General features: G+C 58.6%; 3 protein-coding genes and 2 long non-coding RNA genes across 9 annotated transcripts in view; 2 read left to right on the forward strand and 3 right to left on the reverse strand.

Moving 5' to 3' along the window:
* Positions 1–867: 867 nt before the first annotated feature.
* CACNA1S (calcium voltage-gated channel subunit alpha1 S) lies at positions 868–64273 on the reverse strand. Of its 2 annotated transcripts, XM_077902428.1 has the most exons (44): positions 64033–64273; positions 62337–62442; positions 48765–48904; positions 46725–46867; positions 46394–46546; positions 44036–44241; positions 42566–42669; positions 40442–40587; positions 39939–40020; positions 37914–38074; positions 34646–34871; positions 33282–33489; positions 32487–32607; positions 31695–31809; positions 31206–31299; positions 30479–30548; positions 27983–28115; positions 27433–27562; positions 26749–26808; positions 25203–25309; positions 24756–24843; positions 24556–24663; positions 22468–22520; positions 22046–22192; positions 21402–21603; positions 20802–20960; positions 19313–19423; positions 18599–18682; positions 12775–12831; positions 11870–11998; positions 11624–11689; positions 10994–11085; positions 10035–10194; positions 8790–8917; positions 7955–8051; positions 7616–7718; positions 6686–6787; positions 6262–6386; positions 4958–5086; positions 3926–4176; positions 2498–2583; positions 1818–1909; positions 1472–1615; positions 868–1352 (listed from the first exon to the last, which is right to left on the reverse strand). In XM_077902428.1, exons 1-44 carry the CDS (start codon positions 64182–64184, stop codon positions 1101–1103), a joined length of 5622 nt encoding a protein of 1873 aa, XP_077758554.1. In that variant the 5' UTR covers positions 64185–64273; the 3' UTR covers positions 868–1100. The 2 variants fall into 2 exon arrangements, with proteins under 2 accessions (XP_077758554.1, XP_077758555.1); XM_077902429.1 differs by lacking the exon at positions 12775–12831.
* LOC144316486 (uncharacterized) lies at positions 3022–5973 on the forward strand. Its single transcript, XR_013382468.1, has 5 exons — positions 3022–3246; positions 3362–3430; positions 3518–4052; positions 4984–5036; positions 5484–5973. It is a non-coding gene; the product is annotated as an uncharacterized LOC144316486 (long non-coding RNA).
* Positions 64274–65999: 1726 nt separating the features above from the next.
* Positions 66000–66578, reverse strand: ASCL5 (achaete-scute family bHLH transcription factor 5). Its single transcript, XM_077902579.1, has one exon. The coding sequence runs from the start codon at positions 66576–66578 to the stop codon at positions 66000–66002; it is 579 nt and encodes a 192-aa protein (XP_077758705.1).
* An 18472-nt stretch (positions 66579–85050) lies between these two features.
* Positions 85051–126753, reverse strand: part of TMEM9 (transmembrane protein 9) — a 185265-nt gene continuing 143562 nt past the window's right edge. Inside the window, exons 1-6 of one of the 4 annotated variants that reach the window (XM_077902434.1) lie at positions 103811–103835; positions 103013–103113; positions 101883–101974; positions 96237–96345; positions 93766–93897; positions 85051–86003 (exon numbers count right to left, since the gene is read on the reverse strand). In XM_077902434.1, coding sequence (XP_077758560.1) covers positions 85854–86003; positions 93766–93897; positions 96237–96345; positions 101883–101974; positions 103013–103078 — 549 coding nt within the window. In that variant the 5' untranslated portion in view covers positions 103079–103113; positions 103811–103835 and the 3' untranslated portion in view covers positions 85051–85853. Of the gene's footprint in view, positions 86004–93765; positions 93898–96236; positions 96346–101882; positions 101975–103012; positions 103114–103294; positions 103320–103375; positions 103412–103810; positions 103836–126753 lie in introns of those variants that run through there. The other 3 variants (XM_077902433.1, XM_077902435.1, XM_077902431.1) reach the window with 3 other exon arrangements.
* On the forward strand, positions 103829–111648 carry LOC144316489 (uncharacterized). Its single transcript, XR_013382469.1, has 3 exons — positions 103829–104178; positions 109339–109704; positions 110194–111648. It is a non-coding gene; the product is annotated as an uncharacterized LOC144316489 (long non-coding RNA).

The raw sequence follows: 126753 nt of genomic DNA on the forward strand, positions 1-126753 counted from the left end.
TCAAGGGGAAGAGGGGGAAGCGCTGGTGTTGAGGTTTGGGGAGGGAGTTACAGTCGTCCAGGGCCGCAGATGTGCAGGTCCCCACGGCCTGGGGCCCGGCTGGGGTTGTGCAGGGTGCTGCGGGGCATCCCTGGTCACCGTGGCCCAAGCCAGCACTGGGCAAGCTCCTCCCAGGAGTGGCAAGGGGAGGGAAGAGCATCCAGGGAAAGGCACGGCTGGGACTCCACGGGCCTCACTCCAGCCTCCGTGGCCCCGTAGCACAGGCACCACGCACCACCCCCTGGGCCTCCCCTGCAGCATCCTTAAAACCCCCTTTAAATACTTAAAAAAGTCCTGCCTCTCAAGGCTGGGACGAGGACGAAATGGACTGCAGTGGACATGCCCCGAATGTAGGACATAGGATGTAGGACGAGGGGAGTGTCTGGCTGCCGCCTGGGAGCCCCCTGCCCAATCATAGTTGCTCCTCCCTCCTGTCTGGTGTGGGAAAGAGGAGCCTGGGAGCTGCAGGTCTTTGATATGCGGGGACACGAACATTTGAGGGATCTGAGGCCCGTGTCAGCAGTGGACTCTGGCCAAGAAGGTCGGCTGTGGCCGTGACCTGGGATGTGGGGCCGTGGCTTGTAAGGCCACCAGGCCTTCCTGGGCTATGGGGCCCCAGCCAGTGGAAGCGGCCACCGACTTCCAGGAGCATCCACATATTCTCCACGACGGGCCCCTCTTCCCCCTGGGCCCAGACTCCCAAGCCCACCATGAGCGGTGCTCCCGGGAAATAGAATGGGGAAGAGGGAAGAATAAGGAGAAGAAGAGTAGGACAAGTTTCACCCCCGCCCCAAAAAGAAAAAGACAAGCAGGGGCCAGGTGCCAATGTCCTGGGCCTGGAGACTTTAATGTCCTGCTGGAGGGAGTGGCCCTCCGCCAGACACACTGGCAGGGACTGGCCCTGTTTGAATGACATTAGAAGCTCCATCCAGCCGGGCCTCTTGCTGGTGGGGGGAGGGCCTGTCCACCCGCCTCCTCCTGAGCACCCCTGCTCAGCCCAGCACCCCCTCCCTCTCCGGTGGTCATGGAAGCCCTAAGCCACGCTGCTGCGGCGTGGGCCTTCACTGCCTGGGGGGCACCAGGGTCTCCCGGGAGCCCAGATGCAGGTCAAGGCTGCCCAGCGAGGACCCGCGGCTCCGGCGTCCCAGCGCACTGGCCCGGCCCTCTGGGGACTCTTGCTTCTTGAGCAGCTCTGTTGCCGCCACCTCCACGTCCTCGGGTTCCATCCGGCAGGCATCTGCCAGGGCCTGGCCCGTTGCCATGACGAAGCTGGCATCGGCCGCCAAGGTGTCCAGGCCTCCTCGGACCAGAGCCTGCGGGAGGACGAAGGCGGGGTGGGCCCTCTCGGGGAGCGGGCGCGGGGGCCGCCTCTCCTAGCCAGCCCGGGCCACCCCCGAGTGCAGCCCATGCTCCGTCCCGCCGCCCTCCTCACCTCTCGAACCAGCCGGGCCGTAGCTGGGGTCGGGCACCTGCAGCCACTCTCCGTGGGCCTCCTGCTGGGGGGCGCTCCCTGAGGCAGAGACCCCGGCGGGGGGCAACTCCGCTCTTCGGTCAGGGGACGCTCCGGCCCGGCACACTGCTCCGAACGCACGAAAGCAAAGACCCCAAGGGGGATGCTGGAGCCCACTGGCATCCAGGGAAACTCCAGCTCTTCAGAGGAAGCCCGAGCCAAGGCCCACGGGGAGGGCACGAGCCAGCAGCCCGGCCGTGCCGTTGCTAACGGCAAAGTGGCACCCTTCCTCCCTGGAGACTTCCTTCCCAGGCCTCTGCCCCGTTACCTGGCAGGGGGCGGGAGACGCCTGGGGTCTGGGCATTTCTCTCTGGGTCCTCTGTCCTTTCAGCTTTTCCACACAGGGCCTGCCGTGGGGTCCTGTGGGCAAGATGCCGCAAGGGCGAGAGGGGCTGCTGATGGCCGCCAGGGACCCCGAGTCCACAGGGCTCCGCTCAGCCCGGCAGCCAGGCCCCGAGAGCTCTCGGAGGGCCTCAGGGCAGTGGGAGGCGCAATGGGGGGTGTGCACATGCCGAGGCCCAGCCACCCCTGGGCCGGGCAGGACCCTGCGCTGTCCCCTTGCATGCACGCCCCCCTGGGTGGCAGGGCCCTCCTGTCCACTGAACTCGAGCATCCTCCAGGCTCCTGGTCACACCCAGCAGTCTGAGGCCTGCTGGGACACTGCCACCATCTCTGAGGGTCCCGGGCCCAAGGGGTCAGTGTGTCCAGGGGTGGTCCTTCGGGATGTGTGGGGTGCAAGTTTCCTGGCGTGCCCCCTTCCCACCTCACTCAGGTACCTAGAGGGCACCTCTGTCCTCTGCCTGGATGAGGAGGCAACTCGTCCATCCCAGCCCAGCTGGCTCCCATCGCGCGACGGGCGCCCAAGCCCCAAGTGTAAGAAGAGAGCGAGGCTCCCCAGGCCTCTCTGGGGGGAAGGCTCAGCTTGTAGGGTGCACAGGAAAGACTGACCCAGGACCCTCCGGGGTTGGCCCAAGGCTCCTCCTCTGGCAGCAGGCGGCTCTGGCTCTCCAGGGAACTCCCTCTCGTAGCGGATGCTGAAAGGGAAGCCAGGCTGGTGAGCCAGAGCAGGCCTGCGTCTCCCGCCATCCTGCCCTTTGTGCTCCCAGGCATCCTTCCCCTCCGGGTCTGGACCCATCGTGGGTGTCGTCTTGACTCCAGGGCTGCTGCTCCCACCGCTCTCTGCCCAGCCGGTCCTGGCTCTCTTAGAGAAACAAGGCAAATACATCCCCTCCTCCTCTCCTTTGCTCGACGGATGCCCTTCCCTGTACCCTTCCCACATTCTGTTCATCTTCCAAGGCCCAGCCTCACAGCCTCTAGGACGCTGGTTCTCAACCTCGGTGGCACGCTGGGTCAGCTGGGGAGCTTTAAACACTAGCAGTGGGTGCGTCCCATCCCTAGAGTCTGCGGTGAGGCCCCGGGCACTGCAATTTTGGAAGTTCCCTAGATGCTCTAGTGCTCAGTGGAGGCTGAGAAACATTGCTTAGCCCTCTTCTAGGCCTTTCCAGCGCCTGGCGATCAATATTCCTGCATTCCCAGGGCACCTGCTCTTTGTGATTATTTGGTCGCAGTCACATCACAGGACAACATCTCCCTAGAGGATGACAGTCCTTTCAGGGCCGGGCTCAGGACTGATGCCTTTGTGTTCCCAGAGCACCTGGCACCACGGGGTCCCGGGGCACAGGTGCCTTTCCAGCCCTGTAGGTCTCTGAGGGGAAGGGGGTGCAGGCAGCTCCGGCCGCAGGGAGTAGCTGCTCGCCGGGTGTCCGCCCTGTCCTGCCCGTGTCTGACGGCGCGTGACTCTTGCCTTTCCAGGTCTCAGAGGCCTCCCGCCACCTGGCCTCCTCTCTAGAACAGAAGCTCTGCTTGGACCTCAGTTCACAGGTGCTGGTTTACGAGAAGTTCCCCCCTCCCCCCGCATCCTGCTGTTTTTCACGATACTCATAATCACAGATTATATTTCGTCTACAGCTCAGGCTGGGAGAGAGAGGGCCCGCTCAGCAGTGAGATCTCCCCGGAACCCAACTGCAACAGCTCAACTTTAATCTTCCACAGTTTTTCACACCAGCGCCCTCTTCCTAACCTACTTCGTTCCGTAGGTCCCAGCTCCTAGACCGGCAGCAGATGATGGAGAGGAACCCAGGGCATTTGTGCCGCTGCTGCTCTCTGCTGGCCAGAGGAGTCTCTGCAGTCCAGGCCTAGCCTCTTGCATTTAGGTGCAGGATGGATGGATCCAGAAGGACACAAAGGCAGCCAAGCCAAAGACAGTCTATGTATTTTAGGATGCCCCATCCAAGAGAGCCTGGAACCCCCTAGCCATGTTTTCCCAGCCCGACCCCAGTACCCTGCCCATCCAAAGCTGGCCGTTGCTGCCCCTACCTGGAAAACACCTGGCTGTTGCTATGGTCACTGTTGTCATGGGCAACGTTGGCATTGGCATTGTTGGTATTGGCACGAGCAAGGGGGTTGGTTCTAGGATCTTGAGGGAAATCCTCCAAGAAGACGGGTGATTCCAGCTCTTCCATCTCTATCTCAGCAAACTGGAGGGGTCTCTGGTTGGCCATGACAGGGGGCAGGGAGTTGGTCCTTTCCAGGAAGTTGTCCACCTGGCCAAAGAGGCCTCCGGTCCTCTAGGGGCAAGGAGGAGAGCGTCAGGGCTGGGGACAGTGACTGGGGGATGAGAGCTGAGCTTGCATGAGGACTGCCATCCTGGGAACGAGTGATGGATTAGAAGACAAATCCCATAAGGCCAGAGGAGAATGGACTGGGCTATAGGGTCAGAGAAGAGATCATCCCCCTTCAATGAGTTCTCAGCTGAGTGAGGTAGACAGGACGCATCTAGGGAACTACGTAGGAGACACAGACATCCAGATAGGGAAATCCCTTCTCATGGAAAAAACACCGGATTGGGAGTCTGGGGACCCCCTGGTTCTAGTCCCACCTCTAAAACTAACTTGCTGAGTGATATTAGATATCTCATATCATTTCTTTGGGCTGCCATTTCCTCAGGGATAACCCAAAAAGTTTTAACTGGTTGGTCTTAAAGACCTTTTGGTTCCATAGTGTCGTAAAAAACACCAGACAGAGCTAAGGATTGAGGACCAGTGTAACTGGAAGCAGGCAGGGCATGGGGTGATGAAGGGATTCCAAGAGGTGAATGCCGACCGACCGGGGCTTAAGGGGCGGTGAGGACAGGCGTGAGGCTTCGTGGAGGGAGGGAGGAGGGTATGATTGTATTTGACAACTGCAGTAGGTTGGGTCATTGACTCTGAGTCCCAAGAGATGTGGGCTGTGGGTGTCTTTGGTTTCCAAATTCCCCACCTATAGGGCTGGGCTCCTGGCCCTTGTTTCTCTGGGCGGTTGCTGCTCCCTGTGCCTAGAACACGTGGCACGGTCACAGCCCTCACTCACCCGGAATATCCCTTCCTCCATCGCAGCCTCCACCATGGCTCTCTCCAGCTCCTCTTCAGCTGTCAGGTCTCCTGAGATGGTACGGCGGATCTCTGGGGCTGCCTCTTCCTCAATGGTCCGCAGTCCAGCCTGGGGACAGAGGCTCAGTGACCCCTCCGGTCTAGTAGGGGAGACCACACTGCTTCCCATGGCCTTGCTCATTTCTAGCCCCAGCTCCAGCCCCACTCTCTCCGGGATATTCAATGTCCCAGGGCTCCCCGAGGCCAGCAGGTCCTGCTCTGATCCCTGGGATGGTCCAAACCCTAATGGCTCCCAAGGAGTCTTCTCTTAACCTCATGGGTGATTTTACACCCTCCTGGGCCTCCAGGTAGAAAGATCTTTTTACTCAGTACAGTCTTCTAGACAAGTGGTCTCTTTTGACTGGTCATGCCATTAATATAATTTTTTGAGTTGACCAAAGCAATGGGAGGATTTAAGACCAGCGTCATTTGACAGCAATGAGAACACAGCATCATTTCTGTCCTAGACGTGTATCCTAAATCTATCATGAGGAAGCATGACATGAATTCAGACTGTAGGATCCTGGTAATAATCTTCAAAAGGGTCAAGGTCATGTCAAGAAAAGCTGGGGAACTATTCTGGATGGAAGAGTCTAAAAACTAAACGCTTTGCGTGAACCCGGATTGGATCCTCTTCCTACGAGGGACGTTACTGGGACAGCTGGTGAAATTATATGAGGCCTGAGGATTTGATGATAGGAAAGTCCCAACGTTAATTTCCTGACTCTGGGGCTTGCCTTGCCCAGAATCATGGTCATGTAGGAGAATTATGGAGAATGTTCTGGGTTGATAGAACATTATGTTGGGAATTACCCTCAAATGGTTCCGAAAAAACGGTGTTTGTCTTACACATGCAAATTCTAAACGCTCTGTGAGATTATTTTAAAGCAAAAACTGCAATTGAAATACGTTTTTGAGCACACAGCCCAAGTGCATGTATATTTTCGAATTAACACCAAAAAAAAAAAAAAAACAGAAATAAAAAACAGAAGAGGTGAAACAAAGTTCTAAATTTCTTTGCATACCAGGGGATCATTTTAAGGGCTCAAATCTCTCTTTTGAACAAATCCCGTTTCTTTTGGTCCTATTATCTAGAGATGGAGGAGCACCTGGCTCTTCTCCTCTCTTACCCTGGCTCCCTCCTTCCCTCTGTGCCTCCATCACTGACCTTCAAGGACATAGAGAGGGAGCTGGAGCCTGGGGACCTGGCTCAGTGGAGTCCGTTGGAGTTCAGGGTGGGCTTACCTGGATCTGTATGGTGTCCTTCTTGGGCCGATACCCATAATATTCTTCCTGGCGCTTCATGAACTTCCGGAAGTGCTCCTGGATGAGAAACGTGGCGTAGAACTTCCCTACAGTCACCTCATCATCTGCAGAGGAGCCAATAAGGGATGTCCTGAGGGTGGGCAAGAGTTTGCACCGGGTTCCGAGTGGGAGCCAGGGGTGGGCAGGACCGGGCCAATCAGGACTCTCCTCTCCTTGCTGACTTGGACAGTGGGCACTTTGCATCCTAAGGCTGGTTCCTGCCCTGATGGCCACCCTGGGGTCTATCCAAGGTATTTACAAAGGGTTGGGGGCCATTCTCAGATTCCCATGGGGCTTCCCAGAGAAGTCCCTGGTCCCTTTGCTCAGCTGCTCCGGGACTCTGGTCTCCCAAAGCAGTACCCACCTCCTATTGGAGGAATGACCTGGTCCAGGAGCTTCATGCTGGTTCTCTTCCAGATCTTCTTGATGATGGCCCTCAGCTCCTCGTTGGCCTGCTCAAAGTTACCTGGGGGCAAGGGACGGGCAGAGGTGGCCCTAAAGTCCCCCAGCCCAAGTCAACGGCACTTGACAAAGCCACCTAGGCTTCTCCGAACACCTCCCTCAACAAATACTGCCTGAGCTTTTGTTTGTGTGGTGCGTGGGTTTTGGCAGCTGCTGTGCTAAGCACCGGCAATGGGCGGGGTGGGGGGCGGTGGGTATCACCGTAGCCCTGGGGCCGCACAACCCCGGGGCCGTGCGCGGCCACTCTCCACGAGCCTTGGCTTCCCGTGGTCGCAGTGGCTGCCTTTGCGGGCTGTCTACATCTCCTGCTGCGGCCCCCTCCACCCCCCCCCCCCCGCCCCATGATCTTTCCAAGGACCCCCAGGCAGCCGTCCTGCTGCCGACCTCGGTCCCTCCAACCCTGCCTCTTGGCCCTCCTCTCCTCGCCCCCCAAGGGAGCCCGCCCTGTGGCCCCTCTGATACCTTCGGGACGGCTCTGAGATGGCCCAGCCCTCGGTGAGGGCCCGGAACACGCCCAGGGCCCCCGCGGCCGCTCCCTGCTCCCTGCTCCCAGCAACCCCAGGCTTCCGGCTCTGGGCTCGGTACCGGGGGCCAGAGGAGCTGGGCGCGGCCTGCCCAGGGCAGCATGGGGGGCCCTCTGTGCCGCCGGCCCACTGCGGGGGGGCACCCTGCGCTGTGCTGCTCCAGCCCCAGGCAGACCCCTAGGGAAGCTCCGAGCTGCGCCCTGAGGGAGCGGCCAGGCCGGTCCTCCTCCACTCTTCCTCTGAGGATCTGCGTGGGCCCGGGGCGCACCCTCGGGGACAAGGGGCGCGGCCGCCCAGCCAGCCCTCACCTTCCGTCTTGATCTTGAGGGCCGTGCGGACCAGCGCGAAGAGCGTGGCGTTGAAGGTGACGGTGCCGTCGCTGTTCAAGGGCATGTTCATGCCCACCAGCCGCTGTGGGGGGAGCGCAGGGCCGCGCTGCCGACCGGGAGGGGCTGGGCCGGGGCCGGGGTGCGGGGGATTCGGGACGCCCTTGGCGAGGGGACGCGTGGGGACTCCAGGCCCTCAGCCAGGGACCCGGGCCTGGGAGCAGACCGCTCGAAAATGACTCCTCGGTGGGCCTCAGCCCCACTCCCTCCCAAGGGCCCCAGACCCCGCCTTGGGGGCGCCGTCCCGGCAGCGCTGGTTACCTTGCAGGCCACCCGGTGTGGGCAGAACTTGCCAAAGCCCAGGGGGGGCTGGATGCGTCTCAGCAGCGTCACCACATCCAGGTGTTTGATTCTGCCCCTGCGGGGGGACACACAGCCGAGGGTCCCTGCAGCCCCCAGACCTCGTCCTGCTCAGAGAAGAGCCCAAGGAGGGCAGCCAGGCCGCCCGGGGCGCTGCCTATTTACTAAGCCGGTTTGGGAAGTAGAAGCTGAGCCCCCTCTTTAAAGAAGGAACAAAGTTTGGGTTCATAGGTTGGTGCGAGGGTTAAATGAGATGTTGTACGCAGTGCGCAGCACCTGACACCGGGCCAACATCCGTCAAATATGAATTGTTACCTCTTTAGAAAGAAAGTAAAGCAATAGCGCTTCCCCAGGTTTAATCCCCAGGCCAATGCCCCGGGGACGAGCTCAACAGGCAATGGGGATCCTGATTCGGTGAGTCTGGGGTGGGCCGGGTGGCTCTGGGTTTCGGTCAAGCTAGGACGCTGTTGGTGGGTGGCCTACAGCTCCGGTCAGCCAGGGCCTGCTGACATACTGGGTTCCTTGCTCCTGGATGGTCCCAGCAGAAGCTGGATGACCATTTCCCAGGAAAGCCAAGGGGTTTTCAGCCCTGGGGTGCTTCAAGGGTGGGCTCCCTTCCAACCCTAAGAGACTCCCAATTTTCTGATCTGGGACCTCAGATAATAAAGGGAGATGAAGCCCACTCATTCTTGTGAAGCTGGAGAGGGACTCCCGATAGGACAGTAGGGCGGGGTGGAGGATGGAAGAGGGGCAGCTGCGGGGGGCCCTACACAGAGCTGGTGCAGACCGGACTCACTTGGCTTCTGGGTCATACTCTGCCCAAATGGCCTTGAACTCATCCAGGTGATGAGGGCCCAGGATGGACCAGTCCCGCGTGAGGTAGTCAAAGTTGTCCATGATGACAGCTACGAAGAGGTTGATGATCTGCAAGAGGAGAACCGAGGGATCACACCGTGGAAAAGCAGGGGATGATGGGAGTAGGCTGGGGGGCCGGGAGGTGTCCACTGGGCAAGGGGGCCAGAGCGCCCTCCCACCTGGGCCCTTCACTGCAGCCCTTCTGAACCACCTATGTCCCCCCCAAGTCCCTCCATGTCACACCCCCGTGCTCCTGCACAGTCAGTGCCCTCTGCCAGGGACCTGGGTGCTCGTCCTTTAAAACCCAGCTCAAGGGGCCCCTGGGTAGCTCAGTGGTTGAGCGTCTGCCTCCGGCCCAGGGCGTGACCCCGGAGTTCCAGGATCGAGTCCGGCATTGTGCTTCCTGCATGGAACCTGCTTCTCTCCCCTGCCTGTGTCTCTGCCTCTCTCTCTGTGTCTCTCATGGATAAATAAATAACATCTTAAAAAATAAAAAAATAAAACCCAGCTCCAGCGCCTGCAATCTCAGCCTCTTGCCCCCTCCTCAGAGACATGATCCCCCTCAGTGTCCCACCGGACCGGCCCCATTACTGCTCTTGCATTTTCTGTGTAGAGCGAGCGCCCCTTTGAGTGGCAAGACTTGCTTGCACGGACTCCCCAAAGTACCCAGTGGGCTCCTTCAGGGCCACGCGGGGTCTTAGCGTGTTGCCGCCCTCTGCACTGAGCCCAGGGCCGCACGGGCGCTCACCCAGCAGTTTTGACCACATACGGGAAAGAAAAAAGAGTGAAGGGAGGACAGTTCCATGGATGCCACTGGCTCTTTGCCTTGCACAAGGATAGACAGCCGTCCCGGAGTCTCAGAACTGTCTGTGCTGTTTCCAACTCCATAGGGACGTACCCCCTCAGTGGGGCCACCTTCTCTTCAGATGGATAGGGAGGGGCAGGTGGCTTTACTGGGAGCCCCTATCCGTTTAGGACAGAGCCCCACTCTGATTCTTTTGGTTTCTAATCGCTAGCCAACCCCCCTGGAGCATGATAAAGCCCTCAAAGCCGGGCGCCACCCAGGATGACCAGAACGAGGGCCCATCTAAGCGGAGTGTCCTGTCTCCTGCGTCCCCGAGGCCAATCCCCGAGACACAGAAGCCGAGTGAGAAGGGGATGGTGGACCCCTCGGGGGCCGGCTCACCAGGAAGGCGCACAGCATGTAGAAGCTGATGAAATAGTAGTAGGCGAAGTTGGTGCCACACGTGTACTCCTCGCCCGGGGCGTAGTCTGACTCGGGGTCGCACAACTTGCCGTAGCTGCAGGCCAGCAAGATCTCCTGCCACGCCTCCCCTGTCGCACACCTGGACGGCACAGGGTCCTGGTGGCCTGTCCGCTCTCGGGGGGCGCCCCCAAGCCCCTCCGCACACATCCCCGTCCCCTGCCCGCCCCCGAAGGAGGCAGTGCAGGTCCCTGGGTTCACCAAGCAGCTCCGAGTGAGGTGGCCCTCAGTTTCCCCTCTGTGCTGCTGCTCCACTGCTCCCTACGGGGCACTAGGAGTAGGAGCTAAACTATAGGAAAGCGGTTTCTTAGCTGCAGGGACAAAGTCAACCCATGCCTCATGTCACCAGTGGGGGACCGCAAGGGAGGGCTGTGCCACCCATCGCCCCCGAGAAGGGATGTGGGGCCCTGGCTCCTCTTCAGGCAGATGCGGTTGGGGCAACATGCCATACCCCACGTGGGGACCTGTGACATCATTTTGGAGCCCGGGGGGCAAAATGAAGATGTGGGGCCACTTGTTCGAAAATGATTTTAAAAATGGCATCGGTTGGGGTGCCTGGGTGGTGCCTCAGTTAGCGTCTGCCTCCGGCTGGGGTCATGATCCCGGGGTCCTGGGATCGAGCCCAGCATCGGGCTCCCTGCTCCGCGGGGACCCTGCCTCTCCCTCTCCCTGCCTTGTGCTCTCTCTCTCCCTCTGTCAAATAAATAAATAAAATCTTTTTAAAAAATGGCATTGGGTGCGGAATGGTGAACACAGCTGACTTCCATAAGCGATGGGACATTTCGAGGCTGCACAGGCCATAGGGCCAGGAAGGGGACCCCACCTGCAGGGCCTTGGGGGGTGGGGGGTGGGGACGGGGTGGGGGCAGCCGGAGACGCTACCTGAAGAGCAGTAACACAGCTTGTGGGAAGGTCTGGAAGTTGTTGTTCCGGTTTATCTGGGTCCCGTCCACCATGGCGATCTTCCCAAACATCTGCGAATCACGGAAGGCTCCCACCGCGGCACCTGGACCAGCGTCCCCTCTGCCCAGGCCCCGCCATCCTCTCCCACCTGCCCTGCTCCCCTCCTTCCCCCCTCCCGCCTCCAAACCCCCTTCACCGCAGACCACAGTCGACCAGAAGCCAAATTAATTGGATTATTTTCAAGGCTGGGTGAAGCTCTTCCCATGAAGCCAAAGGAAAGCAGGGCGGACAGGTTTTCCCAGCACAAGCCAGCTTAGGGACTCAGCGTGGGGAGCGGGGGGAGAGGCTGGCCAGAGAGTCGACTGAGACCACCTGAGGCTCTTATCGGGTGGCCCCTGCTGTCCACTGCGCCCTGGGTTGCTCCCAGCTGACCAGCTGCAGCCCCTGGGGGTAGGGTACCCACATCCTTCCCGTCGTGCCTCTGACACCTGGGTGGCCAGGACAGGGAGGGCCCGGCCTCCATGCTGAGGAGGCCTCCCTGGGGTCTGCAGACACCCCCCTCTCACTTGGCCAAGATCCCTCCCTGACCTGGGCCCACCTGCCTCTCACCTGCATGCCGATGACGGCGTAGATGAAGAAGAGCATGACGATGAGCAGAGCCACGTAGGGCAGGGCCTGGGGGTGAGGAGGGAGGGTCACCTTCCTGCCCCACCTCGGCCCCAAGCTCACTGTGCCCTGTGGTCACCCCAGGGCTCTACCCTGAGCCGACCCAGGGGTGAGTCCAGGCCCTCCAGCCCCTCCAGGCCTCAGTGGGGACTGGCCAGGACCCCGGCCAGGTGGGCTGGGCAGGCACACCTGAAAGGACTTGATGAACGTCCACAGGAGAGTGCGGACTCCCTCTGCCCGGCTCAGCAGCTTGATCAGCCTCATGACCCGGAACAGGCGGAAGAAGGCGCTGGAGATGCGGGCGCTCTCGTCTGGGTCCTGCGGGCCAGCAGCCCCAGAGGTCAGTCTGGAGGTGGCCCCTCGGACGGGTTGGGAGCGGGCGGGGCGGGAGGGGCGACGTGTGTGTGTTGGGGCGGTGTCCCTGGTGGGGGGCCAGCCCCGCTTGTGGCCCCTGCTGCGCACCAGCGCCCCATCATCCTCGGGCCCGGGAGGGAGGTGGGCCAGGCGGGCCGCAGGCCCCTTCTCAGGAGAGGCAGCCGCGGGGGAGGCTGCAGCCAGGCCCCTGCCTGCCCTTCGGGGACTCCTGCCTCCTCTCACCTCCTCAAGCTGCCACTGAGCGGAGGACACTTTCAAGGCAGTCGCCCTGGAGCGAGGCTGCTGTGTCACCATCTATTGAACACGGCCACCTGCCCCCCCAGCACGTGGCTGTCCTAAGCCAGGCGAGCCTCGCCCTCGACACCCGGATAACCCTGGGAGGGGAGAGCCCCGCCAGGCTTCCCGCGTCCCCAAAGACCTCGTGCCAGCGAACTGTCACTGAGGTCCTGCGCCGGCCAGCAGTCGCGGTGCTCGCTGGGCGCTCCCATCTGAGCAGAGGGGGCCAGCGAGACCCCTCACCCCCTGTCCCACGGTATCCATGCACCTTCGGCCCCGCAGCCCCGCCCCCACCCTCGGCCGGACCCTCCGGGGAGCCTGCTCTAGGGAAGGAAGCCTCGGTGCCGGCCCCCCCATGCAAGCCATGGCCAGGCGAGAGCATGCAGGCTGCAGGGCGGAGAGCTGGCGGGCGTGCTGGGCAGGCTCATGCAGCCCGGAATTACAACGTTCCCGCAGCCTCCACCCAGGCAATACAGTCCTCCGCTGGAGGCCAGGAAAGTCTGTGGAGAGAAGAGACCAGGGGAGGGGCAGGGGAGGGGAGGGGAGAGGAGGGACACAGGGGGAGGGGGCGGGTGAGGACAGGTATCAGAAAGGACACACAGAAGAGTTAAAAGAGAGAAAAAGAGCGGCAGGGGATCGAGACCCCGAGGGGCTGCCAACCGGGGGCGGGTGGGGGGTGTGAGGACGAAGCTGTAGGGGCGGTGAGGCAACAGGCTGGGGGCAAGGGAGCACGAAGAGGAGGGAAGACCAGACGGGGACAGGTCCCTGCCGTGTGCAGGACGTGCCCACAAGGCCCAGGGCTCGGGTTCCTCCCGTGTGTCTGGGTTAGGTGGTGCTGGGGGCATCCCTGGGGGCCCTGCTCATCACTCACAGCCCTGCACCCCTGGGTCCAGGGAGCCCGCCAGCCCCTGCGCCCCCGAGGCCCTCGGGGAGGTCTGGGGCCCCCACCGCAGCTGTTTCTCCAGCACCCCCGGCCCTCGAGCGTGGCCGAGGCCTCCCCCCGGTGCCCAGGCTCTTAGGTCCGGTGTTGCCGGTGCGAGAGCATCCCTGTTTCTGGTGACTCTGAGCTTCTCCCCTGGGCCGCCTCTCAGGAGAAACCTTAGTTCGGGAGTCGCGGGACAGGGGACGTCGCTGCTCTATCTTCCAGCTGTTTGTGGGTCGACTGGTTCCCGGGACACCGGCTTCCCCACCAAGCAACACCGTCTTGGGGGCAGCTTTCCCCGGGGCCGCTGCTTCCCAGGCCCGCCGGCATTATCAGAACCACGGGGAGAACTTACTAGATTCCTTCGCTGGGTCCCCACCCAGGCCAGTTAAGTCAGCTTCTGGGGGGTGGGGTCGGGGTGGGGGCCGGGGCAGCTTCCAGACCTTTAAGTGCATCCCAGGTGATTTTAATATGCGGCCCAGGATGACAACCAGTGTCGTAGCCCTGACGGCCAGGACGGCCGCGACCGGGCACACGCGGCCGTCTGAGTCACGGCGGAAACGGAATCAAACCAGAAACTCATTGCCTCGTGGGTACCAGCCACATTCCAAGTGACCGTGTGCACGGGGGCGTCTGGAGGCCACTGTCCTGGACGGGGCAGGTTCCTGCCGTCGCTGAAAATGCTACCCGAGTGTGGCCCCTACTCAGCTCCCCGGGTTGTATGTTGGGAACATAAACCAATATTTAAATTGTAAAGCCCTAAGGTGACTTCAGGGAAGCGACGCTGGTACACCTGCTTCTACAAATCGACTGACGACCGACAGCCTCTGGGTCCTCCACCAACAAAGAGGTGTTTTGATGGATCCAGGCCTCCCCCGCACAGACCTCAAGCCTCTGCAGGTTTGGGCTGTTTATGTGCGTTCTCTCTTCTAACTGAGCTTTCCGACCCCGGGGCCTTCGGGATGCTCTTCCCCAGTGGAAACTGGACGTCCACGGGAGTACGGGACACCCACGAACCCACCCGGGCTGGGCTGGTTTCGCCAGGACCCGCCGGGCCGGTGCTCAGCCCCACCCTCACAGGATCGGAGCGGACGGGTCTTTCCGTGGCCTCGGGGGTGAAGAGGACTCCCAGGCCAGGCCCTCCCCGGACGTCGGCCCGCAGCCAAAGCCCCGGAAGGTACTGCTCCCGCCAGGGCTTAGAGCCTAAGGGAATCCCAGGCTGAGGGCCCCTTGCTCTCAGGCCCAGACTTTGCCTCAGCCGTACCCCCAGCCCGCCCCCACCTCCCTGCCGCCTTTCAGGTGTCCCCAGGGCCACCCCCACCCACCTCTCCACCCACCATGGGGACATGGGGATCGCCCCTGGCCTGGCCGGGTCTGAAGCGCCCATCATCATCATCGGGCAGCGGGCAGCTCAGAAGGCAGCCTACACCTGGGCGAGGCCTCCGGCTTTGGGGCTCGCCCCCAGCCCCCCCCCCCCCCGACCAGAAGCCCGCGTGGCCGCCGTGGGCAGCTCAGAAGGCTGGGTGCTCTTCACGGCGCCCCTCCCGCGATACAATTCTCGGATCTCTTCCTCCCTGCCCCCTGCCCCCCTCTTTCACTCCGCAGTGACCCCCCGCCCCCCGCAGCTTCAAATCTGCTGGCCTCCGAAGATCTCCAACGTGGGGACCCCTCTGGCTGCACCCCCTTGCTGCCCTCAGTGCTGTTCCTCACCCACCGGGCGCTCATGCCCCTACCCCACTCCTCCTGGTCCAGCTCCTGGGGCCACACGCCTCCCGGCCCAGCCTGGGCCCTCGTGTGCCCCTTTCCACAGTGCCCTCAATGCCCTTGCTCCGCCCCGAGCTGCTCCACCCCATGTGCCAGCCTCAGGACCACGCCCGGTGTCCGGTTTCCTCCCGCAGCTCCCGGGGTCACCGAGCATGACTCCAGGGTGAACCTGAGCTCACTAGGCCCCCCAGACCCCATCGTTCTTCCTGCGATGAGCTCATCACCTCGGTATTCCTCACGGGCCAGTGCCCGTCCTCGTCCTCGGGGCCACTCCCGTGGCTGCCCGGGATGAACCCCTAGTCCCTCCTCCCAGCCCCTGCTCCCTTGCGCCCTTCACCATCCGTGCGGCCTCTGCTTATGCTCTTCCCCTTCCCATGGTCTGACTCGTGTCCTTTGCTGTCGCCCCCGAACATGACCCTTTCCTCCACAATCTTCTCTCACGCGCTACGAGTTTCTCTCTGTGCCTGCGCTGTCCGTCGTCTCACTTTCCCTAAATTAATCAACACGCACCACTGCCCAGCAGCTACCTCTGCTGAACGCCTTGCAAAAGCTCTTTTCCTGTTCTCACGCCCATTTCCCCCCACTTTCTGTTCACTGCTCCATCCTAATAAGTGGCTTCAACCCCACAGGCTACCGATGTGTCACCCTGCTCACGGAGGGCTTCCAAATTGCAAACCGAGTGGCCTTGCTGCCTTGCTGCCTTGAAGTCTATGGGATCTCAACCCCTTGGCAGCTGGCTCCCCCCCTGCACCCCTCCCCGGGCTCCGACCATCCCCTCCACGCATCGGGGCCCAGCCCCTGCAGATGCAGCTGCTCGATGCAGAGTGACCCTGGGCTCCCCTCCTGCATTTCCAACGACTCGCTACCCATTCCTGCCCGTGCACCCGGCCGCCAACCCGCAGCCCCGGGACAGAGCCTCGGGGAGTGCGTCCCCCCCAGCCTTTCCGTTTGGGAGTCACTGAGCCACCTTGGACTCCTTCCTTCCTGCGGCCCCCGGATGCAGTCACCAAACCCTGTTGCCCCTGAGCTTTTCTGTTCCTCTCCTGCCACCAGAGCTCCGACTCTCGTTGCTTTATGCCCGCTGGCTTTGCGTCCCCTCTTGCTACCACGGATGGACTGCGGCTTTCTTGCTCCAGCTTCTCCCCGGGACACTGGGTCCTAAGCCCTTTCGTTTATTCAAAGACTTTGCTCCTGTAGCTACTTCCTCACTACCCGACATTTGCAGAGCCTGAGGATATGCTGCCATTTCTCGTTTCTCGAGTCTTCAAGCCCCCCTGCCCCCAGCTTCTGTCCTATCTCTCTCAGCAACAAGACACCTCCAAGGAACTGTGCCTCCTTGCATTCTTTGCTCCCCCTCCCCGGTCTGTGGCAACTGGGCATTCCTCCCCCTAATTCCTACCAAGGTCCCTGTTGATCGCCCCATTGCCAAAATCAAGTCAACGTCCAGTTCTCCTCCTTGACTCGTCTGCTCTCCTTGATCTCAGGGCACCAATCTCCTTCGCTTCCCGGGCCTCCACAGCCGATTCTCCCTTAGTTCATTCGCTGGTTCCTCCGTGTCTCGCCAGCGCCTAAGCGCGGCAGCGTTCCACGGCCCAGACTTTGGGCCCCTCTCTCTGAATACCCCCTCCCTTCTCAGCAGATGTCGTCCATCCTTCAAGACTTTATTTTATTTATTTATTTTTAAACATTTTTAAAAAAGATTTTATTTATTTATTCACGAGAGACACACACACAGAGAGAGAGAGGCAGAGACACAGGCAGAGGGAGAAGCAGGCTCCATCCAGGGAGCCTGACGTGGGACTCAATCCCCGGACCCGGGGTCACGCCCTGGGCTGAAGGTGGCGCTAAACCGCTGAGCCCCCGGGGCTGCCCCCTTCAAGACTTTAAATACTATCTTCAAATCCTACCTACCGCCTGCCCTAGGCCCTGAGCTCCAGACTCAAATCCCAGCCTACTTGGTGTCTCCATCCAGACACCTTGTAAGCCTCCTAAATTACCATCCCTAAAACAGAAACCTTGGTTTCTGCCCCACACCTGCTTTTCCAGCAGTTTCCATATCTCAGTAAAGGACAGCTCGATGGCTTGGACAAAAATCCTTGTAGTCACCCTCAATCGGGTTGGATGTGCCCCGATCCTTGCTAGGTCCACAGCAGCCCCCGTCACCTGTCATGGGTAATCATGCACCGCCCTCCCTGAGGATGCCTTGTGTCCCCCACAACTTGCTCTCGACACATCAGCAGCCAGAGGGATCCTTTCAGAACGAAAACAGACCAGATTTCAGCCCTTGGAACGGCTCTCATCTCTCTCAGAATAAAACACAAGCCGTAACCACGGCGTCCAAGGGCCTAAGTGACGTGGCCGCCGCCTTCTGTCTCTGACCTCACCTCCACCCTTCCCCACTCCGGCCACAAGGGCCTCCTGCTATTCCGCAACCTCTGGGCTTTTGCATTCACGCGTGTTTCTCTCTACGACGCTCTGTGCTGACACCGGCGTGGCTCTCCCCCTTGCTTTATTTAGGTTGTCGCCCAAATGTAATTTTTAAAAAAGATCTTATTTATTTATTTGGGAGAGAGGGCAGAGTTAGAGAGAGAGAGAGGGAGGGAGGGAGAGAGAACACAAGTGGTGGGGGAGGGGTGGGGCGGAGGGAGAAGCAGGCTCCCCCCTGAGCAGGGAGCCCAGTGCAGGGCTTGATCCTAGGGCCCCGGGATCATGACCTGAGTTGAAGGCAGATGCTTTACCGACTGAGCCGCCCAGGCCCCCCTCAGATATCATCTCGACACCAACCTCCCTTCCAAGCTTTTATCCTGCTTTATTTTTCTCTGCGATGCACACAGGGCATACCTGCCTGTTAGACATTTTTTTATGGTCGGTTTGCCCCCATGTTCCTTGCTGTGTCTCCAGGATGGGTACAAGGTGCTTGATAAGTATTAGGTGGCAGTTAAACACACGACTCACTCCCTAGCTGGGGCCCCTCATTCTCGTCATTCTTACCACCTGCCCCTTGCACCCAGGTTGACTTTTTAGAAGAACAGTTTTAATCCTTCTACTGCTCTGATCAAAAACCTCCTGTGACTTCCCACTGCCTGCTACAGAGAGTTCAAGGCCCACTCAGCTCTCCTTACCTCTCCAGCCGTACCTCTGCCCGCCCCCCACCGCCCCCCACATGCTCACACGCTTCTGCTAGCCCAGGCCTCTCAGTGCTCGGAATCTTCCATCATTCATCTCCTGCTCCATGCCTCTCCCACAGCTGCCCTGCCTGGGGTGCTTGCTCTTCCCTCTGATCCCCAGCTCCCCCTCCTTCAGTTTGGACCACCTCCAGGAAGCCTTCCCTGACCGCTCCACCCTGAAAGACCTCTCCCTTCCACAACAGCCCTCGCCGTGGACAGCCTGGCACATGCATTACGTCCGCCTGGAATCTGAGTTATTTGTCCGCTCTGTGGGCCTGTGGCTCCCGTCATGGCCATCTTTGTAAACCCCCGGGGCACCATGCTGCACACACAGTGGGTGCCCCACACGTTCCCAGGGACCGAACAAGTGCTTGCACCCCACCCCAGCGGTGGCTCTGTTTGCCTGGTACTCACATCAATTTCACTGAGGATGACGTCAATGATGCTGCCGATGACAATCAAGAAGTCGAACACGTTCCACGGGTCTCCAAAATAGCCCTGGGAAGGACGGTGATGGGAGAACCAGGGGGTGAGCTCTAGGGGGGGAGAAGCGTTGGTGGCCAGCAGAAGGCGGTGGTCCCCGGGTGAGGTAATGCAGACCGGTCAAGCCAGGCCAAGGCAGGGTGTGCATGGCGCTACCTTCCATTAGTGCTCCTGCGAGCCCACTCACCCCACTACCCCCCTCCCTCTGGCTCTGCATGATGTGGTTGGAGGGGAGCAAGAGAACAGCTGAGAACTCAGGATTTGGGGTCCTGGGCCGGGTGGGGGACTCTTTCATCCTCCCCAGCTCGCAGCCCTGTCTGGGGCATCATAGTGTGGACCTGCCAGGGCGTGGCTGGGCTGGGCTGGATTGGACAGGGCTGGATTGGGGTGAGAGTGGACTGGGGGACCACAGACACAGCAAAATACTCCCCCAGCCCTGGGCCTCTTCTTCAGAAGCTTAAGGGGAGGCAGGGAACATGGGATACGTTCAACAAAGGGCGCGGGGAAGAGGCAGCCTGAATAGCTTCATGTCCTGTGTCTGAAGGTGGAGGTAGGCAAAGGGTGAGGACGGTGCCAGATGAAGGGGGCCCCCACGAGAGCGGGTGGGGGTGCTCCATGAGCAGGCCCCCACACCCCAGCACTCACCCTGGCCTTGAATGCCATGAGTTTGAGGACCATCTCCAGGGTGAAGATGATGGTGAAGGCCACATTGAGGATATCTGAGATGTGGTTCATCTCCTCTGACTGGTTGTAGTGCTGTGGGGAGGCAGGAGACGGGTCTGGAAGGGCCCAGCTTCCCCTCCCTGCAGGCTGTGGTTCAGAGATCCGCGCTCTTCCAGGCTGCCCCCAGCATCTTCCTCAGGCTTCCTGCTCACTTTTAATTTATTTATTTATATTTATCTATTATTTTTTTTTCCTGCTCACTTTTAAAAATAATCTCAGAATACGAGGCGCCTGCTTGGGCCAGCCCCTGAACTCCACCAAGTCTGATGGGTCCTCCTCTCCCGCAGAGAGATGGTGAAAGGAGGAGGAGAGGGTCGTGCTGAGCACGCTGGTCTACACGGGGGCCACAGGACCAGAGCTTACTTCCAGATCTGTCATGGGATGACCAGGAGGGGAGGTCCCCCAGCAGAGCTCTGGCTGGGACAGGCTCCATCTGGTCATCTGAGCTCAGGACTCGGAGAGAAGATCACTGGTTCTACAGCGGCTATTATCACCAGCCGCAGGTGCACAGGTGGGCCTCCGAGCTCACCTAGCTGACTCCATCTGCACTCTGCTCCCGCCCCGTGACGGCGAGGCAGTCGAGCGAGAGCCACAGCTCCCTTGCCCCACCTCCGGGATCCTCCTTCAACCTACTTCCTTCCACCGTTTGCTAAGGATCTCTTACTTTTTTGGGAAGTTGGTGAAATCCCACTTAACTCCCCAAAACCTTCCCAGGTAGTTCAGAAGGATCTGGTGGCTGCCCCACCCGACCCTGTCTTGGCAGGACCGTCCAGGTTAGACCCAGACTTGAGCCACTGCTCTTGATGCTCTGTATGACTTGGGCTTGCTGCTCTGCCATTGCGTTTCCACGTCCTCATCACCTGGCAATAGAGCCCTGTGGTTGGGTGCGTCTGAGGCGCCTCGGGCCAGGGAGCCTCGCCCGCAATTCTATTTATACAGGCCTGATGGGATCTGATGCTTAATTAAGGTCTGCTAACGCTGCTGCTGATTATGATATTGTCTATAATGTATGCTCAACTCCCAGGAGACACCTGTTCTGTGAATATTAAGCCCATTTTTCTGGAGGCTGGAGCCAAAATCCCAACCAACTCAATCACCCACATTTGCAACAGCAGAACATAAGCCGAGAAGGCACTTTCTACTTCCTACGCTGCCTCGTCCTTCTGCTTAGCCGTCTCCTGTTTACAGAACCGCGCAGCTATTTGTAGGGGTGAGCTCCGCCTTAATAACCGTTGGGTGCCGGGCAGCAAGGCCTGGGACCAGTGTAGTCCTCTGTCCCCCGCAGCACCTCACCGCACAGCGCCTGGCACAGCAGGTGTCTTGGGGGGAAGGAGACAGGAACCCTGCCCACCCCCTGCCCTGGGCCATCAGGCCTTGGGCCATGAGGCCCTTGTCTCCCGGGGGCCCTTACCTGCATGCCCAGGCAGATGGTGTTGAGCATGATGAGGGCAAACATCAGGTATTCGAAGTAGGAGGAGGTGACAACGTACCACACCTGGTACTGGTATGGATTTTTGGGGATATAGCATCTCAGCGGGCGGGCCTTCAGGGCGTACTGCACGCACTGGCGCTGCGACACGACACCACAGGGCCGGTCAGCCCTGAGGAGGGCCCGCCCTTGCTCCCACACCCCCCTGCACGGGCTTGAGGGCACCTCACGCTGTCCTGCTCTGCCAGGAGCAGCTGTGGCCGGGAGCTCGGGGCTGATGGGCTCTGCTGGCCTGTTCGGGGGAATGAGCTCCCCCAGCCCATTTCCATCATGGCTCTTGCCCCACCCAGGTCTCTGAGGGGCTTTCTCTGGGCATCACGGGGTTCCCACGAACAGACGGCCACACCACCCCTTGGTGTTGCTTCATGTTGGGGATGGGTTGGAGATGGGGAGAGTGTTGGAGGCTGGGTCTGGGCATGCGATGGAAGTTCTGGGGTCATCCTCGGCCACACTGGCCACAGCCCAGGGCTCAAGCTGGCGGAAGGCCCGTGGGGGCTCTGCTCCCCACCTCGGCCCAGGCACCTGGTTCTTGTCCAGCTCACAGTTCTTGTACTCAGTCTCCCCCTGCTCCTGGAAGGTGACAATGACGAAGCCCACGAAGATGTTCATCATGAAGAAGGCAATGAGGATGATGTAGATGATGAAGAAGATGGCCATCTCCACTCGGTTGTTGTAGACGGGGCCCATGTCCTCCTTGTAGGAGTCTATGGCCTGGTAAAGTAGCCTGGAGGCGGGCAGAGAAAAGGCTGGGCTGGATGGGGGTGCTGAGGCAGGCAGCCCGGCCAGGCAGGGTGGGCTTTATCCCGGTGGACACGGGGAGCCGAGGGAGCTTTCTGAGCCGTCGAGCCACAGGACAGAGGCTGGCACAGGTCCTGCGAAGGGCCTGCCTTCCCGTGGGATGCATCACCCACCCTCATCAATCAGTGGGGCTCCCCATACGGGCCGAGGCCTACACCTGTCGGGGGGCCGTTGTGTCCGTGGCCCCCGGTCAGGATGTCTTTGGCGTGGCCAGAGAGCAGACTCGTCCTCCAACCCTCCGAGCCGGTGGGCCGTTGAGCGCTCACCACGGGCCCGGCACAGAGCAGCAAGGGCCGCAGACGGGCAAGACGGCTGCCGGCACCGCCCCGACCCTGCGGGTGTTGGGCCCAGGCCCAGCCCTCACTCACTGGGGCCATCCCTCAAAGGTGGACACTGTGAAGAGTGACATCATGGCGGAGAGCACGTTGTCAAAGTGGAAGTCGCTGTGTATCCACTGGCGGGGACGCAGCTCCATCTGCGTGGGGTCCCCGTCCTTGTACACGTAGTAATAGCCCCTGAGGTGGGGACGTGCGGTCACTCACTGTGCGTGGCCGGGCCGCCTCCTCCCCACCCGCGTCCCCTGGGCCCCGGGCCGTGGGCGCAGGAGAAGAGAAGGCCGAGGCCGCGGACGGAGGAGACACTGCTGGGTCCTCCCTCAGCACAGCTACCCAAGACAAGGCCCTTCAGAGCATCCTCCCGGGCCTCGGGGCTCAGGCTCCCAGGTCCCCCTCACACAGGGCCCCGTCCCGGGCCGTCCCCCGTGCGCCCTCGCCAGCGGTGCTCAGCCCACCTGCACTCCTGCTCTGTCATCTTGGATAAGTCATTGCAGCTGAAGAACTTCCCCTGTGCCCGAGGAGGGAGGGAGAGAGGGAGGGACACATGTTGTCATGGAAACAGGACTCGGGGCTAGGGACCCAATAGTGGAGGGGAGGGAAGGGGGTCGGAAGGAAGAGGAAATAGGAATCGCTCGGCTCTGCTCCTCCCTCAGGGCGCCTGTCCCCCCACTGCTCTAGGAGCCCTCTTGGGGTCTCCCTGCTGTAGACCGAGAAGAAGGGTGGCCCCGCCCTCCTTGTCCTGCCCGTGGGGTGGCCACGGGGCTGCTGTGGGAACAAGAGCTACAGCGCTGGAACCCAACGGGGCCACGGCGGTGCGAACTGTCCCGGAGGGGACCAGGGGTCCCGCACGCCCCTGCCCGAGGGCCTGAGAGGCGGGCGCCGTGCCCCCTAACACCGGTTTCAGCCAGAGCAGTCTCTCGTCTACACCACGCGCTGGGCACCCACAGAAGGGTTTGTCCGAACAAAAGAGTTGACTGCTAGGTCTCCACGGGGCCAAATTGAGTTTGAGGCCCCCCGGAACGTGGCCAGGTTCCCTCAAAGGCCCACGGAGGGAACTGCCCCGGCCCAGGACGTGCCCGTGGGAGGCACAGCGGCCCCTCCTGGCTGCGGGGCGGTGCCGTCCGCATCCCCTTCCAGGTGCCAGAGCAGAGGGGCTGGGGGGCAGGTGCCGCTGGGGGAGGAGCCGGGGTCCACGCAGTGGCTGCCGCTGGGCAGGTCTCCGGGCTCTTGAAACCAAACACGCAACGCGGGAAGCAAACTCCTGACGTAACGTGGGGCGTACGCGACGAGCGTCCACGGGTGCAACGCGTGCATCTTGTCCCTGATGTCTGAGCATTACTGGAAGGGGCAGTACCTGGGGGTCCTCCGGCCAGAGACCGAAGCACAGGGGGCGTGTGGGGGCTGAGGGGCGGCTGCTCTTGCTTGGACGGGACACGGCAGCCCAAAGAAGGGGCCGCTTCCCCATTCCTGCAGGGAGCGTGTCCTGAGGGCCACCAAATGCCAGGCCCAGGCCCAGGCCGGGGTCGGGGCGAGTCAGACACAGACTCTGCCCTCAGGAGAACCCAGGGCCCCTGGCCTGGCGGGGTGGGGGGGCGGGGGGCGGAGGGAGGGGCCAGCCCTGTGCTGGCGCCGGGAGGTCACACGCAGGGCAGGGGCAGCCCGGTTCAGAGGCTGAGCTCTCAGCCCCCACGCGGTTTCCTAGGTGATGCCCCGTCCACTTCTCCAGGACAGGACCCAGCGGGTCCAGGGAGCCCCACCCTGTCTCCCCAAAGCCTGCTCCCTCCCCACAGGGAGGGACTTGGGGGGTTTGCTCAGCCTTAGCAGGGACCCCGGCTCAAAGAAAAGGCCCTGTATGGGTTGTTGAAGCACCGAGCGTCCGTAAGATGGTGCGTGGCCTAAGTCTGGCGGCCGTGACCTCGCCATGGGTACGGGGGCAGGAGCGGATGGGGTCCTGAGAGGCAGTGTCAGGAGGGTGGGCTGTAGTCAGACACCGATTTCCGCGTGGAAGGCAGGGGCATCTGGGGATCGGCTGGGTGGGAGGGGACACCCTTGCGGGGCTGACTCCTGCAGAGGGACTGCAAGCCGCGTGCCCCCAGGGACGTGGGAGCAGAAGGAGGCGGCTCCGGGGGTAGGTTGGCGGCATCCCTCCCTCAGAAGCTTCTGGTAGAGACGAATGATGCCAGACAAGCAGCCGGAGCTGCGGAGGAGCCCAGCTGACTGAAGAAAGGGGAGGGCATGGGGCTGGGGGGGGGCAGGTTTTGGGCAGGCCTGGGGGGCGGGGGGAGGCACTCACAGGTCCTGTCCTCACCGGGAAGCCTTAGAGAGCCCGGAGGACAGCAGGTGCCATGGCCCTGGTGGTGGGCAGAGCCAGGGCCTGGAGGGGCGTCGCTGAGGCCACCTCCAGACCCCGATGGCCCAGCCTCACAACTCCGGGCCCTCGAGGGCCGCTGTCGTCCCGGGTTTGGAGCTCCCTTTGCTTGGGGCGGGGCCTGACGGCCGCGGCAGGTGGGGGAGGGCGGCAGACGGGGGCCGGGGGGGCTCACCTTGAAGAGCTGGACGCCGATGCAGGCGAACATGAACTGCAGGAGGGTGGTGACCAGGACGATGTTCCCGATTGTGCGGATGGCCACGAACACGCACTGCACCACGTGCTGCGGGGGGAGCGGGCACCGTGGGGGGGCTGCCCAGCCCTCCGCCCCACGCCCCGAGGCCCCGCTCCTGGGGCCCCACCCACGCCGCTCACCTTCAGCCCCTTGGCTCTGTTGATGGCCCGCAGGGGTCGGAGCACCCTGAGCACCCTCAGGATTTTCACCACGGAGATGGTGCTGGACCTGGGGAGGCGGGTGTGGGTGCTGAGGGCGAGCCTGCTGCCGTCCACACTGCCGGCTCCCCAGGTGCCCTCGGCACCGTGAGGGACCCCTCCCCGGCCACAGGTCCCATTTCTCCCCGCAGACTGGGGGCCCCCGAGGGAGGGCTGTGCTCCCCACGGGCCGCCCTGCCACCGCCTTGCCCTCTGCCTCCCCTCCCGCCTTCCAGGACACTGCTCGGCCCACGTAGCACATCACTCAGTCCGGTTGGTGACACCCTAGGGGACCCTGGGCCCCCTCAGCACCCTGAGAACCGCCCCCTTGTAGCTCGGCGCCCACCGACAAGCCGCCGCGGAGGGGCCCGGGCCCCTGGCACTGCTCACTCAAGTCCCATGGAGATGAGGGACACGGCCACCACCAGCAGGTCCAGGATGTTGAAGTAGTTGCGGCAGAAGGAGCCCTTGTGCAGGAAGGCGCCGTAGGTGGTCATCTGCGGGGAGAGGCGGCGTCCTGGGTGGGGGCCTTGGCAGCAGGTGAGCCCCCCGGAGGACAGAGGGCCTCTGGAAGGAGCGGCCGCCTCAGTCAGCTCTGAAGACAGTGTCTGACCCTCCTGCTGTGGCTCGTGCTCCGGGCTCTGCTTCCAGCTTTGCTCGTCTCCGCGGGTGCCGGGGCGCCCAGGCTCCCCCCGGGGCCGCACACCGGGGAGCCCCGGCCCCCTCTGCCCTACACCACGCGCTACAACTCCTCCTCCTCCTCCTCCTCCTCGTCCCTGGGAAGCTCCTTCAGGAGTCCCCTCGCCCCAGGCCTGCTGAGTCAGGCTGAGCAACCCGCTGTCACCTGTCCTCCTTGCACCGGAGGCCGTCCCTGGCCCGACCCCTCCTGTCCCCGTCCCGTGGCTTCCTCCTGTGCCCTGTCATAATCTCCCAGGCCCTTTGCACAAACACATTCTGCCCTTGAAGTCTGAGGAGCTTGAAGCCTTTCCTGGCGTTCAAGGTGATTCCATCTCAACTCGCCCTCCTGCCTCTGAGGCCAGGCCTCCTGTGCCACCTGTGCTGCGTCCCCGCCCAAAGGGACTCCTTTCTCCTCTTGGAGCACATCCCGGACACCCTCTCACAATGCACGTGCCATTGTTCCGTCCTCCTGGACTGCTCCTGCTCTCTCTCTACCTCAAGGCCTAACTCGAATGCCACCACCTCCAGGAAGCCCTCCTGGACCTCGGGGAAGCCACCATCCCTCTGCGCAACTGCTTTAGCAGTCAAGGGCCCTGAAATAAGGAGCCATTGTGATTTCCTGTAGCAGCCTACTCTGGGCTACTCCTCCGGCAAAGCTCCTCTCCCCTTCCTCCTCCATGAAGGTGAGGGCACCGTGACACGGTGGTGTGAGCTCAGTGTGTCCGCCTGACAACGGGAGAGCAGCGACGTGCTGCGGGTCAGGGGTGCAAGGGCCGGGACGGGGCGGAGCTGCCAGAAACCCACAGGGGCAAAAGGCCCTTCCCTGGGGACGCCCGGAGAGAGGCCTTCCAGCCATGTGTCACAAAGGCCCAGGAACAGTCACAGCTCTGGGGTCTGTTCCGCGGCTGACTGTGCCTCCCCCCGGAGGAAAGGTGCCAAGGCTTCCTAGAAGGGACTGTGCTCACCGTGAGGTGCCGGGGGAGGGGGTGCACAGGCTGCCGCTGGCTGAGCCTCCTGTCTCCACTCCCACCTGCTCACCTGCTGGCCCCAGCTTAAGAGCAGCAACCCCATCTGCTCTCCTGGCTCTGCTGAGTCTTTCCCTGCTGCTCCCTGCCTTCCTCTCCCTTTTCCCTCCTCCCCGGCACCCAGCCTCCGAGTGAGTGCCTCGTGTATAAATGGGAGCCCCAACCACACTTGAGGTGCGGTTTCCTGGCCTGTAGACACTGCTCACCCGGGCTGTCCTACAGCCTTCACTTACCTTGAGGACAATCTCCACAGTGAAAACAGAGGTGAAAGCGATGTCAAAATACCCAAGGATCTGGTGACAGGGCAGGGGGGGCAGAAGTCGGTGAGAAGAAGGGCTAAATAATATCATTATTATCTTAAACACCATCCTCACCACCATCACCTCCATCACTATCACCATCACGAACATCATCACCACTGCCACCACCATCACCACCACCATCATCACTATCACCACCACCACCACCACCATCACTACCACCATCATCATCACCATCGTCATCACCATCACTACCACCACCATCACCATCATCACTATCACCACCACCACCACCACCATCACTATCATCACCATCATCACCACTATCACCACCACCATTACCACCACCACCATCACTATCACCACCACCATCATCACTATCATCACCATCACCACCACCTCCATCACTATCACCACCACCAACACCATCATCATCATCATTAAAACTAGGCAGCAAGAGCCTATCTGTGCTGCACGCTATGACAACACTGTAGAGAAGGAGTGGATTTGGCAGTGTTGGCCCTCCAGGGACTTAGACTCTAAGAGAGTCTGAAGCCTACGGCCACTTAGAGCATACATTGGGCACCAGAGTGAGGTGTGAGGGAGGCTGAGACCTGGGGGGTGCTGAGCTGGCAGGGGGCACGGGTCTGCCCTCACCTGATTCCTCACAGACTCGGCCCGGATGGGGTCCTCAGCGGCCAGGGCGGCGCTGCTGAGCAGGATGAAGAGCAGGATGAAGTTGGTGAACCAGGTAGCGTTGACAATGCGGTGGCACAGGACACGGATCCTGCGGGGGGACAGAGAGGGAGGATCAGGACGGCTGTGAGCTCGTGGGCACTCAGGCCTCCTCAGCCTCTGACCAGCAGGGACACACCGGAGCCCCCTCCTGGGTCAGCGGGATGGATGGCCTGTCTCTGATGGGCCTGCGTCTGATGGCCCACCCCTCCGTGTGTCCCCGCAGCCCTCGCCCCTCTCCCCCGCCAAACCCCTCCCACCACCCGCTCCTGGACGCCTCCTCCTCCTGCGCCCCGTGGTTTCCAGCCAGAGGAGCACGGTAGGCGGCCCCCCGTCCGTGAGGCGGGCAGGTGGGCCCCATGAACACTATCGTCTGTATATTTTGAAGGTGCAAGACTGAAGCCAGTAAGGACGGCCTTTTTGAGAGCGCCCTCAATCAGTCACCCTGCACGGCAGCCAAGGGGCCACCCACTTGTTGGTGGGGCTGAAGATGAAGAAGGAGCTGGCTTCTGGAATGGGCACTGCCTTCTCTTTCAGCTGCAGCTCAGCCAGGGGCCGTGGTCGGGGGCTCACTGGGATCTCAGGCTCGTCTTCCTCATCATCGCCTGTGGGGATGGGAGAGAGAGACGTCGGGGGTGTCTTTATAGACTTTATCCCCCTGGGCTTCTGTGCTCTGAAGGCAGCCATGAACCCCGGGGCCAGCGAGGGAAGGTGGAGCAGGCCGATGCCGGACGTGCGTCCGCAGAGGCCAGCCCGGGCACCTCCCTTTCCCCTTAGGTCTGAACCGTCAGGGAAAACTGTCGGTCCCCGAATCCTCCAGAAGTGGGGCCAGCAGCCACGTCAAGGAGCCTTGCTGTTTCATCGTCTGTCCCAGGGCTGGACTCATACCATCTCGGGGGCTCGCAGCTGGGAAGGGGAGAGGGGACCCCGCCTCGGGTGACCCCTGAGCTCTGCCCCCAGCTTGCTGTGCCTGCTAGGCAAGCCCCGTCCTTCCTGGCCTCCGCTCCCCAATTTGTGAAATCGATTAGGGGCAGGGGGCTGTTGGAATAAGTAGACCCTGCTTCCTCTCCTGGGCTAGGATTCTAAAAATAGTCATTCCAGGGGGGAACTGCCAGCCTGGAAGACGGAAAATCAATATTCCTCGAGCTTCAGCCGGTCCCCAGTAGGGAGGCAGATCCCGGGGTGGGAGGGGTCGAAGCGGAAGAGATGGACCGTCTAGGTTCATCGGCTAGGTCCCCGGGCCTCACGAGACAGCCCATGACCTGAGGTCCTCAGCTGGGGGTGGGGGGCAGGGTCCGGTGATCAGACAGGAGGCCACTGTGCCCCTCACTGTGCCAGTCTCGCCCAGCCCCTTGCTGCCCTCACTCCGTAGCCACCTCGCCCCTACCCCTACCGGCCCCTTGATGGAGCTCCTGGGGGAAGCCAACACAGAGCCCGCGGACCGAGCCGTCTCCACAGGGTCCGTCTGCACCAGCCCCCAGCTTCCCCCCTTCTCCCTCCTTACACCCAGCATCCTGATGGGCGCTTCCCAGCTGGCCCGGGCTACCAAGGACCCCAGAACGCAGCTTATGCTTAATGGCAGAAGCAGTTCATTCTTGGAGTTAGTACAACTGCTTTCTCTGTCCCCTTGTCTATACGCCCATTTTGTTACTTCCGTCGTCCGTATCTTCGGTCCCAAAGCCATTTGCAGTCATCTTTGGAAAGAAGCAGGATAAACATACCCAACCTCCTTGGTAAGAACTCTCTTCCAGCTGCCCGCAGCCCCTCTACCCTCTGCCCTCCCCCTTTCTCTCCAACCCTTCCCCCTTTCCTCATCGACAGTGCCAGTTCTCTGGGTCAGCCACGCTCATCCACTAGGTGATGGTCGTTAGATGGAACAGCTTGACAGGAGTGTTGGTAAAACCCAAATATTGATTTCTGGTGGACTTCTGCAGAAATATTATTAGTTCTGTCTCTATCTGCTCCGTTCTCCCCACATGTCACATTGTAAAATCCTTTCATGTGCTCATTCATTCTACTGATGGGGACTATGCTGTGCCCTTTGAGGCATGAAATGTCCCCCAGGAGATTAGTAAGAGTCACTGGGGCAGGGGCGCCCGGGGGGCTCAGTGGTTGAGCATCTGCCTTGGGCCCAGGGCATGATCTTGGAGACCCAGGATCGAGTCCCACGTCAGGCTCCCTGCATGGAGCCTGTTTCTCCCTCTGCCTGTGTCTCTGCCTCTCTCTCTCTCATAAATAAAAAAATAAAATCTTAAAAAAAAATAAATAAAAGGAGTCACTGGGGCGAACAGATGCAAATCAGCTGATTCCACAAATAGCCGTGAAATTGCACCAGTGACCCAGGGCTCCGAGGACCAGTGGGGAAGCTAAGAGAGAACCCCAGGGCTTTTGGGCTCCAGGGCCCTCCCAGTGGCTTTTACACCTTCATCCGGCAGCCTGGTTCTGCTCTCCCAGGGTCCCCCCTTGGCTCGATGGACGGCTTTCTGCGGCAGCCACTGGTTATTTGCATTTGCGAGACGCTTGTAGTTTATCTGTGGCTGCGTGTTGCCCTCCCGCCCGCCCTCCCCTCATCTCGTCGTCTCGATTTACCCGCAATGCAAGTCACAGTCGTGTATCCATCCCCATATCAGTCCAGCCCCCAGCCCTGCCGGGCGCCGGGTGGTGAGTGACCTGCCCATCTCGCACGCCACACGGACAGACCCGTGGTGTACTCTGTGTGGCCAGCACGGAAAATCTGGAAGTGGAGTCCTCAGCACCGAAGTAGCTAACTGGCCCTCAGTAAACACTGGCTGGATTCAGTGAAAGTAGAATGTGTCGTGTGTTGTAGGGCGAGGCAGGCCGGCAGGCGGCTTACACGCATGACTAGGTCCCAAGGGATGTCTCTGTGACCCCGTCATGGCAGGGCCCAGGTGTCGGGGACAAGAGAAACCACGCCCAGCGTACGCCCTGGCAGTCCCAGGACCCTCACCTGGGAAGTCAGCCGAGGGGTAAGGATCCTTCACTTCGTTGACATTCGATTCAAACTCATCGATCTTCAGCTGTGGGAAGGAACGCGACAGAGACGATGAAGGCAAAGCTGCCATTTCCGCTTGCTGAGCGCTTACTGGAGGGTCGGTGTCGGCGGTCGCTCAGGCCTCCCGCCAGCCTCGGGGACAGGCAACGTCAGGATCATCCCCTCTTTTTTTTTTTTCTTTAGGATCATCCCCCTTTTACAGATGAGAGGCCAGGCCCAGGAAGGTCAGACGAGCTGCCAAGACCTCAGCCTGGCACCTCCGGCTTGGTCCTCCGGGGTCCCACTCCCCGACTCATCCCTCTGCTTCCTCAGCTTCCAGGAGGGCTGAGCGGAGCCAGGCGGGCCGAGTAGGGAGTGGTGAGAAGCCAGCCTGGGCCTCTCGCTGGAACAAGGGACGTCAGGTGGGGCGGGGGCCCCTTGACGGGGGTGGGAAGCTGGGATTCTGAGGAAGTGGGGTCCCCGGACTGGGGCCACAAAGGATTCCTTGTGGGAGTGTAGCCATTGGCTTTCTCCCCAGTGGAGTGGAGCTGGAAGCCCTCACCTGGCCGATAACCAGGCCGATAGCCCGTCTCCACCTCCCTCCCCACCCACCCACCAGCACCCTAAGGCTTGGGGGTGACCCAGAGGACTCGCAGAGTCCCTCCCCAGCCTGCCTCTGAGATACCCCTCACGGTAGGCTCACCTTGGCGGTGGTAGGGATGCCCTCACCCTTGGGTTTCTGCTCTAGCTTCTTGGCCATCACGGACTTCTCCTCCTCTGACTTATCTGGGAGACCCCTGAGTTAAACAACAAAAACAAAAACCAAATAACAAGGAGCCCACAGTGGCGACCTAACTAGAAAGTTCTCAGGAACCCGCTTAGCCTGATATCAGGCATCCTCAGGAGGGTCTCACGCCCAGGGCTCAGGGGCTCGGTGGAGGATGGACCGGTGCGGGCTGCCCATAGGGAAGGGCTGTGGGCCTGGGTGGGGCGGGGCGGGCTGAAATCCTGCAACCTCCCACGGGGTGCCCTGCCCCGGGGTGCCCGGCTCTGCGTCATGGCCCGTCCTGAGGCCTGTGGGGAGGCTGACCGCCTCCAGTGCCGCGCCCAGGGACACCTCGTGGGACTTTGGGGCGGGTGTCCCTGCGGTGACCCTGGGCTCAGCAGGCCCCTCCCCGCGGGCAGCACTCACTTGGACATCTTCCTGCGCTTTCTCTCCTCCGCCTTGGCCTTCTGGGCAGAAGTCAGGCTCTCTGCCTCCGCCAGGTTGTCCACAGCGATGGCCAGGAAGACGTTGAGCAGGATATCTGAGGGCGTCCGGCTAAGGAGTCTTGGGTGGTGGATGAAGGGAAGCCTCTGGGGCTGCACCCGCCCCCCCCCCAACGCGCTGGCAGGACTTAAGCCTCGGTGGCCTTGTTGGTGGGCCTCTTGCTGGAGTTAGTCCATGGGGCGGCACGGGCCCGAGACGTGGGCAGCACCCTGAGGGGGGGCCCACTCGCGCGGGGCGCCCCAGGGGCCTCCAGCACCTCGCATTCCCCGGGGGTCTCCGTCAGGGAGGGCCCTGAGCGCGGGTGCATTGCTTCCCTCCTCCCCGCTGCCGGCTCACCAGGCACCGGGGCGCAGATCTCAGAACCTTCGGGCTCGTCTGCCCTCCCACCCCACCTGCCTGCTCCCCGTCCGCCTCCCCGTCCCCCTTAGGCCTTCGGACCAGGCTGCCCGGCACCTGTAGGCCCCACAGCCAAGCCTCGTCCTGCCCCTGCCCGCTCCGGGGGAGGCCCTCCTGCTGTCACCAGTCACCTTGTGCTCCCCGAACTTCCCTGGCCTTCTCGAACCCTCCCGGCGCTTGCTGTTCGCCACGTGCCAGCCCCCACCTCCACCCTGAGTCTGGAGGCTCCCTTGCGGCCAGAGGGCCTTGGCCGGGTGCGTGGGTGCCCTGGGCCCTCTCCCGCCGCTCTTCGCCAGGCCCCCCTGTTCCCTGGGATACAGTTGCCACAGACGAACAGAATGATGAAATAAATGCACACGAGCACCCCCGGGTAGGACGGGCCGCCGTAGGCCATGATCCCGCTGTACATCATGGAGTTCCAGTCCTCGCCCGTCAGGACCTGGGGGGACGGCAGGGCGGCTCAGAGGGACCCCGGCCTGCAAGGCCCTTGGGCCTCTCCTCTCTGCACCCGCGGCCCGCCTGGGAGGTCCCTGCTCTCCCCCTGGAACCTCCCCCCAGGCTCGGGCACCTCACCGTGGCCTCTCCAGGGACAGGGGGTCGACCCTGGGCTTTGGCGTGATTCTAGGGTAACCAGGCCGCGCCCACCCAGGCCTCCCGGCACCCCAGCCCCAGGCTCCTGCACAGAGGGGCGCTTCTCTGCTCTCCGCTAGGGGGGCTGCCCCGCGAGGCCCAGGCTCCGAGGCCGCAGGTAAGTCACAGCGTGACTCTGGGTGGCCTCCGGTGAGCGCCGGCCGAGCCGGGTCTGCTGGGGGACAGCTCGCCATCTAATCCTGTGCTCAGGGACCAGAGCAGGGATGGGGCCAGAGCGGGCCCTGGGCTCCCTCGTGCAGTCTCAGCCCGCCAGGGCCAGCGCGCTGCCCATGGGTCCCGGGGACAGAGACAAACAGGACACACGGGGCACAGCTCCCAGCCCTCAGGAGGGTGGAGGGGGAAGCCCAGGGGAAGGGGCCTGGAGAGGGGCCTCGAACTCCAGCCAGCAGGTGAGAGAAGGCTTCCCGGAGGAGGCGATCCTGAAGGAGCAGAAGCGGGCGGAGCCGCCGCAGCCCGGCCTACCTGGAAGACGCTGATGAGGGCCTGCGGGAAGTTGTCAAAGTTGCTGCGCCGCACCTCGGTGTCCTCGAAGTCATACCTGCCCCCGAAGAGCTGCATGCCCAGCAGGGCGAAGATGATGATGAAGAGGAAGAGCAGCAGCAGCAGGGAGGCGATGGAGCGGATGGAGTTGAGCAGGGACGCCACCAGGTTGCTCAGGGACGTCCAGTACCTGAGGGCGGAGGCCGAGGTGCAGAGGAGCCTCCGAGCTCCGGCCACCTGGGGCAATGCTCCAGCCCGCGGGCGCAGAGAGAGCAGGGGGGACTGGGGGGCCTGGGGGGCCTGGGGTGGGGGACCTCGGGGGCCCAGGTTCGTGCCACACCCCCGCTCTCCCGTCCCTCCAGCACTTCTCGTGCTTTGACATTTCGTGTTCCTTAGAACCACGGCCAGTCCCGCCACCGGGCTGCAGGCCCCACGAGAGTAAGGGCCACTTCTCTCCTGCGCCCCCCGCACCCCTGCACCTAGCACAGCCCTGGCGCGGCGGGTGCCCCATAAACCCGGGCACCAGGGAGCCCGCCTCTGCTCCCTCAGCGGCGCCTCCCTCCTTATTCTTCGTCCCAGTCCTCACTTCCATCCCCAGTTGGTGCGACTTCTCCTTCCCTCTCATCCTCCTCCCCCTGCTCCCCCTCCTCCCCCCTGCTCCCTCTCCTTCCCCTCCCAAGCTCGGCCCCTCTCCACGCCCCCCTGCATCCCTGCCCTGCCACAGGATGGTGAGATGTAAGGGAGAAAAAATAAAGGAGTGAGGGCAAAGGGGAAGGTCATTTCCCTTGAGGATGGAAGTCCTGGGCCAGAGGCCTCCCTGAGCTTGCCCAGCCGCTGAGCCTGACCCCGACCCCGGGGCAGGTGCCCCGCACGCTGTCCCCTGTCCCCCTGCATGCTATCTCCCTGCACCCTGCCCCCACTCCCTGCCCCCTGACCCCCTGTCCTCTATTCCCCTGTCCCTGCTCCCTGCCCCCCCTGCCTCCTGTCCCCCTGGCCCCCATCTCCCTGCTCCCTGCACGCTATCCCCCTGCCCCCTGCCTCCTGTCCCCCAGGCCCCTGTCCCCGGCCCCCTGGGCCCTTGCCCCCTGCCCCTGTCCCTTGGTCCCCTGGCCCCCTGTCCCCCGTCTCTCTGCCCTTGTTCCCTGCCCCCTGTCCCCCAGGCCCCTATCCCCAGCCCCCTCTGCCCCTGTTCCCTGCCCCCTGGCCCCCGGCCCCCTGTCCTCCTGCCCCCTGCATGCTATCCCCCTGCCCCCGCCCCTCTGCCTTCTGTCCCCCAGGCCCTATCCCCGGCCCCCTGCCCCCTGTCCCGCCTGGAGCCCCAGGCCCCCCACCCCGCCCGCGCTCACTTGGTGATCTTGAAGATCCTCAGGAGGCGGATGCAGCGCAGCACGGAGATGCCCAGGGGGCTCATGGCGCCCGATTCCACGAGCAGGATCTCCAGGAGGCCGCTGCACACCACGAAGCAGTCGAAGCGGTTGAAGATGGACATGAAGTACTGGCGCAGGCCCAGCCCGTACATCTTCATCAGCATCTCGACGGTGAAGAGCGCCAGCAGCACCCGGTTGGCCACGTCTGCAGGGCGGGCGGGTGGGTGGCCCAGCCTCAGCCCCCTCTCCCCCACCTCCGGCCCCTGCCTCGGCCAGGCCCTCCGCCCACGACTCCCTCGCCCCGTTTCCAAAACATCGCCCCTTTCCCCTCTCGATGTCTGCGAACCCGGCGCGTTTCTGCCCGTGGCGGGAGCGCTGACGCAGACTTCTCGACAGCTCGACCAGGCCATATGCAGCAAAAGTGTGTTTTACTGCTTTTGGTTTCACTGAATTCAGCTCTGCCGCTCTCACGACCGCCCGAGTCCGTCTCCCCGGGAGGGGCGCCCTCCATCTACCTAAAGCCCGCCTGCCCACCCACGCTCTGCCCACCCAGCCCACCCCTCCCCACTGCGTGAAGTCCACGGTCAGGGATCCCTTCTCCTTCCTGTGTGTTTGACTGCTCCTGCCAACTGGATTCACCCATCACCACTTTTCAATCCCATTTCCCCATAGCCCCTGCCCTAGCTCTCCTCCCCATCACAACCAAACTTCCCAGAGACTTACCTACCTGACCCCCTCCCACGCTGCCCTGCCCCATTGGCCCTTCAGTTCATACCTAACCGGATCCACCTGATCACTCCACCAACAAGCTCCCTCAGGTCATCAATGACTTCAGGTCACTGAACCCAATGAGCATTTCAGCCCTCACTTCTCCTGACCTCCCAGGAGCACTGGGCACTGTTGACCAGCCTCGCTTTCTCAAATACTCTCTTCCCTTAGCTTCTGTGACACCACATCCTTCTGGTGCTTCTCCCAAGCTTCCTCTGCAGGTGCAGTTCTTTACCTAATCACTGGATGCTGACCTTGAGCTGTATACTTAGTACATACTATCCCCTGGTCTGGTGGTCTGGTGATGGTGGTCTGGTGATGTCTTCCAAGACCGTAGCTTCAATGGCCATCTCCGCCAATGACTCCCAGATTTTAATTCTTCAGCTCAGACCTCTCCACTGAGTTCCAGACCTATTTTTCCATCTGCCTCCTGGACATTCCCACTGGGATATCTCAAAGGTCCCTCAAACTCAACATGCCCAAGATTAAGTTGGTGAGTACTGCCCATCCTCCTCTACCCCCAAATATACCCAGCTGCTGCCTGTCTTCCCCTCATAAGTGGCATGACCCACCCACTTATCTGCAGGAACCTCAAATCTCTGACTCCTTTTTGTGGGCTGTGTTCACACCTTATCCACATTTGGTCACTGACGATGCATCCAAGGGGCCCTCAAGAAGATGGGTGGCAATGAGTGCACGCATGCATCTGGTCGATTGCATTTTTTCCTATCCCCTTCTCATAGAAAAGGACAATCTTCTTTTCTAGTTATATTCCTTTTTTTGTCTTTTTCATCATTTTAAACATAGTATCTATTATACTGTTTTAGCACCTCAGGCTCCTGGGGTTGCTAACTGCCATCGGTTGTGCCTGATAATTCTTTCTCAGGATGGCCTCTTCCTTGTTTGGTTTGTGATTGTTGTATTGTGAGCTCATCTTTGGGAAACACTTTTCCCTGCAGGAATTCTGTAGGCCCCGGGTTGTGAAGCATCCCTAAAGAATGGCTTTTGTTTGCTTCTGCTGAGCCTCCTACTGCAGGGGTTTCACTTGCCTGTGACTGTTTTTTTGTGTTACTGTCTTCGCTTAGGATCCCTACACCATGTGGACAGTGCCAGCTGGACCTCATACTTATAGAGGGTAGAGATTGGATTTCGATTTTTCACCAGAGTTTTTCCTTATTCCCAGAGCCTCTGGTGGGGATGAACTTCCACATTCCTTCCCTGTGGCCCAGTGTGAGGAGACTCTTGCTTCCCTTACATAGGAGTAGCCCGAGCCTCTGGATCTAGGCCGGTGGTCAGTTCCTCACCTCACCCAGGCTGTGGGCCCTGTGTCCTCTCCCTGCATTGGCATTAAGAACCCAACCAACACCCTTTAGGGTCTAGCTCTAGGTCTAGAATGTTCCTGGAAGTCAGCTCATGAGCCCAGTGCTCCTGCTTTCAGTGGCTTCTTCATCTCTGCCACCCAGGGACTTCCTTGGCTCTTTTTGAAATACTGTCATTATGGCTGGGGTAGCATTGCTACGGGTCTATGGTGGGGAGACCACTTACTTTGGTCCACTCGTCTCCCTGTTCTCTTAGTCTCTTGCCTTTTAGTCTCTTAGTCTCTTGCCTTTTTACAGTCCAGAGCTCCACATGCAGAGGAACATCTACCCTGGGGATGAGGCTGACTTGCCTTCCACCAAAACTGATCTTCCAGAAACTCAGGTCTGGTCGTGTTATATTTATGCTGACAACTTTTCATTAGCTCCTCGTCGCCTAAAGTTTAAAGTCCCAACACTTTACCCAAGTATCTCACGGCCTCTCTGTGCAAATGCCCCTCTTGCGACTCTTAGTCACATAGGAAGTCCTTATAGATCCCCGAATTCACCATACTGTTCTGTAGCTTTGCATTGTTGCCCACACTGTTCTTTCTGCGGGAGTCCTCCCCTCCCTTTCACTGCTTGGGGGCATGTCTACATATTCCTTAGGATCCACGGAGCTCCAACAGCTCCTCCCCTGGAATCCTTCTCTTGCTCCCTCATATGTGCCTCTATTGTCACCCTCCCTCTATGGACTTGACATCATTCGTTAGCATCTGTCTTCTCCTCTGGCTAAGTTTGCTCCTGGAAGGCCAGGGCAGTATATTCATTCTCTCTGCATCCTGAGTCCTTTCTCTATGCCCTACATATGGCATGCATGCAATAAATAGTCAGTGAAAGATTGCTGTTCGATTGAGTCGAATTTGAACTCAAATGCTTGGAGTTCTAGGTCACAGGTCAACCCTGTGCTCAGGACCCGAAATGGCAATCACTCCCCAGACACCCGAGCTTCCCGACGAATTGATGTTATTGCCCCTTGATAATGCCATGAGGACCAAAGCACGACCAGCCTATGATTTCTAGAAAACAATGTGATTAGCTACTGGACGTCCTCTGTGAAACCTGAGGGGCTCCTGCTGGCTTTGGCCACTGGCCACATCTGGCTTCCCCCTGCTCTGTCTCACCTTGCAAGTGGGTCAGCCACAGGGGCTGGTTGTGGTGCTCTGAGGCGATAGACAGGGTGTTGAGGGCGACGACCAGGATCACCAGCCAGTAGAAGACCCTGGACTTGATCACGTCATGGCACTTCCAGCGAAAGATCCGGTTCCACTGCCTCCAGTGGCGGCTGGGAGACGAGACACGGGAGGATGGAGGCAAAGAGCTGCTTTACTCTGAGCCCCCGCCTTTCTGGGGCTGCTTTCCGAGGGACCGCAGCTACCCAGTCTGCGCGCCCGGCGACACTGAGGGTGGGAGCTGCAGGCCACTGCTCTACGACCTTGCCTCTTACTAGCAAGGGTCCTCCTCTTGCAGAGGAGAGTGATGATGACGCCCCTCAGAGGGAGTTAGAGCCACTGCAGCACGATGCTCGGCGCTGGGCCGGCCTACTGCAGGCACGTCATGCACTTTAATCTTGATTTACAGCCCACAGGTGGGGAGGGGGCTCCGTGTGGCTCATTAGAAAAGCAATTCTGCACTGGATTAATCGTATCTGGCGCTGGTGAGGGTGCGTGGAGAGGGCACTGCTACCGTCATCGCGACCTGCTTGGTGAACACTTTGGCAGCACGGACCAAGGTTTAAAATTATACACACTTTGACCCAGCAATTCCATTCCTAGGACTCTGCCTGGTGGAAATGTTCATCCTTATGTGCACCTGTTCCTGTGGCGCATTTGTGTTGCCGAAAACTGCAAAGATTAATATTTTATGCTATATTCATACTGCGGAATACTTTACACCCAAAGGCGACACCACACGAAGGTGTGAGAGCCGTCCAGCCGTGAAAAGGCACGGAGGAAACTTAAATGTCTGTCGCCACGTGGAAGAAACAAGTCTGAAAAGGCTACATGGTGTATGATTCCAAGTAGATGACATTCCGGAAAAGGCAAAACTATGGAGACGGTAAAAAGATCGGTTGTTCGTTGCTAGGGGATGTGGGGAGGGATGAGTAGGCACAGAAGAAAGGATTTCTAGGACAGTGAAAACACTCTGTAGGATGTTCTAATGACGAATCCGTGTCACCACACATTTGTCCAAGCCTGTGGAGTGTGTAGCACCAAGAGTGAGCCCCGAGGTAAACCGAGGCTCTCTGGCGGCGGTTGATTAACAGCCTGTGCCCGTGAGGTGGCTGGGGGATACGAGAAATCTCTGTGCCTTCTGTTCAATCCTGCCATGAACCAAAAACTGCTCTAAAAAAATCGAAGTCTTAAAGGAAGGACGTGTGTGTAGGTACAGAGTCGTCCTCAACAGATAATTTTAGATTAAAAAAACACAAGTTACTAGATGCTATGTATATCCTATTCAAGGGTTCATCAAATATCTGGCAGCACGTCCCATATGCTGGGCACGCTCTGGGTTCTGTAGGGACAGTAGTCGACATAAAGAACCCTATCATGTAGAAAGCCGAGCAAACAAAAAACCTGGTGGGTGGGTGTGTGCATGTGAGATAAACCCAGTGCAAGGGTCTTGGAGGAACACACATCTGTTACCATGGTTAGAGGGCAATGGGGACCTTCATCTTCTCTTTGATGTAGTTCTCTATTGTTTGATCTTTCAAAAATCACAATTATGTATGAATTTGTTAAAGGAGGCAGCCAACCAAACAAACACATCTTCCTCTTGAGCCTGGAGCATCCCCTTGTCTCCAAATTCCGGGGGCAGCCAGCCTCCTTCCTGCAGACCTCTCCGCGCTACCTCCTTGTAGCACACGCCTTCCCGCTTCCCAAGCAGAGGTTTCCAGAACTAATTAGCCTCACGCACTCCACTCCGATCACAGGGTGGCAGCCCGGTTCTCTCCTTGCCCCCGGGCAGGTGCCACCGTGTAACTGGGTCATCGGCTGAGTGCCCTCCGATTGCACGGAGGGATGCAGAACGTGACTTAAAGCCAGCAAATGGGTTCTAACGGTGCATGGGCAACAGCAAACAGGTTCCAACTCCAGATCTCGGGGAGTTCTGAGGCCGGGAAGACTCTGGGGAGAAGAGCAGATACTCACACGAACTGGATGATTTTGTTCAGGCCTTCGATCTCGTACAGGCTCTCTGTGTCGGAGCCTCCTTCATCCAAAGACAGCTTCCCTGGGAACAAGAGAGAAGGATGGACCGGCCTTCCGGGTCCTGCGCTGGGCACACAAGGGAGACGGGCCGCTGACTGCAGACACCTGTGACGGTGGCCCCCGGGCGGGCCTGGACCCCGTGCACTTTCCCGAGACGCCCAAGAAAGAGCCCACACCTGCGGGCGGTTAGGGGCAGGCAGCATGGTACCTTGTACTTCGGCCCCCTGGATGCCATCATTTCCAGGCGGAAGGCTCTAGGCAAGTCACCGACCCTCTAAGGGCCTGAGTTTTCTCACCTGTAGATGGCAACCTTAGCCCTGCTCCATGGGCCTCCCAGGCCCTCGGGAGGTTACCTGATGCCCCCTCCTGGAGCCCTCCCCTGGGGGGGGCGGTGCAGCTCAGGGGCTGGGAGGGTATGCGGACCATGCCTTTGGGCCCCAAACCTTCTCTCAAGTCCTCGACGTCCATGACCTCGCCCTGTGTGATCCAGCTCATGTAGCCGCGGAGGTCCTCCTCCAGCTGCTGCTTCTCCCGGAGCTTCTGGAAGGTTCCCCTGGACTTGGCCTTCTCCCGCTCCTTAGTGAATTCCCTGACAGGCAACAGGAGAGACGGGGGAGGGAGGAGAAAAAGGGAAGGAGGTGGAGGAGGACTGGGCTGCCCAAGGGCAGGGGAGCACATTCTGGGGCTGGGGGTGCCCCTGCCTTCCGGGGAGGGGTCGCCTGGGGTCCAGGTGGCCTTTTGGGTGACAGGGGCAGCTCCTCTCGCACCCCCTCGCCACGTCCACCTTCAGGAGCAGCTTGGAGCACGCGGCCTGCCTTTCCCACTGCTCTCTGCCCTCCCTCTGATACCTCGCCTCCCTGTCCCGGCTCGGCAGTCCGCTGCCCTCACGTCAGCCTCGGAGCCTCGCATCTCTCGTGCTGCCCTGGCCCGTGAGGCTGCCCTAGGAATGTAGCTGTGCTCACGGACCTAAGGCCCGGGGGACATTCTCCGGAGTCTTAGAAGAAACCGGTGGCAGGACCAGAAGGAAGGGACCTGAGGGCCGGCGGGGGGTCTTCGGGGACAAGCTGGGCTGCCCTCGGCCACTGAGCAAGTGGAGAGAGAGCGAGACTCTCGCATAGTTACTGGCTGTGCCACAGGAGCCTCGGCCTCAGCTCTGGGCTCGGGCGCCAGGGCCCCTCTGCCTCTGTGCGCCGTGGATCCTTGGGAGTCCCACGGAACCTATGGGCACCTCTGCAAAATAGTGTTGAAAATACACAGAACTGGGCAGCCTGGTGGCTCAGCAGTTTAGTGCCGCCTTCAGCCCAGGGTGTGATCCGGGAGACCCGGGGTAGAGCCCTGCACCGGGCTCCCTGCATGGAGCCTGCTTCTCCCTCTGCCTGGGTCTCTGCCTCTCTCTCTCTCTCTCTCTCTCTCATGAATGAATAAATAAATAAAATCTTAAAAAAAAAAGAAAAATACACAGAACTAAACAAAGGAATCAATCATATTAGAATACAGTTACTGAAATATAAAGAAACTGGGATAAAGTCGCCTGCGTGCTTCCTATTAACTCCGTAACTAGCCGGGTCCCGACGCAGACCGAACAGCTGCAAAGTCGCGATGACTATGAGCTAGATCTGCCTTAATCATAGTGTTTCGTGTGGTTTCTACTGGGACAAGTCACAGGCGGCACTAACAGCACCACTGTGGCGTGAAAGCAAACACTAAATTTCAGAGTTAATAAGAAAAAGAAAGACGAGTGTTTCTTCTTCAAGTTCACGGGCCCCCTGAGTTCTGTCCACGTGCTGCCTGGAGGGATGTGTCTGGGCTGGGGTGACGGGGTGATGGCACCGGGGAGGGGGCGGAGGGCACCTCTAGATTGCCCACGGCAGCTGGGGGAGCCGTCCCGGAGAGACCAGCTGTCGCCCACGGTGCCCAGTCGTACGCGGCGCTCGTGGCCTGCTGGACTCCGTTCTGCGTGCTTTCTACGCCTTAGCCCGGGGAGTCCTCCCAACAACCTATGAGATTATTCCCATTTTATAGACGTGGACCCTGAGGCGCGGAGACGTTAGGTAATCAGGCGCAGGTCAGGCAGTGCAAGGATTTAAGCTCCCAAGTGAGCTCCCGAGTCCGAGAGCCTCACCTGAAGGCTACCCTGGCTCCTAATGCCAAGCCTCAGCTCATGCAGCTTGGGGAGGGGGCGGCTGGGATCTCAGGGGCTTCACTCAGAGAGGGTGTGAATGCAGAGGGACAGAGGGGGAATGATGGGAGGATGCTTGAGGACAAGGGAGAAAAGGTTAAAAACGGAGGGTCTCCTACCCGCTCCTAGCTCTGCCTTGCGAACCCGGGAGCTGCTCTTGGCAAAGGGCACACGCGGACGCTCTAACCCCCCCGCTCGTCCTCCCCCTCTCGCTCCTCTTCCTTCTCTCCGTCCTACTCTTCTCGCTCTCCCTCTTTCTCTCTTCCTTCTTCTCTCCCCCGGGCACCCCCCACCCACCCCCTCGCTGCCCCTTCTCCCTCCCACCCTGCAGCCCTCTCCTCCTCTCCCGTTCGTCCCTCTCCTCCCAGCTGCTTGTGAACTTTCTTACCCGCTCAGGACACCCAGCACCAGGTTGAGAATGAAGAAGGATCCCAGCAGAATGAGGGTGACAAAATAGATCCAGGGCCACTCGTTCCCGATGGCATCGTTGACCTGGGCCAGACAGAGGTGTGAGTCCCAGCCACGGGGCCGAGGGTGCGGGTCCCCCTGTGGACTCCGTGCACTCATGCTCCACCTGGCCCTGGGGGACGAGGAGAGAGGCCACCTGGGCCCAGTGAGGGGACCTTCCTACCCCCGAAGATGTAGGACCTGGAGTTGGAAGGACTCTCAAAACGAGCCTTGCTAACCGTCCACTTGGCCCAGACAAGACCGACCTGTTTCGCCCTCCAGTCATCGCCTCCCTGGCTGGAGTCTCTCTCACACTCTCCAGTTGGTTTCTTTACAGCTAAGATTTTTCCAAGTAGAAGAAACACTAAAAAGTCTTGGCCTGAGCTTGGCCAGCAACTTCGTGAACAAGCTCTGTGATCCTAGACAAGCCACCTAACATCTCTGAGCATTATCTCATCTGTCTGTGGGGATAATGATACGCACTTGCCCCTCGTAGGCTTGTAGTAGCGGTGAAACGACACATGTGACAGGCCTTTGAAATGTTTGATAATTTGCTCCCATAATATGAGCTTACAAGAACTATTCATACTAATCCTTTATGTTTGCTAAGCATCTGACAGTTTGACGACAACCTTTCCCTCAACAGGCGGTGTCACGTTGTGGTTACGGGTTCTGGGATCAGAGCCAGATGGATTAAGGGTTCAATTCTTGGGTTGAACTCTTGAATTGCTCCCTAGCTCCGTAACTGTAGGCAAGTCCCTGAACCTCTCTGAGCCTCAGTTTACTCATCTGTAAAGTGGGAACGATGCCTACCACGGTTGGAGGATTAAATAAGACATGCAGCCTAGCTCCAGATAGCACCGAATACACAATATACTCCAACAAGAAAACGGATATAGCATTGCCCGTGCTGCGGGCACCGCCACACTTTAGTTAACCTGCCTAGTAACCATCATAACTACCCTATGACGGGGGTAGTATTTTTATTTTATAGATGAGAAAACTGATATCTAAGAATATTTATATGGGAAGGCAGTCTTGCCCAGGGACAAAAAGAGACTCAAAGGGCCCTTCGTCCCTCAGGAAATCTGAGATTCTAGGTCATCGGGAGTGAGTCACTCAAGGGCAGGCTTAGGGAAAAACTAGAAATTAAGACCAGAACCCATGGTTTCCATTCCTCACCCACCTAGTAGGCTCTGCACAGACAATTTACACCTTGGGGGCTGCCCAAAGGATGCTTGGACACACTCCTGGGGACCAGAAGGGGGCCATGCCCCCTGTGTCGGTTTCCCCGGGGAAGGGTGAGAAGGAGCAGCGGCTACTAGAGGCAGCGACTGTCAGGCCCCACCTCCGCCCCTGGTGAACCTGTGGATGGAGGGAGGTGGCTTTGCAGCCACGGGGCCAGACCCACCCAGTAGAGGACATCGGTCCACCCCTCCATGGTGATGCACTGGTACACGGTGAGCATGGAGAAGCCAAAGTTGTCGAAGTGGGTGATGCCGTGGTTGGGCCCCGGCCAGCCGCCCCGACACTCGCTGCCATTGATGGTGCATGGGCGCCCCGAGCCCGTCCTGGCACAGGGCGAGGGCTTCTCGTTCTCCACCGTGGCCACGATATCTGGAGGCAGAAGGCCATGGGAGAGTCAGGTGAGAGGAGTAGGTGGACAGTAGGGGGACAAGAGTGGTCTGCAACCGCTGAGTAACAGGTCTAGAGCCTGCGCAGCTAGAAAGGTGAAGGGGTGCTCGCCCCAGAGCATCTCGTGCTAGAAGGGGCCCTCTTGGGCCCACGGGCCTGGCAGTGGACATCCGCAGGCAGCCGTGATCATGTCTCAGGCCCCCGGGCCTCATGGGAGGGCTGGCTTCAGGGATCCCTGGCCTATGAAGTGCCACCTATGTAGCAGGTGCAACGTGAATGTCATGTCTCCCCACGGAGCTTTGAAAAAAAGAGGCAGCCGTCTGGCCAGGGCGGAGGCGTGGGGCGGGCCCCATGTGCTCGGACTTGCGCTCTTTCTGGGAGCTGACATGGGCGAGCCCCAGCACTCTTGAGACGAGCTGCACAAGACACGAAGCTTTGGGGGCAGGGTCTGCTCTTAGCAGGCGTTCCAGCAGGCCACAGTCCCCTCTGTGTCCCCGACGGTGCTCTCATTGTCTCTAAAACCCTCCAGTTTGGATGACATCTTGGATCCCCCTTTATCTTAGGATGTTTTCGTCTCCTACAGTATTCACAGACTAGATCAGCTCATCCGAGCTGGAACGCCCCACCTTACCCAGATGTACCGTGTTGACTCGGTCGTCTGGAGACGGGACAGGAAAACATCGACGGTTCTGAGCCCTGAGTGGGTCCCTGACCCATCAAGTCAGGTCCTCCCATCCCAGAAAGGTTTTTGAGCACCACTGGCTGGCACTGGTCAAGAATGCCTGAGAACACCAGATGAGACCTCCAAATTTGGTTTGAAGGTTGTGATGGGAAGCCTCCTCCTCTCTGGGTCCATAACGCTCATTATAGGACCCAGATTGTTATAGAAACAGGAGGAGGCTGAGCTGGGAGAGGGACTAGGAATGGAACCACCAAAAGCTCTATCAGAGTGCACTGTCTTGAGCCTTGTGTTGTTGCCTGTCCCTTTGTCAGGGGGCCTGGGGCGGTGAGGAGTCTCCTGAGACACTACAGATATCAGTGGTTTTGTCCATCCCGGGTTATTCTGGTGAGTCAGATTCTGGGCTTTTGGTAGAAGTCCCACCTCTTTCTTGTGCCAAGTCCAATTCCTGTAGGCCCCGTAGGTGTTACGCTCTACCCGAGACAGACTGACACGGCCAGCTTGCAGCAGTGAGTCTTGGAGTGTGGGCAGGGCACCCACCTGGTCAGAATTATTTTTAATAAGAATGCCAAGACATTATTTCATCTCCCCATCTTTCCACGAATGCAGAGTGGAGTTTGCTAGAGCCTACGTGACATGTGATTTCAAGATAGACTGAACACAGGAGTAGCTCTGAGAACCCAGCAGATTCTAGTAGGCCAAGGCAGTAAGAGATTTAGATAAAATGCAAGGCAGTGCCATGCTTCTCACAAAATGGCCTTGGTTTGGGAAAATATAGTTATTTTTCGCAAGATACATTATTCATGTTCATAAGCAATGGGCTTATCGCTGTTCTTAAAAATGAGTATTATGACATTTTCCTCAGTTGTCATATCTAATACCATAAATATCAGTGTATAAAACCCATAGCAACACAAGCTCTTTGGGGTCCTTAATAATTTTAAGAGTTTAAAGAGTCCTGAGGCAAATAGTTTGAGAACTGTCGTTTTGGAAGGCTTGGCTCAAGTTCATTCCAGCTTCAATATATGTTGTTATCTCTGATAACCCTAGACCCTGGGGCTCTTGGGTGCTTTCTTTGAGATCCCCTTTAAACACTGCTCTGTGGGCCCCTGCTCAGACCAAGGCCATAACGATGGCTGCCGAGAAAAGGACAAATAGAAATCCAGGCTTGTCATGAGCCCGCATCTCCATGCACAGCTGGCCCCAAAAGCCCAAGGATACCCCGTTTATCTGGGGTGGGAGTGCTCAGAGCAAGCTAGGGCCCAGGCTTCTGCCCTTGTCCTCTGATCACCGACCCTGGCAGACCCGTTTCCTTGTCTAAGAGAGACCCATTCCCCAGGTTAACAGGTGTGGGAAGCGGCAACCCCTCCCTGGGCCTTCCTCAGGGCTGCGGTGGCTGTCCCTTCTGAGTTGTCCTAGGGCCACGCCCCCCTCCCCAGTCCCCTGGGAGCTCACCTGTCCCAATGAAGTAGCAGGTCTTGTGCATCTTGCCCTTGAAGAGCTCCAGCCCGATGATGGCGTAGATGATGACCATAAAGAGGACGAGCAGGGCGATGTGGAACAGGGGCAGCATGGCCTTGAAGATGGAGTTGAGGACCACCTGCAGGCCTGCAGAGCAGGGAGGAGAAAAGAGGAGTCATCTCCCCTCTTGGTCTCCTGGCCCTCCCGCTCTCTATATCCTGGGAAGCGTCCAGAACACCGAGGTTGGAGTGGGGAGGACCCAGAATTGGGCAAGGGAACAGGTTGCGAGAGGAGGAGGGGCGTCTGCAGGGACACTGGCACCCACTCGGCACCCCTGACACCAGCCGGAGGGGTCTGAGCACACGGAAGGCTCTCAGGGCCTTGACATCCAGGCCGGCCCCTTTGCTGCTCATCGGGGCTGTGTTGCTTTGGATGACGTTAACCTGTTCCAGAATCACGGTGAAAACTCTAGAGTGGAGAAGAGGGAGAGAAGAGGGCCCAGTGGTCAGATAAGCCACTGTTCCATGGGGTCTGGGACCCCGTGTCCCATCTGTGCTCAGGGGACCTGCGGGAAGGCCAAGGGGAGAGGTGACAACTCTCATCAACCACTAACTTGGATTTGGTGACGCCTGTCAGGAAGATTTTATTAGAAAAGATTCTGAGGCCAACCTCGGACTCAGTGAAGAGTGGATCCATCTGAGACATCTCCTGGGTGCCCAAGGGGGGTGAGGCCCACGTGCCACAGGCACGCCTGGCCTGGGGGCTGAGTGTGCCCCACAGGGGCACTTGCACCCAGTGGGGACCCAGAGCAGGAAGCCCGGAGCCGGCTCCCTGCAGCTTTCCTCGCGCAGTACTTTCCGACAAGGCCCTTCTGTGGTCTCTCCTGCCCCTCTGCTCTGCCTCTCAGTTTACCCAAAGCCCCGCTGTCCTTTGAAGTCCATCTCCAACCCTCCTTTTTTTTTTTTTTTTTAATTTTTATTTATTTATGATAGTCACAGAGAGAGAGAGAGAGAGAGAGGCAGAGACACAGGCAGAGGGAGAAGCAGGCTCCATGCACCAGGAGCCTGATGTGGGATTCGATCCCGGGTCTCCAGGATCGCGCCCTGGGCCAAAGGCAGGCGCTAAACCGCTGCGCCACCCAGGGATCCTCCAACCCTCCTTTATGAATCCTTCCTTTGACAGCTCAGCCCCGGGGACGCTCTGCATGCCCAACAATGGTGCAGTGTGTGGTGGCGTGTCCCCGCACTCCGTTGTTCCGTGTCCACTAGTGTTGGCCTCCCACCAGGGCAGTTCATTAAGAGTGAGGCTGATTCACAGAACTGCTCTCCCCGGCGCTGAGCCAGCGCCGCCTAATTAGCAAATAATCAGCATCGTGTTTACTGAATCAAAGGGGCGTAGTGGGTAAGTGGCAGCCGCTGGAGCCGGCGTCCCTGGCACTGCCGTCGGCTCACTCCGTGACCTTGGGCCCCGTGCTTGACCTCTCTGCGCCTTAGCCTCCTTAAGTGGGAAAATTGAGATTATTGAAAAAACTAACTAAATGAGATGTTACGTGTAAAACATAGTAAGTGCTTGATAAATGCTCCTGTGAGGGGTGCCTGGGGGGCTCGGTGGCTGAGCGTCTGCCTTCGGGGTCCTGGGATCCAGTCCCACATCGGGCTCCCCACAGGGAGCCTGCTTCTCCCTCTGCCTGTGTCCCTGCCTCTCTCTGGGTCTCCCGTGAATAAATAAATACAATCTTTAAAAAAATACTAATAAATGCTCCTGTTATAATCAGGTGGGGGTTGCTGTGTTATGGCCTGAACTGTGTGCCCCTCAAATTCATATGCTGGAGTCCTCACTGAGCTCAGAACCTCACAATGTGGGTGTCACGGGGTCTTTCCAAAGATTTAAGTTAAAAGGAGGCTGTGAGGGTCGACCCCAATCCAGTCCCACTGGTGTCATTGGAAGAAGTGGAAATTTGCGCCAAGAGGCCCCCGGGGTGTGAGGCCACGTGGTCGCGGGGGGCAGGCCCCCACCGTCCCAGGCCTCGGGAGGAACCACGCCTGGGAACATGGATCTGGGGCCTGCAGCCCCGCCACTGGGAGGGGGCACGGCACTGTTGTCCGGCCGCCGGCTCGGGACCCTGCTGGGGCCGCCTCCCCGCGGGCAGATCGGGGTTTCCAAATACCGGTCTTTGTGAACCCCAATAGTAGGGCCTCAGCACGGGCGGCGGAATAGACGAGCCGCGGGTAAAGGCTGAGAAAGGCGCGACGGTGCGGCTCCCACCCGCGGGTGACGGGAAGCGCACCCGCTCGGCCACCTCTGTGCAGCCCCGGCCAGCGGCTCCGGGGCGCCCCCGACCTCACCCCCCGCCCCCCGGCCTCACCCCAGGAAGACAATGATGAAGTCCAGCACGTTCCAGCCGCTGCGCAGGTAGGCGTCCTGGTGGAAGAGGAAGCCGTAGGCGATGATCTTCATGGCCGCTTCGATGGAGAAAACAATGAGGAAGAAATACTCCAGCTTCTCCTGCGGAACAAACAGTCGCACCTGTGCTCGGGCGCCTAGAGCCCCTCGCCTTCCTCGGGGGCACACTGCTCCTCAGGGCGCCTGCCTCAGGACATTGACACCGGCTCTGCCTGGAATTCCTCTGCTCCCGTCACCCACGCGCCCCACGCGCCCCGCCCTGCCAGCTCCTGCCCTCCCCCGGGGCTTCACTCAGCAGTCGCCCCCCACCCAGGCCTTCCCTGGCCCCACAGGTACAACTGGAGTGACCGCTGACACTTTCTGATCCTCTTGTGTTTCCGCTGGTCATCTCAGCGCTTATTCCAGCTGAAAACACCCTAGATGTTTTCCTCTTGTTCCCTTTCTATCTCACCCACTTGAATACAAACTCCATAAAGTGTGTGGATTCTTGTCATTTCTTTCGTTTTTAATTTTTTTTTTAGGGACACCTGGGCGGCTCAGCAGTTGAGCGTCTGCCTTCGGCTCAGGGTGTGACCTCGGGGCCCTGGGATCGAGTCCCGCATCGGGCTCCCCCTGCCTCTCCCTCTCCCTGTCTCTGCCTCTCTCTGGGTCTCTTACGAATAAATTAATAAGATCTTTAAAAAAATTTTTTAATATGTTATTTATTTGAAGGAGAGCAAAAGCAAGAGAGCCCACAGAGGGAGAGGGAGGAGCAGACTCGCCCACTGAGCGGAGAGCTGGATGCGGGTCTCGAACCCAGGACTCTGAGATCAGGACCTGAGCGCCCCAGGCGCCCTGTCCATTCCCTGAGTTACCGTCCCTCCAGGGCCTAGGACGGGGTGACTACATGAATGGCCTGGGCGGCCCTCAAGCGAAGGCCCCCAGGCGGCCTCTGGTTTGGGCTCCTTTCACCCCGCACCACCCCGAGGGCCGCTGGGGGGCGCGGCGGAGAGGGGAGTGCTGCCCAGACCCCAGGCGACCCGCCGGCGGATGTCACCAGGGTCTTCCCGTCAGCTCCCCTGAGGTCCCCGCTGCCCCACACCTGCTGCCTGCGCAGCCACTGGAAGGGCAGCGAGGTCATCACACAGGGAGGGCCTGGGCCCCCAGGGGCGGAAGAGGCCCCGCGGCTAAGGGCTGGGGGGGTCGGTGCAGCCCCGCCTGCAGAAGGCGTCGCAGGCCCCTCGGGGGTCGCCCGGTGCCCTGGTCCCCTGCGCCGCCCTACCCCCTCCTGGGGCAGGAGAGCATTTCCAGCCTGAAGGCTGAGTCCCCTCTGCCAGGACTCTCCAGGCTGAAGAGCTCTCCTTGCAGCCACCTGAACCCCGGCCTGGTGGCTTCCGAGAGCCCTGCACCCCGTCCCCCCACTTCCTAAACAAGCCAAGTTTCCCGGGGGGCAGGTGTCTGGCCAGCTGGCTGGCTGCACGGGGCTGCAGCCCTGCACGACCCGGGGAGGCACAGAGAGCCGTCGGCTGGCCCCCTGCAGCCACAACCCGGGCCCCCTGCCCACCCCAAGCCGCCATCACCATCAGTCACCGCCACCCACCCCCAGGAGAACCCGCGCCCCCGCCAGGGCCTCGCCACCAGCACCCGTGGAGGCATAACTCGTGCTAGGCCCTCATAGTTCCTACGTCGTGGATGGACCCAGATCAGGAAACGGGCCACCCTACTGGTGATGGGGAAGACAATCTACTTTTACTTCCAAATGGTAAGTGTGGGAAGCAAGGGAAGAGGTGGCCAAGTGGCCCGTTGGAGAGGATATGGCCCTAGAAACCTCTAAGCTTGTCATTGCCCCTGAGGCCACTCTCAGCCTCAATCCTGACCCCTCCCGCCAGTTTGCAATCCCGAAGCCTCCTCTTCCTTCAGAGAATGTGTGGTCACAATGCCAACCACAGCGCTCTACTAAGGGACCTGTTTTGCTTTGGTTGTTTTAAGATTTATGTATTTATTAGGGAGAGAGGGAGAGACGGAGAGCGCACGAGCAGGGGGAGGGCAGAGGGAGAGGGAGAGCATCCCCGAGCCCACTCCCGTTGGGCGAGGAGCCCGACGCCACAACCTGAGCTGAAACCGAGAATCAGATGCTTGGACGACGGAGCCACCCAGGGGCCCCTGACGGGCCTGCTGATGGGTCTTGTGCTTAACGAACGTGAGGCGGGAATCGTGGGGCCCTGGGCCCCGGGGAGCTGCGAGGGCCAGTGTGGGCACGTCCCGTCAGCACAGGGGGAGGCTGTCCTGGGAGTGGGCTGGGCCCCTCCCGTCCTGGGCGTGCGGCTTCTCAGGCCTCCGGTGCCCAGTGAGGGAAAGGTGTCGGGGGAGGGTGGGGGAAGTCACATCTTTACGTGGCTGCACCCCAGGGGCCAGACAGTTGGAGTGCGGTTGAGGGAGGGGAAACCAGGGCCGAAAATAGTTGCCGTGCTCAGAGGCCGGGCGGCCGGCCTCGCCCCGGGAGGGCTGCATGCACCTGCCCCTGCCCGTCCGGCCGCCAGACCCGGAGGGAGCGCCAGGCACTGCTGTGTGCGCCTGGAATGTTCTTCCCAGGTGACCTCTTGGCTCACCGTCTTCCTTCTTGAGGATCTCAATTCGAATGCCTCCTTATCGCGGGGCCCCCCTGACGCCCCTGGCCCCTTGCCCCTGTCTGTCTCCTTGCCCTGCTTTGCTTTCCCCTGCAGCACTGATCACCGCCTGCTGCCCCTTTTGATTCTTCCTTTCTCTGAACCCTTTCCCTTGCCCTGAATATCAGGCCCAGGAGAGCGGGGTCTTGGCGGGGTCACCGCTGTGTCACCTACACCCGGAGCGGGGCCTGCCGCACGGCCGTGGTGAGCAGGTGAATGAACCCATGTCCTCAGCGCGCTGCTTCTCGAGGGTCTGCCCGGATATCTGCTGTGATCGCTCTGAGACAAGGCCGGGCCTGGAGGGGAAGCCTCTGGAAACTGCTACAGCCATTCGCCTCAGCTTCCAAGCGTGTGGGTGGACAACAGGCTCAGGGTGGACAACAGGCTCAGTTTGCACGTGGCGAGTCTCACAGGCCCCCAAGCTGGGACGTGGCCTCACCACGTCGGACCCCCTGCCCGTCCGCAGTGGGTCGCAAACTGAAAGCAACACACAAATCTTTGCCCACATGTCATCCAAGAATCCCTGCTCTACGGCATATCATGCGGCCTGGTACACAGCGAGCGTTCGGGAGATGTTTGTTGAGTGAATGAATAAAAAAAAAAACAGTCAAAAATCATCATTGTCTCTTGTGCGGCGTTATTTATTTACTTATTTATTTTATTTATATTATTATTTAAAAAAGATTTTATTTATTTATTCGTAAGAGACCCAGAAAGGGAGGCAGAGACACAGGCAGAGGGAGAAGCAGCTTCCCTGCGGGGATCCTGATGCGGGACTCGATCCTGGGACCCTGAGGTCACGCCCTGAGCCCAAGGCAGATGCTCAACCCCTGAGCCTCCCAGGCATCCCTCGTGCAGCATAATTTAAAGGGAGGTGATGATACTACATTTATAATGTGAAATACAGTGAAATGCGTATCTGGTGCTGACCCCTGCTAATGGCACAGAGCTCCTAAAGCACTTGGCGTCTTTTGTTCTGTGAATGTGGCCGTGACTTGTGGAACTCTCCTGAAACTGGGGACTAGTCACCGGAGGAGCCACCCATGTAGTTAGAAGGTTGAAACTTGGGGCGCCGGGGTGGCTCCATCGGTTGAGCATCTGCCTTGGGCTCGGGTCATGATCCCAGGGATCCCGGGCTGGAGCCCCAGGTGGCGGGCTCCCTGCTCAGCGGGGACGAGGACGCTGCTTCTCCCTCCCCTCCCTGCTCGTGCTCTCTCTCACTATCTCCATCTCTCTCCCTCTCAAATGGATAAAGATCCTAAAAAAAAAAAAAAAAAAAAAGGTTGGGGGTTTTGGGTCCCTCCCCTTAACCTCCAGGGAGGGGCGAGGGGCTAAAGGCTGACTTAGTCACCAATGGCCAATGATCTGATCGATGGTGCCTGCGTGATAAAGCCTCGTGAGACCTGCAAGGACAAGGGCCAGAGGGTTTCTGGGTTGGTGAACAGTGGAGATGCAGGGGGAGAGGTGCCCTCAGCAAGACTGGAAACCTGGCGCCCTGTCCCCCGCCCGCCGACCTTGAGGGCAAGGTGTGCCTGTCTGCCATCTGGCCGCTCCTAGAGCCAGTGGTGTAGCAGGGGAAACGTTTCCTGAGCTCTGAGCCACGCTAGCGAGTTAATCAAGCCTAAGAGGAAGGTCCCTGGAACCTCTCCGCCACGGCCCACCAGTCGGGGCGCACAGAACCGCCTGGGCTCCTATGGGCACCTGAGGCCGTGGCGGGAGGCGGGGGGGCGGGTTGGTGTCAACCCTGCAGGACTGAGCCCTTAACCCGCGAGATCGGATGTTCTGTCCACGTAGACAGAGTCAGAATCTATTTGAACTGTCGGAAACCCAGGCGGTGTGAGAGCTTTGCCCGTTGGGTGGGGAAGCCGCCCACATGCGCCTTGGGACTGGGCGCAGAACCGATACGGGTGTAGCCTCGAGTCTCTATTCCTAAGAAGGCACATGATCCCCAGGCTCTGAAACCAGGGCGGGGGAGGTAGCTCGGATCCCCTGACTGTCCTGACCTCATGGGGGGACCCTGAGCCCGTCTGACTTGGTGAGATGAGCTTTGTTAGCAGCCTCAAGGCCTGCATTGCCGCATGTCCCCTTCCACCCATGGGAGTCGTTGTGTCTCCACAGACAGACCTCTCACCGGGGTTCCCGGGGGCCCCGTGGGCCGGGGAGGGCGGCCTGGTGCCCAGCCCCGACCTGCAGGCCCTGCACCTGCTCCTAGGGGCGTTAGAGCCAGACACTCCCAAAGTCCTGGGCTGAAAGTGGGGGGGCCCGGACTGCGTTCCCCTTGCCCTCCTACGGCCTCTATTTTCGGGCTGTCTTCCGGCTGTGAGGGTCACCCCGTCCTGGCGTGGGGCTGCTCCTCCCGGGGCAGTTCCTGGGCGGTGGGGGCAGAGGGCAGGGGCTGGCTGGCCCCTGTCTGGGCCGCAGGGGCAGGAACCCCTCCTCCTCGCCATCCTCACCCCAACACTGCAGCCTGCCGGAAGGGAAGGCCGGGCTGGATTCGGCCTCCCAGGCCCCCAGCGCCCCCACCTCCCCGCCCAGGGCTCAGGAAGCAGCTGAGCAGCCGAAGGCAGCGCTCACAGCCCACAGATGGCCGCGCGGCTAAGAGGACCACCTCCTCCTGTCCCTGGGCCCCTGGGCCTGGTCTCCTTCCTTAGGGTCAACTCCTTGGGATCTGTTAGGATGCAAATCCTATACTTGTTAACTCTTTAAGGCACATTCACTTCAAGGAGGGAGCCCAGGGCCAGCAGAGGGCTCGGGCTGGTGGGGGGGCCCAAGGGCATCCCCACCTCCCCAAACACGGCCCCTCATGCTTCGGGGTCTCCAGGCGGGCTGGCTGGGTGCTGCTATTATGAGGTCAGTTCATAACCTTCGTGATTGTTTCCTCCTGGATTCCTCCCCTTTCCTGCTCCCTTGGGCACCCGGCAGTGCTGGGGAGGTTTGTGCCAGGGCCCCAGGCCTTTGTTTTCTAAAGCCTTGAACCCAGGACGCCTGGGGGGGCTCAGTGGTTTGTTGAGCATCTGTCTCCAGCTCAGGGCGTGATCTCCGCAGGGAGCCTGCTTCTCCCTCTGCCTATCTCTGCCTCTCTCTGTGTCTCTCATGAATAAATAAATAAAAATCTTAATTAATTAAAGTTAAAATAAAGCCTTGAATCCACCATGTGGAAACGGGTTGAAGAAAGAGGGCTTAACAGAGATTCGTCCCAGGGTTGGGAGGCCTCTAGGGTAGATCTGCTGTGGGGTCTGCTCCCTCATTGTGCCTTAAAGATGTAGCAGGGGCCAAGAGGAGGCCCCGGGGGGGGGGGTCCAGCTTGCTTGCCAAGGATTCCTGCACCTTCGACTTTGCATGGAGACAGGGGAGGGGGGGCCTGAGGGGACTGAGACACAGGAGCCATGTGGCCTCATCCAGGGAGGACAGAGCACCTGTGACCCCAGGCCCTTAGCGCTGCTGGAGCCCTGGGACGGGCGCTGGGAGTGCCAGGGGCAACTGTAGCCGAGGTTCTCCCCATCCGGAGGGACATGGGCTCAGAATCAAGATAAAGCTGATTTCTAGGAAAAAGGATGACGTTGCCCGAGCACCTGGACGTGGAGGACGGGCCATGCCGCGTAGCCCTTCCTCCTTCCCGGGTGAGGAGAGCGGGGCTTCCGAGGGGCGCGGGGTGCCCGTGGCCAGCAGGCCTGTCCTGCCCGCCCTGGCTGCGTCCACAGCTCTGCTCCTGCGCCCGCCCGGCGGCCACATCATTCCCGGGGCGTCCCAGGCCCTGGCGTCCCTCCCCATGGCCACCTCAGCCTCCACGTTTGGAAAGTGACCTACGGCAGGGTGAGGCACGCGGCTATGTTTAGCCCGACGGACTGGCACCCGGACGGAGGCCCCTCGCCTGGCACCTGCCCGCCCTGCGCTCCCCAGGCCTCCCCCAGCGGGACAGGGAATCTGCCTTCCTGAGGGGCCGCGCCGGGCGGGGGCCGGGGCACGGGGTGCCCCAGCCGGGAGGGCAACGGCCACTGAGGTGGGTGCAGCACACACGCACGTGCCAGGCCCTGTTCGAGCCACTTGCGTCCATTCAGGTCTCACGTCACCCGCGAGCAAGAGCACCGAGGGGCTGCGGGGGTTCTCCGGGGCCGCACGGCTCCGCGGGAGAGCCCCGGCGGGAAGCCGGCCACGCAGCGAGGGTCCGAAGGGTGTCAGGCCCTGCCCGCCCCACCCCGGCCTCCCACGGCTGGGGTCTGGGACGCTGGGCGGGCAGGGAAGGGAAAGAACGGCGCCAACTCCCGTGTGCCAGCCGGGCACGGTGTCACCGTCCTCCTCCACATGAGCCTTCCCAAAGGGTGGCTCCCGCGGCCCGAGAGCGCACGGAGGCGCCGAGGGCTCACCTGCCGGCAGACGTGCATGTTGGAGGCAGGGTTGTCCGATAGGAAAGCAGCAAGTCCCCACGACCCCCCCAGAGTCCGTGTAGCTTGGACAGGGTGCCCAGGGGCGCTTCGAGGCCTCCGTGGCCCCCTGCCCCTCTGTGACTGCGCTGCCCCGTGCGAGGGGCGCAGATGAGCGCGGGGCCGGCTAGGCCCCCGGAGCGGGAGCTGAGGCCCTGCGGGGGGAGAGGCCAGGCTCCCAGGGAGGCGGGAAGGCAGGCTTTCCTTTCACGTGGCCGGCGCCTGTAGGGTGGGAGACCCAGGCTCCTTCACCGGCGCCTGGCAGGTCCCGGATCTCCCTAGCAGAGGCCCGAGCTGGGGCCCGTCTGAGGCCAGGGCCTCCCCAGATGCTGAGGCTAGCGGGCGGCGGGCCGCAGGAGGCGGCGGGCACATTCCAGACCCTATAAAAAGCCAAGTGCCCTGGATGCCAGAGGCTTAGGCTGCAGCCTTGTGCAGAGGGCCACGCGGGAACCTGAACCCCAGGAATGTCCTGGGGCCTAGCCGAGTCTGCTGACACGGGAGGGCCGGCAGGGCGGGCGCAGCTCTCCCAGCGCCGGGGTGGGGAGCCGGGGACCAGCTGAGAGGCTGAATCCCGCCGGCCTGGCCCTGCCCCTCCCGGGCGGCACCGGGGCCCACCTGACCCGTGTGCCAAAAAGCATCCAGAACTTAGAACATAGGCGAAGGGAGGTCACCGTTTCCTTATAATGTCGCGCCGGAGCATTTTATAAAAGGCCTGGCCAAGAACCATGTCCTTATCTGGGGCTAAGTTTATCAGCCCCAGCCTTATTCTCACTTCAGGCTGGAGAATTCTCTGTTGGTGGGAGGGGGCCGTCCTGTGCTTGGCGGGTGTTGAGCGGCATCCCGGGCTTCTAGATACTGGACGCCAGCAGTGTGGACACGGTCCCGACCAGCTTCCCAACATCACTAAACGCCCCTTCCCTCCCCGGCCGTGGGAAACCACTGACCTCCGGGAAGGTACCTGTTCAAGTCTCAGGGTCCCGTCGAGATGCAAGCGCTGGAAAAGACAACCCCGACAGGCCACTGCTGCATTGCCCCGAGGGACAGCGGCCGGCTTGGTGTCTCCCCTCATGATCTTACATCCATCCTTTGTCCCTCCAACATCATATTCTTCTCTGTTCCTCCAATTCTCTTCGAATCAGCTTTCCCCTCCTGCCTGTCCTCTTAGCAGATGCGTTCAGTGCGGACGCGCGTTCCTTCTGTATTTTAATCAGAGTCAGGTCTGCACTGTTTGAGAAGCGTACTTTGACACAAGGCGGCTTTGAGGACGAAGGGAGACAGTGTAGACAAAGCAATCAACTCCCCGTCTGTGCCCAACAATTAGTAACTCTGATCCTCGTGGCCTTTCCACACGGGTTCCCTCAGGCTGAGCATTCCCTCAGGCCGGAATGATGACCCTCCCAAGTCCCCTTTAACTGAGTCAGGGGTACCCCCTGGGGGCAGCGGCCCTGCAGACCTCAGGGAGCTAGGGCTGGCTTGGGAGGGTCTTGGTCTGGGGTGGGGACTAAGGCCCGGGGTGCTGGTCTTGGCTTCCAAGGCCCTGGGGCATCTCACTGCCCTTTGGCCGGCCCCCGTGGTGACTCGGTGTCTGCTCCATTTCCCTGCTTCTCTGACAGATGGTCCCCCTCGTGAGCTGCACCCCCAGCCTTCACCCTCCTGGGACAATTCTGGGACAGGGCTGTGTGAGACACAGGCCTCCCAAGCCTAAGGCGGGCTTCTTTCTTGGGCGATGGAGCCCAGCCCAGGTAGAGGCTGAGCCTGGACGCTGTGAGCGTCCGTGCTGGTCTGGGCAGCCAGCAGCTTCACTATCAGGGGAAGGCACGGGTACAGGGAGGGGCTGGGATGGGGAGGGGCGCGGGGTCGCCATCCTCTCCTGGTACCAGGAAAACCACAGCAGGATGCCCAACACGGGGTACAGGCCTGCCACGTAGCCGGCGGGGCCTGTGCGGTGGTTTAACCTCTCTGTGCCTCAGTTTACGCTTCTGTAAAAGTGAGAAAAATAATACTACCTGCCTTGTGGGCAATTAATGACATAATGCATGTAATAAAGCATTAGAATAGAACCAGCACAATTGTGAGTGCTCAACAGTTGATGATGGGAGGAGGAGGAGGAGGAGGAGGAGGAGGAGGAGGAGAATTTGCTGGAGGATGGGGTTGGGGGGTGGCCAGGAAGGCCATTCAGATAAGTTGGATGTCTCAAGGAGTGAAAATGAAAAATCAGAGAAATCGGGGATAGATAGTGGGTGGGGTGAAGATGGATTTTTTATCTGGTATCTTTTGGTCATGCTCTGAATGTAGAACCGCCCAGGGGGCTCTGTGCTGGGGGCTTTGTGACTGCGGAGCCCGCCCTGAGGCGCTGTGGTCCCTGCATAATGGAATGGCTTATGTGGATAGAGGGGGCACCACAGCAATGAGGGCTTGGCTCCTCCTGTAGCTTCTCTGAAGCGAACAGTGTCATCCGCATCTTCCAAGGGACAGGACTGAGGGCGCGGAGATGTCACTAGCATGTCCACAGCCACATAGCCAGCGTACGAGCGGGCCCGGACTCCGCAGCACACCTGTGCGTCCAGAGCCCACGGTTACCCAGCATCCGGCTTCCCCAGCCCGGTGGGGGTCAGAGGCCCCCCCACCCCAGGGTGCTCCCGGCTGGCAGGGCTCCGCGTCCCCGCCCTGCTCCTGCCCGGCTCTCCCCCGCCGCTTCCCCCTCCAGGGCGCCCCTGCCTGCTCGGAGCCCCCGCGTCCTCTGTGCAGGGTGGACCCCGGATGGGCAGGGTCGGGGGGCTCAGCACCGGGCCGTCACCTGCAGCAGACGCTGAGCGGGGAGCACAGAGGGCTCCTGGAGGCGCACCCAGACCTGGCAGGGGCGCGTGCTCCTCCGACGGCCGTCGGGGCTTCTTCCCCACAGCCCAGGGTGCTGGACGCCTCCCGACTCTGCACGCCTGGCAGCTGCCGGAGCCCTTCCTGCCCCCGACCCGCCCTGCCTCCTCCCTGTCACCCATCAGCCACTTGCCTAGTGACCGCCCACACCGCATCCCAACGTGACAGGGGTGGGGGGGTGGGGGGGTGGGGGGGGTGGGCGGAGAGCCCTGCACCCTCCTCCCTCCGCAGCCTGCCCTCCCCTCCCCCGCGCCGCCTGTCTTGGTAAGTGATCCCCCTCCTGCTCTGTCACCCACGCTGACACTGACACCAGCGTCATCCTTGCCTTCTTCCTCTCCCCCACGCCTCCGTCCCCACGGCGGGTCTCCCTGGGCCGCCTCCCCACCGTCTCTCAACGTCATCCTGTCACCCATCACGCCTCAGTTCCGGCCTCCCCGTTGCTGCCTGGACAACTTCACGGCCCCCCCCCCACTCTCCCCGTCTCCCCCCTCCCCCCTCCCAGGCCACCCTCTATCTACCCAGTTCCAAGGCCCAGACTCCTTTCTCAACCTCCTGCTTCTAGCACTTTGCTCGCGGGGCTCCCCGTGGCGGCTTCTACAACCTCTCCCCTGGTGCCCCAACCTGCCCTCCGGGACCAGCTACAGAATCAATGGACCCAGTACCAAATGAAAAATTGTTCAAAAAAGTAGGAAGTAAGAACCACGAAAGGTATTAAAATATGAAGCTTTTCCTTTCTCAACCTGCCGTGGTGTTTTTTAATCACCTGTTTAGTATTGTGTGGGGCAGGTGCAGACCCTCACGGGCACCCCCGTCCTCCTTCATGACCCGCCCCACACTCACTCCACCCCCGTCCAGCAGCCAGACATCCTGACCCTTGGCTACAGGTGGGGAAGTGGAGGCAGGCATCTCCCATCCCATCAGCTTCTGCCTCCAACTGAGGTGGACAGGCAGCGTATCGTAGCCTCGGCTCCAGGGGACCCCAAGTACCTGGCTGGGGGATGAGCCTCAGGCTCCACCCGGCAATCACTCACTGAGTGGCTGTGGTCCTGTCGGTCCAGGGTAGGGACAGCCACTGCCATGCCCTGACCCATGCGTACCCAACCCTGACCCTGGCCCAGGGCACCAGCGGGGGAGACTGAGCAGCGTCTGTCCTCCGAGGTGGGGGGCTAGAAGGAAGTGGCCGAGGGGGAAACCGTGAGTGAGCCATGGCTCCACGCTACTGGCGCATGTCCCATTATTGTCCCATTGGTCTTCACCCTCAAAATAAGGATTCAAAGATGAAATCATTTCAGTTTTCAGTACTATAACCACAGACTATTAAGGCCCATGCGTGGGGCCCTCCTGAGTGCAGGCCCCAGAGGGACTGTAGGGGTCACAAGCCCATGAGGTTGGCCTTGTCCTCACCCTTCACACCTCAGGGGGAACATCTCACTCTCTGGGAAGGACTAGATCCTCCTCCAGGACAATATCATAGCGTCCCAAACCTTCCCATTTTAACTACGTGTGTAATTGGTTTAATTATAATTACGTATTTAATTGGTTTAATTAACTAAGCCCTGTGAGGATCAGAACTATGTCTGTTTGGAACCCAATTATGTCCCCAGCATGGGCCTGGGACACAATAGGCACTAAATAAATATTTACTGAATGAATGAGAAAGTTAATGAAGAATGGGTTCCTGGGCCTCCCTTTTGCATGACCTGAAAGTGCCTCACCTTTCTCAGATACCTACAAAGCAGCCAGTAGGGTAAGAGAGAGATAAATGTCGGATTTCCCCTCCTGGTCTAACTCCCCTCATTTCCCTCCTGCTTGATTGTATGGAGGGAGCATGTCACTGGCTAGGGGGAAGGAAGCGTCGGCTGCTGGAAGCTGGCTCCGAGACCCTTGAGGTGCCCCTGGGCTCTCTGGGCTTCCCCCCCCCCCCCCCCCCGCCCTCCCGAAGGATCCGAGGAGGATCCCTCACTGATTATACTAACAGTCTGTCCAACTTTGATGTTTGTGGTGATATTCACCGCTTTGGGACGGCTTCTGGTCAGGTTTTCCTCTCCCAGGAAACTCCTCGTCCTGTGCCTGTGGGCCTAGGCCTTCCCCAAGGCCTTGCGAGCCAGCCCGGAAGCTAAGGGCAAGTACCCGGGACCCGCGAAAGTTCCATTTTGTTTCAGTGGAAGACGACAGACCAGTAAAGTGTCATTCAACGCCTCCCAGGGGGCGATTCCTTTTGAAAGGAGCCAACCTAAGGCGTTGAAATGGAACGAAGGCCCCGAAATACAAAACCCTGGAGAGTGGGCTGGACCCAGAGCCCCTCGGTGGATTCAGGGACATGGAATCCGAGGCCTGTCTTGAGGCTCAGCACCGCCCCCCACCAGCCGCGGCTGTAGGGGCCCTGCCCAGAGTTCATCTCGCTCTCCTTCCGCACTCAGGAGCTCAGAGTTTTTTCTGTTTATAGCCTAACACACACTTAAAAATCCCAGCTTCTTAGCAGCTCAAGATAGATTCCCATGGAAACCGGCATAAAGGAGAAGCAAAGATAAATACCTTTTTTCAGGCCCCGGATGCATGTTAATTGGTCCCCCCCCTCCCACCCCTGTGGTGCAAATCAGGAAAAAGCCAGCTGAGATGGTGGGCCCATTGTCCTGTCTCCCGGGGGCCTGGACAGTACATGCCTGAGAGCACTGTTTCTAGGAGGGCTTCCCCTGGAGTCCTCGCGCTGTCACCGTGTTGGCAAAGGCCGTCACAAGGGCAAGTCCTAAAGTCAGAGAGGCCTGAGTCGGAGACCCTCTTGCAGGACTTGCATGGGGGGAGGGGGTGACCCTGGGCAAAGTACTCAAACTCTCTGAGCCTCAGTTTCCTTCTCTTTTACACGGATTTAATGGTGTTGCCTCCCGGGGGTAGTTATGAGGATTAAGTAAGACAATAACGTAAAATATTTAGCACAGAACCTGGCGCCTCGGAAACGGTCACCGTGTTTACCAGGATCTAGCTGCTGGGTTGGGTCAGCGCTTCGCCTGCGTGGGGCTCGGGCTCCTCATCCGGAAACCAGCGAGGCGGGGAGGGGATGGGACCACGTGATCCCGGGGGATCCCTTCCAGGCCTGGCATTTTGTGGTCTGTGTCCCCGTTGTTGGTGATGGGCCGCGGAGAGCGAGGCACAGAGAGCGAGGCACAGAGCTCTAAAACACGCGCTCTCTGGGAATTCCTAGATCCCACTCTCCCAGGAGGCCAGTTCCTTCTGGACCGTGTCCAGGAAAGGGAAAGCAGCAGTCCGCCTCCCTCGCTCGGTAGCTGACCTTACAAGCCTTGCTTCCCGCATGTCAGATGGCGCCGCTCTACGGGGTGGCACTTTCTGAGCTCAGTCTCATAGGTGCTTAGCACAGTGCCCGGGCCCAGTCTCATAGGTGCTTAGCACGGTGCCTGGGCCCAGTCAGACGGAATCCAGAATTAGCCAGTTTACCTTGCAGAGCTGAGGAGTCGCTCGGCCAGCCCTGCAAGTGAGTGGGAAGCTCCGGTACTACCACCAGCAAGCAGCCCCCCAAGGGGGCCTTCCCCGGCCTGGGGCTGCAGGCCCGCACGAGGCGCATAGGAGGACCTATCTTACCAGGCCAAGGTTGAGAGTGTTGTTGTCGTCTTCCGGCATGGGCAGGTACACAGCCAGAGCCACACAGTTGGCAAAGATGGTGAGCAAGATGATTGTCTCGAAGGGTCTAGTGTCAGGGTCAAGGAGAGCCCTCGAGTGAGGCGTGGGGTTGGGACAGGCAGGGGTTGGCACCGTACACACCGGGGGCCCACTCTGCTCCTCCCCGCTCCCCTGTGGGGTCTCCCCAGGAACAGCTAACTTGGCTCGGCGGTGATGGGAGTGTGAAGCTCGGGTCCCGGCTCGGGGCTGCTCAGCTGTAGGGGCCCTGAGGTCTCACTGGTCCAGGCCCTGCCCATCCCCAGCCCTGCCCTGGGGGCCCTGACTTTCTGAGACTCTCACCAGACGACTTGGGGGACTCACTCAGAGAAATGGCAAGGGATGCAGGGGGCTGAGCATCCGCGGGAACAGGACCGGGAAAGGGTAAGCTGTGGGTGGAGCCTGAACCCCCCCAGCCCAAGGAACGAATGCGTGTGAGGCAATGAGTCAGCCGCCCACCCTGCCCCTCCCCAGCCGTGCTCACAGGCCGGGGTGTGCACCGCACACCTGCACACGCCTCCCTCCCAGGCACACGTGCCCCTCACAGTCGCTCCCCAGGGCCACCCCCGGGCCCTGTCCCTTGTGGGTGAGCAGTGTCCATGCATCCATGGGCCGAGCCATTGGATGGCGGGTGGTGGGGACAGGCTGCGGGGTGGGAGGCACATTGTGCAGAAGGTCTGGGCTTGTACCCCTTCCTCTTCCTCCCAGTGATTGCGAAGAGCTGGGCCGCAGGGCAGAGGCCTGCGGAGGAGAAGGTGCAGAGGAGCAGAGCACGGAGAAGCCACCCGGGGAAACCCGATCCCACAGGCCCGACGGAGGCAGCGGTGCAGCTGTGGGGAACAGGGCTGACTCTGACCCCAGCTATTCCAATGGGTCCCCTGGTTTTCTCATCCTCCCAGTGATCCCGTATTCCCCTTTCTTCTAGGGAACAGCTGGTGGGAGCCCAGTCTTCCAGAACCCTAGAGAAATATTTCAAATATTCCTGACCTCTCTCTGAGAAGACGCTTGACACAGCCCCTCCCCCTAATCGCCTTCCTCCCTTCCCCAAATAACCCAGATATTTTCATCCTTCTTCCTCTCAGAGCTAGTGCAAACGGAGAAAGGGACTGCTAGTGCCTGTCCCCAGGGTGGTATGTGTGGGCGAAGACCGCCCGGCGTCTGGGCCCGCGCCCCCCCAGAGCCCGTCACAGCAGCCCTTTGTCCCAGGCCTTGTCTCCCTGGACTCCATCCCCAGCTGGACTCCCCTCACTCACCGGCAAGCTCTGCCCTCACACCCTCCCGTCAAGGGGGACAGTTGTCTTGCAGAGGCCCCTGCCTCTTTCTCTCCCCTCCTGTATCAAAAGGAGACTCTTGCCTCAGACCCCTCGGTGGAGCCCCCCGGTAATGGGATTTGGGGACACCTGCGGACCCTCCTCCGTGACACATCGGGCCCCTTCTGCAGATGGCTGTCACCAGGCCTCGGGCCCAGCACTCTCAGGCCTCAGTGGCTCCGCTCCTCCCGCTGTCCCTGTCCCCCTCAGCCGCAGCCTTCCTTACTGAGCAGCCCCCCGGCCCCCCAGCTCGGTGATCCGTGACCCTGCCCCCTCCCTGTCCCTGATGCCCTGCGGGTCCTGAAGGATACTTCCATTCCACGATGTTGATGCAGGCCTTCCTCAGGGGGTTCTGCAGGGTCAAGCAGAACAGGGCCCGGGGCGGCCTCGGCAGGATCTCCGGAACCGGCTTCTTGGGCTGTTTCTTCCTCAGGCCCTCGTCCTGGGGCGAGGACGGCTCCATGGCTCCCCTGGCAGTCCCGCTGCCCTCGCCTCCCTGCGTCCCCAGTGCCCCCGCCGTGGGGACTGGGCCAGTGAGGCCAAGCGAGCCCTGCTGAGCCAGCCCGGAGGCGGGGCAGGAGGATTACTGTCCCTGCTCCCAGCAAGTAAAATTAGCCTCCGCTGGCTCCCCGCTGCTGGCTCCCTGCTGCCTGCCTGACTCTGAGGCCAGGCAGCTGTCATTCCCTCCCAGCCGGGCCAGTGACAGCCCAGCATGTCCCTGAGGACGTTGGTAGGGGGTGGCAGAAGGAACGTCCCCATGGGCCTGGGATGGGGGCAGTGGGAGACAGGACGGGAGGCTTCAAGCCTGGGGCCACAGAGAGTTCAGGAAGGGGGTGGCGTCAAACTGCAGACGGGCTCCCCTGTGCCAAGACTCGCTGCCCCCGCTCCCTGGCCCCATGACACCCCCCCGAGAAGGTGCTGGGTGGCCTCGTTCAGCACCCTACCCCACAGCCCCATCCGTCCCCCGACCTGTGGCTGGCTACCAGGCCAGACACCCCCCACCCATGCCCACCGCACGGCAGGGAAAGCTAACCCCTCCTCAGAAGAATCTTGAACGAGCGCACTTCAGGCCCGGCACCTGCCACACGGCGCAGCGACCGTGTGCCTTGTACCCTGTCTCAGCCCCTGCAGCGCCTAACAGGACAGGGGCGGCGGCTTGACCCGGGACTGCGGCCCTCCCCGCCCCGCTGGGTGCACGACACTTTCCATAAAGGTCAGTGGGACGCAGAGCTAACAGCGCCCCAGAGCCTCAGCAAGGGCCTGAGCTGTGGGTGGGAGTCCCCAGGGGCATCGGGGGAGTGAGGTAGATGACATCTGGGATCACAAAACTCAGCAAATCTTTTATTTAGCCTCTTGGTACAAACAGTGCCGCATGGTCCCACCGCCCACAGAGGGGACACAGTCTGAGGGGAGACACGCAGTCCTCGACTGACCGGGAGGGAAAAAGGATGAAAAGTCTACATGGGGGTGGGGGTGGGATGGGGGGCTAGGGGTGGCGGTGGGCGATCGCCCCCATCAGGAAAGCCAGAGGCACCACCCAGGCACACACATGGCCTCTCCCCCGGTCAGAGCTGGGCTGAGCGCAGGCAGCAGCCTGGCCTCTTGCCTCGACGGGGTGTCTGGGCTCCTCGGGGGCAGGGGCTGGCGGCGAGCAAGCTCCCAGGGCCCACTCTAGTTAGTATCTGAGGCCATCTCAGGCCATTTGGGGCCATCTCGGGGACAGCAAGGGCCTGGCTCATCCAAACCAAAGACCTCTGGCCTCCCGAGGGAGTCGCAGACGCGGGGCTGCACCTGACTGCGGGGCTGCACCTGCGATGGGGCTGCACCTGCGGTGGGGCTGCACCTGCGGCGGGCTGCACTTGCAGTGGGGCTGCACCTGCTACGACGCTGCACCCACTATGGCGCTGCACCCGCTGCGGGGCTGCACCTGCGGCGGGGCTGCACCTGCTGTGGGGCTGCACCTGCTGTGGGGCTGCACCTGCTGCGGGGCTGCACCTGCGGCGCCCGAGGTGGGAGGTTGGAGGTGGGCGAGGGCCCCCCTGACCTCCCCCGCCCCCGGGGCTGGGGGGTGGCGCACGATCGACAGCGGGCCTCAGACGTGAGGTTCCGCAGCGCGGGGCGGGGCTGTCCTGGGTTGCCCGCCTGGGGCCTGGGGCCTGGGGCCTGCGGCCTGGTCAGCGGTGCCCTCTGTCCCCCTCCCTGCCCCTCGCCCCCCCCCACCCCGTGGCCAGGCTCCCTCGGGAGTGGGGCGGCCCCCGCGGGTCCCCCGCCCGGCCGGTCAGTGGCTGGACGCCTCCGACTCAAAGAAGGGCGAGGAGGAGAAGCAGGGGCCCTCGGAGGCCTGGGGCGCGCGCGCGGGGCGGCGGGCGGGCGGGGAGGCGGGCGGCGCGCCGTCGGGGGCGGGGGCGGGGGCGGGGGCGGGGGCGGGGGCGGCGCTCAGCAGCTCCTGCAGGTACTTGATGTAGCGGATGGCGGCGCGCAGGGTCTCCACCTTGCTGAGCCGCTTCTCGGCCAGGGCGCCGGGCAGGTGGCCGCGCAGGCGCGCGTAGCCCTCGTTGACGCAGCGGACCCGCTGCCGCTCGCGCTCGTTGCGCTTCTGGATGAAGGCGGGCTCGAAGGGGTAGTCGTAGCCCCCGAGGGCGCCGGGGAAGGGCACGCAGGGCAGCACGGCCGCGTAGGCCTCGTAGGCCTCGTAGCAGCGCGGCTCGGCGCCCGGGCACAGCAGCAGGGGCACGCGGCCCAGGGGCTCGGCGGGCGGGGGCGCGCGGCGCGCGGGGGGCTCTGCGGGCGGGGGCGCGCGGTTCGGGGGCGCCCGGGGGCGCCGCTCCACCAGCGCGCCGCAGAAGGCGCTGTGCATCCCCGCCCGACTCCGACTCGGCGCCCGGGGTCTGCGGGTCCCCACGCGGGCCGCGTCACATCGCGGGTGCGCTCAGGCCTTCCCTCCGCCCCTTGGGGCGGCCTCCGAGGTCCCCCCGACGGCGGGCATGGCTCGGGCCTAGCGCGGCTCCTGGCACAGGCTCAGCGGGCACCGTCTCCAATCCAGCCGCGGGCCTGCAGCGCTCCGGGGACCCCTGCGCTCTCCCGCGGCGCCCATGGGCGGGGGGCGGCAGGCCTCGGCGCCCCGTCTGCTCCTGGGCGCAGCATGGGCGCCTCCCCCGGGCGCTAACCCTGGGGCGTCATCCTGGGGGCCGCCGGCGCTGGGTGCTTGTTCCTCACCGCCTCGGTGTGCGGGGGGGGGTCCCCCAGCTGCCCGGGGCGCAAACAGATGTGAGGAGTCCCCGCTCAGCTCAGGGCAGCTCAGTTTCTAAAAAAAAAAGAGGAGAGTGAACATATGAGTCAGGAAAGGCCGTGTAGGACGGGCTCCCCGTGCCACCCCCACCCTCCACGGGGCTCGTGGAACAGGGAAGGCCGTGTGGCCGCCCGCTGACCAGGTCAGGCCTAGAGCACGGTTCAGACCTGTGTTCGCGGTGGGGGGCCTCTCTGCGTCCTGGTTTCCACGTGTGGAGCTAATTGAACATCCCTCACAGGAGATTAATAACATGTGAGAATCAAACGAGAAAATAAATATGCCCCAAAACGCCTCCTGGTCCCGGCCTATAAAGCCTGCCCAATCAGCCCCGGTGGCACAGCGGGTTGGTGCCGCCTGCAGCCTGGGGTGTGATCCTGGAGACCCGGGATCGAATCCCACATCGGGCTTCCTGCATGGAGCCTGCTTCTCCCTCTGCCTGTGTCTCTGCCTCTCTCTCTCTCTGAATAAATAAATAAATCTTAAAAAAAAAAATTAAAACCTGCCCAATGACCCTACCATATAGCAATCACTCTACTAGGTATTTACCCAAAGCACACAAAGATACTAGTTCAAGGGGGTCCATGCCCCCCAAGGTTTACAGCAGCACACTCTACGCTCTACAACCGCATTGAAGCTGCCCAAGTGTCTGCTGGTAGATGAGGATAAGGAAGAGGGGGTGTATATACACAGTGGAATAGCCTCAGCCATAAAAGAGAATGAAATCTTGCCATCTGCAACACGGATGGAGCTAGAGAGTAAAACGCTAAGTGACGTAAGTCAGAAAGACAAATACCGTATGATTTCACTCGTGTGGAATTTAAGAAACAAATGAGTGCGGGGAAAAAGAGAAAGGCAAACCAAGAAAGCGACTCTTGACCATGGAACACAAGTGCTGGCTCCCAGAGCGGAGGTCGGGGGAGATGGGGGCAGCAGGTGAGGGATTAAGGAGAGCACCTGTGACGAACACCTTGTATCATACAGAGGTGTTGAATCGCTACGTTGTACACCGGAAACTGGAATCACACTTGTGTTAAGTAACTGGAATTTAAATAAAAAAAATTTTTTTAAAGGGCCAATGACGTCGTTTCCTCTGAGAGTGGGGATCAAGTCTCATGAAGGATACATTCCAGGACCTTCCATCTAAGGGGCTCAAAGGCTGCTTATGGGACTAGCCCGGTGGCGACCACACGTCCACCAAGGGGTTCTCTTTACTGAAGGAAATGAATCGCATTCCCAAGACTCGGGTGTTGCTGGGACTTCAAAGCCCCTTGGCTGGCGGGGCAGCAGCAATGGCCAAAGCGTCTGCGCCCCGGTGCACGTGGATCCGGGAGGCACCCTCCAGCCGGGCCTGGGCTTCTCCTTCATGGCGCTTAACGGAAATGTCTGCTCTCTCACCTCTGCGCTGAGGCTGGCCCAGCTCCTGGCCTGTGGCAGACGCTGCACAAATGCTTGTTGAATAACTGGATGGGGGGCTGGGCGGAGGGCTGCGCTGGTCAGGGCCCTTCCCGGGCTCTGCGAAGCTGCTACTCCCGAAACAAGTGGCCCGTGCGAATTTAAGTGCCGCCAACCCTCATCACATGTGGCCAGCGGATTCAGCCTGGGCGGAATTTCCTCCCGGCATTCTCTCAGGCCCTGTTCTCCCCTCTTGTGTGTGTCCCCGGTGTCCGGCACATGCCATCTTAGCACTCGTCATGCTCCTCATGGCAGATGCGGGAAGGAGCAAGAGCTGTACCCGCACGGGGAGAGATGGCGCGGCGACAGGCCTCGGACACTGAGCAAGGCCTTTATTTTTTTTTTCCTTAAGACTTTATTTATGTGACAGAAGGAGAGCACAAGTAGAGTGGCCGGCAAGGGCAGAGGGAGAGGCAGGCTCTGAGCCGAGAGTCTGATGTGGGGCTCGATCCCAGAACCCTGGGATCATGACCTAAGCCCAAGGCAGACGCTCAACCGACTGGTCCCCCAGGGGTCCCCGGGCGAGGCCCTTCTATGAGACAGAAAGGGGTAGCTCTGTCCCTGATGGGGGGCAGGGCGGTGGTGACTCACTCCTGGGGGAGTCCCGTCTGCACTTTCCCATTTTTGTGCTGCATCGGGTCCCCGCTCTGTCCCCAGCTAGCTCAGCCCTCCGTGCTGAATGAAAGAAAACCCCAGGAAATATCAATAGCGATTCTAAGATTCTAAGCGTCATGGAGACTTGCATGGGCTCTGGAAAGTAGAAGCAAAGGTGCCAGACATCAGGACAAATTCGAATATCCCTCCCCTGCCCAGCAGCCTTTCAGGGCTCCCAATGGTTTTGAGGGAAGGTTCTAGAAAATCTCCTTTCCAACAGACCCTCAACTCCATCAGGACCAGCCTCCTGTCACTCTCCGATCGTTCCTGACCTCACTCCTTGGCTCCTACTGACTGGGGTTGGGACGCTTTTCACAGCTTTTCTGATTTTCCCCGTTCCTGCCGAGCCTTGAGGGAGGCCCCGCCGTGCTGACTGCCTGAGCTGAGCAGCTCCCCGCGTGGACGATCAGGGCTGTGCCTTCCGAGTCTTTGCGTCTTCAACCAGATTGTAAGCCACCCGAGGGCAGGGCTTTCATTCTTAGGCGACCCCTCTGCCCCGGCCCCGTGTTGGGTACATAACAGTGCTGAAAGTCATTTGCTAGCAGCGCCTCATTTTCGTAAAAACTTGGGATCCAGACTGTACTGTCCCCTATGACCCCCGTCTTTTCAAATTGGATTTAATCATTCAAATTTAATGTGATAGAGGTCAGAAGCGTATTTATATCTAATGATGATTTTAGCAAATATAACTATCTGTGTTGACTCAATACTCAATACTTATTTTCCAGACATACTGTTCCCATTTCTTCACAAAACTATTCAGCAGAGGGACCAACAAGAAACCTCCTAGCTTGATGGTCTTCGAGCCACTTCTTCTCTCTCTGCTGTCAGGGAAGAGCTGCTAGCCTGGCAGGGAGCCTAGGTGGGGACACACCTGCAGGTGCATTGTCTTCTACTTCTGCCATCGAACCCCCCAGCCCAGACCAGAAGCCGAGGGACACAGCGGGGTAGGTTATCACCAAGAATCAGGGGGCCGTTCACCCAACACATATTTACCCGAGGGCCTGGGGTACATGAGGGGCCGTTCTGGACACCGGGATAGAGCCCCGGTGGGGGGAAAAAAACACTGCTGTGAAATGTAATGATAATGATAATTCTAGCTGTTATTCATTATTTATGATGTGCAAGACACCGTGCTACTCACTTTCCATGGATCATCCCATTTAACTCCTACACCATTCTCCTGAGGTCGACGCTAAAATGACCCAGTTTTACAGGTGATGAATCTGAGGTTCATAAAAGTTAAGGTATTGGTCCGAGTTTCCACAGTTAGTAACTTCATACACCAGCAAATGCTCCACGACCATGCCCTTCTTCAGCCCTCTTCCCTCCCCCAGGGTGTCTCCCTGCTGCTTTGCATTTGGGCACCAAGATCCGAGGGGCTGGCTCTGACCTAACACAGGATCTTTTTTTTTTTTTTTTTAAAGATTTTATTTATTTATTCATGAGAGACACACAGAGAGAGGCAGAGACACAGGCAGAGGGAGAAGCAGGCTCCACGCAGGGAGTCCGATGCAGGACTCGATCCCGGGACCCCGGGGTCATGGCTTGGGCCCAAGGCAGACACTCAACCACTGAACCACCCAGGTGTCCCCATAATACAGGATCTTATTGAATTATGAATCCTGTTGGAGGGGCTGTCCTCGTGCAGATTTGAATAATGGTGCCGTGACGGAGCACCAGCTCTGGTGACAGAGCTTCCGCAGGTCACCTTGCTCCCCCTTTGGAAGGGGACTCCCCCTTGAGGATAGTCTCGGGAGGGTGGCCTAGGGGAGCTCTGCGGGTGGGAAGGCAAGAATTGGGATGTAACCAGGGGCGCCTGGGGGGCTCAGTGGTTGAGCGTCTGCCTTCAGCCCGGGGCGTGATCCTGGGGTCCCGGGATCAAGTCCCACATCGGGCTCCCTGCGTGGAGCCTGCTTCTCCCTCTGCCTGTGTCTCTGCCTCTCTCTGTGTCTCTCAGGAATAAATAAATGAAATTAAAAAAAAAAAGAATTGGGATGTAATCAGACTGAGTCAAGCACCAACAGCTGCCTCCGGCGGGGAACCTGCTAAGACCCCCCTTGCCCGAACTTAGACACCCTGAGTAGCTTAGACACCCTGGCTCGCTGGTCCCCGGCCTGGGCAGGACCATCTGTGAACAGTGTCACCATGTGGCGGTGAGGAGCAACGGCAGTAGCCGCGGCAGTAGCCTCGGGTGCAATTCAAGCTCCGGGCCTCCTGAGTGTGGAAGTGTGAACTAACTCCCCCTTAGGACTCCCCCGGGGAACTGCGTGTCCGGACCTTTTGGAAACTAGGGGGAAAGGAAGCCCCTCCCCAGTGAAGAGTCCCCCGCTTTCCTGTTAACATGCACTAATCCATGAGTTTGTGGATCAATTTGCATCCCTTCACTTTCATCCTATACATGGACGTAAAGTGCATCTAATCAAGCATAGTTTTTTTTTTCTTTTACGGAAAATAGCACACTGTGCCAGTATCAGGCAACTGGTGCGAGAGGGGTGTGCTGGGAAGTGTGGGAACTGCTCCCTGCCCCCCGCACATCAGCCAATGACCGTTGACAGGGTCAAGTCCAACCAACCCACAGAGTGCTTTACTTAGCCACAAAATAGCACCTGTGGGCAAGACTGTCCACTTTTCCAAGGGGCCCTGGCTCCTATCCGAGATGGAGGCACACCTGTGGGTAGCGACCCCCACCCCATTCCTTCTGGCGCTGCTCTACCCTGGTTCCGTTCCACCCTGGCATGGCGGAGCACACGTGCTCCGTGAGACGCACCTGACCCTCTTCCATGAAGCTCGCCTGGTGATGCAGGCCGCTGACCTCCCCGGGTAGGACCACGATGTGTTCGCCCCATTCCCCGTGCTGCCGTTTTGTTGGGGGCCGGCTGTCATCAAGGTTTACACAGAAAACTCCATAACCCAGACTCCAGCTTGCAATAGAATGAGCTACCAGTGAGGTGTCCTGGGCTCCCTTCCCGAAGTCTCGCTGCTCCTAACTGGGCAGCACGAAGCATTTGCCCCACCAGGGTTATTAGCTCCTGGTTGTCCCAGGCTGCCAGGCGCTCTAAGGCCACAATACCCCGCGGTGGCACATTATTATAACGTCCTGCTGATGGTTTCATCCCCTGCTGCCCTCAAACTGGGAGGGTTTATAAGGAAACCAAGCGCTCAAAATGACAGAGTAGGGCGCCTGGCTGACTCAGATTCGGTAGGTGGAGCACGCAGCTCTTGGTCTCGGGGTGGTGCTTTCGAGCCCCTCGTTAGGTGTAGAGATTCGTTAATTTAAAATGATGTTTTTTTTTTAAATGACAGAACAAATTGTCTTTGTGCCATCATCTTACGTATCCCCCAGGCTCCAGCAAGGTGGTCGAGAAAACTTGTCCCCGCCAACCCCGAACGCTCCACGGTCAAGTACTTTGAGAAACGCGGGCCCCTTTATTCCCTTTCTTGGAGATTCCCAGGTCCATGAGCATCCCGGAGAAAGGCCTGCAGTTAAGAAAGCTGTTGTTGCCTGACTCAGACATTCCCAAAGGGACCTCAGAACACTTCTTTTTCCCTCCAGGCTGCTAACATCTAATAGAATACATTTTAGGAAATGCTACCTTCAATCTCCAGGATAAATATGTGCTTTTTCTTTTTTTAAGTAAGAAATGTCATAACCTCCCTTGGGAGTGTAGTTTATAATCGCCCCTAACTCTTCCTAGGAGGATAACCCTTCTGCTCCCACCATATTCACAACAGCACCCCCAACTATGCATGTACCGTACAGAATCACTTCAGAGTCCCGGTGAGATCTCACTGGATCAGACCAAGGAGGGGGGCAGCCAGGCCTGTGACCACACGCCTCTGTAGTCCCTTTGGAGGGTGACAATCTGCTTTCTCCTCTGGGCAGGAGCAGACCCTGTGCAGGCTGATTGCAGCCCCTCTGGCCGCGCGGCCTGCACTGGCCGAGGCAGGGGTGCAGCGGCCTCAGCCCCAGAGCAGCCCCATCCCACGCTGCCCACCATGCCATCCTTCCTGCCTCAGGCTTTGGAAAGCTCTGGTCGCTCCCGGGCAACCTGTCTGCAGCACTTTCAGCAAGAGAACAGCATTGTGGAGCTTGGGGCTGGGCTGCCCAGGCATGGTGTCACTCTGCTGAGCATCCTGAAGAAGAGAGGAGAAGGAGAAGGAGAAGGAGAAGGAGAAGGAGAAGGAGAAGAAGAAGAAGAAGAAGAAGAAGAAGAAGAAGAAGAAGATGAAGAAAAGAGAGAGAAGAGAAGAGAAGAGAAGAGAAGAGAAGAGAAGAGAAGAGAAGAGAAGAGAAGAGAAGAGAAGAGAAGAGAAGAGAAGAGAAGAGAAGAGAAGGAGAGGAGCACTGTAGCCTGATGGGGATTAGGTGCCTTCTGGTGTCTGACAGCTCACCGCTCTAGGTCCCTGTCTGGTGTGACCCGCTCTGGGTCCCTGTCTGGTGTCACCCACGCTGGGTCCCTGTCTGGTGTGACCCGCTCTGGGTCCCTGTCTGGTGTCACCCACGCTGGGTCCCTGTCTGGTGTGACCCGCTCTGGGTCCCTGTCTGGTGTCACCCGCTCTGGGTCCCTGTCTGGTGTCACCCACGCTGGGTCCCTGTCTGGTGTCACCCGCTCTGGGTCCCTGTCTGGTGTCACCCGCGCTGGGTCCCTGTCTGGTGTCATCCGCTCTGGGTCCCTGTCTGGTGTCACCCGCTCTGGGTCCCTGTCTGGTGTCACCCACGCTGGGTCCCTGTCTGCTGTGACCCGCTCTGGGTCCCTGTCTGCTGTGACCCACTCTGGGTCCCTGTCTGATGTGACCTGCTCTGGCTCCTTGTCTGGCGTCACCTGCACCGCTCACACTCCGATGCACAGAACGGGAAGCTGGGGCTCTGAGAGGTGCACAGAGCTGCTCAGCTTGGGTGCAGTTTACCAGCATCGGGTCAGGTTGACACGTCAGAACCTTCTCAGCGGGGCAGGGGCCCCCAGCTTTTTGGTGGGAGGATGCTCATTACAGGAACATCTCGAGGACGCCAGGGTCAAGTGAGGGGCTTGGTCCTTCCTAGTCCCATGGACCACACCCTGGCCGTGCTCGGGAGTCGTGAGGAGAAAGATGTTCGTGGAGGCAGCTGCCCACACCCCCGGGAAGGGGCTCGGCCTCCCCAGAGCACCCCCAACCCGGGAGCTCCAGAGAGAGGCCCCCGGACATGGATGTGCGGGGACCACGCCCTGTTGCTTGCCCCGGGTCGGCGCTCTGGCTGCCTTGCGCCAGTTACCCATCTCTACGATCACGAGCCGCCCTTTCCTGACCTGTCAGGGGAGGACAGGGAAGGAGGTCACGGTGTGAGGCAGGTGGCACTCATGGCACGGGGTGACCAGGAGCTGGTCAGGAAGGCAGGGCAACCTTGGGAAGAGCGTCCAGAAGCTCTAAGATCCTGGGATGCAGCTGCAGAATGCCCCAGGGGATGCGGGCTGCGACTGCACACAGCGCCCCACCTGGCGGCCCCCCCCACCTCCATCCTGATAGGACGCAGGCCGAAAACTCTACTCTCAGGGCTTGAGCTTTTGCACCAGCCCTTAAAGACAAGGGGAACCGAATTCACAGAGCTCTCTGGTTGAGTGGATGTCACTGTGTGTCGCACCCCCCCCCCCCGGGCATCTCCGAGCGCCTTCCGGGAAGCCGGCTGTGGGCTGTGGGCTGCGGGCTGGGCCCAGCACAGGACAGCCGCGCCGTGTCCCCCGTGTGGTGGAGGAAGGCAGGAGGGACTGCGTGCTAGTGTCACACCCCAAGCCCTTTCCTACCCGGGGGTCAGCCGCGGTGGTCGCCTGAGTCCCAGGCCAGGACGGCTCTGAGAGGTTGGGCACCTGCCCAGGCGACAGCTGAGAGTCCCGCCCAGGGGTTTGGGCCCCAGCAGGCCCGGGCCCCCGAGGTAGGGAGGAATCCCAGCAGGGAGGCCAGCGCGGAGTCAGACAAGGGGAAGACCCGGGCTTAAGGGGAAGGCACGGTGCCACCGCCTCAGCCCCGTCCCCACCTCTCGCAGCGGACCTGCGCCGGGAACGTGAGCCCCGCCTGGCCGCCCACCTGATGGGTAAGTTCTGTAAAGTCGCTTTGTGTGCCACAAAGCTCCAGACAGATGTAGAAGGATAATCATTAGGAAAGGCCATTTTAGGGGCGCCTGGGGGGCTCAGGGGCTGAGCGTCTGCCTCCGGCTCAGGGTGTGACCCCGGGGTCCCAGGATCGAGTCCTGTGTCGGGCTCCCTGCATGGAGCCTGCTTCTCCCTCTGCCTGTGTCTCTGCCTCTCTCTCTCTCTCTCTCTCTCTCTCTCTCTCTCTCTCTCTCTCTGTGTGTGTGTCTCATGAATAAATAAATAAAATCTTTAAAAAAAGAAAAAAGAGAAGGCCGTCTGAAAGGAAGCGGCCGCCAGCCGGGCGCCAGGTGTGCGCCGCTGCCGGCAGGCTGAGCGCCGAGGACTCAGAAGATCGCAGCCAACGCTGGGGGCAAGAGCCATCCTCCCGCTTTGTCACCAAGGGACCTGCTGGATCGGCCTCCAGGACAGTGAGCCGCTGAGAGCTCGGAGTTCGGAGCACGGCCGGACAGAGAAGAAACGCTTGCTCCTGTGGAAGGTCTCCTCCATGTGGGCCGCCGTGCTCAGCGACACCGACACGCGTGCTTGCTTGCACACGCGCGTGCACACACAGCCGGAGACTCAGTCCGCACCAGACGGCGGGTCCGGTTATGCTCCTTGTTCGGCAGGGAGGGAACTGAAGCCCAGAGAGGGGAAGCGACTTCCCTAGGGTCGCACTGCTGCTGAGAGGTGCTACCCCAGCGTCCAAGAGAGGGGCGTACCCCTTGGGGCCCGCACGCAGCTCTGCGCGGGGGTCCGAGGCTTGGCTCCCTGCCCAGAGAATGAGCGAGACGGGAATTCAAAAGCCACAAAGACCCCCAGTCATTGCTGCTTCTAGCGCACGCCCCGCCCTCACCGCGGCTGTCCTGACCCCCCGGGGTGGGGGTGGAGGGGGGTGGGGGAACGCCCGGCCTAGCAGCCAGGGCATGCGGACTCATGTGGATCCAAAGCCACCGATGAGGGCTCACAAACGCGGTGACAAACGTGGTGGACAAACGTCACCGTCAGGGAAAGCGGCTCCTTCCCCATAGCCCTCGAGAGGGTGAGAGGAGCACCGGCTCCCAGGGGCCTGGAGCCTCGGGGTGGGGGTGCGGGGGTGTCGGGGTTGCAGAAGGGCAGCTGGGGAATGAAAGGCAGGGGAAGGGCCCTGGCCAGAACCCCGGTGGGAGCCCAGGCTTTAACCTGCTTCCGAACCCCAGTTACTCCGATCCCTGTTCCGAGCGCTGCCTGCGCGGGGAAGGTGCTTGAGAGCCGTTGTGGACTCTCACCACGCCTCAGTGCCCCTTGCAAAGGCAAAAATGAGGAGGGGAAGTCATTCCACGGATGCCGTGGAGACACGGGGAGCATAACCCTGGCAACCGCTCGTGCAGAAGAGCTGGGACGTGGGAGGGGAGCTGCGCCTGCACTGGCGGCAGCCGGGGACGTGGGCGAGGGGCCCCCGGAGGATGCACCGGCCCCCTCCCTGCGCCTCCTGCCCCGGGCCCAGCGCCACCCTCAGGCACAGCCCTAGCTTTGCGGCCCAGATCGTTGCCCACCCGGGGAATGGAGGAGAAAGAGACTGTGGCGCCCTTGGCCTACCCTTGTAGGCAGTGGGTATTTTGTGGGTAAAGAAAATCCCTTCGGGGCCACAGAACACAAGCCCAAGGGTTCCCAAGGCCCTGCAGGTCACGGACTCGGAGAGTTTGGAGGTGGGAAGCGACTTCCCGCCACAGGGCTTGGGGACGAGGTGGCAGGGAGGCGGGGTGCCGCACGAAGGGGATCTCGTGGCCGTCAGGGTGGCCCTGCTGGGAGGGTGTCTCTCCCCCACCCCCCAGGGACAAAGCTGGGGCCGGGCAGGACGGGCCCTGTCTTCTCCCTGCCCTGCCCTGTGCGCGGTTGCTGGGGTCCTCGGGCCTCCCCGTCGTTCGCGCCCTCAGGCCCCCCCAGACGTGAGCGGTGCCTTCCGCATCTTGTTAAACCCTAGTGTGGGGTCGGGGTCCCGGGCCTACTGTGGGGCCAGCCTGCCTGGCTTGGCATCCCTGCAGAGAGCTGGGGCGCTTGGTTCTATTCTCTGTCTCTAGGCAGGGACGGCTGGGACGGCGGGGACAGCGGGGATGGCAGGGCGCTTGCTCCCCAGCGTCAGCGCCGCTGTCCCGGGAGGTTCTGGGGCCCCGGGGGAGGGCGTCCTTGGCTGCCTCGCCCTGTCCTGTCCCCCACCGACCCCCCGGCCCTGAAGGTCCTCGGCACACGCTGCCCCCTCCCCACCTCCGGCCTGACCCACTTCTCCACAGCAGCCTCTGGCTTCTCCCCGTGCCGCCGGGTCACCCCCTCCAGGCACGGTGGCCGCTGCCTGGGCAGCCCTCCAACACAGCTCCTCCTCTGGGAGCGCGTGGGGTCGGTCCTTGTCCACGGAGACTCCCCGGCCCTCCCGCTCGATTCTTTCTCCTCCCCTGCACCCTGGTCTGCCTGTCGGTCCCCCGTGAGCCATCACGGGTGTGGGGATGCTAGCTCTCCCGGGTTGTCCTCTCACCTTGCCGATGAGCTCGCCGCATGTCTGCGCACGGTCCCTCACGGAGCGAGGCAGACGGAGCCTCAGGCGCGCCCGGTGCTGCTCCCGACACCCAGGGGGGCGCCCAGGAGCAGCCTGAAGGTGGAGGGAGGCGCCCTTCGGTGGCCGAGGATGTGGGCACACACGAGTGGTGCCCGCGTGATCCGCAGACCGCCATGGGGATGGACAGATCGCCGCGGGGACAGACAGACCTCTACGGGGACAGACACACCCCTGCAGGGGTGGACAGATCTCCGTAGGGATGGACAGATAGCTGCGGGGATGGACAGACCACCGTCAGCACAGACAGACCACTGCGTGACCCACAGACGTCCGCGAGGACGGACACACCTCCGCAGGGACAGACACGCTGCCACAGGGACAGACACCCCGCTACAGGGGTGGACAGATCTCCACAGGGACGGACAGACAGCTGTGGGGACTGATGGACCTCCGTGAGGACGGACACACCTCCGTGGGGATGGACACACTGCTGCGGGGACAGACAGATCACCGCAGGGACAGACAGACCTCTGCCGGGCTGGCCACACCGCCGCGGGGACAGACACACTGCCGTGGGGACACAGGCGCCCCCGGCCACGTCTACTCTGCCCCCCGCGGGCGCCGGAGCCCCCAGACAGAGCCCGGGCCTGAAGATCAGAGCTTCTCCGCACGAGCCGCTTCATGTGGCAGCAGGATAAACAGCCGAGGAACCGGGCGGGAGGAAATGCCGTGTTTTAACGGGGACAGATTCTTGGCTCGCTTCATGGGGCTGGGGGCTGCGACTTGCTGGGCACCCTCGTGTGCCGGCAGCCTGTGGAATCCCCCCCGTGGTAAAGTCTCTTCCCTGGGCTGCAGCTGGGGAAACTGAGGCTCGGAGAGCTTCCGTGAGATCACGTCTCCGGGAAATAGGACCAACCGACAGCGACAGAGCAACAGCACATTACGTGCAACCTCCCCCGTGCTCATCCCGCCGCAAGCCCGTCTCCGGTTCTGGCGGCGGGGCTGCGAGCCGGAGCTACTGGCCCACTGCACAGGGGACGGGACGGAGACCGGGAGAAGCCGCTGGGCCGCGGCCACACAGCCCCTCGGTGCCGCAGGCCGCCTGCCCGGGGCCGCGCCCTCACCTGCCCTGCACCGCCTGCAGCTCCCTCGCTCCCACACTCACACAGGACCGAGCCTTCCGCTGCCCATACCCTTCCCGTTTTAGCTGCTTTCCAGGAGACACCCCCGCCCCTGCCGGGTTCTGCCCAGAACACCCGCATTTAGTGTCCGGCATTGGGCAGACCGCAGTGGCGGCGGGCGCTCCCAAGATCAAGACCACGGGACAATGCCCAGTTGGTGGCAAAGCCCTTGGCAGCACAGCTAACCCCGCCTGCTCCGTCGGAGATGGGTGCTCTAACCCCAGCCGGCAGGTGGCTGGGCCCCGCGGTCCCTCGGGTTGGGGAGGAAAGCCGTCGGGGGAGACTAAGCCCCTGGGAAAGTTCTGGCCTCACTCCTCCAGGCCCGCGGGCAGGTGGGGGGACGGCACTGTTTTAGGACAAAACTCAGACGCACCCCCAGCCCCCAGCTTTGCACGTTACCTCTCTGGGGAGCACTCCTCCAGCGGCCAGCGGCTCCTGGGCCTTTGGGGGGACCCGCGGGGCCGCCCACCTGCCCGCCTGCCTCCCGCAGCCTCCGGCCGCTTCCCTGCCACAGCACCAGGAGCCAGGTACGCGTCTGATTAAGCTTCAAAAGGCGACACACCCAGAAGGGGAGGGAGGAGGGCGGTGGGGGTGAGGGTGGGGGGGGGGCTCCTCTGATCCGGGATCCACTTCCGAGGAGGGGAGAGGGCCACTCTTGGCCTCTGTGATTGGCTGCCCTGAGTCCAAGCCTGGAGCGCAGCTGCCGTGGAGCCAGGGGCAAGCAGAGGTGCTGGCCCTCCGGGGAGGCTCCCAGAGCCACTAAGTGGGAACCTGTGCGGCAGGAGGGACTTGAGTTAGGAAACCCCTCCCGGATGTGCGGGTGCAGGCCCCGGGGTGGGGGTGGGCCCAGGAGTGTCTCCCCTGGGTGGGGGTGGCCTATGCTTAGGGGAAGACGGCCCTTGCCCTGGAGGGGCTTTACAATGCCAGTGGGTGGGGGGAGCTGTGGTGCTCCCGGGGCGCTGCTGGGATGGACGGCCGAGGGGTGCGGTGCTTGGGCCAAGGTGCAAGCTTGGGAGGAGCCTCCGTCCTGCATCCCCCCTTCAACCAGGGGGAGACCGAAGCCTAGGGAGCTGGGGGTTGACAGGTATCAGGGCTGAAGGTGCCTTAGAGGGTGACTGAGCCTTCCAGGCCCCCAGTGCCCAGCACCCAGCTTTGTCCACGTTTCTGCTGCCCCTGAGCCCCGTCAGTACCGACGATTTTGCTGATGTTTTCTTTGCATGCACGTGCGTCCTCGTTCCTCACTTGGCCTCGGCACCAATTTCCTCGAAATCACCGAGTTGACATGCTGATTGTATCTCTCCCCCTCACACGAAACTAGCTGCACAACCACTAGAAGGAAAGCGCTCCTCGGGGGACCCCTGCAAGCGCCCTGCCCTCGGGATGGGCAGGTGGGGCCTCAGTGGGCTGGGCCTCGCTGTTGCCCAGAGCCAGGGCGGGACAGGGACAGGGCCGGGCCGGGCCGGGAAGCTGGCCTCCCCGCCGCAGCAACCGGAGGGCCCTTCGCTCCGAGCTCGGCTCTGTGCCTGGGGAGCAGAGACGTGGCTGCCCGAGGGAGCCCCCAAATCGTCACGGGAGCTTCAGGAGTGGGATTCAGGGGAGGAGCCGGGGTTTCCTGGAGCCCTAAGGGCCCCCGCCTCACCCCCGTCGAATCTTGACCGGATGCTGTACCAGTAACGATAGTGAAATGAGAACAGCCGATACTCGCCGACGGCTTCCTTACGTGCCAGGATTGTCCCAAGTGTTTTATACACATTAACAATATTCCCTACACCAGCCCGATGAAGCCGGTAACTACCCCGTTGCACAGTGAGGAAACACGGGCACAGAGGCTTTCAAATATACTCAGACTTGCCTGCTAGTAGGTGGCAGGGTTAGCATTTGCACCCAGGCTTAGAGTTTGTGCTTTTTTTTTTTTTTTAAAAAAAAAAAAAGATTTTATTTACTTATTCATGAGAGACACAGCGAGAGAGGCAGAGACACAGGCCAAGGGAGAAGCGAGGAGCTGGATGCGGAACTCGATCCCAGGACCCCGGGATCACGCCCTGAGCTGAAGGCAGATGCTTGTTCGCTGAGCCCCCCAGGTGGCTCGAGTTCGTGCTGATAACTGCCTGCCCCACCTGCTTTACCAAGTGGAGGACTGGTCTTACGGGAGATTCCAGTCCAGCCCCTCCAGCCGTCTCGGGCGGAGCACTTACCATGGGCTAGGCCCCGGGCCACGGTACCATTAGAGGTGGGGACTGGCTCAGAGGGGCCAAGGGCTGGCCGAAGAAGCCGGGTCCATTCCAGCACCTCGGCCCGCACTCCCACCACCCACCCTGCTGGTTCCCTGGTGTCGGAGTCACCTGTGCGTAGAAGGCAGATGCTCAGAAATAGCAATGCAGAGGCCTAGGCTCCCCCTTCTGCCCCTTTGACCGATGGCTTCAAGCTCTGCATCCTCCTTGGTCCCCCAGGGCAAGTTAGTGAGCAGTGGGAGCGGGTGAGAAGCCTGAGTCCACTTCCCCCAGTGCCTCCTGCCCGGGGCCCAGAGCCTCGGGGGCAGCTTAGGATGAGCCACGTGGCTGGCCCCTGTGGCCCCGTACCCACCTAGGTGAGCGCACCTGTGGAGGGCCCTTCAGATCCTCCCTACCAGCGGCCCCATTCGGCAACTCTGCCAGTTTGTTCTGGGGCTACATGCTGGGGTTCAGGCAAATCATGGCCTCAAGACTTACAGGCCTCAAGCTTAGGAAACAGGGGAGCCCTCTATGGTGCTGAGGGAGGGAAGTGGCATGATCCTGAGAGAAATGTTGAAGGTGTGAACTGGGGAGTGGTAGGTAGTACGAGCGGAGAAGGGGACAGGCTCCTGAATTACAGTTTGACCTTTTGCACAACGTGGGGGTCATAGGCGCTGACCCCCGGTGCAGCTGAAAATCCACATATAACTTTCGACTCCCCTAAAACTTAGCTACTGATAATTGCTGTTGATTGGGAGCCTTACTGATGACATAAAGAGTTGACTAACATGTATTTGGCATGTTATATGTAGCATATCCTGTATTGTCACTATGAAGTAAGCTGGAGAAAAGAAAATATTAGGAAAATCACAACGAAAATACACTGATAGTACTGTGCTGTAAAAAATCCACATATAGGTGAGCCCGTGCAGTTCAAACTGTTGCTTTGAGCGTCAGCTGTACTTGAAAGTCAAGAAGTTGGGACTTTTTGAGTGACTGGGCCTAAGCACTGCAGAAAAAGGAAGAATCAAGAATTGAATGACCTCTGGGTTTCTGGTTTGAACAAGTTGGTGGGCGGGAGAACCACCAACTCAGATAACGAATATAAAAGCCAATTAAAGGTGAGCTTAATCTTGGACATGTGTATTTTGACAGGTTTGAGGCACCCAATGGGAGGGTCCGGCTGAGAGCCAGGCAGACGAGCCTGGAGCTCCAGGGTTGGGTCTGGGCTGGGGACAGAGAGTCTAGAGTCAGTATCAGAAAATCACAAAGAACGGACTTTCAGGGAAAGTACTTAGATATTAAGTACTAGGTTGAGCCATGGAAGCCTGAGAAACAGCAAATAGGGAGACGTGAAGGGATGGCCAGAAAGGGCAGGGGGGACCAAAGAGGCAAGGTCCCGGAAGTGGAGAATTCCATGGAGGAGGAAGGATCACACACCAGAGGGGCGGGAAGGTAAGAACCAAGGACATGGCAACTACAGTCATCAACGACCCTACCCCCGGAGGGCTTGGGGGTCAAGGACGGGAAGGGAAGGTGGAGGGAGTGTAGACAGGTAGAAGACTCCACGGTGGTCGGAGGTGGACGCGGGGGCCCATGAAATTTCTTTATAGGGCAGGAGACCTGAACCTGTTAATAGGCTGAGAAGGACCAGGGGACAGGGCGAGGCTGGGAGACCCTAGAGGTCCCAGGAAGAAGGAGGTGGGTGAGTTGGCTTAGAACAGGGGGGATGCACTAACCCCAGAGCACAGCAAAGAGGCCAAGAGAAGTAGGAAGAAAAACGCACAGAGGCAGATAAGCAAGCTTGGAGATCACATCTACCCGCCTTGATTTTCTTGAAGTAGGAAGGTAAGATTTGGTAGGGTTTGGTGGGGGGGGGGGAGGGCAAATAGAGGAAGGTTGCCTAGTGACCTCCAGAAAGAGCGAGGCGCAAGGATGGCACCCCCACCCCTACAGGGAGGGAGGAGATGGGGTGGAAACTGCAAACCTCTAGTCCCTCCTAGGAGAGCAGAGCTGCCCAGGACAGCTGGGGGCTTGCTGGTGAGCCGTAGGGAGGACGCGAGGGAACAAGAGCACGCGCGAGAGGGAGTGGGTCCGAGGGAGGCGTGGAGACTCCATGGCCTCTCCCGGTCCTTTCCCTGCGCCACTTCCCTTTGAGCCACACGGGCACGGGTGCTAGCCTCAAGCGGCGGTGACCAGCTCTGAGGCTCGAGTCCCAGGGCCCAGCCCAACGGTGTCTTGCAGGCGGGTCCGACCCATCACAGAACAGCACGTCTGGTGGGTTAGACGGGGGACACAGGGCTCCTGAGCCCACGGACGTTCAGGTCTCCCCAGGGGGACGGGATGGAGTAGCTTCTCATCTTCTCCATCCCGGGCCGTGCAGGCCTTCATCCCTGCACCATGTCTCCCTCTGCTGGGCTCCCTGTTCTCTCGTCATCCGCAGGTGACGTACACCCCGGAATAGTCGTCTAAAAATCGATTTTGTGTAGCTGTTTGGCTACTACTTGAATTCTTAGGTAGAGTGAACGGTCACCCTGAGTTTTTACATTAATTTATCTTCATATACTTGGCTTACTTCTGAGGACAGCTGCTTGCTTCGTATCAGATCTTTAAAACCACCAAGGACTGGGTGGGTCATCTGTGGGGCTTAACCAAGACTCAGGCGCGAGTGCGCAAGGTTTCCTCCAGTTGGCGTGGTTTAGTGGTGACCCAGCAGCGTCAGGCACCAATTTGTGGACTGGTTTGTTCTCAATGACACACCCGTCTGCCCACCTTTGAAAAGACCCAATTTTGCCTGCCTTTAAAAAAAAATCATTATTTTAAAGATTGTATTTGAGAGAGAGAGCATGGGTGTGCATGGGGGGGGTGGGGGGGTGGGGGTGGGAGCAGCAGACTCCCCGTTGAGCAGGCACCCCGGTGTGGGGCCCTCGGAGGCTCGATCCCAAGACCACGAGGTCACGACCTGAGCCGAAGGCAGCCACTTAGCCGACTGAGCCACCAGATGGCCCTGTGCGCCTCCTGAAGCAAGAGCATCCCCGCTGTGAAAGAATTACAACCGAATTGCCGAGCGGGCACCACCAGGCAAGCGAAGGGGGCAGACGCACAGCTGCCAGGCCGGCTCCTCCACCCGGACTCCATCCGTGGCACACGTAGCACCTGCCAACCCCCCATAAACGTTCACACTGGCCCGGCCCTTCTGCGCAGGATCCCAGAATCGTTCTGGGCCCTTCCCAGCTGTGTCCCTTGTTTGCTTCCGAGGCCGACTCCCAAGTCTCCGCAGTACTTCTCCGGAACCCCATCTGCACGTCAACCCCCCCACCCCCGTCCCCTTTAGAACTGGGCTTTGAACTGGGGCAACGGAAATGCCCACCTCCTCCCGTTGTCCTCCCGGCCCCCACCTCTCACTGAGAACCCAGCAGGGGCTCCACACAGGCTGCTTAACACCAGTTTGCTCGCACAACCCCAGGGGGCAGCAACTTCAATTCGCTCCAGCTGGTCCCTCTGGGCATGTGCTGGGACAGGGTGGAGGGCATGGCCCGTGGCGGCGCACACACCTGCGTCTCCCTGCTGCCCCAGCCCTCTGAGTAGCCGCGGGTTTTCGTTAGGGAAAACTTTCGGGTTTTGCAGTGAGCACTTTTTACTTTATCTGTGAAGATGCTGACACTGGGCACCGTTCAGAGTCTCCCACAAAGATGAAGCACAAGATCTCAGGGTCATTCCCGGGGGCCAGTGGACAGAGCTTGTGAGGAGCCCGTCCCTCTCCCCGGCCCCCACCCCTGTGGGCCCTACCACAGCCACCCGGTCGGTCTGGGCCCTGCTGCTCAGCCGGACCTATTAGGGTTGTTCTCGGTCCCCTCCCTGGGATGCAGTGAAACACTAAGCTCTCTAGATCTCTTGAAGTCTAGAAAGTGGGAGAAATAAGACAGTTTAATGATGGCTTCCTTGGTTTACAGACAACAGGAGGACAAACGTTTCTCTCCATGCACCGGTGCAATGAAATCAGGCGAGTGGCAATCCCAGGACAGGAGCCATGGAACTCAGAGCCACCGCTCAGCCTCTCAGTCGCGTGGTCCCACCAAGTGTCGGCTCAGCAGCGGCAGACACGGGGAGGCGGGGGACGGCCTGGCCTCCCAGGGCCGGAGTGAGGGGCCAGGTGCTGCAGGAAGCGAGGGGCGCGGCACTGCCCCGTGCTGGTGGGAGAGTGTGGGGGAGGGGGCGGGGAGCCAAGCGCCCGGGTGGGCCCCGACCACAGGGAGCAGCTCGGTGGCATCAGCTGTCCCATCAGAGCTACCCTGGGGGCCGGAACCAGGCTGCGCTGGGGGGAAGGCGGCCGTAAGAGCCACGGCAGAAGAGGAGCACATGCTGACTGCCTTCCTCCTGCGCATGGAGCTCCCGGTGACCCAGCTGCACCTGGCAAGGGGAAGAGCGCTCCCGAGATCTGGAGCCGGAAGGCGGGAAGGGTGAAGGAAGGAGGTGCAGACTGCCTCAATCCCGAGGCCACCCGCAGGGTCGCCACCCCCTCCCCTCGAGCCCAAAGCCTTGAGCAGGGACCCTACCACTCTTCCCGGATTCAACTAGCTAAGGAGAGGGAAAGGGAGAAGGCCTCGGGCTTCTCAAGAGAAGTCCTGGTGGGGGGCGGTACTGGGGGGGGGGCAGCCCCAGGAGCTGGAAGCCGTGGGCCCTGGTCCTTGAGCCCAAGCTCCCCGGCCCGTCTAGCTGAGCATCTTGTGCCGATCGAAGACGGTCTTCCGCTGCTCCTGCACCTGCAGCTTCCACCGCTGCTGAGCGCCCTCCACCCGCTCCAGGACGGTGTTTGCTCGAGGGCCCCCAAGGGAGGCGGCGGCTGCCATAGAGCGAGCATCCTGTAGGGGGGAGAAAAGGGGGAGAAGAGTCAGCACCGCGGGCCAGGGCGGGGGCCTGAAACCCCACACACAAAGGATGCCCTGGGGCAAACCCCAAGGCTGAGTTCCCCCATGTGGGAGGCTGGGGGCGCCGCTCAGCATCCGGAGACTGCGTAGGGTGGGGCCTGGGGGAGGAGTGCCATCTGGGGCCCTAGTGACCACGAGGCCGCACCCCGCTGGCCTATTTCCGACCCTCAGGATGAATACTGAGTTGCAGCCTCAGGACCTCACTGGGTCAGCGCAGAGGCCCTGGCGCCGTCCATGGCTTCAGGGAAGGCATCTGTGCGCCCCAGGGCACCCCGGAACGCCTCCACCCTGCCTGCCACCGCCCAGGGACAGCAGGAAGGCCCAGAGTGAGTGTGTGCCTGCGGGGAACATGGGCCCACTGTCCCCGGGAAGGAACGGATGTCCCTCACTTCTGCCCCAAGGGAGTCGGGCAGGGATGGAACCTCGGGGTCCACTCCCGGCACTCCCGGCCTGGAGCCTGCCTGGCCCACCGCCCGCGGACAGGCGAGGGTAGCTCAGCAATTCTCCGTGTGCCCCACGGAGCCCCTTCCCCTCCGCCCGCGGAACCGCTTCTGTTGTCGGAGGCAGCAGCTCCCCTAATTACCACCTCTCTGCCTCTGAAGCTCCGGAGCCCGTGCATTTCCTGCGGGACCCCAACCTGATCTTTGGGGGGAATTAGAGCCGAGGGCCAGGCCCACACCCCCGTGGGGATTTCCTCCCTCGCTCTCCCTGCCTCTCATCTCCTGCCACACATCTCTTAAGGGATTAGCGCACCTCTCTAAGCCCAGAGCCGCCCAGTAAATGCAACTTTGCTTCTAATGCCCCGCGCTGGCACAGCTTCTGTCGCCCTGCAGCTGCCAGGCTGGGGAGCCGGGAGGGGCGGTTAGGCGAGAGTAGGGGAGAGCGAGCTGGCAGGTACAGAGAGGTGGCCGGCTGGGGGTGAGGCTGGGGGGTAGGGCAGGGCTGCAGCGAGCTCTGAGTCACTGTCTCATGAGGGCCACTGCCTCCCGGGGAGCCCCGGGCCAGGACCCCCCCCAGGACGGCTTCCCGGTCCGCCCAGCTGGGGATGGCGGCGGCGACACCGGGGAGGCAGGTGCGGGCAGTGTTAGGCAGGGAGTGCACCGAGCCCAAGGTCAGGACTCCTGGGTTCCGGGCCTGGGCTCCGAGGGGCCTCTGATCCTCCACCCACGGCCCCCAGGGGATCCGGCTCGGAGCCCAGCTGGGAGCTGGGACAGAGGCACCGCCTTAGGACCCAACGGCTTTAGGTCCCTGGACAAGTGGCTATTTCTGCAAACGTGAGCTGAATAAAGCCAGTCTTAGATGGTTTTGACTGTCCTGTCGGCAGGAATTGCAAGTACCCGATGACCCAGTGCGTGTGCACAGACACGTGCACACACATAAAAGAACCGTCGTGTAAGACACTTGGCCTGAGGCCGCTGATGTCCCCTGCTCTGCGGAAGTATTTAAAACGCCAGTCATGACTCACGACACTGATTTCACGACTTGACGGCTGGTGACCCACGCTTTGAAAAACATGGTTCGGGATTCAGGAGATGGGAGTGGCGAGGTGAAGCAAAGCGCCCCGTGTGAAGCTCCTCGCATGCTGGCCTTCACGGACGAGGAGCTCGAGAAACGTCCCCGGCTCCTCCTTCCCTGGTGGTTCAGCCCCGCGGTTCAGAGCGCCGTGGCGTCAAACGCACCTGCTCCGCACCTTGGCTCCAACGCCTCCTGGAAGTGACCCTGGGCAAAGCTAGCTCGTCTGAGCCTACGTCCCTGCCGTAGGACGGGGACCGCAAGAGCGGCCTCTCAGCGAGACACCGAGCAGAGCCTTCCGCAGCGCCGGGCCGGCGGCAAGCGTTCGACTCGCAGCAGCAATTAGTCGCGTCAGGGGCCAGCTGTGGGGCCCACCAGGCAGGAGAAAGGGGGAGACAGCTGGCAGCCTGCTGCCGCAGGGAGCTGCCTCGGAGAAGCGACCATGGCCCCATGTCGCTACCTTTTGATTCCGCTCCTTCCTGGCTCGGCTGCGCCAGCTGGGCGCTACAGGGGGCCAAGGACAGGCCCCGGGGCGGGCGGCCGTGTAGGCGCGGCGGGCACTGAAGACCCACCCGGGCCTGGCGCTGTCCTGGCTTCATGGCCGAAGGGCCTTGTCCTCCCCCCGCCTCTCATCTGGTCCCGGGCCGGCCCGGCCGCAGTGCCAGGCTGAGCCCCGGGGGCAGGCCTGGAGGGACGCGCCAGCCTCAGCCCTGCGTCTCCCGACCCCGACGGCTCGGCAGCTCCAGGGAGCACTTTGAGGAGGGGAAGGCAGAGGAAGCCAAGAGCAGAGCATTAAGGAACACGCCGAAGTTCACCGCAGGACCACATATCATTTGTTTCCCCTTCATGTAAAGTCTTAACAAGCAGCTCCTAAGTGGGGGAAAGCTGCTGCTGAGAGGCTCCGTGTTTCCACTGCTAATAGTCCGATTAAAAGGTATTAAAGCTTCCACGTGTGTTCTAGAGGCAGCCCGGAGTGGGGCCTCATCCTAGCCTGCTCTGCCGCGGGACGGCAGCTGGAGGCGCGGGAGAAATCACACCGTTCCTGCCCCTTCCCTCTGAGGCGGGGTCTCCAGGGACGGCAGGGACGCAGGATGGCAGCCAGGAGGGGGGAGGCACCTGGGTCCCGGTGGGGGTCCCGGGGGGAGTGCCCCGTGGGACCAGGCCAGCGTGACGATGTCACCGTGTGTCGGGGGCTCTGCTGAGGACTTTACGTGGATCATCCGCAGGCTTGGGCTTACGGGGTAACGTCACTTCCACTGCAGACAAGGAAACCGAGGCCACGTGAGACGAGCCATGTGGTGGCTGAGCGCGGGGTGCCGGCGTCTCTCCGGTCCCAGCACTCTGCTGGGTGCTCCTGCGGCGGCTGGCTGCTCAAAGAAGCAAGCTGGTATCTCTCCACGGGGCCAGACTGAGCACCCCGCGCCTGCAGAGGCCCCAGGAATCGGGGACTTCGAGCCAGGCCCTCCTCTTGTCTGGCCTGGGAGGCCCCAAAAGCTGGTGCGCACAGGCCAGAGCGGACACCACCGTCAAGGTGGCCCAGATGCACAGGCTCTGGTTCAGAGACAGCCCTGGGCGGGGCCGAAGCCCCTCTGAGGACAAGGGGACCGAGGACAGGAATGCCCACCCCCGCGGCGGGCCCTCCACCCTTTCCCCAGTCCTGGGAGCGGGGGCAGGACAGGCGGTGCTGTCTCCGACTGGGTCACACAGCTGCGAACAGCCCGGGTGCCAAGCCCCTCACAAAGGGGGCTCCATGGCCTCCCTCAGTTTTCCAAGTGTAACCCCAATCTGTCCTGCTGGAGCCCACCCCACTGCTTCTCTGCTGCAGAGCTCTCCGTGCCTCCCCTGTGCTGCCAGCCACCTCGCTGGGGCCCCCAACGCCATGCCCCCCCATGCAGAAACCCCGCCCGCTGCCCCGGCCCTGCAGCCACCCGGGCCCACGTGGGTCCCTCACGGCCAGGACTTTGCTCCTGCTGCCCCAGGCCTTCCCTCCAGCAATCATCAAGCTGCTGATGTGCTCAGAGCCCGCAGACACCGCTCATGCTTCAGGACAAGCAAACCCTCGTCAAATGGGCACACGCGTCATCACGACGACACTGAGTAACAGCCGTTCCCGACGGAGGATGCGCCGGGAGGTCGTGCGCCACGGCTACTGGACGGCACACTGGACCCCAGCCCCGAGCTCTGCCTCCAAAGCCCAGCTCCCAACGACAGTGCTGGATGCTCGACAAACGGCCACGGAACCGCAGTCGTCTGTCCGTCCCCAGGGAACCGCCCCCATCAGCGCGTCCTCTGCAAGGTTCTCCGGCAGCCTCCTGGGGCGAGGGGTCAGCCCAAGCGCGCCTGACCACCGCGGGGCCCTGGGCCTTCCCGCCCCGATGTCCCCCCGTGCCCCAGCCATCTGGGGTTCCCCTCGCATCCCTCTCGCACTGGGGCCTCGGACTGTACCCATGCCCGTGGGGGAGGCTTCTGAGGACCCTCAGAGCTCGGGGCCACACTGCGAGGAGCAGAGACACGCAGCCTCACGGAAACCCTTCCTTCTCTCTCTTCAAAGGGGGCCAAACCCGTACATCTAACAAGCTCTGTTTGCTGTTTCTGTCCCAGCAAACATGCTTGCTTCCTCCTTTCAAAGGGCGTCTGAGCCCGGGGATTAGGCCTAATGCCGCCGGAATCCCAGGGGAGGCAGCCTGGGCAATCAGGGCCCACCGAGGCCTGCCAGCACTTTCAAAGGGAACACGACAGGCTTTCATCTCCCTCCTGGGGCGCTGGGGCCAGGGCTGTGGGGGAGGCCTCCCTTCCTCTTCCAGACCTCTCGCCCCAGGGCAGGAGAGCTCCTGGCTACAGGAATTGGGGGAATGGAGCCGAGCGCCCCCAAACCTGGGAAGTGAGCCAATCCCCAGATCTCTCTGATTGGATCCCAGGCGTGGGGCGGGGGCCCTGGAGCCTCCTCCTCAAGGTCACGGAGCTGCAGGGGCCTAGGCTGACACTTAAGGGATCTGAGAGGTCCCGTCCTTTTTTTCCTTTGGGAGGGAAGGCCAAATCCCTCACCCAGCGGAGACCCCATCCTGCTTGTTTCCTTCTTAAGGGAAATGCTCCGTAGACACTCATGAACCCAGAGACGCAGCCTCAGCCCCGGCTCTGCTGCTGCTCGGCCAGAGGCCAGGTGGCTGAGGGACCTGCTCTCCCAGCCCCACCCCCGTGTCCCCACGTGCACTAAGCGAGGGGGGTCAGCAGGGCACCCCTCGCCATCCAAGACTCGGGGCACCAGGTATCTGGAGAGACAAGATCTTCAGTCTCCTATGCATCCTCCAAAGACCGCCTCTGCCAGGAAGCCTTCCTTCCCAGACTAACAGGAGGCGAAGTCCCCAGACCCTGTCTAACAAAGAGCTTCCCAGAGCACCTAGCTTTCCCCCCACTGCCCATCTCCTAAAACCTCGTCTGGCCTTTATGGCTGCGGCTCATTCACTTGGTTTGGGCTCCGTCTTGGGACTTCAAGCCCCGAAGGCAGTCAGGAGGTCTGAAGTCTACACAGTGCCACCCACGGGATTTGGGAGGCCAGTGGGAAGAAGAGAAGCCATGTTCATGGGAGAAAAACGGAGCTGCTGACCCCCTGGGAGGGAGGACCTAGGAACACCCAAGTTGGGGACAGCACAGAGAATCAGGAGGTGAGGGGGTGGGGCGCCGGGCCACGTGCTGGGACTCGGGGGCGGTGTGTGCAAACCCCGCTCACAGCTGCCCTAAGGTGCTCCCTTAGCCACCCTCCTGTACTCAGGAGCTGCACTTTGCGCCCCTACTCCTCTGGTGCCTCTGGTCAGGGCATCAGAGACGGAACACCTCGTAGTACCTTCTAGAACGTCGGGGTAGGAGGTGAGGGGGTGTCATCCACCCCACCTCTGTCTCCTGGCAGGAAATATCCCCTACGGTGTGCAGCACAGGCGGGCTTGCCAGCTTCAGCGGGGGAGCTGCCTAAGACACCCCACTGCCCCCGCAGACCCCCACGACACACGGCCGGAAGGCACCTCTCCGTAGGACAGCCCTCCTTCCTACTCTGCCAAAATCTGCATCCAGGGACTATCCACCCTTGGGTTCGGGACCTGCTCTCAGGCACTGATGACCAAATCTAACCCCCGCCCCCGCCCCCATAAAGCCCCCCACACAAGCAGAGGCAGCTGGGACGTAAGCCTCAGAGTGGGAAGCACCCAGGTCTCTTGGGCGAGAGGGGCCCGGGCCCAGCCCCAGCGATGGAGGCCACCCTCCCCTCTGGCACCACATCCAGGACGGCAGGAGACACAGCAAGGCCATGCCCGAGAGCCACACATTCCAGAGGAGTCGCCGCGCGGGCTGTGTAATCACGGGGCTGCATCTCTCAATTACTCCCCCAGCCAGGACTGCAATTACCACATTACCCCTAATCACCGAGTGTTTATTAGCAATGCTCCTCCCCATCAGAGCTGCTATTACTGCACATTAATAACCAGGTAGGCACGCGAGGTTTCCTCTTGAACACAGACCACCCAACTGCCAGCGCCACCACCTCTCGGGCCCCAGCTCCAAGGGGCGAGGCTCATCCTCTCTGCTCCCCCTTTGGCCAAACTCGTGTCAGCAGGAGCCTGGGGGCAGGCTGGGGAGGGCCCGGGCACAAACCCAGGAGAAGCAGCGGGGCCGTGGATGGTCAGGCCTCCCTCCTTCCCCGGCCTCGTCGTCTCGCTTACGCCGGCCCAGACTCACGACACCAGATGGCTACGCGCTGAGATGGGAGCCCGGACCCTGTTGGTGGGGGGCCTGGCCGTTCCCACCTCCTGCCCGGGGTCCACATGCTCAGTGCTGACCGCCGGGGGGCAGCTGAGCCGATGTCTGGCCATTTCTGGTGACCCAAGCACACTGGCTCCCTCGGAAGCCGTTCTCCACCGTGTCATCCGGTGGATGACATCCTTCCCACGTGTTAAATCTCCCTCTTAACTCCCCACTGTGGGTCCTTTGCCCCTGGCCTCAACGGCGGGGAGACGAAACACCCGAAGGCTGCTGTCACGTATCTCCTCGAGTTTTGGCTTATCATTATTATTTTTTTTTTCCCAAGCTAAGCATCTCCCAGTGTCTTCAACTTCTCCCGGGACATGCTGAGATGCGCCACCCTAAAAGCCCCTCAGTACACGTGCTGGTTCACTCGCTCCATCCGTTTCCTTCCCGCAGCAGACTGGTCCGTGCTTTCCACAACTTCCCGGAGCCTGGGCTCAGGGTAAAGCACGGCGGGGAGGCCTGGCCTGCCCTTGGGTACCCCTGGCCCGGCGGCGGTGCTCTCCCAGGATCGCAGAGCTCTGGGCACCTGGCGGGGGGGCCGCCCACCCTGGCCAGCTGCACACGCTTGCTGCCTCTCCTCCACCCAGCTCCGGCCCACTCGGGGCGTCCTCTGCAAGGGCACCCGAAACCCTTCAGCACGGGGACAGATGGCAGAGGGTGATGGTGGCTGCCGGGCATGCAGGGCCCGGCCCGAGCTCTGCCAGCCCTGACCAGGGGGGTCTGTGGGCTGCCCAGTGGCAGTGGCTCCCCATCTTCCACATCTAATGAAGTGGAAACTCCTTAGCCTGACATTGGAGGCCAGTAACCGTGCAGCCTAAAGCTATGGGCAGGCTCTGTTTGCCGCCATTCCTACGTGCTTACCCCAGCCCCGAAACGCTCCAGGTCCCTCAAGCACCTCAGGCTCCACAGGCTCTTAAAATCCGACTTTTCCCTTAAGGTGCCCGGGTTGTGCTCTGCACCGAGCGGGCGCTCAACAGAGGTCTACAGAGTCCCAACCCGCTCTCTGCAAAGCCCACCGCCAACTCGACACCAGTATCCGAGCCACCAGGACACCACGCGTGTTTGCATGTGACCGGCCCTGGTCGGTGGGCTCCCCTCAGCCCAGGGAGGCACGAATGGGAACACCCGGGCCCCTGGTGCATGCACGGGGGCGGCCTGATGCCAGACAACAGGCAAAGCGCAGAGCCAGCTCCTGCTTCATCTGCAAGTGCAGAGGGCAGCTCCCTGCTGAGGGAAGCTCCAGGGTCCGGGGGGCGTGTGGGCCACTGAACAGGAGAAAAGCAAACTGGCGCGTGGGGGGTGGGGATGCGGACCCCGCCTGGGCCCCCATGTGTGGGCAGAGCTCGGGGCAGAGCTCGGGCAGGGCCCTGGCACCCAGGAACCTGCTTACCTCATTCTCCTCTTCATTGCGCAGCTGCTCGGTGTAGGCGTCCGGCTTTCGAATGAGAGGGTCCACCAGCATCAGGAAGGCCATGTAGAGCAAGAGGGCCCCCACCACTGACAGGTAGATGACAATGATGACCTGGGGGAGAGAGCCAGCTTGCCCTGTGACTGACACCCCGGGGCCAGGACGGCCATGTCTTGAGAGCTGCGGGCTTGGAGGGAAAGACAGCGGGGACGGGGCCCTATTCCACATATTTAGCAGCTTTGCCCTAAACTGAGGGGATCCCCTAAGAACAGTAGGCACAAAAACAACAGATAATGAGGGAAGATGTCTGGATCCTGCCACCCCAAGGTGCCCCCAGGGGTGGGGAGTGGGGAAACGGGACCCACCTGGCTCTAAGAAAGGATGGAAAGCAATTGGACACAAGGGAGGAATAAGGAAGAACCGGCTGGTGAGGCCTGAGGCCGAGACCCAGGGCACGACGAGGGCGCACTGCCCACGGCCAAGGGCAGGACGGACGGGTGGGGAGCTCCGGGACGGAGAGGGTGCACCAGTGGGTGGGGGGACAGGCTGGCAGGGTGTGTGCTGCTGGCTGGAGGCCACAGCCCCCCATCAGTCACCCGCACGGGGCAGGATGACGACTTCCCAAGTCCCTCACACATGGAGAGCCTCACAAGCTGGAGTGACTTCTGTTTTCCAGGAAAGACACATTCAGCGAGGCGAATTCAGGGCTCCCCAGAGTGGAGCTCTGGGCATCCGAGTCAGGACCCCCCAAGACACTCAGCAGCCACGGGCCCTGTAACGGCGTCACCCATACGCCTCTGTGCCTGGACCTCAGGAGCACCTTCACTCGCGTCTGAACGCCCGCTGGGTGGCCGGTACTCACCCGACAGAGAACCACGAGCCTGAACCACTCAGCCTAGGTCCCAAGGTTGGCAAATGTAGAGACGTAACCTGAACTCAGATTCACTGACTCCGGCTCACATGCTGTCTCTACTTTCACGACGCCTGGCCGTCACTGGCTTCTGATCCCCTACCTTGAACCCAAATGGGACCGCGATTATGGATAAAAGAAGGAAACCTTGGGACTTTTGGGTCAAAGCCCAGCTCAGTCAAAGGTCAAGTTCCACTGGACCAACTTCCTCCCTGACTGGGGCAGTAGCGTCCAAGCCTCTTTAAACAGGTGAATGGTCAGACCTCTTGGCCGTACCCCGGGAAGGGCAAGGGGACTGGAGGAAGAGTCTCTAGGAGGCTGAAGCTGGGGCCTGGGGGCCTCCCAGGGAGGAGGACTGGAGGGAAATCTGAGGATTAGGAAGTGTGTCTGATGAGGTCCCCGCGTCGGGAAGTCCCTTTCTGCCAAGTAGGGAAGGTGACACCTGGCTGAGCATCCAGTCTCTGCCATCTGGTCCCCAGAGAGGGGGGTCCTGGAGCACGTTCAGAGCAGGAGAAAGACGCTCCGGGAGGGGCTGGCTCAGGCGGGAGGATAAAAGCAGTTGAGTGTGCACAGCTTGACGGGGCGAGGACTGACAAGTGGGGGGCAGAAAGGCGAGGCCACGGAGGACCACAGGACAGGGAAGGAGCGGCCGGTCCCCCGGTCTGGGCAGGACGGCAGCAGGGAGTTTCCCCTCCCCTCCTGAGCCTCAGAGGCAGAACCTGACGGACCGGGCAGTGTCGTTAAACTCAGTTCCTTTCTCGATGCTATTTCTAGACTCTCCATGGGACCAGCAGAAGTAAGCTTAGAACCTGGCCGGGAACAGCGAGCAATCGGTACGTGGGGCCTGGCCCAGGAGCTGGAAGCCGGACTAGGAGACCCGGGGAGGCTCTGGGTGGCTGAGCCTCTGCTGGAGTGAGCCGTGGTCCTGCGGAGCCCACTAGTGGCAGAGGAAAGGACCAAGCCCCTGCCCTGCTCGCTATGACGGTGACCACGTCCACCACTTCTTTCCTGAACTCGCCCAAACAGCCTGCGAGAACGGGGTTCGGGGCCCAAGCCCCTCCTGCCAGGCCCCACCGCGCAGACACACAGCCCTGGCCCACAGCTCTCGGCGGGGGAGGGGGGGGGGGGTTTCAGGGGTCTGAGCTCACCGTGGAGGCTCAGTTAGACGGGTTCTCCTGGAAGGGCGGGTTTACTGCTCTATCGGCAGCACCCTGCATGGCGCCCAAAACTGAAAAGGCACCTCAGAGAGGCTAACTGAACAAAAGGAAGAAAGAAGGGGGAAACTGGGAAGAACAGGAGGAAAAAAAGTGACGTGAAGCCCCTGTCCCAGGTTCCCAGTGCCACCTCCCAGCCCCGTGTAATGGGAGCCACTGGACAGATGGAGAGGGCACAGCTGGCTCCAAGAGGTGTGGGACGCTGGGGTGACTAGGCCGGCCCAGAGGCCAGTCCCACAGCCACTTGGAATGTTCCAGAACACAGCAAAAGACTGTGGGTGCCGGGCACCCAGGAGTGGGGTGGGCCCGCCCCCCGAGGCCCGGGCTACCTTGATGGTGGTGGTGCTGCGCTCCTCATACTTGCACTCGCACAGCAGGCAGTAGGCCTCCACGTCGTGGCCGGGCACCGGCATGGGCTCCACCACATGCAGGCAGTTGCTGCAACAGAGACAGACGGGGCAGTGGGCGTGGGGGCGGGGCTGGGCAGAGGTGAGGGTACGCCTGGGGCGGGGGGCGCCGTAAAGCGCCAGGTGGGCAGAGCCCTTTCCCAGGGCCCACCCCGGCCAGCTCTCCGAGGGGCACCCAAATGTCTGCCCTCGGCGGCCTCCTTGTGTCAGGCTACGCCCCCCAGAGCACGGGCTCATCCCGCCCAAGGGTTCCCACGGCAGAGCTGGTGGGGCCGAGCCTGGGGTCTCGGGCCTGAATCCGCCCCCCGTCACGGCTCCAGCCGGCCGCCCACTACCCACCACGGAGCAGCCCACAGGGACCACACACCCCTCGTCCACCCTTCCGCTGTCTGCCCCAGCTCCCCGGTCCCGGGGTCTGGGTCCCCCACGGCAGGGAGCACCCCTACCACCCCCACTGCCGACCAGGTCCTAATGTGGCCATCACCTCGACACAGCCTGTTCCTCTCACCTGTGAACCCACCAAATGCCACTGATTTTACCTCCTTAAAAATTCTGAAGACACAGCTTCTCTATTGGCTCCATGCCGTGTCCTAGCTGAAGGTCTCACCACTCTGCCCCGGACCGGGGACCCAGCCTCCCCACCGGGCCTGTGCCAGTTCCCCACTGGGCAGCCAAGCAGTGTCAGGAGAGGGAAACTCAGTCACCTCACCCCCCGGCCCCCCAAAGCCTACAGCTGGTCAGTCCCTCTACAGGCCTCTACGGTGAGGACAACCGAGCTGCTCCCTGCGGGTAGGTATGGCTGCACCTCACGCCACGGCTGCCGACCTGTCCAGCTCCGTCCCTGCCCCTCGACACCCACTCCCCGTCCTCCAGCTGATCTTCCGGACTCTTCTCTGAAAGGGCCACGCTCCCCTCCCTGACACAACTCTTGCCTTCTGCCAGGAGCATGGCTTTGCCCCCTGCCCTCTCCATGCCCTCAATCCTACACATCCTTCAAGATCCAGTCCAAAGATCTGACCTGTCCCCACGGCAGCCAGCTCCCCACGCTCATCTCTATCACAGCACTGACCTCACGCACTGTAATCCCACCTTTATGCGTTCAGTCTCCCCTGAGCGGATGTTAAGGTTCTTGAGGACGGAGGCCATCTCCATATTCCCAGCACCCAGCGCACTGCTGGGAGAGCACGGCTCCCTGAGTAAGGGACTGCCACAGGAGGCCCACACTGTCCTAACAACACGCCCACCTGGCCCCCGGGAGCCCCACACCGTCCTAACAACAGGCCCACCTGGCCCCCGGGAGCCCCACACCGTCCTAACAACACGCCCACCTGGCCCCCGGGAGCCCCACACCGTCCTAACAACACGCCCACCTGGCCCCCGGGAGCCCCACACCGTCCTAACAACACGCCCACCTGGCCCCCGGGAGCCCCACACCGTCCTAACAACACGCCCACCTGGCCCCCGGGAACCCCACACTGTCCTAACAACACGCCCACCTGGCCTACCTTTACCTAAAAGTACTCCCAAGTATGGAGAGCGACAGATCCCAGGCCCCATAGTTAAAGAGGGGGAAACAAGCTCAGGAAGGCAACGTGGCCATCACCACCACCACCACGAGGTCAGGACCCAATCCCAACCCTCGTCCTTACATCTGACGCTCGGCGAGGCCTGTGACTACGCTCAGCTCCTTACCTGGGCCTCCTGATGGGCCCAGCCTCCCTCAGGAGGCCCTCAACCCGTATAGTCCACAGATCACGGTAAGCAGATGACCTCGAGATGCACCTTTTCATGACCACCGGGGAAAGTCAAACACACTCCAGGTTTGCAGAGGCATAGCCAGGTCTGGGGCCCTGGGCCTGGGCTCTCCTCTGGGATCCGTGGGTTGTATCACACGACCTTTAAGGCCCCTCCAGCTCTGACGGGAATCCCACAAGAGTCAAGCGTAGCTCTCTGAGAACAAGCAGGCCCATTCTGAGCCATCCCAGGGTCCTTCAAGACTCAGGCTGGGTTTCCGGCAGAGGCATCAAAGATGTGTGATGTGAAGATCAGGTGTTGAAATAAAAAGGAGATGTCCTCTAAAAGCCTGTTGCCCTTAGAAAATCCAGTATGTAGCACGCATGATTTCACCTAAACCCCTGGGGACTCCAGTCTCACCTGGGGGAACAACTTCAACACATCACTCCTTGCTCGCGACTGGGTCTTCCTCCACTGTAACCACGCCGTTTCCAGACCCCACACGCTGCCGCCTCTGGGAGGGGCCGAGGGCCAAGGCCGGGTTCACACACGGCTCCGGGACCTTCTCTTCTCCAGGAAGTCCCTACAAGGCCTCTGAGGACCAGATGCCTCCCTTTCTGAGCCACGTGGGGTCCGGGTTTGGAAGGTCACTCCAATGCTGCAGCGGGGTGTGTGCACTCCCCTCTAGGCCAAGCGAGGTGGGGTGTCAGGGGCCGCTGGGAGGGACCAACCCAGGTTCTTCAAATTGGAATCCTGTTACTCACGGGAATAGGCTGTAGAAGGGTTGGTTAGGGGAACGGTAAATGAAACGCTGCAATCTTTCGGCTGCCTCTGGCCTCTTAAGAGTCGGTGCAACCCCACACAGGATCTTGCTCTCTAAGGATTTCACGTACCTTTCTGGGGACCAGTGGTGTCAAGGGCGAGGGCTACAGAGAAAGATGAGCTGAGTTCAATTCTCCGCTCTCCTACGCACTCTGTGATCATAGGTCATTTCTTTATCCCCTCTGGATCTCGGCTCCGCATTTATAAATGGAGGCTGAGCTCGATCAGTGCCTTTCAGGCCGTGTTCCCTTGGGTACCCCAGGAACCTCCGTGGGAGAAGGTGGGTGGAGGGAGAGGCGGAGGGATGGGTCTCTGACTATTTTGCACGTCGTGCTTCCAGAACACATTCTGTCTATAGAAAGGTTCAATTTTTAGGAGTTGGGAAGATGCCGAACTAACGTACGTGGTTCCTTCCCGCTCCCGGGGCTGCCTCTGTAACATCCTCCGGGCTGACCCACCGACGGAGCACCGTTGTTAGGGTTCCTGCCCTCCTACAGGCAGGTGGTTATGAACGCCCAGCACTAGACCCGGAGTGTGAGGCCTGGGGCTCAGACACATCTGGCTTCACTCTGCACCACAAAGGCCGCACATATTCCCCCACAGGGCACAGCCTTGGGGACACAACTGACCTCCACTGGCCCCAGCCTGGGCAGATCCAGCCCCGCCCCACTGCCCTACCCAACCCCTGTGTCGACCCCTGTGGCGGGGGAGGGGTGTCACCAATGTAGCCTCTGCTCCAAGAATCCTGCCCAGCCTCAGTTCCCACCTACCGCCCTTAACGGAAATGTCTCGAGATTCTCAATTTAGGATTGTTCATTAGGCAATCCCCTAATTCTGACTTCTAAGGAAAAGATAAACTATAGCCTGCCTGAGAGGTCCAGACAGGACTCCTTTCTCTGTGGGCATCCAAGCTTGCTTGGGTTTTCAGCCCAGGGCAGGGACAGGGCTACTGAAATCTGCTGTTGCCTGTGGGACGTAGCCCTATTATCTGCTGTGGGGTTCGGATGGTCTATCAATTTATCTCCTGATGTTATTTGAGCTATAACCACAAGATACCAGGCGGTCACAGGGGCCCCTCCCAGGACCTTTGTGAATCCATCAGGATGACTGAAGCCAGAGGGAAACAGTCTACACCGTGGGAGGAGCTCAAGTTTTCCGGGGCTTACGATGATGATCTACGCACGCGCGCACACGCACATGCACACTAATTTAATACTCAAAACAGCGCCGGAGGAGAAACACTGAGGTATGCTGGACATTAAGTCATTTGTCACACAATGAATAAGGGGTCAACCTGGATTTGCAGCCAGGCAGGCCGGATCCCAAGTCTACACGTCTCACTCGCCTGCCTCTCGGAAAATCACTCAATCTTAGAACCGGAGAAGTTCAAAACTCCCAAATGCTGCTCTGAATCAACTGCATCGAAATCACCTAAGGAACTTTAAGAAAATGTTACTCCCTGGGGATCCCTGGGTGGCGCAGCGGTTTAGCGCCTGCCTTCGACCCAGGGCCTGATCCTGGAGACCCAGGATCGAGTCCCACATCAGGCTCCCTGCATGGAGCCTGCTTCTCCCTCTGCCTGTCTCTGCCTCTCTCACCCTCTGTGTAGCTCATGAATAAATAAAATCTTAAAAAAAAAAAGAAAAAAAAAAAGAAAATGTTACTCCCGCCCCACCCCCACTCCCAGATATTTACTGAATCCAAATCCGGACGGGAGGAAATCGAGTATGTACAGCACGGTGACTACAGTTAACAACACTATATTAGACACTTGAAAACTGTGACGACAGAGTAGATCTTCAATGTTCTTAACACACACACACACACACACAAACGGTAATTATATAAGGTGATGGAGGTATTCATTAACCTTATTGTGGTGACGTTTCACAATATGTATGTGCATCAAATCATCAGGTTATACACCTCAAACTTACATAGAGTGCTATGCCTAGTGGGTCTCAGTAAAGCTGGGAAGAAAGAAAACAATAAAACCCCCAAATCTTGGGGCCAGGTGGTGCTGGGAATCTGTGTTTTCTCAAAGCCCACTTGATGATGCTAATGCAACAGCCAAGCAGGTGCCTGAACTGGACACCCCCTCCCTGTGAGGCAAATCCCTTCTAAGGGGCCCTTTGCAAACAACCACCCCACCTGCGTTCTGATCCCTCCAAGGATGGGGCTTCTCAGCTCCCCAAAACAATCTGGATTAGAAATACTTCCTCGGCTCACACTTAAATCTGTTTCCCTGAAGCTACCCTTAAAGCTGTTTCTATTGGTTCCAATTCTGGACCACAAAACCACACTGAACCTAACTGGTTCCCACTCCCATGTGCCCTACCTCCCAGAGCATGCCAGCCCTGCTCCTGGTCTTTGTCAGCCACCAGATGTCCCCAAGCACTCTCCTTTTTGAGCCTCCCTTAAGCCACTCCTTCTAGGGCACTACGTTGAAACTTCCCTTCTCCTTTCTCTGAATGAATCTGTGCTTCTTTCTTTCTTTTCTTTCTTCTTTCTTTTTTAAAAGGAAGCATCCAGAAATGAATTCAGGACTACAGGAGTATGACTGAAATTTCCTCTTTGTGTTTTAGTCTCTGCAATTATACAAAGGAAACACTACCTCTTCCCCCTGCCTTCCAAGGTGTTAATGAGACTGGTACCGAATCACACCCGTTAGGGAGCTCTGCAAAAGCTCTCCACACATCAGAGGTCCCATAGTATGTGGGCATACCACTTACCTCTCCCAATTTCTCTGCTACCCTTTTGCATTATTAATAAACACCCAAATCAAAGCAAAATAACAAAATCCACTTCTCTGACCAGGAACCCCTTAGCTAGAATTCAAGACATCTGGGTCTTATTCCCAACCGGCTGTGTGACCACGGACGAGACAGTCCTTTGTAGGCTCCAGGAGGAATGAGTGAGCAAGCTTATCCCCGAGGGATCTAAGAGCCCCAGTAAACACTTGTAACTTCTGCTAGTTGTAGCAGCCATGAGCCAGCCTGTACAGTGCCTTACCAGTCCTTCTGTGACACATTCTGGTTGTAAATGTGCCCACTGATGTTTCTATATGGTGGACAGATGCATTTGCAACGGATATCTTCAGAGCTCTGGAAGAGAAAGTGCAGGGTAGGCAGGTAGGCACGTAGGCAGGGCCCTGGGGTACAGGTTCTAGCAGGACTTCCAACTTTGAATTCCCCGTTCCATACATGAATGCTCTTGACCAACCCTTCCCATCCCCAAGTTCAGCAAGGAATGACTTCTGCAAAAAAGGATGCTACTATCACAGGACCCTCAAAACAGAAACTGCCCAGGTGGGAAGTGAGGCCTACAGAAAACCGTGTGGGGCTGCCATTCCCTAGCAGGGTGCTTGGGAGCTGGGGTGTGTGTGGCCAGCAAAGTGACAGCCTGCTGTACTCTGGACTCCACACCTGCTGTGTGCACCTTGGCCCCGGAATCTTGATGGTTGAGCCCCCATCCCATCTCCAAATTCCTAGGTTAGGACTGGGGGAAGGCAGAGGGCAGGGGTGAACAAGAACAAAATGCATCATTTCCACGGGAATCCTCAAGCAACCCCTTAAAAAAGTTCTTCCTCTCTGAAATGGGTAAGAGACAACAACGCGACTATTTCCATCTCATTCCAGTCGGGAATTCCCCAGAGGGACTGGAAGCAAACCCTCAGACTCAATCTTACATAAGGCCTTGGTGACCTTCAGAGTTCCAAATTCCTTAGAGCTACCCAAGCCCAGCTCAGGGTCATGCACCGCTAAAGAATGGCAATTTCCAGGAGTCCCAGGCGTTGAGGTTGGTCAGTCTGGGTAAGGGAAACCTCCAGCTGTGCAAGAGGCTTTCCCAGGACTGGAGCACTGTCCACTCGCTAGGCTCCTTGAGTCTCCTTAGTAGGTAGAGTGGTAGGCGTTATAACCACCCCTGTTTAGCCAGGAGCAGGGGGAGGGGGCGGGAGGGGGGACTCCTCCAAATGCAAACTCCCTGGGCTGCCTCCATCCATGGGCGTGCTCAGGGCTCCACCCCTCTCCCGCGCCACCCCTGGGAGGCCTGCAGCCCCGAGCAGGGCCCACACAGGACGGCGAGGCCCGGCCCGCAGGCAGGGGGTCGCGCCCCAGGTGCTGCAGGCTCACCCCCCTCACCTTGTTGGCTTGAGCTGGGGACAACAGCAGGCAGGCGACCACGGCCACCAAACACAGGAGCTTCATGCTGACCAGGCCTGGGGGGCCGGGCGGGCCGACACCTGCGGGAGACAGAGGGAGGGAGTGGGGCTGCCTCCCGCCCCGGCCCCCGCGCCGGCCCCCGGCTCCCCTCGCCCCTGCGGCGGCCCCGCGTCCCTCGGACCAGGCCCCGGCCCCTCGCAGCCGCCCCGCCGCGCTCCGCCGCCCGGGCCCGGGGAACGCTCGGGGCGCGCAGGACCCCACCTCGCCAGGGGCCTCGGGCCGGCCTGCGCCCCCGCGCGCCCCCGAGATGCCCCCGCACCGCTCCCCGGGCGCGCTGCCCACCTGCGAGCCCTACCGCCGCCGCCGCCGCCGCCGCCGCCGCCGCCCCGGCGAGCCCCGCCCCCTCCCGGAAAGCCCCGCCCCCTCCCGGCCCCCATTGGCCGCCCGAGCCGCCTCTCAGCCCGAGGGGCGGGGCCCACTCCGCCGCGGCGCCCGGGCTCCCGCGCAAGGGACAGGGGCGCATTTCTCCGACCCGACCAGGCAAGAAAAGGGAGCGTCGGCCGGCCCGACAGACGCGGGGAGCGGTCTTCCTCTGCGCGGGCCTGAGAAGCGCCCGCGGCTCGCCCCGGCCCTCCTCGTCTCGCAGACCTGGGGGCCGCAGGGCCCGGGTTGGATCCATCTTGTTGGTGTTTTGTAGAGAAAGCACTTTGGACGCGATGAGCTGGTGCCCACAGCAAAACCCTTAGAATCCTAATAAAGGGCTTTGTCCTCACTCACCGTCTGCGAATGTTAGGGACGCGCATCTCTGCCGCACAGGACTCTACCAGGCTCCACCTCCACTCTCCCCCCACCCAGCGCCCGGAGGAGGAGGGGGAGGCCGCGGTGGCGGGGAGGTGGTGGGCTGGGCCTGGCTTAACCGGTCTCCCTGCCCCAGGGCGCTCTGGACCTGCAGACTGGGGCGAGGTGTGCAAGGCCAGGATGGGGCGCGGGGAGCGGAAGGTTGGGGAGCACGGAGGGAAGTCGGCTGCCAGGAGCAGAGGGGAACGGCTTGCCAGCCCTGAAGGGAACAGGAGCCACCTGAGTGCAGGGCACCAGGGCCACAGGGAGGACACCTGGGCTTTGGGCCTGGCTTTGCCACTAAGCAGGTATGTTACCCTGGAAAAGCCACCTCCCCTTTCTGAGCCTCAGTTTCCTTATCTGTAAAATTAGTTGGTAGGCCACTAAGGTCCCTTTCAACTTTGAAATTTTGGGGTTCCTGGGAGCGGCTTGATACGGCGCCCACTGGATGGCCCCGCTCTGGCTGCGGCAGGCAGAACCAAGCCCCTCCAGGCACCGTGGGCCTGGCAGGCTCCTGGTGGGGAGGCCTTTGTATTTGTTTCTCCTACCAGGTCTCATGCCTCCTTAATTCCTCACCCCCTGGCTGACCACCCTACCCTCGGTGGGTGCTCGGGAAATGTCTGCTAAATGGAACTGGGGAGAATGGAGTTAAACCTCATTGGACAGCGGGCAGGAGGCACAATGGTGTGACGAAGTCATGGCTCAACGACTGCAGCGCGGATCCCGGTTCCACCCTTCCTAGGTGTGAGGATTCCGGTGCTTGGCTTATCCTCTAGGGGAGCTTCAGTTTCAGTATCCATAAAATGGGGCTGATATCACCTACCTCTCAGGGTTGTGATGAGGGTGTAATGAGTCCATGTTGGCAAAGCACCGGGAACGTGACTAGCCCAAGGAGGGCGAGGGATCTGTAGATGGAGATGGTAGGTCATTCTGGGGGTCAGAGTGTCTGCTTCGGTGAGTAGGCTGGGCAGGGACAGGAGGCCTGCCACATGGGGGTAGAAAGGACACTTCAGACACTGGAAAAATACCCTCTGACTCCCAATTTCTCTCTTATGTGGAGGTGGCGATGAAAGCAATGGAGCTGAGCCTGTCACCTCCAAGGCATGCCCTTCTGACACCCAACACGAAAGGTGCCCAATGCTAAATTCACTGTTTTGCTCATCTGATGGAAGCCAGGCCTTCATCATCCTGCTTTTCTCAGGCCCCAGATTCTGGTGTCCGATTATCTTTGATTCCGCATCTCCTGTCTCCACATCTAGTCTGTCTGGCTGTCTCCGGGGGGCAGCTATCATCCCCCCCCTCCCCGCCTGCATCCTGCCACAGCCAGCACCCTGCTCCCTGAAATACACTCCCTTCTGCTGTGCTCCTGCTTCCATCCCGTCTTCCTCCAACCCTGTTTTCAGCACGTTGCTCCTTGCTCGGTAGTCCCTGGTAGCACACTGTTGCCTCAGATCCAGACACGCCACCCGGCATCCGAGCCCTGGTCACCATTTTCACCCTCCCCTACTCCGTCTCATCTCTGGTTACTCCCCACCAGCCATCTTTCCCATGTTTGACTTTGCTCACACCAGTCCTCCCATAGGATGTCCTCACCCCCTCAGCCCTGCCAATTCTTACCCTTCATTTCTTTTTTTCTTTCATTTAATTGGAGTTCAATTTGCCAACATATAGCATATCACCCAGTGCTCATCCCATCAAGTGCCCCCCTCAGTGCCTGTCACCCACTCACCCCAACCCCCGCCCACCTCCCCTTCCACCACCCCTAGTTCGTTTCCCGGAGTTAGGAATCTCTCATGTCCTGTCTCCCTCACTGATATTTTCACTTCTTTCCCCTTTATTCCCTTTCACTATTTTTTATATTCCCCAAATGAATGAGACCATATAATGTTTGTCCTTCTCCAATTGACTGACTTCACTCAGCATAATACCCTCCAGGTCCATCCACGTCGAAGCAAATGGTTTCAAAAGGCAGAGGAATATTCCATTGTAAACATAGACCACAGCTTCTCTATCCATCATCTTTCGATGGGCACCGAGGCTCCTTCCATAGTCTGGCTATTGTGGACATTGCTGCTAGAAACATTACCCTTCATTTCTTTCCAAACCTCTGCCCCAAGGGCTTCTTTTCCAGAAACTTTTCCCGGGGAGCCCTCATTAACCCATTCGCACACTTCCTTCCTGTGCCCTGTGACTAAGAACCAGACTGTTGAGATGAGTCTGAACCTATTTATTCAATTCAATTCCACCAAATGTGCCAAGCACTGTCAAGATGCCCCAGAGGACACAACAGACAAGCCGCAGGTGAACCCTGCTTTCAAGGAGTGTAGAGTCTCACAGAGGAGAAATCATATGGTTGGGGGATGTAACTTCAAATAGAAAGTTATGTGTCATAGAAGAGTTGTCCCCCCTCAAAATATTTTTGAGCACTATATGCCAGGCAGTGTGCTAGTTTCCAGGGATGTGTCCGTAAACAAGATCGACCCCGTCCCTGCTCTCATGGACCTCAAAGCGTATTACAGGAAAATGACAAATCAACAAGTAATGACAATTCCAGGTACGGTGGGGAAGATCTGCAGGGCTGGTGGGAAACCTAGACCAAGGGCCAGAGGAGCCCAGAATGGTAGCGAAGAGGCTTGGAAGGTAGTGGGGGCTACTTGAGCTGGCCCAGGGTAGTAGGCAGAAGAGTGGCCCTGCCCAAAATGTCCACATCCTAATCCCTAGAACCTGTGAATAGATTACCTTCCATGGCAAAAGGGATTTTTACAGATGTAGTTAAATGAAGTTCGTGGGGATGGGGAAAGTAGCCTGGATTATTCAGATGAGCCAAATCTAATTAGAATGAATCCTTTAAAAAGGGAAGCCTTTTCTGGTTGTGATGAGAGAAAGAGATGTGACAATGGAAGCAGGGTCAGAGGAATTGAAGATGGCAGGGGCCACGAGCCAAGAAATGAGGGCAACGTCTAGAAGCTGTGAAGAGCAAGGATCAGAATCTCGCCCCCCTTGCCCCTGCCCCAGAGCCTCCAGAAGGAACTTCATTTTAATTCAGTGACAGGTGTGTGGACTTCTGACCTACAGAACTGTGAGATAATAAATCTGTGTTGTTTGAAGCCACCAAATTCATGGTAATTCGTTGCAATAGAAATGAATAGAAAACTAATACAGCCAGGAGGGTGGTCAAGATTTGGAACAGAATTCAGGAGCAGGGTGACAGTGGGGAAGGACATTCCAAGGGGAGGGGGAGTAGGAAGAGCAAAGAGATGGTACCGGGAACATACATGCAGGGGAGGAGCAAATGGTTCAGTTTGGCTCAAACAGGGCAAGTGGATGGGAAGGGAGGACAGAAAGATAAACCAGGGCCAGAACTTCATGACAGCAGAGGATCCATGTGAGCCAGGGAATGACCCCAGGGCCCTGGCTTGGGGTTCCCACAGGGCTAGGACCAGGCAACCTCAGGAATGTACTGCCTCCAGCAGAGGAGGCTGAATGGAGCTCTGAGCTTCCTGCTGCCTCCTCCTGGGACTATCAGTCTCCATCCTGCATCTTGTTCTCCACTCCCAGATTTGAAGCTCTGGGACTTAGACCACAGCCCAGACCCTTGGATTCCTTCTCTGGTGCCTGCCTTTACCCCAACAACCCTAAAATAGCAGTTGGCCTGATAAGGCCAGGTCTTAGTATCTGTGCCAGAGCTGAAGGTCTGGGGTCCTCCTGGGGATGCTTGGTTCTCCTGAGGAGGGACTTGTCGTCACCCCCAAACTGTGCCTGCTATCCCTGACGTCAGTGCCCCGCTCTTTCTCTACGCCCCAGCAAAGCTTATCTGTCCGGTGCCTTTTAGCTCAAGCTCCCAAGAAATGATTAACTGCCTAATTCATGCGCCAGCACCCATGCTCTAGTCCCACCAGGGAATAGCTACAACTAAAGCATCATCCAACCTAAGCAGAGAATGAAGCTCAAGGGCTAGAATTCAGATACTTGTAACAGGCTCTAAGGGGCAGTGATTTGGAGTACAGGCAAGCCCTTAATCTACCTAATAGGAAGTCATCACTCTACTCATAGATGGCGAGTCAGGGCCCCAGGGATGTCCTTGAGATGATGTGGGCACCATCCTCAGATACCCTGGGTATGTCCGCTGTCTCTGACCACAGCAGGATTTTTCAGGCATCAGGGGGCACAGAGCTGAAGGCAGAGGATACCCAGCATAGAGTCGACTCTCCCAGCTTGGCATCAGCCTGAACATGTGAACTCTTTTTTATCTGGATCCCCAAAGTTGCCTTTGCACAGGCAGGCTGCTCTCCCACAACCAACTGGCTAAGATGACCCTTAGCCAAAGAAAAATTGTATTTAATTGAATACAACTCCGAATGAAAGCATTATTCTCTCTAAAGTGTAATACATGACATAGACGTTGCCTAGTCACACACACACGCACGTATGTAGTACACATACACACGTTTAAATTTAAAAATTTAAATTCTGGACCCGCTTTATGCCAGTCATTCTACCAGCAGTTATTTATCAGGCACCATTATGCGTGTGATCTTGCACTAAGTGGCGCCTTTCCCTCTGCTGTGTGTTTCTTGGCTCACCTTCTTCCACTGTGTGTCCTCTCATGGCTACGGGCTTGCTGGCACTGCAGAAGTAGAGAACAACAGTTCACTTTGGGATTCAGTTTTCTTAACCACATCACGTACCTTGGATTCTGTTTGATCAGCTCACGAAAGTACATTAGGCAGGATAGGGTTTAGGTAAGTCCCTGGGCCCAGAAATCATAAGATCTGGGTTCCAGTTTGAACTCACTCATGTCCAAGCACTAGCCCTCTAGGGCCTCAGTTTCTCCCTAAGAGGATTTGTTTGGAATAGCAGCTCTAAATCTTTTTTGGTCTCACGTCCTGTGGAATAATAAGAAATTTATATATTGGGGATGCCCGAGGGTCTCAGTGGTTGGGCCTCTGCCTTCGGCTCAGGGCATGATCCCAGAGTCCCAGGATCGAGTCCCACGTCGGGCTCCCTGCATGGAGCCTGCTTCTCCCTCTGCCTGTGTCTCTGCCTCTCTCTCTGTGTGTCTCTCATGAATAAATAAATAAAATCTTAAAAAAAAAAAGAAATCTATATATTGGTCTCTGCCATGGTTCCTGATAGAATTCCTAAAATCCTTTAATTTTCGGAATGACAGCAATATCTGGCATACACTCCTAAGCCCTCGGGAATTCCTGGCTGATGGGAGCATCTTTTGTTCTAATAAAGTGACTCTTCCTGGGCTCCTGGGTGAGGGCTGATGACTAGGAAGGCCAAGCCAGGAGCGCCTGGGTGGCTCACGTGGTTAAGCAACTGCCCTTGGCTCATGGTCATGATCTCAAGGACCTGGGACTGAGTCCCGAGTCTCCCTCTGTCCTTCACTCTGCTCACGCTCTCTCATTCTCTCTCTCTCAAAATAAGTAAATAAAGTCTTAATTTTTTTTTTTTTTTTAAAGGAAGACCAAGCCAGGATCAGAAGCTTGGAACTTTGGGCCTCATGCCCTATCTTCTGCAGTGGGAAGAGGGGCTGGAGAATGAGTTAGTAATTGATCGTGCCTGCACGATGAAGCCTCCATAAAAATCTCAAAGTGTAACTCAGAACCTCTGAGTTCCTGAACACATGGAGGTACTGGGAGGGAGATGTGCCCAAGAAGACTGGGAAACTCTGCACCCGTTCCGCACCTTGCCCTCCGCATCTCTGCCATCTGGCTGTTCCTGAGTCGTGTCCTGTGGTACTACTCTACGAATGAAGGTGCAAATTACTGAACCCGAGAAGGGGGCCAGGGGGACCCCGATTTACAGCTGGCCGATTGGAAGCACAGGTAAAAATAGGTGACTCGCAACTGGCATCTGAACTAGGGGGAGGGGGGCAGTCTTGTGGGACTGAGGCCCTGACCTGTGGGCTCTGCACTAGTTCTGAATAGAGTCAGAATTGAATTGAATTGTGGGATGCCCAGCTGATGTCACGGGACTGCTTGACATGGGCAAAACCCACACGTCTGGCATCAGAAGTGTTGATGTGTGAGTGTGAGCAGAGAAGGGGAAACAGGGGTTTTCCCCTATTTTCATATCCCCTTTACACTCAATATTACTGAGGGCCCCAAAGGGTGTTAGGCGATCCTATCCATCAGTATTAAAACGAAAACTGAGAAATTTAAAAAACAATGTATTTGTTTTAAAATAACAATAATAAAGTCATCATGTCCATAAACATCTTTTGATGTAAAAAAAATCCCCTGTTTTTAAAAAAACAAAAAGTGAGAAGAATGGTATTGTTTTTTGCTTAATCTCCTTAATGTTTGGTTTAATAGAAGACAGCTGGATTCTCACATCTGCTTCTGCATTCAATCAGTCGTGAATTATGTGTCAGCTCTTGTCGTCTGCCTCCGGGAAACCTCCCTGTATGCCTGGAAGAAAATGAGACTGGAAAAGATGATGAGGAAAATAGCTTGACCTTGCAATTGCCCTGAGCCTTGGGAGCCCACATGGTCCTCAGACCATGCTTTGAAAACTGCCGGCTTAGAAGACCCTGATATTTCCACCAGATATGACACTCGCTGGTCTTTCTGAGAATGCTCTGTGCCAGTGTTTTTCAAAATAGACCTCAGAGAATCACACTCCCAGGAATAATTTCATGGGATGTTCCTGTATGTGGGGAAATGTGGTTTCTGTGAGTAAAGGAGTTTGAGAAGCCTTAGTTTAAAGTAAGTTATGTGGATGTATTTTACTGCACGACTTTTTAGGTGCTTCACTATGATAATACTTGTTATGAGTCTCTTTTAAAAAATACTACTGTGTATAGGACTTCCCCCATGGTGTTAGCCAGAAACTCTTTTTTTTTTTTCTCGAGAAGCAACTTTAGTGTAACAAGGGACATAATTTGGGAAATGCTGCTCTAGTGACTTCTGGGTACTTTTTCCAAGTTTTAACAGATCAGATTCTATCAGGAATCCATTTTTCTCTGAATAAAATTCTGTAGGCACACTTTTTGGTTCTTTTAATGCAGAGATTTTATGACAGTCGTTTCTAGGGCTAAGAGAACCTTGGGTTGCTAAAAATTTGGCCTCTAGATAAGTTGCTGAAAATTAAATAGGAAGAAAATGAGCAATTATATTAATAGTAATATATATATACATGTACATGTTGAGCGAATGAATAAGGAGCATTTCTTGAACATCTTCTATATGCCAACATTTTTGAAAACATAGCAATCAAGACTGTGGTATCCGTGGAGTGACAGACACATAGATCAGTGGAACAGAATAGAAAATCCAGGAATAGACCCACACTGATTTTTGACAGAAGTTTGCAAGCAATTCAGTGGAAGAAAGATAGCCTTTTCAACCAATGATGCTGAAACAACTGGACACCCATAAACAAAACAATGCATCTTGACTAAAGTCTCACACTTTATTAAAAAATTACTCAAAATGGATCATGAACTGGGGCACCTGGCTGGCTCAGCTGGTGGAGCATCTGACTCTTGATCTTGGAGTCATGAGTTCAAGCCCCACCTTTGGGTATAGAGATTACTTTTAAAAAGTGGATCATGGGCCTAAATGTAAAATTTTTAGGAAATCTGTAAATTTTTAGGAAAATCTGTAAAATTTTTAGGAAAAAGTTCATAAGAGAGAATTATTAAAATCTAGATCTAACCAAAAACATTCTTACATTTGGATAGTTGGACAGAAAGCACAGTCCATAAAGAAAAAAAAATAAGTCAGACTTTGTAAAAATTAAAAACAGTTGCTCTGCTAAAGACTGTTGACAGGATGAAGAGAAAAATATTTGCAAATCACATGTGTGACAAAGGATTAGGATCTAGAATATATAAAGAACTTTCAAAACTCAGTAGTAAAAAAATAAAATCAGAAAATGGGCAAAAGACATAGAGAGACATTTCACTGAAGAGAACACACAGAAGGCAAATAAAAACATGGAAAAATATTCAGCATTGCTAGCCATTTGGGAAATGCAGATTAACACCACAAGGCAGTATCTCTATTTACCTGTAAGAATGGCTAAATTAAAAAAAAAAAAAAAAAACAGTGACAACACCAAATGCTAGTGAAGATGTGTAGAAATTGGGTCACTCATACATTGCTGGTGGGAAGGTAAAATGTTACAGCTCTCTGGAAAAGAGTCTGGCAGTTTCTTTTAAAATTAAATCCAGAGCTCTCATGAGACTCTAGACAATTATACTCCTGGACATTTAACCTAGAGAAATGAAGACTTAGGTTCACAAAATCTATACGTAAATGTTTATGGCATCTTTGTTGAAAGTAGCCCCAAACTGGGAGCAGCCCAGATGTTTTTCAATGGGTGAATGGTTAACCAACTGTGGTACCTCCAGACCATGGAATACTGCTCAGAAGTAAGAAGGAATGAACCCTCGATACACACAACAACCTGGATGAATCTCAGGGAATTATGTTGAATTTAAAAAGCCAATTCGAAAAGGTTATATACTTTATGATTCCATTTATACAACGTTCTTAAAATGGCAAAATTATAGAAATGGGGGAAAGAATGAAGAGGTTTCCAGGTATGGAGGAGGGAGTGTTGGTGGCCGGCAGGTGAATACGACTCCAAAAGGGCAACATGATCCTCGCGGTGACAGAAATGTTCTGTGTCTTGACTGTATCAACGTTAATATCCTGTTTGTGATGTTGCACTATTGTTTTACAAGATGCTACCAAACGGGGGGACCTGAGTAACGAGTATAGGTAAGCTTTGTGTGTTAGTTCTTTAACTACGTGTGAATCTATAAATATCTCTAAATAGAAAGTTAAACTTAAAAAAAATTACCTGGATGTCTCAGTGGTTGAGCGTCTGCCTTCAGCTCAGGGCGTGATCCCGGTGTCCTGGGATCGAGTCCCGCATCGGGCTCCCTGCATGGAGCCTGCTTCTCCCTCTGCCTGTGTCTCTGCCTCTCTCTGTGCGTCTCTTGCAAATACATAAATGAAATCTTTAAAAAAATTACCTGAATTGGTCAAGATACAAACTCAAATTTGCTTAAATTATAAGCCAACCCATATCATGGGGCTAATCCACGTCACATTACTAATACTGGACTGGTTTTGACTTAGAAAAATGACAATTTCATACCGGTCAACCTAATACAACAGGAATGTATTGGTTCACGTAAGTGGGAAGTTCGTGTATTGAACCAGTTTCATTCAGGCACAGAATAATGGATCAAACAATATCTCCAGGCCTCTGTCACTCTCTCCATCTCTGACTCTGCTTTCCTACATGAATTGGCTTTATTCTTAGGATCATTCCACACAATTGGAAAAATGCTGCTAATGACCATGGGCCTACATCTTCATGACTGTAGGCATTAAAGAAAAAGTGACCTTATCTAAGTGCATAAACGTGACAAATATCAGGGAAGACTAATTGGATTTGCTTGGGTCACAAGTTGATCCATCAACCAATCGTTGTGTCCATGGTGGCAATTAACCCTGACTGTCCAGCCTGGTCATTCACTCTTCTCTATAGGGGGGACTCTGTGATCAACTCTATCAGGACCAATAGGATACCAAGCAGGCAAAATGACAGTCAATGGATGGATGGATGGATGGATGGATGGCAAGGAAATAACAAATATATGCACTCATGTTTATTGTTTGTTTTTCACAGGGGAGTAAGAGAAGGACCATGCATAATTTATTTTATTCTAAAAGTAAATTTCTCTGTTTAAAGTTTTTCTTTACTAAGCATAGATCACATTTTATTCCTTTTTTGAGGGAAAAAATATATATTCATTACTACCAGGGTACATTTATGAAAGACTAAGGTCTAGGATGGGTGAAGTCTGCCAAAAATTCTAATACTCCAAAGGCTCTTTTATAAAGCCATGTTTGTAACTTAGAGATGGAGGAAGGGGTGGGCCAGCTGCTTGGGTCACAGTGCGTAATGCTCACGGTGAAGAGAGAGGAGAGAGAGCAGGACTTGAGACAGTGTTTTATGTCTGTAGATTCTGCCAAAGGCAATTGTCTTTTTATATGAACAGCAGCCCAAGATGGGTACAGTGATTATAACAGGTTACTCTCAGCCATTCTTCCCCAAATCACATCCCTGGCCATCACAATTTTTTCTAGGTACATTTAGTAATCAGTTTTGTTTTTTTTAAACTCAATTTAAGACAATTTAATTTTTTTTAAGCTTTAATGTCCTGACTGCCTTGTCTCTTAATGCATCTGTGCTGTAAGGGAAGTTCAGTAAAACAGTCCCAACAGGGACCTGCTCCCGGTACATGATTTATTACTTAATGACCAACATGTGGAGGGTTATTTGATTGTTTAGACAGCTAGAGAAGGATCGCATGAGTTGTAAATGTACAATTTGTATAGTTAGAAGAACAATAACTTGTAGGTTGATTATATCTTAATAAGGCCTCTGACTCCATTGTCTTGTTAAGGACTCTCTTTCTACCAGCATTCAAAAGGGAGAGAAAAAACCCCATCCTGCCAAATATTTTGTTTTTTCATTGAATTTCTTTTAATGAAGATCTAACAAATCTATAGTAAAGTACCTAAAGTGTACAGCTCAATCAATTTTTTACTATGTCAGACTCAGGCCTGGGAGTCAGGAGTCCCGGCCCTGTCCCCTGCTCTACTGTTAAAACTCTGTATGATTAAAGGCGGCATGTCCCCTCCCCTGAATTTCAGTTGCCCCAACCATAAGGCGACAGTATTAAAACTAGGCCGGTGTTTCACAAAGCGTGGTGTGCATATGTAAGATGATTCGAAGTATCCATGGAAGAATGTGTTTTTGCTTTGGTTAGTATGCAGTTTCTTTTTTAAACTTCCATATGGAGTTCTACTTCACATACAATAAAACGCACAAATTTTTATTGAACAGTTCAGTAAATTTTTACCTAGGTACACAACATACAGCGCATATAAACCATTTGCAACTCCTCAAAAAGTTCTCTGGGCCCTACCCCAGTCACCATGCATCCCCTGGCTCCTAAGGTAACCAGCACGCTGAGTTCCATCAATATGAACTGGGTTTTTTTGGCCTGTTCTTGAACATCCCATAATTAAATCACGCAGTATCTACTCTTCATCTCTGCCTGGCCATTTTGCTCACCACTGTATCTGTGAAAACCACCCACGTTGTTGCATGTGGTAGTAGTTCACCCCTTTGCACTGCCAAACAGTATTCCACTGGATGAATATACCACAACTCATTCATCTCATTGCAGTAGGCATTTGGATTATTTCTAGTTTGGGGCTATTGTGAACACAGTTGCTATTCCTCTAAATGTCTTTTGGTGGATATATGTACTCATCTCTCGGGTGTGTTCCTAGGAGTCAGATTGCTGAGTAACAGAGCACTCAAATATTCAACTTTTGTTTTGAAAACTGGATGTACCAGTGTCCACTCCAACAGTGTATGAGAGTTTTAGGTGACCCGCACTGTTGCCAACACTCGGCATTATTACATAAAATCTTCTATGGATATAAGGAGGTACATTGGTAGTGGGGGGGGGGGCGGGAAATAGAGATTTCAAATGTTTTCAGATTTTTGTAGGAAATTTGTAACTCCAAGGTGGGTTTTTAGTGCCCTGGTAAACACACCTCTAGAGGAAGGAATTTAGAGGGGACACATTTGGGTAAAGAGCTTGGATGAAGAAAGAGCACATGCTTAGCCAACTGCAGAGACTACAAAGCAGTGTGTTAGGTGTAGAGGTGGAGTGGGGAACAGGGTCCAAGAAAAGGCAATATTTTGGAGGATAAGAGTCAGAGTCCAAAAGATCTTATAACACTGTTATGAAGGCTGGTTCTGTTTCCCACTTACTCAGATACGGGATGGGAGAGATATGTAACATTCCCAAGGATATGTTAGCACTTTACACTAATGCAGTGTAAAGTGACTGACAAATTCATTTGACTCAGGCCGAATTAGCAGATGTTAAGACTTAAGAAGTCCTCTTGATTAGAAGAGAGAATTTTATCTTTGCCCTGCTCTGTACCAGGAGCCCGCTTCTGGGGCATTCTGTTCCGTTTCAGAGACACATGCTATGAGGAGCACAGACAGGATGCATTTCAGGGCACAGTGCCCAGCATGTTGGAGAACTCGAAACCCTGCCACACAAGGAACAGATGTAGGAAGTGGGACATTGTTCTGGGAAAGAGAAATCTCAGTGATATGATAGCTGTCTTCAGCCATCTGAGGGCATGTCATGTGGAGGATGAATAGAATTCATACTGCATGACTCCAAAAGGTCAATGCCAACGGAGAAAACTTTCAGGTTGGTATCAGGAAGGATGTTTACCAAGGTTGGCTAAAGAAGGAAGAGATTGCCTGGAGAGACTGTTCTGCTATCACCAAGGGTGTCCACATATCTTTTGGTTGGCTACTTGCTAAAGCTACCTGAGAGGGGATTTAAGCATCTGATGAAAAGTTTGACAAATGACTCTAAGTTCCCTTTTAGCTCTGAGATCCCATGAGTCTGGCATGCATGACTTTGGATTTCCTGGAACCTCAAAACAGGGGATGAGTTAAGGATTCTTCAGCACCAATCATATTTCCATATGAGTTGCTTCCCATAAGCACTAGGTGGGGAATTATGCACGCTCCCACTCATTAGCTGCAACTCTGACAGTTAGGGGGCTCTGGTTGTAAGCAACAGAACCTGATTGGATACCCTAAGGAAAAAGGGAGTTTGTTGGAAAGAAGAGGAAAACCTAGAGAATCAGGGAGAGAGCTGAAGAATAAGGCATGAAGCGGGCAGAAACTAGCGCATCCTCTCATAGCTTCGCCACAGGGTGAAATGGCAGCCGAGGGCCCCCGCCCCGCTCCTTGGCCCTACTCAGTGTTCCAAGTCCAGAAGGGGAGAGTGCCACCGACCTAATTAGGTCTTACACCTGCCCCTTGTCAAGAGAACTCAAGAAACATTGACGGTCAGCCCAAGGAAGTCTCCCAAGATGAAATCAGAAGGTATTATCAGAAGGGGCAAACAAGAGTGTCCTCTGCTTATGTCACCCCTTCCTCTCCTACTCAGGACAGCGCATCAGAGCTCCAGAGAGCATTTGATACATTAGGAGGGGAACAACCTTCAACCTACTCTATCTTTAAAAGGGAAAAATGCACCCATCTGGACGCTTACATTTTTACGAGGAGCACATGTGACACGTACCACAACTGTGTGATGAAAAACCAGAAACCTAAGAACATGACTCCCCCGGGGAGCCAGGCAAGCCGATGGGCTTGCACATCAACAAACAGGTATCGGATGCCTACGATGTGTCAAGCGCTGTACTAGACACCAACACTTATTAAGCCGGTGCAAAAATGGAAAGGTTAAATATTTATCCTGCGTGAACGCAAAGGGCGAGGGCGAGGGCAGGGCGTCGGGCTCTGCGGCCCGGGTGGCCAAGGAGGATCCATTTCAGGCCGGGCCCGGGGCCCTCCCGCCGCCGCCGGCCAATCGCCGGCCACCCCGGCCCGCGGCCCTCGCCCTTGGGAGGGGGAGGCGACACCCCCGGGATGAGGACATTTCGGTCCCCGGCCAGCAGCTGTCACCCGAGAAAGATTGAGATCTGCCCTCCAGGCGACAAGGCCTGTTGTACCCGAGACAGGCACAGCTCAGATTCCCTCCCTGGGACGATTAACCCCCGGGAAAAATGTGACAAATCCCGGGGCATCCGCCCTCCAGCCTGATGCCCTCCAGCCTGCGACTCCCTGGCTCTGACCTTTCCCAGCCGGCCGAGCCTGGAAGCTTCCGGGGAGTAATGTGGTGGGGGTGGGGGTGGGGGTGCATCCTCTTGGGGTGCAGGTGGGCACACTGGAGACATGCCCGGGGGAGGCGGTGCCCAGCCCAGGCTGAGGTCAGAGACAGTGAGCCCGGCCGGTGGGGGTGCGCGGGCGCTGGGCCCCCGGCGGCACTTGGCTGAGCCCCGAGGTCACAAGGTCACTCGTCCTGCCATTGCCCGCATGGGGTGGGGGGCCCGGCCCGGATCTGGAGGCGTGGCGGCACGGGAGACACTAATCCGCAATTTCTGCGCGTAATCACTTCAGACAGGAGAGATTAAGCACCTGCACCTCAGGCTGCACTCACAGCTGGAAGGGCTGTGACCTTAGAGGCTTTCAGCTCGGCTGTCAGGGGCCCCTGGGGCCGGCGCCTCCCAGGGAGGGACCACACAGCGCCCCCCACGCTGATCCCTGAGCTGCATGCACGCGCTCCAGACCGCAGCATCTCCCAGGACCTCAGTTTTCACACCTGTTCAGTGGGTTGACCTAACCCTGGTGCATCTCACTGCCTTTTAAGAACAAAAGATAGAACCCAGAGAGTATTTGAAAGTTAAAAAACGACAGAAGTCTATGGATCTCCCCGACCTCTCTGGCATGCGAGTTTGGTCACCAAAGAACACAGATTTAATTTTTTTTTCCCTTAGTCTCTAATCAACTTGAGGGAAATCAGCCTCAAAGCTTGGAGAGATGAGGGTTGGAGGCGGGTTGCAGGGTGATGGTGGGGCAAGGGCTGCTTACTTGTGCAGGGATTCTTTCACGGAATGAAGGAACCAAAGGACAGCCTGGCTTCTGACTTTTGTAAAGATTCCTGTGATCTTACGGACTCTGCTGATGAGAGCAGGAGGCCACTGTTTTAAAAGAGACTGAGGTCCAGACCGGGGAAGTGACTCGCCCAAGGGCACCCAGGTGTTGGCCTGAATCAGCTCTGGAATTTCTTTTTTTTTTAAGATTTTGTTTATTTATTCATTAGACATAGAGAGAGAGAGAGAGAGAGGCAGAGACACAGGCAGAGGGAGAAGCAGGCTCCTTGCAGGGAGCCCAATGTGGGACTCCATCCCAGCACCCCGGGATCACGCCCTGAGCCAAAGGCAGACACTTTACCACTGAGCCACCCAGGCGCCCCAGCTCTGGAATTTCTTTGCAGCTTGTGAAACTAGCTTCCCTGACCCCGGACCTCAGCCTTGCCTTTCCCTAATCTTCAGGTTTTAGGATTGGGACCTTTCCCCCAAAGGGTTAGCGGGGTTGTTTTTCGTGATTGCAAAGCATCTTAAACTGCCCCCATAGAGCTGTTTTCTGACCCTGTCTCTCAAGCGGGGGGAGGCAGGAGGTTCCAAGGGTTAAAGAGTACTCCCTAGTGTGGCATTCAGCAGAGGTGAGATGTTCACAAGCACTTGCTCAGTTTACAACTTGCTGTTAATAGAGGCCATTAATCACAGCCAACTGCAGCTGGCTCCGCCTGGGGTAGGGATGGCTCACCATCCCTGGGTGGGGCAGGTGGCCTGGAGTACACAGGGGGGGCCTCCTTCACTTACCCCTGAGGCCCAGAAATCTGTCCTGGGAAGGAGGCAGTGCTCCCATCATGGTGACACTAGCACATACCATTGGTGACCTGCTCTTTCCAGCTGAGTGTCCCAAATGCCCAACCCGAGTCAAATGCCTGACACGGTGTCTGGCACAAGTTATACTTAATGAGTACATTTAAAGAGTCTGGTATTTGGAAGGCCTTGCCCCAAAACAGGGGAGAGGGAGGGAGAATTTGGGTGGTTTCAACTGCCATCTGGGGGGCAGAAACCTGCTGTGATTCATCTCTAGGCAGGTAGAAGCTGCTGCTGGGTAGGTAGCTCATGGATAGTTTTTCTTGTAAGGAGGCAGTGACCCAGGTCGGGCTCAAGATGGGAGCTTCAGGGGCATCTGGGTAGCTCAGCCAGTTAAGCGTCTGCCTTTGGCTCAGGTCATGATCTTGGGGTCCTGGGATGGAGCCTGAGTCAGGCTTCCTGCTCAGCAGGGAGTCTGCTTCTCCCTCTCCCTCTGTTCCCCGCCCCCACACTTGTGCTCTCTCTCTCTCAAGTAAATAAATAAAAATCTTTAAAAAAAAAAAAAAAAAAAAAAAAAAGATGTGACCTTCATGTCTCAGAGCTTGCTTCTCTTTCTATGGCTTCTGGTGGGGCCCACATGGCTCTGGCTCTGAGTCCTGGACATCCATGACGTCTCTAACTGAGGACTCTGGACCCTGTTGGATTTACTCAAGATCAGAATTCTAGTGGACTAGCCATCTAGGCAGGCCTCCTAACAGAGTCCTAGGTGCGCAGTGCTGAGGAGGTAGGAAGGCCCGCTATCATGTTCCAGAATGTTCTACCCCAGTTTTAGATTGTGTCCTGGAGCCAAACACTGAATCACCAAGAGCTAACGTACTGTTAGGCTTCTTGAGGTCTAAATCAGAGAAAGTATCTGCTGTCTTTTGCCAACCACTTATTTTAATGCTTAAGCCTAGAACAAGGGCAAGTGAATGTGAGGGAAGAGATTTAAATAAAAGATTTAATAGCTTGATTGAGTCCAGCAGCCACCATGTTTGTGGAACTTACCCTATGCCTTACATATTATTCAAGTATCACCTCGCTTAGAACTCCCAACAACCGCATTTTGCAAGTGTGGAAACAGAGGTGCAGAGAGATGAAATTACTTGACCAAGGTCACAGTCAGGAAGTGTCAGAACTGGATTTGACACCTGGGCTACCAGGCTCCAGTCTATGCTCTCACCCACCCAGAAAGGATGGAAAGAACCCTCCAGTGGTGTGGTTGTCAGACTCAGATGTCACACACTCGCAAGATTCCGCCTTCAGCCCAGTGCATGCAGCCCTCCCTGGAGAAGGGGGAGAGCGGGATGACCTCTGGAGGCCCTTCCAGACAAACAGGCCTCCAGCTCTCTCTGGAGTATTCCTCCCTCTTGGACTTCACGTGCTGCTCTTTCTGTCCAGTTCAACAGGCTGGTCCGGGTCTCCTGATTGAGTTCAGCTGTCGCTGTGGGACCAGGAGAGCAGCGTGCAAACCCCTGCAGGATTAGGGGTGCTGATGAGGCGGCCACCAGAGACCAGCATCACTTGACAGGCCTCTCTCTTTCACCGGTCACAGGGTTGAGCCTGGAGCCCTCTTGGCCGCCCTGGCCTCCCTGTGACCCAGCCCTTCTGGTTGCCATCCCCCCTTCTCTCACAGCTGCTGTTTTTGTAATTTTTTTGCCAGACCCTCCAAGCTCACCCTCTGTCACCTGGTGGTGGCTCACAGAGAAGGCCGAAAGGTTCAGAGGCCCACTTCCTGCCTCTCCGCCGGAGAGCCCCTCCTCCATGCCCACCTGAGAGCTCTTGTCACAAGTCTCCGTGGGTGGAAATTCTTCGTGTTGTCAACACGTCTCAGCACTGACGACGTGGTGAGGCCAGGGCATATGCTGAGATGGAATTTCTGGGGGCAGGCTTCCGGGAATCTGTTGGGGGTACACACAAAGATTGAAAGCATTCGGTCCCTCTAGCGCAGGGGTCTGCAAGGGGCCAGGGAGTGAGGATTGCGCAGGCCCCACGAGGTCTGTTGCAGCTTCTCCGTTCTGCTGTCGAAACACAACAGCACTTGGAGAGGAGAAGTGAACAGGTGTGGCTGTTTCCAATAAGACGTTAATGACAACAACAGGCGATGGGCTATAACTTGCCGACCCCTGATGGAAGGCAGCGGTGGGCAGCTTGTGCGTGGGTGGGGCGCACCCCGGCCCTCCACGAGCAGGGAACCCTCCCTCACACCCCCCGCCAAGGCCGTGGGTAGACAGAGGCCGAGGGAGAGCACTGACCGAGCCTGGAAGGGGCTGCCTCAGGAGCCAGGAGCCCCCAGGCCTTCTGAGCGCTGTATTCAGTCCCCCGCCTTCGTCCCGCCCGAGGAGTCCCCACAGTCCTAGCCTCGCTGTCACCTGCTGCTGTAGCTGGAGTGGCCCGAGGCTGATGCACTCAGGAGAAAGCCCAAAGCGCATCCTTGTGGGTGTATAGGGCTGGGGAGATGTTCCCGTCTGGGAGCCAGGGCTCAGTGGCCTCTGGGAAGCCCTTGGTGGGGACGAGCCTTGAGGAACCATCTCGGATGGACCAGAATTCTCAGTGCCCCTTGAGGACCTCTCTTCCTTCTTCCCTCACCCATACACCTCTCCCGTGCTGCTCGCTCTACCTGGGACACTCGCTCCCCACCTGCCTCACTTAGCCTGCTCGGCCTGCCAGCTTCCCAGGAAGCCTGCTCAGGTTGCTCCTGCTCCCCAAGCCTGGGCTGGGCTCGCCACCTGCACCCCGGTCAAACCCCGAGAGTCCCCAAAGTCCCCTTACCGCACAGCCTTTATGGTGCTTCATGGTGACGGCCGGCTTGCATGGGTCCTCGCTAGAAGGTGGGCAAGGCCGAGAGCTCTGTGCAGGCAGGGCCCCGACCCCGGGCACCTGGCACGAGACCTGCCGGGGCGACACTTGTACAGGAGCAAGTCAACTAAATACCTAGCAAAGGAACAACTTCACCCACGTCACGGGGCCGCGCTTTCCCTTCACCGTCAGGGGAATCCGTGTGTCCGTCACATTCTCTATAAGCTTCCCAAGGAGCTTATAGGGAGCAGAGGTCCTTTCCTGTGGTCCTAGAACCGGTCTTTCCCCTTCAGCTTGTGTGTCCGTTAACTGAATCCGAACACACGTGCGTCCCATGTTCCAAGAGTTGTTTGAACAGAGGCAGACGCTCGCTTTAGCAGGCCTTCCTGCGGGGGGAAGGGATGGGGGAATGTTCTCCTGCCTGGAAGGGAAACAGCCTCTCTTCCTCTGTGCTTGAGTGCCCTCTTATTTCTCTATAAAGTTTTCCTTTTTATAAACAGGAAGGTGCCTGTTCATGGGGGGGGGGGGCGTTGAGCAAAGGAACTCTGGAGGGAGTGAATGTTTACCTCTGGAGCAGTTTGAGGGGCTTTCTTTTGAAAGGGGAGCTTCTGAGTTCAGGTTTTCTTCAGAAAACTCCAACTGTGATTGGGACTAGGATTTGCACACCACTAGAAATTAACTGCAACACCCGCCCTCCCCACCAGCCGGGGGTAAAGGGGCCAGGCTCGCAGTCTAGGGTTCTGATAACACCCCTTGGGCCCAGCAACTGTCTCCCAAGGAACAGGAACTTCCCAGATATCACCACACCAACCTTTCCAATTTCCCCCAAATGGAGGAAGAGACAGAGATGGATATTACGAGGCCAGGAAAACCAGGACACAGATTGAAGAACATCAGGTCAGAAAGGCAGTGAGAATTTGAATCCAGGTAGCAGCCCACCCTCCCTTCCCCACACCCCCACTCCTCCCATCATGGCCCTTGGGGTGCTGTGGGCTGCAGGCCGGTGGGTGAGGAGCTGGACTGACTGGCACAACTTCCTGTGGTGGGAGAGGCAGCCAGGAATGGAAGGAGAGGAGGAAGAGAGATGTGTTTCCATCCTGATGGTTTTCTCACATCCATGCCCACCTCCCCCCAACTTTTTGGAAACCTGTTCTGCTCTCCCCCACTTTGCTTTAGGGCTAGCCGTCCATGGCCACAGCCACAGCCCTTGGGCCGTGCCAGGCCTGGGCCTGGGGAGTTGCTACCTCTCTTGATTTCAGGATTTTGTGCCTTCAATGGGATAACTTCTGAGGTATTCTCGGGGGGCAACTGGAATGAGCCTGCCTGGCAGCTTGGCCAAGGCTTGGTTACGAGCGAGTCATGTCTACGGGATAGTAAAAATAGACCGCAAACAAATGTACGACTCTTTCTACTCTTGGCCCTTTGCCTCTGCTCTCACGCCTCTGGGGGTCCCGTGAGACTTGATTTTCCCAGATTCCCTTTGACTCCCCAACTCCTTGCCATAGGACACCTGCCCTCCCCACTCCAGGTTGTTCTAGGTTCTTCTCACCTCCTCTTCTCACCAGAGAGCGCCTCTGGCAGGAAAGCTGACAAAGCAATTAACAGCCTGGACAGCTCATTAAATACTAGAGCTGAGAGGTGCTAAATTTTCTCCCAACTGCTCAAGGGCAACCGCCTGTAGGTCGTTCAATAGGCAAGATCTGTTTCAAGTGCTGGTTGGGGAGCTTAACCCCAGCACCTGCGGTTCTGACCCAGCCGCCCTCCTGCCATCCCGCGCCCAGGCCCTGGCCTCGGCTGCCGCATGGAGTCACCTGTGCGCCGTATGCTTAGCCCGCTCAGGTCTCTGCTTTAAGGAGCCCATCTCCTGGCAAAGCACCCGAGGCTGAGTAATTCCTGGGCAGCACCCAGGATGGGGTGGTATGGGGATAGCCAGGGGGAGGAGGAGACGTCGTCCTCTCCTGGGGGACTTCACAAAGATTGTGTACAAATGCACAGAGGGAGAAGGGGGGGGGAGAAGGACACACAGGCCCCGTCCTTGGCAAACCTCCTCGTGTTTGTGTGATGCTAGAAGGGCAGCAGGTGCAGGGGAGGGCACGAGGGAGAGGGGAGAGGAGGACTTAACCGGGGAAGGTTTGTGGTCTCCAACAAGCTTTGAACAATGCTTGACAGAAAGAAAGAGATTCAGATTCAGGGGAGATTAAGTGACCTCAAAACAAGGCTCAGGCAGCAGAGGGGGCCTTTGATTGGAAGGACTAGAATAAAGTCCTTGGAGGTATAGGGGCTGGGATAAAATTACAGCACCACGGAAATGTTCCCTCTGTAGATCTGACCTAGGAGAAGAATGAGCCAGAAAGGCTTCACATTTCAGGGAAGGACTTAGGATCATAAGACCCCCTTGCCTGGTGCCTGAGGGCCTGGTGCCTGTTGTGTGTGTTGCACACTCATGCACGGTGGACAATCCAATGTACGGATTCTTCTGTGGGTAGGGCCGTGGAAGCAGCAAGTCACGTGCACACGTGTGCTGCAGGTGCCAAGGGGAGCTGGGTGTGAAGAGTGAGGGGAGAGGGAGCGTGTGAGCTCGTGTGAACGGCCACGGAGGACAGTGGCCAGAGGGGATGACCCTGGCACCATGCGGAAGGATCACTAATTTGAAAGTAGATTGTATGGAATGTCAGACAGAAGAGGGGCAGCGCTGGACCTCTGGGTCCCCTTCCCGGGAAGACCCCTTCCTGCCTTTGCCTTCAGATTCCCACCACAGCTCCCTCCCTGCTTCTCCTTACAGCTCAAGCATCCCGGGCCATGCACCTCTGCATGCACCACCCTCCTCCCTCACCTCTGTCCCTCCCTCGTCTCCTCCACCCACATCCCCTTCCACCCCGCCCCAGAGCTGCGGCCTACAGAAGGGGCAGACCTTTGACCTTGGCGCCCAAGGAGGAGCACAGCCCCCGCCCCATGGAGTGCAGGGTTCCTGCTGTGAAGGCCATCCCCACCTTGCCCCTGGCCCCATATAGCTGGTGGGCTGATCTCAGAGGAGCACGTGCGTAGCCCTGCAACTCTACTGAAAGGTCCATCTCCCTCCTCCTTCCTCTTGACACATTCTCCCATCGCCGGCTCCTTCTCTCTGGCCTTGCGATTCTTCAGGCCGCTGGCTGAGCGCATCTCTTTCCACTGCCTCTACCATCCCCTTCAGCCCCTTCAGCTGGTGCCTGCAACCCTCCTGGCTTCAGAGGACGGGTGGGCAAGAGGTCAGAGGGTGGGCAAGAGGTCATCTGCTCAGGGGCACAACAGGCAGAGGTTGTCAAGAAGATGTCCCGGTTTCCTCCATTCCTCCCTCAAGTATTGGTGAATTGGGCTCAACACGGGAATTCCATCAACGAAGAAAACACACATATGGTTGATTCATTCTCCACAGAGCCTTCAGTCTAGCAGAATAATGCTTAAAAATAACTGCTCAAATATAAAATGATAAACTGTGACGTCAGGAGATCCTGCACCTACAGGTGCATCCAGAATCTGACCACCACCCACCCACAGCTCCACTGCCACAGGATGCTCCGGGGCATCTTCATCTCACTGGATTATTACAGGGGCTGCTCGTCTGGTCTCCCTTCTTCCACCTTTGTCCCCCTGCAGTCTGTTTCCAACCCAGCAGCCAGAGTGGTCCTTTCAACATGTGAGCCAGATCTTGTGATCCCTCTACTAAGAACACCGCAGTGGCCACCCATCTTAGAGAAAAAGGCTAGTCGTTATCATGGCCAATGGCCCCATATGATTAATGACCCCTCACCTCTCTGATAAAATCTCCTTCCACTTTCCCTCTGCTCAAGCCAGTCCAGGCTAACAGCCTCCAGACAGTAAAAGTGATATTTAAATCTGGGTCTGTCTGATTCAAGAGTCCATGACCCTCCACTAACAACATTATCATCCCTTTTTTACAAATAAGGAAACATATGTTCAATAAGACTAAGATGAGGCTGGAGTCACATGACTAAGAATCCTATCACTGCAGATTGTATCTGTCGTTATCTGCATAATTGCAAATCCAGGATAGACCCCCTACCACTTCTCGTAGAAGATAAGTGTCCACCAGTGTAGACCAGGAAACAATCCCATTGGCAATTCAAGTCACTTCCACCGTACCAAATTCCCCTCAATTTTTAGTTCTATTGAGCTGTGGTCTTGGTCCTTCCAGCATAAGATCATTTTAAAATGGTCTCAGAAAATCAGCCAGGAAATGAAAAGTTTTCTTCCTTTAAATTCTCATGCTACCCACAATGCAAGGATAGTTTTTTTATCCCCATAGTTTTTGTAAATAAAGCTGAAGCGGTACCCAGGAAGTTTGAGATCGTATCATCTGGTCCAGAGCCTCCTTTGGAGAGGTCCCCAGGGCCTGGTTCAGGAGAAGCCAGTGAAATCCTTCACTCTATCTATGGTCAGTGGACTTGCCGTAGGGAAACAGAGGAAAGCCCATCAGACAGGGTAACCCTGGAGACAACCAAGAGGCTCAGGGCACCATCTCCCATTCATGTGAGTCAGATCACAACCATGCAAAGAGAAGAAATGGGCAAGAGGGTCCCGGAGAACTTTCTCTAGGATAGAGATGAACACCAGGATTACTATCTCCAGGATGGACACAAGACTGGGCCAAGAAGGGACCCTCAGGCTCCTGGATCCATGGAGCCATCATGCTGGTGCTCTGGCAAGTGGTTCCTGATTGAGTTCCTCCAGGGG

This window comes from Canis aureus, chromosome 6, assembly GCF_053574225.1.
Source record: "Canis aureus isolate CA01 chromosome 6, VMU_Caureus_v.1.0, whole genome shotgun sequence".
Taxonomy (NCBI): Eukaryota; Metazoa; Chordata; class Mammalia; order Carnivora; family Canidae; genus Canis; species Canis aureus.

What these genes read in the sequence shown, in the direction of transcription:
- ASCL5 (XM_077902579.1), bottom strand. Translation starts at nt 66,578, where the DNA reads ATGCACAGCGCCTTCTGCGGCGCGCTGGTGGAGCGGCGCCCCCGGGCG.
- CACNA1S (XM_077902428.1), bottom strand. Translation starts at nt 64,184, where the DNA reads ATGGAGCCGTCCTCGCCCCAGGACGAGGGCCTGAGGAAGAAACAGCCC. An exon ending in GGACCGATGTCCTCTACTGG is followed by an intron (nt 42,670 to 44,035) that starts GTGGGTCTGGCC and finishes TGTCTGGCCCAG; the next exon opens with GTCAACGATGCCATCGGGAA. An exon ending in AGGACACCATACAGATCCAG is followed by an intron (nt 5,087 to 6,261) that starts GTAAGCCCACCC and finishes CTCTGTCCCCAG; the next exon opens with GCTGGACTGCGGACCATTGA.